Here is a 136,770-nt window from a genome sequence, read left to right as displayed (position 1 = left end):
TAACAGTAGTGAAACCCGATACATTTTGCCTAACAATGCCAAACATGCATTGAGGCAACTCCATACAAAATGTCTTTGAAAAATGAGCTCCTCCGTACCTTAACTTCCGTGTTCCCGCTTATATATGTTGGCCTTTTATCCTGTTATCTTCAAAGCTCTGTAAATCGTAGGGCTTTGACCGTCACACGGAATAATACCTTAAATGGAGACGACGTAAGGATGTGCTTTGTTCGAGATTTTGCTAAGTAATACTTTATTTTTCAAAGAAGAATTTTTCACCTTAGACAGTATAAATCCCTTTTGTGCTTAGTTCATCACGCAGATAGACAATCTACGCTAGATTAGACACTGTGAACTCAACGATACTTGAATTCCAAGGAGTAGAGGAAAATCCTCGAAGGTGTAAGATGCATGCGATTAAATATAATACCAATATTTAGAATAAATAACTTTTTGCGCTATTAATGTGGCTATTTTCGCTTAAAGTAAAGAATCGAGGACGTGTCATCCGCACTACTTGGCCAGTATGATGGATAATTCATTAATTAACAACTGTTTCTCTATACTTTCCATAAGCAATACATGTTTGACACAGTATTAAAATTATTAGAGCCATTAATACTAAACTCTTTATGGTTCTCTTCCGGAGAAGTTATACGGTTTACTCCACAGATATGTGTGTGTGTGTGTGTATGTTATTCCTCACTGCGAGTGCTAGTCTATGAATTAGTTACTTAAAAATAATATTTATGTTGAGTAAGTTGCATTGCGTACGTTATAGGTAAAGGTTTTATTAATTTATTCATAAAAATCAATTTTTAAAATACAACCAAAATTGTTATTTATTTATACCAGCGTTGTGGTAATTAAATTATAGTTTAGTTTGATCCCTCAAGAACTTGTTATTGGCTGTACGGTAAAAAAGCACAATTTTTTATTTTCATTTAGACAAGACGTTTGTTGCGTTGGCTTCAGTTCAAAAAACAAGTAATTTTTCAATACAATTAGGTACACAAGGTACATTAAGGGGCCTCATTGCCTAGCGGTCTTATTAAGTGGCAGCTAAGTGAGGGGTACCGGGTTCGATTCCCGGTTCGAGGGCAAGTTTTAATTTAATTTAAATTTGTTCTCGGCCTTTGGGAGGATTGTGCGGTACCGGGCGAGTGCCTAAACCGTACATGGAGGACATGGTCGAATTTCTAAGGTAAAAAGCACGAATTATAAAAATCCTATACTTGACGCTGGCTAATGCACAAATCGTGCCAGAGCCATAATAAAAAAATAAAATAAAAATAAAGGTACATTATTAAATTAACTAAAACGGTAGCTTCAGGTCAAACATCAACCTACATACGTCGCTGCCGAAATTAAGTAAACAATAAACAACAAACTAGCCTAGTTCAAAACTGACTTTGAAATATTCTCTATGCCGAAGTTAACAGTAGAACCTTTGATTTAATTTTACTAATTGGTAGGTAATCGAATTTATAATAAATAGAATAGAATTCAGAGGTCAGAGGAGTTGTTCGGTCTAATACCTGCAGCTGAGTTTCATCATCGGACGCAAAATACCATCCGTATCACCTCGACGTCCGTCGTTCCACAACTGAGCGTTTTCTAAGGCAGTTTTTGCCGCGCAACACCACTATGTGGAACCAGCTGCCCACAGAAGTATTTCCGAACCAATTCGACTTAGGGTCCTTCAAGAAAAGAGCGAACCAATTCTTGAAAGGCCGGCAACGCACTTGCGAGCCTTCTGGCATTGTGAGTGTCCATGGGCGGCGGTATCACTTAACATCAGGTGAGCCTCCTGCCCTTTTGCCTCCTATTACATTAAAAAAAGAATTAAAATTTATTGCCTTAGGTAAGTCAAAGTGAAGTTGTTATTATCGATATATAAAAGTTTTTGAAGTCACGAAAACATTTAGATACAGGGTGGCCAAAAATTCGTGGATCAAACGCAACTAGGGGATAGAGGAGGTTATCAGCGGCAAAAAATAGAAATTGATTTGATTCTGCCTACGCATTTCCTGGGTGTTTTTCTGTTTCGGCTTCCAGGTCTTCAGTTTGGCTTGCATATCTAAGTAAACATAATTCCTCTGCGTAATTAAGGTCATAAAGCTTGTTGGTATACCAGCACTCAATAGCACGTCGCTTAACATCGCACACCTTATGTATTACACCATCTAAAACGATTAGAAACAGCAGTAGTGAGAGAAGGCAACCCTGCCTAACGCCCGTTTATCTAGGCCAATTTATTCCATTGATCTAGGATATTCAATCAGTAAGAATTTTATTCTCGCACTAGCGTAAGAAAATCTTAAATTATGCAATCCGCAGAAGCAGCTTAGTATGAGACATAGCAAGAACGAAAATATCCCGTTCATCAAAACATTAAAGCATTAGATATTGAAAATCTACGATGAATTATTACCGAATGTTCTCATAAGACTTCCATTACATATCCCAATATCAAAAGTATGCTGAGATCCCTCCTTCCCTCAAAGGCTGGCAACGCCACCGCTAATATGGGGCTGCCCTTTTTGGGCGTCCTGTAAGTTTGATTTTTATTATTTATTATTTTTTATTATTTAATTAACACACTGGCAGCTTTTAATAAGCTGATGCGCGTGTATTATGGGATTTGGAGAAACTTGTCCAGTCTATTTTTAAAGGTGTTCACAGATGGTGCACTGATCACACTTTCCGGAAGCCTATTCCAGTCGGCCACTACACGGTTTGGGAGAAAGTTCTTTAGGGAATTTGTGTTGTGTTGAGTGGTCTTAAGTTTTAAAGAACTACCCCTCAAATGCGTATTTTCACTTAAAATGAAGAGCTTCTCAATTCCTGGAACATTATAGTGGCCAGTGAGGATTTTATAGGTTTCAATGAGATTTCCTCGTAATCTCCTACTTCCTAAATCAGTAAGGTCAAGTTCTTTCAGACGCTCATTATAAGATTTCTTCCTGAATGACCTGATCATTTTCGTGGCTTTTCTTTGAACCCTTTCAAGCAAACTAATATCCTTTATGAAATAAGGATCCCAAATGCTGTAGGTATACTCTAATAGTGGTCTAATGTAACATTTATATATCTTTAAGAGTGTTCTTGGTGACAGGCATTTGAATGATTTTCTCACTAAATAGAGCATGGAATTAGCCTTTTTCACTATATTCATAATGTGACATTCCCACTTCAAATCACAACTGATGGTAACACCCAAGTCTTTTTGCGTGAATACTGGAATTAACTGCTGTTGACCTAGGCGATAAGTAATGTGCGGATTTTTCTTTCCTATGTGCAATATTGTGCACTTATTAACATTTAGTGACAGAAGCCACTGCTTGGTCCAATCAAAAATATCATCCAAACCACCCTGTATTGCTTGAGATTGGGAGAGTGGATTTCCAAAAAATTTTATGTCGTCGGCAAAGATCGAATGTGAAATCTGTAGTAGTTGATTGCCTCGGTATCCTATATAAAAAGTTAATATCATTTTACTGTTTAAACTTTTTTCAAGTACCTAAGAAATCCGATCCATAACATAGGTACACTTTAAACGATATTTGGGACCGTTCCTTAAGAAAACACATCTTATAACAATCGATAATATTTTTTCGATAAACGTCATAATTACGATACAAACTCATACTTACAATGCTGGATTGTGCAATATTTTTATAGCGAATCGAATCTCAACTGTATTAAAGATGAGGGAGACTATTTCCGGTAGCAACAGTTTGTAACTGAATTGAATAAAACATGAAGTTTCAGCTTCGTTTAATACTTGCTTTCCGCTTTTAATTTCTTCGTGCTCTGTATGTGTTCTGAGAAAACTGTTTTATTTATAAACTATAGTTTATTCCAGTAATCATAATTCTCTAATAACCTTTCTTCCATTCTCTAATAACCATCGCAACGCATTGTGCATTGTCAATGGTGGTGGTATCAGCTGTCAAAAAAGTCAAATTAATTCAAAAACGTTATATGGTTTATTAGATATGTTAATGTTTAAAGAAAAAACTTTTTAACCTGATTAAAGTTATGTATTATTATAAACCGTCACCGCGCCGTAACCACGCACGCTGTAAAGCACGCGAAACGTCGGATAAATTTAAAGTTATGTTAAATAATTGTAAATTTATAATAATACATAACTTTAATCCGGTTAAAAAGTTTTTTCTTTAAATGTGTAAAGGTTATGTCAATAAAATACAATATATATGTCAATGTTGTTAGATTTACTTATTATTAAGTCAATAAAGATTAAAGTAATCATTTCACACTTGTTTCTACCAATGCCGTATGAACTTGTAGTCTTTTCGGGGTCGGTCGCGAACGATCTCGTGTCAGTTTTGGTTTGGCAAATTGGGCTTCCAAATAAGCCACTTCGACAAGGCTAAAATCAATCAATCAGATGGTGCATAAAAGTATCAATTATTACCCCTTACCAAAAAAAGGCCCGTAAGAGGCCCCGACATGTTCTAACGGATCCGGATGATCCACTAACAAATTAAAAACCTCCCGCGCAGCAAAGCAAAATCAAAACCAGATTTGGTAAAAAAACTGCCTTCACCGGGAAAGGTGTGATCATGACCTTCTGTCCTGGCCTTTCAGGTGAATGACCACATCGCCACAGCCCAAGCCCAGATCTGACTCTCGAGGAGATGCCCTGGCGCAAGTCAAAACTGCCCCAGCTGAGCTGTTTAAGGGGCTTTAAGGCCAACAGCGAGATTCCATTCGAAAAAAAATGCGATTAAGCGGTCGAACCAAGCAATCCTTTAAAAAGAAGATTTTAATGTCGAAATTAAATGATTGATACCAACAAAGAAATTGATGACGTCATTATCTTTGACAACCTGTTTTTGTTAAAATTCAGGTCATGCTTTCTAGATAAGGGGTAGTTACCGTTTGTTGCTTAGTCAACTATAGGTCCCTATCTCCTCCGTCCTTCCTGTCGTAAAGACGACAATGCGAGTATTCTTATCATTTATTTTTCTTTCCTGCATCATTATTTAGGTGCTGCCCTCGTTACTCGTTCACTATTCTTTCCGACATATGTTTATTGAGTTGCCTATGCCATCAATCAGTTACCTGCTCCACAGCCTCCATGTTTTTCTCTAGTGTGTATCTCTACATGCGTAACAATGCTTCCAATGAATATTCCAATATGATTAAAAGTATCAATAGTAAAAAAAGTCACCGTGACCACGCACGCTGTAAAGCACGCGAAACGTCAGTTAAATTTAAAATTACGTAAAATAATTGTAAATTTATAATAAATCATAACTTCAAATCCGGTAAAAAAGTGTTTTTCTAAATGTCTAAAAGTTATGTCAATAAAAGACAATACTAAGAATCAATAGTGCCAACATTGAAGTAAAGTCAAGTTAGTGTAGAAATCTCTGCGACAGTCTCGTCTATAGTTTTCGTAGCATTAATATTAAACAATGTTATGGTATGTTGTACAAGTTTTTTTTTATCTTAAAGTTCTATATTTAAAGTACGTTTTGACCTTATTCAAATATATATACCACTTATGATAAACGGTCTTTATGAAATTCCTTTGTGAAAACTTAATTGTTACAGAAAACCTTTACAAACTTTTTCTTATTTTTGACAAGATTCATAAATTCTCATTTATTAAGTTTCTTTATTAAACATTGTTAACAAGAATAACCGCAATTATTCTTAAACTCTTTCGTTAAAAGCTTTTACGTCCTATAAAGCTTGCGGAAACTTTATAAAATGTATTGAATAAATAATTTTACCGTTTACTTTAATAACTTTGGTTTATCTTAAATCTTATTACCTAGAGGTTATAAGATGACTGTACTGTACATTTATGCTGAGGTCGAATACTGTGGTCGTAGGTTCGAAACCCGGATGTGCGTTAATGGATTTTTGTGCGCACAATTATATTATTGTATGGTGAAGAAATTGTGGTGAAAATAAGGAAATCGGCATATCGTAGACCCAACCCCATTGATGCAAGACTTCTAAAGGAAAATCAAATAAGGAAATCGGCATATCGTAGATAGACCCAATCAATGGGATACCTACTGGACATCGAAAATCATAAATCTATATTCTTTATTAGGTTTTGATTTTGGATTCGGGAAATAAAAAGCACATGCTTCCATAACGACATAAACGTGACGCGAGTAGAATGTATTTCACGGATGTAGCGACCTTTAAATGTTTTCAAAAAATATATTAATACTAATTGATTCAATAGGGTTAAGAATTCAACTAATTTTTATAGGATGGGGGGCAAAGGCGCCTACGGAACACCCATAAAGGGCAGTCAATTTAGTGAGTACGTTGCCGGCCTTTGACGGAGAAGTATGCTCTCTTTTTAAACAGTTAAAGAATGTATCTCTAAGGGAAGTCCCCCACCGAGAGTCGATTCCACAGTTCGCTAGTTCGTAAATCGTAAAAGAAAATGCCTAGACAATGGGACCGTGGAAAACTTCCAGCCATCAAGGTACTCAAGACAATCTGTTTTTATAAGGTCATAGTGCTTATACAATTCTTTCTGAAGTCATTAAAGAGAAAAAATCAAGAATAAAAGATAGTTATCTAGGTCGAAGGTAACAGCTGTTCGTAGTTGAAAGTCATTAGGAATAAACTATTCCCAGATAACTTCTTTAATAAACTCGTTTTTCTCACTGAATAAAGAAAGCTATCGGTAATTTATTGGAATTGCTGGTTCATGACAATTAATTTTTATGATGTTCCTAGCTTAGCCAGTTCCTCTCATCAGTTCTGCACCCTTCATTTGAGAACTGGAACTGTAAATTTAGTTTTTTTTTTACAATTGAACAATGATGGCATTTGACATTTTTGTGCTTAGATGTCATGATTAAGTAATGAATATGATAGTAACATAATGAATTATTCATTAATAATTCAGCTTGTCAAATAATATAGTGCTAATATTAATGGACCTAAGGCGGTGTAAATGTTTAATTATTTATCTAATGATAGTCTGGTAAATTAATAAGTTTAATAAATTAATATAAAGTAAGCTATCAACACCAGCCGATTAAATTAAATACCTACTTAATTTGGGCGAGTGTTATTAAGTTGGCGTCAACTGAGTTTGGAGTGTTCCATAATTTCCATTAACTTGACAGTTTCAGCTAAACCAAGCGAGAATAAAATAAACGAATAAAATTACCTATTCAATTTAATTAAGCGTCGTTCAATTAAGACCCAACAGAAATACACTGTATTATCTTGTACTGATGGAAATTTTCCGGTCGTCTGCCTGGATAAGCTCAAGTATATTAAATGAACTTAATTGTCATAACAGAGTTCATTTATCTAGGGTTAAATAATTTCTAATCACTTCAAATATTAGTTTTATCAAAATGTGTTAAATAACCTTCTAGATGCTTTAAAGTAGATTTGAGAATTTATTATTAAACCAAAACTGTTATTATCAAATCAATGTATATGTCACCGTAAAATTGTAAACACCGTTAGATTGTAATCTATCTCGCGAGATTATAAACTGTCGAAAGATTGTGAACCTCAACGAACTGCTTACAATTTAACGTATTATTATTCGGTAGATTGTACTACACTAACTTAGTTATTATTCAAACTTCTTTGGTCAATTACAGATTAATTTTACTTTCCAACAATTTCATATAACTACCGAATAATAATACGTTAAATTGTAAGCAGTAAGCTGAGGTTCACAATCTTTCGACAGTTTATAATCTCGCGAGATAGATTACAATCTAACGGTGTTTACAATTTTACGTTAACATATACAAAATATATTAAACCTAGATACTAAGAATATTATTCCAGTGTTAGTTAAGTGGCTTTAGTGTGCGACTGTCATGCCTGAGGTCGTATATTCGATCCCCAGCTGTGGAATGCACTGTCAGTTTTTGTGCGTATCTAACAATCGTGGTGAAGGAAAACATCGTGAGGAAATGGCATGTGTCAAATCCAGAAATAGACAATATATATATGTCAGACAAAAGGCTATATTTGTCTATGAAATAAAATTATCCAAGAAACAGATGCAGGTCTGTGGCTCTGAGGCCAAGGAGTCAAGGACCTATATATGTTTTTGAATCGCCACTGGATTATTATTATTGCTAAAGGCCGATTTACATTATCTTAGAGTTTAGGAGAGTGCTTTAGGATAGTACTTTGGTTGAAACATGTAAACGCTACTTGCTTTAGTAAACGCTACGCTAAAGAACTTGCCTTTCAAGTTGTACTAAAGCACTCTCCTAAACACTAAGATAATGTAAATCGGCCATAAGAATGAAATAGCTATTGCGTATAGTGATAGCATGAAGGCACTCTCTAAGTATTTTTATCATAGTTGTAATAGTAAGTCCACATAGCACTCCATTACATATTATTAATTTAACAATAAATTATTTCCCAGTAAAACATTGACACATTACAACTTGTAAGGTCAGAAATTACAGGGTTGTAAGTTACAACCCTATTATTTTTAATTGATATAACAATTCCTGCGTTTGTTCCCAATTTCGATATAGTATAAAATTCTGGGAACACGGTACAGAAACTAAATTTTGATGTAAGAAGATTGAAATCGCGGTGATGTGTACCGGACACTTGATGAACAACTTACAACCTGTAAATCTTACAATTGTTTTGGTACTTTTTGGAAAATCTAAGCAGGGATCGTAAGAATAATAGATTATTATCAAGCTATCAGAGTCCTAAAATATTAAGAACATAACGAAGCAAGCATTTTCAATTTATATACTTTTAATGAGCAAATCTTACGTCTATTATAAAGTGTATTTAATCACCCCGTTGCCTCGGATGAGCACGAAGCGTAAAGGCCGATTTATATTATCTTAGTGTTTAGGAGAGTGCTTTAGGATAGTACTTTAGTTGAAACATGTAAACGCTACTTGCTTTAGTACGGTTCTACTTGACTTTCAAGTTGAATCAAAATAGAATCGCTTTTTATTTTTGTTTCAAGTGATACCCCTCCCGCGCCCGCGCACCCCCCGAGATCTTCCCTCGTTGTGTGTAAACACGTAATTTAGTCAAATCTGTAGGAGACTGCATAAGTGCCGTGAAACGCGTGCGTGTTTTTTGATTTTTAAAGATGGCTAAATGGTCGGAAGATACAACTATCAAATTTGTGTCTGAATATGTTGCTCACGAATGTTTGTGGAACGTTAAAAACAATTTATACAAAAACAAACCGGCTAGGCATTCGGCATACACTGCCTTAAAAGAAGCTATTTTGTTTATTATTTATATTTAATTTATTTATTTCGAATAAAATCCGTATTCTATTTGTTCCATAACTACAGTTAGTATTTTGCGTAGAATAGAGCGTATTTGCCGACGTCGTTGCGCGTTCATTGTGGCGCTGTAATGATACTTTACTGGAAGAAATGTAAACGTTCACTCGCAACGCACTAAAGCACTAAAGAACTTGCCTTTCAAGTTGTACTAAAGCACTCTCCTAAACACTAAGATAATGTAAATCGGCTTTAAGAATGAGAGTTATGTTATAGACAGTATACCTACTTGCGTCTCTGCACACGCTTGTGAATTATAATATTTCTTGTGTTCATGGACAGTCTAAATATAGGGTCGGTCTTAGTCAGCCCGATGAACATTATATTTAACTACCGTTGAAAAGTATAACACCATTATACTTTTCGAAAATATGTCGTAAACAGTTCATTCCTGCAAGTGAATGTCGAGGTTCCTTGCACTTTTCAAAGCAAATCTGAACTCAATAACTTCGTATTATTGCTGGCTCACTTCAGATAAATTGCTTTTGAAGCGTGATCTTTTAACGAGACAAAATAGATTAAATTCAGATTGAATGCGTTGCTAAACAAATACGTGTAAAGTGTCGATGCATTATTTGGTTAATTTGAGTTCATATAAGTTCAATACCATTTAAGTGACAACATTTCTCAACTTTGTTTATTTGATTGGTATCCCTAGTTAACTGAACTGTAAAATGTTATATGTAAAACAAAGTCGGGTTTGTTCGAACACGTATAACTCGTAACCGGCTTGACCGATTTTCATGGTTTTGTATTAAGATTTTTGTACTCGTTTCCGTATCGATTAGCAGAATAGCTACTTAAAATTGACGAAAGACAAAAGAAATTTCTAATACGCAATGTTCATGGATTCCGTAACTGTCATACATTTAATGTTCATCCCGTCGATACGGTAAAATGTCCCCTCAAATCAAACAATGTAATAAGTGTTTCGAATCTACAATATACATCCAAAATATTTCGATAATGAAGAATTTTAGATTTTAAAAATACGGAATAATGTCAGTAATGTTAACTATATTGGTTGTCAAATATTTATACGTGCAATCAGACGCTTATTACTGTGTTTTTATTACTTAATAAATTAGTGATTTAATATTTTTTCGTATTCATTGTATTACTTTCATAAAATCACAAAACATTAAGTTCAGCTAATCAGTAACACGACATTTATTGACTGTTGAAGTTCGCTGGGTCAGCTAATATCAACAAATCATGACAGCAATTTTAATTTAAATACAAAAGTGAGATACAGTTTTTATGAAAATATATACATTAAAATAAACCATGAGAGAAAGATAAACTTTTAGATTACTTGTATTTATTTATAGACAAACAAAACACACGAACGTCTACATAATCATCAAGTCTATAACGCTAACAATTTTGTCTAGTCTGTGTAGTCATCCACATGTTGCTTGTTTTGATTTTGACAGTTGACAGTCAGTATTTGGCGCTAAAATTATTGTATTAAGAGTGATAAATTGTTGTTTGAAAGGGATAGGAGTATCGATTAACCAAGCTATAATTGTCTTTTTTTTTGTTATACTATGGTTTTATCAATTGTATTTATCAAGAGTAATTTGTTTTTAACTAGTTTTTACTTGGTAGCAATGCATTGGTGAATTCAAATTTCCAGTTCTTGTTAACATAGGTAAATTGTAATAAAGACTTTTTCGAAACAAAACCATACATTTTTCTCATGCGCATTCACACAATTATACAACTGTTTAAATATAATTCATTACAGAACTATTTAACATCATCATTTGACTGTTTAAATGTTCCCAAACTTTGTAAACCCTTATAAAATAAATACTGAATTGTTCTAACATTAGGGTCATTTGCGTGTGGCATTTTAATATGAAGCTACCTCACCTTACAAAAGGCTTAAGCAAATGATTATAAACTCACACTAAAAGCATTTAATGAATCACATTAAACTATATAAAAGCTTCTGTATTTTGTTTTTCTCATTGGGCGAAAGGCATTAATGAATAGCTTTTCCTTTGATAATTAGATGTTACTGGAATTATAAAATTTTAATGCTCTTTATAATTTATAAGAATCCTAATTCGTTTTAACACTCAACGATATGTTAACGACACGATATTTTTTATTGATCACTTAATATGATATGACGACTCATTGGTCTAGTGGTTAGTACCCCTGACTGCGAATCCATGGGTCCCGGGTTCGATACCCGGCTGAGACGAACATCGATGTGATGAGCATTTGGTGTTGTGCTTAGGTCTTGAGTGTTTAAATATGTATTTATATGTCTATCTATCCATAATATGTATGTATATCCGTTGCCTAGTACCCATAACACAAGCTTCACCAGCTTAGCATGGGACTAGGTCAATTGGTGTGAATTGTCTTTAAAAAAGAAAATTATAAATATTGAAATTCTATTACAAAACCTAAAGTTTGTTTTGATATTTTATACAAGCACAGTTGATTATATAAATTATTGACATTCACATATTTTCATAATGAACGATGATAAAATTATAATGATCAAAAATTAATTAAGAATATAATCAATCAAGTGTTTAATACCCAATTCAAAACAAATGAAACAATTATTTTCTTCTCTTTACTACCGTATAACCTTATCGGTGCATAAACCAGAGATAATTCATTTTTTTTTGTCGTATGTGTTGCTGTCGTTTTCGCGTTGAAGTTCCTTCTTTCGATTGCTTACTTGTTCTTGCTCTCTCGTCAGTCGGTAGCTCATGTCTAAGTGTCGTGGTCAGCAAAGAAACATCTGGAGCGGATAATCTGTTTCAATGAGTCTTTCACATGTTCGGTACATCTGGTGAACTTCCACGTGATTTTGCCTAATGTCTTACCATTAACGATCAGTTTCTCCAAGTTCTAAACGCCTCTGCGCATTGTATTTTTTCGTATCTTCTAAATCACACCCGAAATAGAGACAATATAAATGTTACGAGTTTTATACTACACTTATTCTTTTTAGGAACAAATGTTTACGTTTGGTTTTTCAATTATCCTTAGTTATATGGGAACACTGTCGTCTGTCAACAAATTGAACTATACAATATTAATCTATATTGAGTTAAGAGAATATTTTAATTATAGTAGTTGTAGGGAATTAGAGGCACGAGTTTTACTTAAATAATTACTTTTCTTAATTACTGTAATAGAATAAGACTGTACAATTTTCGAATACAAAACAGTATGATAATGTCACGCCGAAAAACGAATGCTTGTTTAAAGGAGGGTAAAGTAGGGAAGGTGAGCAGTGTTGGCCTAGTGGCTTCAGCGTGCGACTGTCATCCCTGAGGTCGTAAGTTCGATCGCCGGCTGTGCACTAATGGACTTTCTTTCTATGTGCGCATTTAACATTCGCTCGAACGGTGAAGTAAAACATCGCGAGGAAACCGACGTGTCTTAGACTCAAAAAGTCGACGGCGTGTGTCAGGCACAGGAAGCTGATCACCTATTAGAATGAAAAATGATCATGAAACAGATTCAGAAATCTGAGGCCCAGACTTAAAGAGGTTGTACCCCAACAACCCCTCAGCGGCCTACGGACCGTCACTGGTAAGACGAGTCGAGCTCCTTCCGTTTTTGTTAGAGACAACACAAGAGAAATTTAAATCATAATCATACCTGACCAACGCGATTCGTAACCGGAAGAAATTGTCGGACGATATAAATTAATTTCAGTAATGTGTTTTTAGTGGTTGAGATTCTCCCAATCGTAAAAGGGTTAAGAGCCTCTAAATCATAATTAGATCGGCCCAAATGAACACTGAACACATGGGTACGGATTAAATTGATGACCTACATGGTATTAGCAAAGGTAGGATATAAGTCATATCTAATTCAATGGCTTAAAATCGGAACTCTGCCAGAATTTTGGACACACAAAAACCGCATTGATATAGATATTACAGTCACCTACGTTGATAACAACTTCATTGTAATTCATAGCGAATAATAAACATTTATTTTTTAGACTGTATTTGTTATTGTTTAACATAATATCTCCATCTCTTATATTCCATCCTGTTCAACCCTAAAACTCCTTCCTATCTCAAAAATGATTTCAATTTTTTGGGATCCCATAACTATAGCTTACGTTCTTCCGAAAACTATATCCTTGAAATCCCGTGTCATAACTCATCCTTTCTTGGCGAGTCCTTTAAGGTCTCTGCAGTTAGGCTATGGAATTCACTTCGAGTCCCTATTCGCTTTGCTCCTTCTCTATCTTCCCTTAAATTTCTTCTGTACAAACATTACCTGTCCACATCGTATCCCTCACTTTAATAATACCTATTAACTGACGTGAGACTGCTCTTAAACTAAATTATAATGATTCATGTGCACTTTTTATCACTGTTAGTTTTGTTTTCATGTATCCTTTATTAGTTTAGTTTGTTCCTGTTCCTTTTTGCACTTCTTGCCTACATTATGTAATTTAATACATTTTTTTTCTTTTCTCACAGGGGTTGCCTGGAAGAGATCGCTTGAAAGCGATAAGGCCGCCAGTTGCCTTTCCTTTACATGTAATTTTGTTAAATTTTTATATTATAAAGTAGCAAAGTGTGAATAAATAAAAAAATAAAAAATTGTTACCAGCGGTCTCAAAAAACCCAGTTCTATAAATTAATTAATTATTAAATATAATTGAACTAAAATAAAACTTATAATTTTGGTAACAAATGTGGCAGATCGATACTGCGCATGTTTAGTGTCTTACAAGTCTAGATTATATCTTAATTCTAAGTTACCTATACTAATGTGTCCCCATTATTACAATGAGTATGCACAATTTGACACCACGGAACATCTGGTACTTAGTATCACAGGGGCTACACATAGCACAAACCTATAAGCTAACAAGTAATGTAACAATGTGAAAAAAAACACATGTTTAACATCTACTATTATATTCTATTATTATATTGTGTTTTTTATGAGTTAATAACAATTTATTGCTTCTATTAGTAATAATAAAACTAATTAAAAAGTAATAAAAAGAAAATTAAAACAAATTTAAAAGTTTTGTCTCCGTGGCAGTGTACCTTTAACGCTGGAAGCATTTTCTCCCCGTATTGCGATACATATTCGTTGAGCGAGGAAAATACCAGCTCTGGGGTCACCGGTACTATCTACCAGGCGCCAACTTAACTCTTTAATTAGCGCCTGTGAACTTGAAGTTGGAGGAAAGACTCTTATATTGGTGCCTTTTATTATTTTCCTCCATTACGCAAGATCACATTTATTGAGTATAAAAAGTAAAAAAAATGTTTTTTAACAAATTGCAATACAAGTATAATAATTGAGGCACCTCAACCCAACACCACGTTATTTGTGCTCCGCTTCTTTTTGTTTGCATTTTGAGTATAGACAATAAGTCAATAGTACAAAGTTTTTGACTGCGAAGCCAAATGTAAGACAACCATCCAAATGGATCCATAAGCGATGGAGCCACGATTTAGGTGTATTCATTTTGTTTTAAGTCAGTTACAAGCTTTCCTACTAGATTATATGCAAATTAGACTAATTTACAGTGCGCTAATAATTTTTTTCTTAGAAAAGCAATAAGTTGGGTCGGGTCAATAAAAGTCGCGTGTTTGATCGCGTGATGAAAATTTTTTGTTACCTCACTTGCTTTTATTTAAACTATAATTACAAACAATTTTATAAGCTTTGTTAGCTATTTGAATGCGTAGTTCACGCGAACAAATTGTTAAGACAATGTAATTGAAAATTTGAAATATTTAGCGACAATGAAAAGCATTTGTTTCCTGAAATTTACCTCGCTTTCAAATCTGTCGCAGCGAACGATGGATTTTTTATATTGAATATACATCATAGAATACTGACTGTTAAAAATTTTAAATTACTTTGAAATCGTACTATTTTATCATTCTTTTATGATTTTGGGTGTAACCCAAATTGTAATTAATGAATAGTGGTTTTCTACTTTAATTTTGTTTATTGAAAATATTTTGTATTCATATTAAACCCCGCTAACTAAGCAATAGAGATATCACTGATAATTAATAGGGAGATGTCAAGTTACGCCTATTAATATTCAGACTAATTATTGTGCTATAAATAATAACCCTGTTTGCTTTGGAAGTAGGAAGATTTCAAATCATCTAATAATACACAATATTTTATCGAAAGCTGTATGTGTCTTTACAAATTTTTGAAGCCAAGTAGGTACAATACTACAGCCTGCCCTGCGATTCTGTAACTCACTTTTCGAACTCACACAGCGGTTTTTGGATCGGCGGTCGCTCTCAAATCAGTCGTGAAGCAGTCATTTTATGATTTGGCGTAACAATAAACTACAAGCTACCACCTTATCAGAATGCCGATGCGAAAATCGCTGTGTGAGTTCGAAAAGTGAGTTATAGAATCGCAAGACTGGTCTGGTAACCTAAAGTATTGTTTTGCTTAGAATTAAAACCAGGATCTTGAGGTACCTTTCTTGGTTAAAATACACATGGATAAAAATTTACTGAAACACGCTATCGATGTTGATATACATTGTACGTATTTTGTTAGAATCGAGGCAGGGCCTCCAGGATATACGTTTAAAAACCCAGTGCCTATAGATTCGTTTAATTTAGTAGCTCCAAATTTCTGCATCTGATTCAAAGGTAATTTTTTTTATAAAGGTAAAAACGGGATTCTGACACTGTTGTCGATTTAAGGGTGTCAGACATTTTATTTTTATTTATTTACCAAAATACATACACTATCCTTACAGTAAGTCAATACGATAATGTTTATATTTAAACTAGCTGATACGGCAAACGTTGTTTTGCCATGTATATCATTTATAATAAAAAATAGGGGTTGATCGTAGAGGGGTGAAAATTAGGTGTTGTATGTATTTTTTAATGCTGTATCATAAAAAAAAAATTGTCTAAAAATTAAAAAAAAATTAGGGGTGGACTACCCTTAACATTTAGGGGGATTAAAAATAGATGTTGTTCGATTCTCAGACATTGGGTATATTCACACAAAATTTCATGAGAATCGGTCAAGCCGTTTCGGAGGAGTTTAACCACAAACACCGCGAAACGAGAATTTTATATATTAGATTGAAATATATTATATTAAATACATAAGATACACAATATCGCTACTATGAACTCACATTGCGAACATATAAAGATATCGATTGTGTCAGAGGTAGCATTCAGTAGGCGCAACGTCTTTCTTTGGGGATCCAAGCAACAGATTACTTCTGACCCTCGTGATTTCCTCATGTGTTCAGTCACCATAGGATTCCAAAGCACACACAGGTACTTTGACCTTCTAACACAGAGATTCATTATTTAAACCTAGATCACATAACTGCTGCTGGTGCTAGTCTATTTATATTCCTGCATAATTATTCTTACGCGTACAAGCTACTATTTTCAACAAAACTTTGATAAGCTTTAAAATTCTGACCAACATCAAATCCCCTTAGCCTGATTTTGGTCTGAGCGGTAAAAATAACTAAATCTGAACACGTAATGTGTTTTAACCGTCTCCATTATACCAAAAATAGAAGCTCGAAATCGGCGTTGTTTAACGACATACTAACTCCATAGTATAACGTAACGTAAACGTAATAATCCTAAATATAAATGCTATTCATTATTTAATAAATATTGTCCTACATTGCATGCAAAGTACTGCGAAGGAAGCAATAACTAACAGAACTTGAAACCGCCAAAATGACCGTTTAGCGTTCCCTAACTACGATCTGATAAGGTTTTGGACCTCATGAATAACAATAAATGCGGCCTTGAAATGTTTTGTTAGGTAGTCAATGTTCTCAAGGCTGGCCGAAAACTGATACAGTTTAAATAAAATGACAGTAGCGTTCAGCCTCAACGCTAATTCGAATTGGTTCGTAAACACTGAGAAGCTTTTTTTTAACGACAGGAAATGCTTTCACGCATATCCCTGCTGTATTTTACTGTGGTGAAAAGCTGGTTCAACATAGTGGTGGTGCGCGGCAATAATGTATTTTATTGAGGTGCTTTACGGAGTTTAATAAATCATATACGTGTATACTTCACTTATTTTCTGTTGTTATGCATTAGCAGTTTTTTTTTAAACGGAAGGCGTGCAGTAAGTTTATCTGATGTCAAATGATACCGCCCATAGACTAACATTGCCATAAGGTATTTTATCGACGTGTTTTACGGAGTTTAACAAATGATATCAGTGTATATTTCACTTATTTTTTGTAGTTACGTGTGATATAGATAACACATATATATTTATCATATACGATTAACAGACTTGTTTATATATAATGGGGGGCAGACGAGCAGGAAGTTAATCTAATGTTACCGCCCATAGACACTAACATTGTCAGAGGGCTCGCATCGCTCTTTTCTTGAAGGACCCTAAGTCGAATTGGTTCGGAAACACATCAGTGAGAAGCTGGTTCAACATAGTGGTAGTGCGCGGCAAAAACATCCTTAAAAACGCTCAGTTGTAACACAGATGTCCCTTAGAGTGGGGTCCAGCAAAACTCGTCTTTTAAAACAAATCGCTGGAAGCTCTGAAAGCGCTGTTTGGCTAAAGTTTTTATCAAATAGTTCACTGTCTAAACTATACTGTGATCAAGGTCACACAGCTTGATTTACTACTTAGCCAAAAATTCTGATAAGAAAAGGATTCGTAGATAAGAGGCAATAAAATGTAAATTGAGTGAAAGTAATTTAGTTCGTAATAAAAAAACTATTATCCTAATCTATGCATTAAATTAGTTAGTTAGGCTAAGAATATAATGTAGTTTCATGCATAATGTAATTGAAGCAGACAGTTGAGTGAAGTTCAGAAACTTACTCTACTGTAAATTCAGCTTTATTCGTCTTCAAGAGTTTGGCTGTTGCGATCCGAAGAGGACTTTCGGGTACGCTAAGCAAGGAATTCTAAAACAAGAGTTTAATTTAGCTACTTGGATCTTTACCTTATCATTGACACCTGAAGTTATTGAAAATATTGTCCTATGTATTAGTTTCAGCTTTTAGTTGTGTTAATTATTATGTTCGGTCGATTATTATTTCAGTGTTGTAGATAGTTAAATAAAATCATTATGTAAGGAATAAAAGTTCCTAGGTTGACTAAGCGTTTTGTGTTTTTTTTTTAAATATTTACCGCTTCTGATCCCTAGGAATATTATCACTAGCTATTATTTTTAGGAAACATTTTTTACTTCAATAAAAATAACTATCTACTGTAATAAAAATAGGCGTTAATCGTAGAGGGGTGAAATTTAAGAGTTGTATGCTGTATGTTTAAAAATTAAACACAAAAAAATTGTCTAAAATAATAATTTTGGGTTGGACCACCCTTAACATTTAGGGGGATGAAAAACAGATGTTGTCTGATTCGCAGACCTAGCTTATATGCGCACCAAAATCTGTCGTCGGAGGAGTTTATTACAAACACCGTGACACGATAATTTTATATATTAGCTATATCGCATTTTACCTTACGAATACACTTATTTCTAACTTACATCAAATGTCAAGGTTACTCTTGCGTGATTTTGCGAAAAGAAAGAAAATTATAGTATTACAATCGGCCTTAATACACGGGTTACTCAGCCATTTTCTTGCTATGATTGAGGTTGTAATTGGTTCAAAGCGTTTCAAATAATATATTAGAACACCGCTTGAAATGATTTAATAATACACTATGTAAAGCAAAAAAATACGTACTTGGTTTGAAATAAATAGAGGATATGAATATGCGGCCTGATACCATTAATTTTTTGTAAATATAACTATGTACTATACTACTATACTTTACTAAAAACACTTGTCTTAAATTAAGTTTAATTGATTTAAACTTTATCCAAATTCAAGTTAGATGTAAAACTTTCTATATTAGAGCGGCTCATGGCCATGTGTAATACCTTTTCAGAATCCCTATTAAATGCGGCCGAAGTTAACAAAAAGTTATTATTTGAAAGAAAATTATATCGTATAACTTAATATTACCTTCAATATACTCAATAAAGAACTATAAATAGTATGTCAAACGCAAGAACTCATCAATACCAATCTAGTGGATATTATGAAAAAGATACAGGATGTAGATTTTTTCGAATTTTAATAAGAATTAGTAAAAAAAAGTCAATTTTCTTATAAAACGCAAAATAAATTATAACTCTGCAGGGGTTGAGCATCATCTATCCCCTATTTGCGTTTCATCCACGACTTTTTGGCCACCCTGTATATATTAAACTAAGCAAGCGAATGGATAACTCAGTGTCCTCATACTTCACCGTTAGTATTTTTACTTTGTTAAGTCATATTCATTTAATAGTCTAGTCGACAAGTTGAAAATGGAACAAAATAGAGATACTGCTCTTAAAATTATGTGCGATAGCTCATTGGAACCGGAATGACGCCTAGAAAAATGTGCTAAAAGCGTGTATTAGCACATAAAAAATTGCAAAAGTTATAGACAATTAAAGATGAAAAAAAAATGGCATTTAGTTTTTTGCCAATATTTAATAAACTATTAATATTTAAGAAATTTCAAATAAAGATTCTGAAAGAAGAGGAAATTTCCAATAAAAAACTCCTGACTTCCGGAACTCTATCTCCATTATTTATAATTTTAATTTAACGCTGAAAATAGGTCTGCGGGTGACATTTTTAGGATTCGCGCGTGGCGTCAAAAGCGACTACGGCACATTAATTAATTTATTTAAGGTATTGAATATTTTTTTTTAAATTTGAAAAAATTATGGTGTGTTCTGAACAATATAATTAATTTATTCCCGTTGAAAATTTTACTAAAAGTTAATTTTTCAACAAGTTAAATAATTGTTAGCAAACGAAATTTTCTCGAACGACCGTCTTAATTGTAAGTGAAAAAAAATGTTTAAATAATGGTCGTAAAAATATTTCGCTTCGTAGAGCCTTTCTTACATACATACTTAACAAGATCGTGCCATAAAAGTTAAAAAAATATTTATACTTTGTTTATAACATTTTTTTTACTTAAACAAAAACTTAAAAATCCATGTAATGTTGTTAAAAAAAAATTTTTTTTTCTCAATCATCATATAATCGTTTTTTTATTAATACAAGATATTTATTGATTTGCAAAAAAAAAAATTCCCGCCATTTCTTGATAAATTTTTTTTTAACAAATTGAATAAATTAATATTTTTAAAAAAAAATTTAACACAACTTTATTACATTAAAAATTTTATGATTTTTTAAAAATTTTTTTTTCCTAAATAACAATTTTTAATTGTTTATAATAGTTTTTTTTAATTTTCTATTGTTTAAATAATTAGTTAAATTTTTTTAAATAAAAGTAATATTCATGATAATCAAAAAATTTACAAAAAATTTTTTTCTATACTTTGTTATATATGGTTGTTTTTGTTAATTTTAGAAGTTTTAGAAAAAAAATAAAAAAAAGTTGAATATTTGTTTATAACAACTTGGTAAGTTAATAAACAATAGAATTGTTGATTAAAAAAAAATTTTTTTCTGTTACTTTATAGAGGACTGTCAATTATGACCTTTAGAAAAAAAAAATTTTTAACTAATTATTTAAACAATAGAAAATTAAAAAAAACGATTATAAACAATTAAAAATTGTTATTTAGGAAAAAAAAATTTTTTAAAAATCATAAAATTTTTAATGTAATAAAGTTGTGTTAAATTTTTTTTAAAAAATATTAATTTATTCAATTTGTTAAAAAAATTTTTATCAACAAATGGCGGGAATTTTTTTTTTGTAAATCAATAAATATCTTGTATTAATAAAAAAACGATTATATGATGATTGAGAAAAAAAAATTTTTTTAACAACATTACATGGATTTTTAAGTTTTTGTTTAAGTAAAAAAAATGTTATAAACAAAGTATAAATATTTTTTTAACTTTTTGGCACGATCTTGTTAAGTATGTATGTAAAAAAGGTTCTACGAAGCGAAATATTTTTACGACCATTATTTAAACATTTTTTTTCACTTACAATTAAGACGGTCGTTCGAGAAAATTTCGTTTGTTAACAATTATTTAACTTGTTGAAAAATTAACTTTTAGTAAAATTTTCAACGGGAATAAATTCATTATAGTGTTCAGAACACACCATAATTTTTTCAAATTTAAAAAAAAATATTCAATACCTTAAATAAATTAATTAATGTGCCGTAGTCGCTTTTGACGCCACGCGCGAATCCTAAAAATGTCACCCGCAGACCTATTTTCAGCGTTAAATTAAAATTATAAATAATGGAGATAGAGTTCTGGGAGTTAGGAGTTTTTTATTGGAAATTTCCTCCGCTTTCAGAATCTTTATTTGAAATTTCTTAAATATTAATAGTTTATTAAATATTGGCAAAAAACTAAATGCCATTTTTTTTTCATCTTTAATTGTCTATAACTTTTGCAATTTTTTATGTGCTAATAGACGCTTTTAGCACATTTTTCTAGGCGTCATTCCGGTCCCAATGAGCTATCGCACATAATTTTAAGAGCAGTATCTCTATTTTGTTCCATTTTCAACTTGTCGACTAGACTATAATTGCTAATTAGTATTCATTAAATGAGTTCTCTAATAATTTGAAGAATAGATTGGTTCACAATAAGGAAAAATGGAGGACAATGGGGGAGGCCTTTGCCCGTGGGCACATAAAATAAATAAATAAATAAAATGAGTTCTCGCAGAAGCAATCGTACCGGGTCACAAAAAAAAAATGAGTCAAAAGCGCTTCGTAAATATTTGCACAAAATTTTGTCTTTGTAAGTTCAAAGGTCACAGAGTTTATGATCAATGCAACTGAGGTCATGAATTGATAAAAATATGAAATGTGCCTGTCGGCGATATCGTTTGAGTTCGTCACATCGATTCAGACCAAGACAAATAGTATTACAGCTGAAAGGTTTTGAAATGTTTAGAAAAGAGATAAACGTTTGTATAGTAATTTTAAGATGATATACTTATTTGGGTTCTAAACAGATTATGAAACTTGTTTAGTAGTAATTTAATTGTGTTTTTGTATATCATTTCTAGCTGACCGGGCAAACGTCGTTTTGCCATATATATCATTTATAATAAAAAAATAGGGGTTGATCGTAGAGGGGTGAAAATTAGGGGTTGTATGTATTTTTATAGCTGTATCATAAAAAATAAAGAATATTTTTTTTATCTAAAATTAAAAAAAAAAAATAGGGGTGGACTACCCTTAACATTTAGGGGGATGAAAAATAGATGTTGTCCGATTCTCAGACATACCCAATATGCACATAAAATTTCATGAGAATCGGTCGAGCCGTTTCGGAGGAGTTTAACCACAAACACCGCGACACGAGAATTTTATAGTACTATTCCATTGTATTAGAAATTCCAATTGTATATCAAATTAATTTATTCTTAATATAATTAAAACACATTTCTAATTCAAATAATACACACACTATTCTTCAAAATAACTAACTCTTTAAAAAACAATCAGACTTTCAGCGAGGAAATGCTGCCAAGAACCAAACTTTTAAATTTGTTTTAGTTTTCTATTTATCCATTTTTAATTATTATTATTATTACTACTTAGATAAAGACGATCGTAAATACTGTATATTTGAGTGAACATATACATTTATATCAGACTTTTTACATTTAAATCTTTAATAAAGAGAACCTTATATTTCTCGAATCTTTCATCTACTTTATTGTACTTATTATAATTTGTTTGCTTGTCCTCTTTAGTGTATACAGCCCTTATTTACATTGTAGAAAAGCAATAAATTTCAAGAGAAAATATAACAAGGTGTCTAAAGTATCAATATTGCAGCATTATGGCACTGTAGCTCAATAAAATTGAACGATATTGGACACCGCTCACCCTCCGATACTTTAAGAGCGCGCTTAAATGTTATTTAAGATATCAGCAATGTCGGTGGAAATATGTATTATATTTATGCGGCTATAAATAAGCCTGAAGCATTTGTTTAATATCCAATCGTTTTAATTGTTTCACTAATATTTGTTTTTAGGTAATCAGCCTGGTTTTTGGGCCTAAGACGTGCCGGTTTTCTCACGATGTTTTCCTATTCAAGCAGGCAATCAAAGGTCCATAAGGTTATTATTGTGTTAGTAACACAATAATGTTCTAAATATTGTATTAGTAAGCTTTAAAGTATATTCAATCATAAAATTAAAAATTAATCATAAATTTACCCACGAACATGGTGTAATGGTTGCAGCTCCTTAGAAACGTTGTGTAAAAAAAACATGGCGATTAAAAAGAGTTTTAAAGTTTATTGCCAGTTCTTCTCTTCCGTTCTACGCCCTTTATTTGAGAACTGGCACTAAATGTAAAGTTAGAAGCATTTCATATACATTTCTTTTTTGACGTTCTTAAGTGTACATTGTGTTATCTATATGATTAAATGATTTTTGACTTTTGACTTCTGCACACATCACCGCAAAAAAAACACATACTGTTTTTTGTTTTTTCTACCATCTAGGCATTGCAATGACTCATCTAACATAAGGAAATCCAGCATTCCCACTATTACCGCCATATTTATTATGCAAATAAAAAGTCGATTAGTCGGGAAGAAACGCAAGACCTGGCTGGCCTGGCTAAGGGCATCAATAGCTGTCAAATTAAATAGCAGAGTAGTTGTGAAAATGTGCGTTTTAAAGCCCTTTAAAAAATCGATGGTATGGTCGCATTGACCTATATAGACGAGATTGCTGGAGTGGATTCGAAGCCGGAATGCAATGACTCCAATACTTAGCCCGTCACGCGATCCCCTCGCGTCGCAAGCTTACCTCATAGACTTAATAACATTTAGAATTGCCATTTTATTTATAATTTTTACAATATCAGTTGACTCAATCGGTCAGATTTTGTGTGTAAATTATATATATGTTAAACGGTTGAAAAAATACTAAGAGTTTAATCACTTGAAAAAAGAGTGGCGGAGAGTTTATTGTCAGTTCTTCTCTTCCGTTCTACGTCCTTGATTTGAGAACTGGCAGTAAATATAAAATAAGAAGCATTTCAAAACTTTGACGTTCATAAGTCTTCGTTTTGTTACCAATAAATGATTTTTGAATTTGAATTCCTACGAAGTTGCAAACGTTTTTGAAATACATATATTCTTACAAAAATCCGTAGGGTTTATGATTGAAATTTGTACAAATTATTGAACTAATTGATGCAAGACTATGAATGTTAAATAAAATGCCATTAAGATTTCCTATGAATGACATTTTAATGTTTTCTTATGCAAGGCCAGCTGCTAATTAGAAATTCACAAGCTTATGTCAATATGAAATTCAAAGCAGAAGCACACACTGCATACTTTAACATAATCTATTTGACTCCGTATAGTTCAAAACTGTATGTTACTTCAAAAGTTTTGATAATGTGAACCAGTTACTTAGAACTTACTTTGAACTTACAGATATAAATATTAGAAATATGAGATTATAAAGTTGTCACCTGGAATATGAATTAACTTCATATTAATTATATTAAGTACTAAGCAAACAAAGACCCATTATTCAGCTTATAATTAAGAGGATATGAAACGTCAATCTGGTTGAGTACCGTGGACAAAGGACGCCATTATAATGATATTTGCATAGTGAAAGGACACTTTTTGAAGCCAAATTCGACAACATATTATGTAGGTAGGTAGGTTTGAGGAAATTCTTTAAAATATAATTGCTGAAGAGCTGTGTGAGCTTCTGTCTTTTATATTAAGACACTTTATTTTAAAGAAATTGTGTTAAAAAAAATTGCAACTCCAACAAATATGATTTATTCTAAGTAAAGATGCATCTTATGTTCTTATGGTGTATGCACAAGTTTTAAACAATATATGTATTTAAACAAATAAAATTAATCAATCAAATTCAAAATCATTTATAGGTAACAAAATGTACACTTATGAACGTCAAAAAATAAATATATATGAAATTCTTCTAAATTTACATTTACTGCCAGTTCTCAAATCAAGGGCGAAGAACGCAAGAGAAGAACTGGCAATAAACTCTCCGCCAATCTTTTTAAATCTGTTTAAATATGTTTTGGGTGTGTGTATGATATAATTAATAACAATATGCTATAAATAATATACTAGTGAATTGAAAAAATCAATAGTATTAAGGTTAAATATATATTTAGGTCCTTGACATAATATCCAAATCAATTCAAGTCTAAAAAAAACTACGAATATCAAAATATATCGTGGCACTTCTGCCCACTTTAAGCTCGCAAAAGCGATTCCTTGGTTTCTATAACGACGGACAACCCCACTGTTTATGACCCAAACTCAGCACGAGAAACAGTAACGCACCACCTTCCAAACTGTTCGGGTCTCAATTATGACGTAATCGAAATGCTGTTTTTCATCGTATTATCGTTGTTATCAACTGTTCTTTCAGCGCGGGAACCCAAACAATAGAAAATTAAAAAAAACGATTATAAACAATTAAAAATTGTTATTTAGGAAAAAAAAATTTTTTAAAAATCATAAAATTTTTAATGTAATAAAGTTGTGTTAAATTTTTTTTAAAAAATATTAATTTATTCAATTTGTTAAAAAAATTTTTATCAACAAATGGCGGGAATTTTTTTTTTGTAAATCAATAAATATCTTGTATTAATAAAAAAACGATTATATGATGATTGAGAAAAAAAAATTTTTTTAACAACATTACATGGATTTTTAAGTTTTTGTTTAAGTAAAAAAAATGTTATAAACAAAGTATAAATATTTTTTTAACTTTTTGGCACGATCTTGTTAAGTATGTATGTAAAAAAGGTTCTACGAAGCGAAATATTTTTACGACCATTATTTAAACATTTTTTTTCACTTACAATTAAGACGGTCGTTCGAGAAAATTTCGTTTGTTAACAATTATTTAACTTGTTGAAAAATTAACTTTTAGTAAAATTTTCAACGGGAATAAATTCATTATAGTGTTCAGAACACACCATAATTTTTTCAAATTTAAAAAAAAATATTCAATACCTTAAATAAATTAATTAATGTGCCGTAGTCGCTTTTGACGCCACGCGCGAATCCTAAAAATGTCACCCGCAGACCTATTTTCAGCGTTAAATTAAAATTATAAATAATGGAGATAGAGTTCTGGGAGTTAGGAGTTTTTTATTGGAAATTTCCTCCGCTTTCAGAATCTTTATTTGAAATTTCTTAAATATTAATAGTTTATTAAATATTGGCAAAAAACTAAATGCCATTTTTTTTTCATCTTTAATTGTCTATAACTTTTGCAATTTTTTATGTGCTAATAGACGCTTTTAGCACATTTTTCTAGGCGTCATTCCGGTCCCAATGAGCTATCGCACATAATTTTAAGAGCAGTATCTCTATTTTGTTCCATTTTCAACTTGTCGACTAGACTATAATTGCTAATTAGTATTCATTAAATGAGTTCTCTAATAATTTGAAGAATAGATTGGTTCACAATAAGGAAAAATGGAGGACAATGGGGGAGGCCTTTGCCCGTGGGCACATAAAATAAATAAATAAATAAAATGAGTTCTCGCAGAAGCAATCGTACCGGGTCACAAAAAAAAAATGAGTCAAAAGCGCTTCGTAAATATTTGCACAAAATTTTGTCTTTGTAAGTTCAAAGGTCACAGAGTTTATGATCAATGCAACTGAGGTCATGAATTGATAAAAATATGAAATGTGCCTGTCGGCGATATCGTTTGAGTTCGTCACATCGATTCAGACCAAGACAAATAGTATTACAGCTGAAAGGTTTTGAAATGTTTAGAAAAGAGATAAACGTTTGTATAGTAATTTTAAGATGATATACTTATTTGGGTTCTAAACAGATTATGAAACTTGTTTAGTAGTAATTTAATTGTGTTTTTGTATATCATTTCTAGCTGACCGGGCAAACGTCGTTTTGCCATATATATCATTTATAATAAAAAAATAGGGGTTGATCGTAGAGGGGTGAAAATTAGGGGTTGTATGTATTTTTATAGCTGTATCATAAAAAATAAAGAATATTTTTTTTATCTAAAATTAAAAAAAAAAAATAGGGGTGGACTACCCTTAACATTTAGGGGGATGAAAAATAGATGTTGTCCGATTCTCAGACATACCCAATATGCACATAAAATTTCATGAGAATCGGTCGAGCCGTTTCGGAGGAGTTTAACCACAAACACCGCGACACGAGAATTTTATAGTACTATTCCATTGTATTAGAAATTCCAATTGTATATCAAATTAATTTATTCTTAATATAATTAAAACACATTTCTAATTCAAATAATACACACACTATTCTTCAAAATAACTAACTCTTTAAAAAACAATCAGACTTTCAGCGAGGAAATGCTGCCAAGAACCAAACTTTTAAATTTGTTTTAGTTTTCTATTTATCCATTTTTAATTATTATTATTATTACTACTTAGATAAAGACGATCGTAAATACTGTATATTTGAGTGAACATATACATTTATATCAGACTTTTTACATTTAAATCTTTAATAAAGAGAACCTTATATTTCTCGAATCTTTCATCTACTTTATTGTACTTATTATAATTTGTTTGCTTGTCCTCTTTAGTGTATACAGCCCTTATTTACATTGTAGAAAAGCAATAAATTTCAAGAGAAAATATAACAAGGTGTCTAAAGTATCAATATTGCAGCATTATGGCACTGTAGCTCAATAAAATTGAACGATATTGGACACCGCTCACCCTCCGATACTTTAAGAGCGCGCTTAAATGTTATTTAAGATATCAGCAATGTCGGTGGAAATATGTATTATATTTATGCGGCTATAAATAAGCCTGAAGCATTTGTTTAATATCCAATCGTTTTAATTGTTTCACTAATATTTGTTTTTAGGTAATCAGCCTGGTTTTTGGGCCTAAGACGTGCCGGTTTTCTCACGATGTTTTCCTATTCAAGCAGGCAATCAAAGGTCCATAAGGTTATTATTGTGTTAGTAACACAATAATGTTCTAAATATTGTATTAGTAAGCTTTAAAGTATATTCAATCATAAAATTAAAAATTAATCATAAATTTACCCACGAACATGGTGTAATGGTTGCAGCTCCTTAGAAACGTTGTGTAAAAAAAACATGGCGATTAAAAAGAGTTTTAAAGTTTATTGCCAGTTCTTCTCTTCCGTTCTACGCCCTTTATTTGAGAACTGGCACTAAATGTAAAGTTAGAAGCATTTCATATACATTTCTTTTTTGACGTTCTTAAGTGTACATTGTGTTATCTATATGATTAAATGATTTTTGACTTTTGACTTCTGCACACATCACCGCAAAAAAAACACATACTGTTTTTTGTTTTTTCTACCATCTAGGCATTGCAATGACTCATCTAACATAAGGAAATCCAGCATTCCCACTATTACCGCCATATTTATTATGCAAATAAAAAGTCGATTAGTCGGGAAGAAACGCAAGACCTGGCTGGCCTGGCTAAGGGCATCAATAGCTGTCAAATTAAATAGCAGAGTAGTTGTGAAAATGTGCGTTTTAAAGCCCTTTAAAAAATCGATGGTATGGTCGCATTGACCTATATAGACGAGATTGCTGGAGTGGATTCGAAGCCGGAATGCAATGACTCCAATACTTAGCCCGTCACGCGATCCCCTCGCGTCGCAAGCTTACCTCATAGACTTAATAACATTTAGAATTGCCATTTTATTTATAATTTTTACAATATCAGTTGACTCAATCGGTCAGATTTTGTGTGTAAATTATATATATGTTAAACGGTTGAAAAAATACTAAGAGTTTAATCACTTGAAAAAAGAGTGGCGGAGAGTTTATTGTCAGTTCTTCTCTTCCGTTCTACGTCCTTGATTTGAGAACTGGCAGTAAATATAAAATAAGAAGCATTTCAAAACTTTGACGTTCATAAGTCTTCGTTTTGTTACCAATAAATGATTTTTGAATTTGAATTCCTACGAAGTTGCAAACGTTTTTGAAATACATATATTCTTACAAAAATCCGTAGGGTTTATGATTGAAATTTGTACAAATTATTGAACTAATTGATGCAAGACTATGAATGTTAAATAAAATGCCATTAAGATTTCCTATGAATGACATTTTAATGTTTTCTTATGCAAGGCCAGCTGCTAATTAGAAATTCACAAGCTTATGTCAATATGAAATTCAAAGCAGAAGCACACACTGCATACTTTAACATAATCTATTTGACTCCGTATAGTTCAAAACTGTATGTTACTTCAAAAGTTTTGATAATGTGAACCAGTTACTTAGAACTTACTTTGAACTTACAGATATAAATATTAGAAATATGAGATTATAAAGTTGTCACCTGGAATATGAATTAACTTCATATTAATTATATTAAGTACTAAGCAAACAAAGACCCATTATTCAGCTTATAATTAAGAGGATATGAAACGTCAATCTGGTTGAGTACCGTGGACAAAGGACGCCATTATAATGATATTTGCATAGTGAAAGGACACTTTTTGAAGCCAAATTCGACAACATATTATGTAGGTAGGTAGGTTTGAGGAAATTCTTTAAAATATAATTGCTGAAGAGCTGTGTGAGCTTCTGTCTTTTATATTAAGACACTTTATTTTAAAGAAATTGTGTTAAAAAAAATTGCAACTCCAACAAATATGATTTATTCTAAGTAAAGATGCATCTTATGTTCTTATGGTGTATGCACAAGTTTTAAACAATATATGTATTTAAACAAATAAAATTAATCAATCAAATTCAAAATCATTTATAGGTAACAAAATGTACACTTATGAACGTCAAAAAATAAATATATATGAAATTCTTCTAAATTTACATTTACTGCCAGTTCTCAAATCAAGGGCGAAGAACGCAAGAGAAGAACTGGCAATAAACTCTCCGCCAATCTTTTTAAATCTGTTTAAATATGTTTTGGGTGTGTGTATGATATAATTAATAACAATATGCTATAAATAATATACTAGTGAATTGAAAAAATCAATAGTATTAAGGTTAAATATATATTTAGGTCCTTGACATAATATCCAAATCAATTCAAGTCTAAAAAAAACTACGAATATCAAAATATATCGTGGCACTTCTGCCCACTTTAAGCTCGCAAAAGCGATTCCTTGGTTTCTATAACGACGGACAACCCCACTGTTTATGACCCAAACTCAGCACGAGAAACAGTAACGCACCACCTTCCAAACTGTTCGGGTCTCAATTATGACGTAATCGAAATGCTGTTTTTCATCGTATTATCGTTGTTATCAACTGTTCTTTCAGCGCGGGAACCCAAACAGGTCACTATAGCTAACCAAGGCACAATATCTGGAATGTATATCACGCGATTTCGGACGCGGAGGATCGCAGCGTATCTCGGAATCCCGTATGCACAGCCTCCAGTTGAATTTAGGAGATTCAGCCCACCAGAGTACACGGATTTGCCACAGTGGGAAGGTGTGAGAAACGCGACAGCTTTCGCGCCGGACTGTATGCAGAGTGGTCCTAAGAAAGAGGACGTCCTGAATCCACTGAACCGACACGATGAGCTATTTACAAAATTGTTGGAGGGCCAAATGGAGGAACCGCGGAAGAAAGAGTTTTCAGAAGATTGCTTGTTCTTGAATGTGTATGTGCCCGATGGTGAGTTTTATAACTATTCAGTAATTATTCAGTGACAAATTTTTGTTACGTTCATTTTTTTATAAAATATATAAATAATATATTTTGCACTCACAAGCTATCAAGCTAACATTATTTTAAAAGCCGGCAACGCACTTGTGAGGCTTCTGGCAATTTGAATGTCGACTTAACATCAAGTGAGCATCGCGCCCGTTTGCTCCCTTTGATTGGTTGATTTATTAAAAAACTAAATTATTACATTATGTAAATAACGTCACAAATACTTTATATATATAATACCAGATTTTTTTTTATACATATTTTTTAGTTATTAATTTGTAACCGTAACACGAGTTATACTAATTAGAACCACTGTGAAGTCTAGATAGCAGATACGGTCGGTGTGCAGAAACATAATGCTTATAATTAATAAGTTTACATAAATGAAAGATGAAAAAAAATACCATAAGTTAAAAAAAACCTAAGAGTTAAGTGCTAACTGCCCTTCTTATAATCAGTATAATAATGCTAATAAATATTAATTATTGATTATGTTATAAAAGCTTTTGTCTGTAACTTTCACGTTCTTTAGAAAGTATCAATAAACTATCGTTTAAGAAATTGGACAGCTAATTTCTTCCCAAAAAACTTTTTTATTTACCCCTCGGTCTAATTAATTGGTTTAAAATGAGGCAACATAAGAAAAGTTGAAGAATTATTTTTTCGTATGCATTTGACGCGCTCATGACAAGACTGTATTGTTATATTACTACAAACAACATTGGTTTTCAAATGTAATATATTATGTTTTAGATTGAATTATTTTATAAAAAAAACATTTCTATAAAACTTTAAATGTTAAATCATACAAAATATATCTAATTTTATTTTATTATGGTAGGATATGTGAATTAAAAAATATAAAAACGACACAAAGTTTTAAATTTAATGCCCAAGCCATATACTATTATTAACAAAGCATAAATCATCTTTTTTACTTGCTAAGATCAAAAATATATTATACAATAGACAATATATATATATATATATATTGTCATACGAAAGTCATACAAAGCGCTGAGTCCCTACTCGGAATCTTACTCAAATTAACTTTTGACACCTCTTAAAAGCAAAATGGTTAAAGATAATAACAAAATAGTATTTACTTCTTTTACTAAGACAGATTTTTTTCAAAAATCAGGTTTATAAGTGACTATTTAAAAATATATAGAGATAAGGAAAAGGTGCTTTTATTCATCATAAGTTCTAATAAGCAAAACAAAGACCCTATTACGTATAAGAAAATCCGTTACCACAGAAGATTGAAGAGATTTATGTGTTTCATATAGAAGGGAAAACCGCCAGGAAAATAGGCTACACAGTCATTTATTAGCCTTGTTTTCCAAATACACGTGGCAGTAACGATCTGATAAGAGCCTCAATTCAGTTTGGATTGTTGTTTTGCGGTTAAGTCGATTCTCAAATGACTCATTTCCAAGTGCGTAATACGAAATAACTGAATACCTAATAGTAATAAAAAAAGTCCGATCGTACAAAGTACACATGTCAGAAGTGAAACTTCTTTGGCAAACTAATTAAGTCTTGTTTATAAATCTAAAACTGTAGATTATATAAGATATGTTAGAAAGTTAAGGAATTTAATTGTCGTTTAAATATTAAAAGTGTCGAAATTAATACAAATTATACATTTCATTTTTTTAATTTATTTCTTCGGTAATAAAAACACGTGGCATTTTAATTTTCAATTCGTCATTTGAGATACTATTATTTCATAAATTCTCATTACGAAATTTTAATTTTAAAAATAGAATTTCTGTAATTCGCCCTTCTCACTCTCTCTCAATCGGTCTCAATCGCTCTCTCCCATTTCTTGGACAAAAACGCTGCGTGACGTTGCGTAAAAATTTTACCCTCATGCGCCTAAAGAAGTTTCACTTCAATAGTCTCTATTTCAATCTTCTTTTAGGTACGTGTGCCTTTTTTTTTGGCAAAGGTCTCCTCCAAATCCCACCATTCCTCTCTGCACTGTGCTACTCTCTACCAAGTACCACCTGCTGCGGCTTTTAGGTTACGACAATGTTCATAGACTAGGCAATAATATACCTAAACATATTTTAGTAAAAATGTTCGGTCAGTCAGTAATTTAAAAAGCTTCTTACAATGCACTCCAAATGACTTCTGCAGACAAGTCAAACGTGATAATTAATCTTGTAATAGCTTTGAGGCATTTGATAGCATCGCCTTAATTACACAAACGACTGGAGATTCGGTATTTTGCTATTTGCATTTCAAAATACTAAGTTGGAGATTAGTACTTTAATCATTGTAAAAAGCTTTTACTGGTTGTATCTATTTCAATCCCGTATCACAAATGTTTCGTATACCACTGAACACAGAATAGGAATTTAGCTACGAAAGCGGTTGTAATATTAATATCGGTTAATTAGCGTTTTTTTTAATTCTTAGTTACTTCTATCAATTCGGATTATTTAAATATTTTTTACGCAATATATATGTAATGTACACTATACATAGGAATATTTTTAAATGGTCATTAACCATGCTGGTACATATTTGTGTATACACGAGTACGACACATTTGTTATAAAATTTATTTAGAAAAATGTAACCAACTTTAATATTTGGAAGATTATTTACCTAGCTAAACGGATACCCAATCCAAGCACTTCTAAAGGTGTACTTATTACAAAAACTACTGATTTTGATGAAACATGAAACAGTTCTCTTGTTTAGAATATTTTACACTTCGTTAAAGGTAACAAACCTATCAAGACAACGGGTGGCCTTATCGCTTACAGGTGATTTCTTCCATGCAACCCTAGTAAGAAGAAGAAATACCTACAGGGGGTAAACTGTAAGAAGTGCATTAAGTTAACAAAAAATAAAATTACATGTAACATTTTGATTTAAGTTTAGTATTGTCTAATGCTAGACACAAAACTAAACTAAAATCTAAAAAATAAAAAAGTAAAAGCTAATATTCACGTAAATTAATGAAATTAAATGTCAATATGACTTTTAGATTTTGGAGGCCATTATTATCCTAATCCAATAATATACAAACAGCAAATTACAACCCTCTTATTTGAAATCGGTTAATAATAGAGTATCATATAAGGAATATACATCGTATATAAGACGCCTCTCGAATTCAATTTTTCCCAACATGAAAAATAAAATTCCATCGTAACATATTTCAATAAAGTGTCTCATATTCTTGCCTTTAAGAAAATTTTAAGTTACAGCGTTATATATTTTCGAAAAAATATATTTTATTTAAAGTAAAACTAGTCGTAGTCGTAGTAGTATAGTCATCTTCCTTACGGCGTAATATATTTTCAAAAAGAGTAAAAGTACTCGCATGTTTTGATTAAAATAAAATTAGATTTTAAATCTAAGACAATATATTAGGAACTGTATATTATAGTCGATTTTTCTAACCACACATTTCCGGAGGGGATATATAAAATATCCCTAATGTAGTAGGTACGTACGTGAAATCGGTTTGTAAATTACTTTATATGAAATGTTGATGACAGTCTATAGTCTTTGATCCTCTACAGAAATTCTCAACCCATAAAAAGTCATTGCTTGTCAATATTTCCTTGTACAGAAATATTACATTGCATAGCGTTAGAAATAACACTAGGTACGTCATAAGAACAGAGGCTCGCCCAACTTAGTGGTAAGTACTTAATAGCATACGAATTTTCTTTCTCAACTTCAGCTTTATAAGCGTTCCTTTATATTAAAACCACTTTGGTTACTCTCATATGCAACAAATTTCAAAGTTTTATCCTGGAAAGCTTTAATTAATATGAGATCCGAAACAATATTAAAGTGCCTAAAGTTATAAGTAGCTAAATTCAGTTACGATAGTTAGCTCAACGTTGAGTTAAATGACAAAGGTATTTCTTCAACAAATGTAGTTTTAATTTCAATAGTATTATGGCTATTTTGAATACGTTTACATCTTCCTTAACACAAAAATTATACATTTAATATAATTTATTCACACCGATATGTCGAAAAAACTTATGGAGAACATTAAACAAAGGAAAGTTGCGTACCTGGGCCACGTTGCACCCTGACCGCTACCACCTTCAATTAATTTTAATGGGTGAAATCTTGGGTAAACGGTGTGTTGGTAGAAGGAAGAAATTATGGCTTGGCAACGTTAGGGAGTGGACGGGTATTGCTACTGCGGATGAGTTGCTGCACCTGGTACAGTGCAAGACACGCTTCAAGAGACGGACGGCCAACGTCCAGTAATGGAGAGCACTAAAAGAAGAAGAATCACACCGCAAGAAAAAAGCTATAAATAGTTTTCTTTCTTACCTTACAAGGCAGAAATAATAAGTAACCTTTTCTTTATATATTTTGTAAACACGAGACAGATGTGACAAAAAAAGAAACTCTTTAATAACTCAATCTTGTAAGTCGGTTGTTTTTATGTTTAACCTCAAACTTAAAATAAAACACAAGAACAGAGTGTCTTCTATTTATTAGAGACTGTAAGAAGTGTTATTGGACACTTGCTTATGTAAAATCTAATATATAAAATTCTCATGTAGGTGTTTGTAGTTAAACTCCTCCGAAACGGCTTGACCGATTCTCATGAAATTTTGTGTGCATATTGGGTATGTCTGAGAATCGGAGAACATCTATTTTTCATCCCCCTAAATGTTAAGGATAGTCCACCCCTAATTTTTTTTTTTTAATTTTTAGATAAATTTTAAATTTTATTTTTTTATGATACAACATACAAAAATACATACAAGCCCTAATTATCCACCCTCTACGATCAACCCCTATTTTTTATTATAAATGATATACATGGCAAAACGACGTTTGCCAATTCAGCTAGTATCCTTGTAAGTAAATTAGGTTAGACTTAAATTACTTATTGGTCTTAACTTCTAGAATGTAATTTGCCATGATGTCTTAGTAAAACACATGTATTTAAAAAACCTCAAACTTAGATTTATAGTCCATTAAAAATTGTGATCCATTTAATACAGCATATTACACATGGATCACATAAAGAAACGAACTTGTATAGTATTTTAATCTTAGAAGGATGGTGGTGCTCTTTCTCCGACCAAATGGGACGATCCTCAACCAGTCTAACCACTTACTGGCCCCAAGCCCCAGTAGCAAGTCGAGTTGTATATATCCTTAGCGGCTGGCATAGCTTCGTTGGCGCGTTTTATACTTCAACATGCCGATATTATCTATATATATAAAAATGAAACCCGTTTTCCGTTGTCACGACATAACATGAAAACGGCTTGGCCGATTTGACCAATTCTTTTTTTATAATATTCTTTGAAGTACGAGGATGGTTCTTACGGAGAGAAAAATTAAAAAAATTGAGTGAAAAAGTCTAAAAACAACTCTTTTCTATATTCCCATACATAATATTCGTAATAATACTTAAAAGTCAATTTGAACTTTAATACCATATCATAAAGTTCAATTATTATTAGTGGAGGGGTTCCGGGAAGGTAAATTTTTATTTTTTACATAATGTATTTGTTGTCTTATTAACTTTCTTTTTTTTATCTTAGCTAGACTGGTGTCCCGAATAGCAGAATAAGTATTAAAAAAAATAAAGAATCGACTGTTAGGCGGTACGATGTTCGCCAGGCCAGATAGTTCTTAATATTTGTTTAGGCATTCAAGAATCAAAATAATTGGAAGGCTCAAATGAAAAAAGGATTTACTAAGAAATTTAATCCCGACATAGAAAGTAGCAGATTTTGCGTATCAAAAACACAGATAGGTATCTAAGTTAACCGTTGAGTGGATTGATACCTTACAAATGTGCCTAAAGGTGAGGGCTACGTCACATTAAAACCCAACTCAGCCTTTCCAGTCCTTTTGAAGTATCGATGAATACATTATTTTGGGATCAGACCCTAATCTCGGCTAAAAGCGATGCGTTTTGCATTTAAAGTTTATATACGTTCGGAAGTTACGACTTTGAAGGTGTATTCGAAATTCGAACTCCAGAAATTATTGTGACAAATCTCAACCGAATTTCGTTTTGATTATATTTAGAACTACTAATCTGTGAATAAAAAAAGGGTGCGTGTACTTATGTACGCAGTAAGTAAGTGTGTGTAATGTGTAAGAAGTTATACTTCTTTGGTATTATTAAAAATAGTTTTTGATTGCATGCAAATAATTAATTACAATTAAATAATCAAAGACTGGAAAAGGAGTCATTATAGTCAATAAAGTTCAGTTTACATTTGAAAAATTAAATAAATAAATATTTATTATTATTCTCTTACATAAAGTGTAACATAAATTATATTATTATTCGAATGTTGTTTTTAAATTATGTCCCTCTATGCTATGTAATTTCACTCTCATCAACTTTTCATAACGCGTCTAAAGAAGTATAACTTCAATAAAGGAGTTCACGGTCTGCATTAGTTACCTTTTTACCGGCTTTGTTTTTTTTTATAGAACAGGAGGCAAACGGGCAGGAGGCTCATATGATGATAAGTGATACCGCCGCCCATGGAAACTCTCAATACCAGAGGGCTCGCGAGTGCGTTACCGGCCTTTTAAGATTTGGTACGCTCTTCTCTTAAAGGACCCTATGTCGAATTGGTTCCTGTTTAATAAACTATTTAGGACATACTTTACTACGAATTACTATAATGATTTATATTTTGCTCCATATAATGATTTTTAAAAACATTGGCAAATTTATAAACCATGATACGAGAAACCTATGAAAACCAAAAAAAAGGGTTAAACAATAATTTTGAAACTTTGTTTTCGTTGAAGGTTGTACTTTTCTATTTTCACAAGTCCCGTTGTAAAGCTCTTGGGAAATCTTAAATTGAAAGTAATCCCATCTTCACATTGTATTAAAAATGTATTAAGGCCTAATCCATTATAGAACGTTTATAACATTTCTACAAAATCTTTAAGAAAATACTTCTAATAAAATGTTTTTAATTATACAAAATAATGTTATATGAATTAATGGTATATTGGATACATGAGCACTTTTTGTTACTCTTTTTCTTCACTTATAACACTTTCTCGCGATAGACGATTTGTTTATAATTTTCCTACTTCTAACACATGTTTAATTTGATTGTGATTATTTGTCTATCAATCAAATATTTCAGAAAATACATCCAAGGCTTTTGGTACATATTGTGTGCATTTTCCACTTCAATATTAAAATAAATAAATCAGTGGCGCGTGGATTTTAGGTCTGGGCCTCAGATTTCTGTATCTTTTTAATGATCATTTGCCAATCTAATAGGCAAGTAGGCGATCGGCCTTCTGTGCCTGACTACGCCGTTGGTTTTTGGGTCTAAGGCAAGCCGGGTTTCCTCACGATGTTTTCCTTTAACGTTCAAGCAAATGTTAAAGCCGGGGATCGAACCTACGACCTCAGGAATTGGAGTCGCACGCTGAAGCCACTAGGCACTGCTCAGTATACTATGTTCTAGCATAAAAAAATAAACGGTAAAGTACCTATGAATACAAAGGAACGATAACCCCAAGATTTCCTACATACTAATTTCGGCCAAGTATTCTGTATAATTTCATATGAAAATATCCCATGTTTTTGTACGCATATATTAATTGCTATTCCGTTTGTTAATTGAGAATTACGCACGCACAAAACCCCTACCCTAAAATAGAAATTAATTATTATTATTTTCTTTTGGTTCAAAGGTGATGGAAAATCGATTTTGCATGTCTCATACAGCCTTAAAATGACTTATAATAGCAACGAAATTTTGATTCCCGGGGTAACAATGAAAGATATTTCCCTCGTGGTCTTAGTATTATATATACATTTCTGCGTGTGCTACGTAAATTGTTAAAGTCAAATCATTTATTTCAATTAGACCTTAAAACGGCCTTTTGAAAGTAAAAAGTCATATTATAATCACGGAAATAAGCGGTGGAATCTGAGTAATATGGAGTTTCACCCCATCGTTGTTGATATCCCCAGCACGAATTTGATCGCCGTTTCTTTTAAAAACAGCAAAGTAGTAGAACTCCTTGCCTCTATCTTCCCTAGACAGTTTAATATGGGTTTATTTAAGTGGCGGTTAAATAGGCATCTCCTGGACAGGCGTGCCCACCAATAGGCCGCAACTAACTTAACATCAGGTGGGATTGTGGCCAAATGTTTGTCCAGTTATTCCTTGAAACATTTACACAATATACACACACATATTTATTTTTTCAAGGACCTCTTATAGCGGCTTTCTTCAGTTATATAACTCCAAATATAATAAAAGTTCTAAATAAAGCTACGCTTCGGCAATTGAAGCCTGTGAGAGACTGACCATACGAAATTAACAAATAACTATTTATAAAGCCTATTGAATGTTATGTTAAAATTTATGATAGATTGTAAGCTTATCTTGGCAAATACATAGGCGCTAAAAGGTTGCTGAAATGCATAAAATGTATGCAAATGTATAAACTTACATGCTTTAATGCGATCATTATAAAGATTTGCCGTGTTTTGCATAAAGCCACCCTCTGTATATGTTGTATGGCATATTATCACGATATGTTTGAAATTTGTTTTTATGTCAATAATAAGTTACAAACACATTCACGAGTGGCATGGCAACTGTTTTTCGGAAATAATGTTTCTTTATTTTCCGTCGGGTTTTTAATTCTATCCTTAACAATAATTTCGCTATAAATGTATTTCGAGGGCTCCAATTATTATTCGATATTCATACAGCATTGTTAATTGAACACCTATTTTTTACTGCAGGCTTTTTACAAAATTATATGTTTGGTTGTGAGACATTTAATACCCATGGTGTGTCCCATTGTATTGTTTTAGTAAACTGTGGTCTAGCCAATTATTAACTTTATCAATTATTTAAATATCATTATGGGAACCAACCCATGTTTCTGCACACTTTCTTATTTAATAGCGAATGTACAATTCAAAACTTAACCCGTTATTAAGACATTATTAACTCCTTAGTTAATTTCAAGTATTATATTTATTAAAACACTTTAATAAAGCAATGGAGAAAGTAGGGTGAAGGTGAAGGAAGGACGTGCGTGTTTTTGTGTGATGATGAAAGTGTCAAATTATTTAAATTTATTGTTTATTTTATTCACTGCGACTTTCCAACCTAATAGCATTCCAGTTTATTTATATAAATAAACCAATTAACACTTATACATTTAATTCTCTTAGTAAAGTAAAGTAAAAAATCATTTAATCATATAGGTAACATAATTTACACTTATGACTCGTCAGTACATATTAATGCTTCTAATTTTACATTTACTGCCAGTTCTCAAATCAAGGGCGTAGAACAGGAGAGGAACTGGCAATAAACTCTCCGCCACTCTTAGACCAGGCTAATCAATACAATAAAGAAACTTGTTCCTTAATACTTTTCGGTTTAGCCTCAGTTTTATTTTATATTAAAACGGAATTTATTTTTAGATACATTTGAACACTGCTGATGCGTAAAGAAAGGCTTACATTAGGCTAGGCTAATTTACAGTATCTTGTTTTCAACCATAAAAAATTTAAGTATTGTTTATGGCTTCAGATTGTATCTGGTGCTTTGATCATTGTTTGTTGTACCTATAGACATCTACTGGTCTTGGTACTTTGTCTTTGAGGATAGCATAATGTTTGCTTATATAGAAAAAAAATTGCCGTTCCATTTTGCTTCGTTTACCGACAACATAACCTTTCAAAGGTTATCGTACTCGTAATCTAATTTTGTATAAAAACTAAATCAATCTTAAACTATTTTAAAGCTCTCTCCCTAAATACTAATTATATTGCTTACTTAACAATTTGCATTAAAAAATGTCTAAGAGTTTTAGGGTCTTAAGCTGTAAAATTTAAGTGTCCCCAATACTTTAATGATTATGAAAACAATTTTAACTTTCGCAAATAAACGTTAATTTTTATTGAACGAAAATACCTCTATAACGATGGTTAAATAAGAAAAAGCTACTCCGTGAGATGTAAATCTAAAATAATATACGTGTTTGTGTTTCTAGTCATTAATTTTAGCAATTAAATGATATTATTCTACATTGAAACGCCTGATAAAAATACTATAGCAATCATCGTTGTTATCGTGTCCACGTATATTATAGGGACGGCATCAATTTAATTTTGATTGTATATTTTTGTTAGAAGACTGCTTATATTAACTTTTTGGTTAAAAAATCACTATAACCAGGATTTCTTGTTCGATTTCTGATGTGACAAAATTTTATTTCTGGTTTGAATTAACACTTAGTTCCTAAAGAAAATGATTTCTCGTAAAGAAGACATAGCAATTTTTTCATGACCCTTTTAGGGATTGTATTGGTTAAAGACAAAATAATATAGCTTTAAAGTATCGTTTACCGCAGCTTCAATATTTGGCTACAAGAAGCCCGGTTTCAATATTTTCAATAAATTTTGTTTTAATATCTTGACGGCAAATTGGATTTTAATTGGTACCGTCATCGTTTTATCTTGTAAAATTACAAGTCTATCTTATAGTAACTTTGATGAAACCATTAAAATTACTTTAAATATGGTTTTAAAAACTTAATAAGAAATTATATAAGTGAAATAAAAGAAACTACCTCAAATAGATCGGCTAAAAACATTTCTATGTGAATTGCTCAATACAAGAAGTTGAATAATGTTCGTTACTATTTACACTTAAATCATACCAATTTCTTGTCACCCAAAGTAGGTTAAGTGCTCAAAATTGACCCAAATATCATTGGTACGCGATAAATATAGCCAAACAATGCAGACCTTTGAATAAATTTGAGTCATTAATGCAAGAATTCCGTGCCAATAGTGTACGTTAACTCGGACTAACCTTAATCCACCCTCTCATTTCTGACCTAAATTTGACATGCATCATAGAAAGGGAAATGTATGTGGAATTTACATAATAATTGTTGTGTAAATAGCGATTATTTCTGCAATTTTAGTTGTGATATTTTTAAGCTTTTAGATTTGCTTTTTTAAAATAATTATGGAATGCAGTTGGTAGCAAACATTCATCGACTGTTATAGAGTTTTTTTGCTTCGTTTTTTAACTGTATCCGTTTTAATTCAGCTGTTAGAACTGAAGTTGTGCTTTGATATCAAATTATATAAAAAAAGGGTGCGTGTACTTATGTACGCGCGTAAGAAGTTATACTTTTTTGGCATTATTAAAAATAGTTTTTGATTGCATGCAAATAATTAATTCCAATTAAATAATCAAAGACTGGAAAAGGAGTCATTATAGTAAATAAAGTTCAGTTTACATTTGAAAAATTAAATAAATAGATATTTATTATTATTCTCTTACATTAAGTGTAACATAAATTCTATTATCATTAGAATTTTGTTTTTAAATTATGTCCAATGCCGTAGCATCTTCTGTGGGCAACTTCATTCTGATAATTTTGTGTAACGGCGCATCGTAAAATTTCACTCTCATCAATTTTTCATAACGCGCCTAAAGAAGTATAACTTCAAAAATTATATATATAACATAACCGGGCTTTGACATTTTTTAGTTTTTAGAAGAATTTTATAAGTCCTAGTCCAAATACACTACACTGAGGCGTTCACTGAGTTGTTTTTTTTTTCTAACTAAAGCAAAGTTTGGACTCATTCTATTAAATTATGTTTACGCTGAGATGAAAACAGTCAGATTAGTACTTGAGTTAAAACGGTGCTAACCGATTCATACGATTTATTTTAAGTCACGTGTTTTTTATGTTTGTTCTTCAACAACATACTACGAGTATATATAAAATATTAAAGGAACTACAGACCACCTATTAATATTAAGTAGGCAAAATTACATAACGAGAAAAGTTTAATTACTAAGGATAGGTGTAATGGCTTAATTAGCAATCTCTAGGGTGTACTGTGTAATAGGGTATTGCCAAAACAGTGAACACATCTAACAAGTTTTGCTCAAGGGAAAAGCTATAAAGTACTTCCTTAAGAGATCAAGTTGCAGTCGAAAAGCGATTGAAATTCTCACAAAGTTGTGAATGGCTTTGAAACTGCAGTATTGAGATGGTTATTGGAAATCGGATACAAATCAATTCGAATGAAAAACTCAGTCAGTAATACTCAGGGCTAATTAGTGTTAAGTATGAGAGCCTCTAGCCTAAAGAAATTAAGCCCTGCCCTGCGATTCTGTAACTCACTTCACGAACTCACACAGCGGTTTTCGCATCGGCGGTCTCTCTCAAATCAGTCGTGAAGCAGTCATATTATGATTTGGCATTCTGATAAACAATAAAGTACAAGCTCCCACCTTTTCAGAATGCCAAATCATAAAATGACTGCTTCATGACTGATTTGAGAGAGACCGCCGATGCGAAAACCGCTGTGTGAGTGCGTGAAGTGAGTTACAGAATCGCAGGGCAGTAATTCGATTTTTGAATTTTTGGCTTTTGAAGACACTGGCTGGTTAGTGATGCAGAAATATGTGCCATAGGGCATTAGACTATATTGCAATAACGCCCTTTCTGAGAATTTAACTGGTACAGGTTTCATTTTTTTTTTCAGATTTAAAGGTTGAAGGTTATCCAACTATGGTGTGGTTTCATGGCGGAAATTTCGTGCGGGGGAGCCCAAATTCTATCAATCCATTTCAACTTGTGCTAAAACAAAAGGTAACTAATAACTTATATATTAAATTACCTTTTTCTCTAAAATATTTTCTCAATTCTAATAACAAATTCAGAATTCAAAAAGGTTTGTAAACAGAGCTTAACTTGTAACATTATGCTAACACAGTTCTTGCAATCAGAAAAGTTGGGCAAAATTTAATTAAGTATTCACATTTCCAGGTTATATTTGTCTCTGTGGCTTACCGTCTGAATATATTTGGATTTTTCTCAACACTTGACAACGAAGCACCCGGTAATTTTGGCTTATTAGACCAAGTCGCCGCTTTAAATTGGGTTAAAAATAACATCGAAAGTTTTGGAGGCGATCCTGACAATGTTTGTATATTCGGGCACGACGCAGGGGCTGTGAGCGTGGGTCTTCATTTGCTCTCTTCATACTCATCAGGGCTCTTTCAAAAAGCAATTGCTATGAGTGGAAACGTTCTCTCGCCGGATACAGTGAATATAGCGCGAAAAGAAATCGTTACAGTTGATAAAGTTGCAACTGCATTCAGCTGTTTTAGAAAGCCTACCTACCAACTGCTAGATTGTCTTAGAAGAGTCAATTATCAAGCGCTTTTGGATATCGGTGAACCGCTAGCTGAATGGAAACCTCTTGTCGATAACGGTTTCAGCAATATTTCAGTTCCATTCCTAACCGATTTGCCAAGCAAAATGTTTGAAAATGAAATATTTAGTCCCGTCCCAATTTTGACTGGCTTCACCAATATGGAAGATGCTCTGTTACTTGATAAGGATGGAAGAGAAGATTCGGGTATAAGTCAGAGGGAGTTCGATGTTATGCGTGAAGAAGTAGTTCTTTCAGATATCACAGTGGACAATAGTTCATGTTTTACAAACCAACATCATATTCAAGATGCAGTTGCATTTTTCTATAAACCTATACCACCGACAACGAACGAGACTGTCTTACGAAAACAATTTCTCGATTTTTATACGGATAAAGTTTATGGAGCAACGACATATCAACTTGCAAAGTATATAAGTAAGCACGCTCCTATTTATTTATATCGGTTTGACTTAAAACCATTTTCTGATATAGCTAACGAAGGTATCCCTGATTGGGTGGCAGTTCCGCACAATTTTGATTTGATTTTTACATTTGGGATGCCATATTTACCACTACCTGAAGACTTGAATAAATGGGACTATAGAGATAAGAGCATATCGGATATAATAATGAAAATGTGGACCAATTTTGCATGGTATTCGAATCCGACGAACTCTGGAGTAATCATACAATGGAATGCTTTTGAAGTGGAGAAACCCGGTTTCTTTATAATTGATAGGAAAAATTTTACAATGAGCACTCCAGATACAGTGAATTATAAAGCGTTTGAGTTTTGGACAGATTTTTATCCAAAAGTTGTGGAAATTGGAACGAAATGTTGTAAAGAAATTCAAGAAGATTCAGGAGCTAGCATTAATACATTAGAATATGTTTTACAATTGATGGTTATTTCTTTATTTTGTTTAATATTTTCACATAATTAAGGATGCAAGATATCTTATATATTATTTTTGTAAGTAGTCTATTTGATAAAGATAAGTATAACACATTATTTAAGTTATGTACATATTACTTATTTGGAAATATATTTAGCTGAATATTTAATTTTATTTATACCATTAAATTAATTACAAGTTCTTGGGTTTTGTAAGATATTTCCACTAATTACCGCAAATGACTCGGCATAGCTTTTGAATAGAGGAGACTTTTAAAGAAAAGAAAATACTGGCTTTATATCTCACCAATTCAGTTTCATAAAATAACATTATCCAATGGGCCTATCAAAAAGTCAAAAATCATTCATTCATGTAGGTAACACAATGTACTACAAAAAGAAATATGGATTAAATGCTTCTAATTTTACATTTACTGCCAGTTCTCAAATCAAGGGCGTAAAACAGAAGAAAATAACTGGAAATAAACTCTCCGCCACTCTTTTTAATCGCCAAGTTTTTTGTTTTACACAACGTTTGTAAGGTGCTGCAACCATTACACCATGTTCCATATGACATCTTAAATAATAACGAATAATAAAATAAATTAAAAACAAAGATTTGTCCTCTATCAGCAGGAGGCATGCTGAAATAGGAGCACGCACTTACATTCTCGTGGGAACAACACGCATAGGTATACATAGTCTATATATTGTAAACCTCCGGTTCAATGCTATTATATGTATTATGTTGTGGGTTTTATTCTGGGCAAGACATTATTTATTACAGTTAAAAACATATTCTAACATAACATTTAATAATAATGAAATATGTCTGCTACATACCCAATGAAGCGTTATTGCGCTAACGATGTAACGCTTTGTGTGAACTTCGGTGTATAAACTTTATACAATCACTTACACAAACTATTTCAAACCTATTTCGAAGACCATGTTGACAAAGCAGAATATTTGCTAATAAATCTTTACTAGCAAACATTAAATAATAAACCAATAATGTAAATTAAATAAAATATAAACATTTTAAATAATTTAATGCAAGTTAAATATACATGGATAGCGATTTATAATCTATAAATAATTAACTGGCACTATCAAATGAACTTTATGTCATCATCAGAAGTATTTCCGAACCAATTCGACTTAGGGTCCTTCAAGAAAAGAGCGTACCAATTCTTGAAAGGCCGGCAACGCACTTGCGAGCCTTCTGGCATTGTGTCCATGGGCGGCGGTATCACTTAACATCAGGTGAGCCTCCTGCCCGTTTGCCTCCTATTAAATTAAAAAAATAAATCTAAATACGAGCCCTAGTTATGAATTCTTTGAATATCCCTAACTCTTATTACGTCGTACAGAATTCGATATCAAAATCGGAATTACTGTTTTAGTTAACCGGTTAGCAATGGAAGATAACCCGAAGTCATTTTCCTTATTTATATTGTGTGTGACCGATGACACTTAATAGGTATTTATGGATTACCTAGAAACTGATATTTGAGTTTGTCAAGTATGTTTACTACTTTCACTTTTTACTTAAAGTTAAACCAGTTTAATTGTAAAGACGAAATATTAATAACTCGCTAATAGGTCATGACTTTATTATTAAAAAAAGTAATAGAACGATCCCGACTAAGATTAAAACAGGTTATTCCAATTATACGCTTGTTTAAAATTATCAAAGACAAGTTAAGCAAAAAATAAAAAGTATGACGTGCGTCAAAACAAGTTGTGCACTTGTTTATATGTGATTCTCCGAATCCAGAAACTTCCAGCGCTCACTGTACTGTGCCACTTCAATTGCTCGCTTTCAGCTGCAGCAGATCCTCCACTCTTACACATTTTGGATCGCAGAGCTAGCGGAGAGTGTGTGAGTGAGTCTACTCATCTCCATGGGTTCAAACCCCAGGTATGTCTTAAGATAAGTGAGATTCAGAAACGAGATTTACCGCGAACTAGGATTAAGTTTTGGTCAGCGCTTAGTTTCGAATCGCACCCTCAGAGTCGAGACTTAACTCTAAGTGTGACTCCGGAATGTCAATATGTTTTTCATGCAAAGGTTATTTCACTTCAGCTGTATTATAATGATTTGATTTAAAACCATTTACTAAAACCTCGCATAACCAATAATTGTTTTTAATATAACATAAATATAATTCAATTATAACTATAATCTCATGGCATAATTAATTAATTTGAAATGAAATGAAAGAGGTAATTTAATTAACTAAATAACAAGAAAATAAAAGAACCAATAATCGTTTACCCTTTGAATAGAACACCGCCACAGTTACTTTACATATAATCATTATTAAACAATGCTTAAAAATGTTTTTTTTAAATAAAAATGTACCGCATATAAAATAATATTTTTAAGGGCTCTTTGGCCTGTTGTTTATTTAGATATTTTAAAAATGATAAACCAAGAACTGTTCTACAAATCGAAAACTAACGGATTCTTGAAAAAATATATTATCCAAAAACACTTTTTACAACATATCAGTGAAAATGGGAAGTAGTTAAAAGCTCAACTTTCAAGTCGTTGAAATCGTGGTCCAATTAAACTAGCGCCCATTTCGGTTCGTCGCCACTTCATATACCTAGAAACTCTACGACCGGGACTCCTTGTCTGATAACAGGTTGTCTAGGTTCTGGTCTCATTAGGCTTCTAATAACAGCTGTATAGAAGAAGTTCAGCCAAGTCCAGACGCCTGTCTTTTATTATTTGGGTAATGGATCACAATTTAGTGTTGATTAAATTCGTTATACTTAAACTCGTTTAAAATACTCTGGGTTTCCCATCTTCAAGTATTATGACTAACGGGAAAATTAAAATCAGTTGTTTTTGCATTCAAAGCCGTCAGTTGGCTTTAAATCTTGCTATTAAGCACATGTATTAATCATTTATAAGGAAAAATATCCAACAATGGTGAGTAATATGTTATTGTTCTGTTTATTATTGTTGTTTGATTGCCGCGGACTTTGATAATATATAAAATTATAAAAAATAAATAAGCTAAATGTTCATATTTTTTTAGAATATAGTTTGACTAACATTTTTTGTTGGGATTATAACAATACCAAACGTAAAGGTTATATGTGAATAACATTAATGTTATTAAGTTATATAAGAAAAACATATTTGTATTTTTGTATGATTGCATCAAATTAACTCGTAAAGTACTGAATCGATCCAAAATTCTTTTACCACTTACACATGCATATATATTGATTTACTTAAAAATAAATACGTAGAACACGCCGCCATATATTATTGAAAGGAAATGAGGATCAAAAGATTTTCGGAAATATAGTGCTTCAAAGACAATAATAATTAATAATTATCGATATTAATTTCATCAAATGTTTATTTTAGGCATTGCTATCGCAAATGGTGATTTTGCTGATGTCAGCGTATTTGATTACCGGTCAACGACCTTCATTCGCGGGTTTCCGCCCCATTGGTTATCCAGAGTTGCAAAATAAAACGAATGATGATCTTGGAAATAGGTGAGTTATAGAACAAAAAATGGGACAAAAAATCTCATTGATTGATCACTGTAATAAAGGATTGATGCGATTTTGACAAGCCAATTGTTCGGCACACTAATCTCCAAACTCAATAGATTTGATAAATTCAAATACGAAAGTGTTGATTTTAGTACTAAAATTTAGTTAATTTTTATACAATATATTGGAATCACACACAATGCTATGAAAAATAATAATTAGTTTACTAATAAATTTTACTTTATGTTGTATAGAAATCTAAATTTTACCTACCTGAAAAAATGTACGTAAGACATTTATCACTTATATTTGTGAGACCGTGCCCCTTTTTTCTCGACTTGGCGTTAGGGCCGATTTACATTATCTTAGTGTTTAGGAGAGTGCTTTAGTACAACTTGAAAGGCAAGTTCTTTAGCGTAGCGTTTACTAAAGCAAGTAGCGTTTACATGTTTCAACTAAAGTACTATCCTAAAGCACTCTCCTAAACACTAAGATAATGTAAATCGGCCTTTACACACAGCATTTCCGGTGGAGACAGAAGCCGAACGCGATACCTGCTTAGTACGTGTTCTGCTGTAGTTTTGCACAAAATGTTTGTAAACAAATGTGCTGCACCCTATTTTGGTGGAATCGTACCTTTAGATACAGTTAATTTTCTATTTCTATATCGACACTCGAACAAATCTTTGTTGTAGAATTTGTTTAGATGTACCTAATGCGATATATTCCACAGAACTACGGTATGATAACCGACATACGCTAGTCTTAGTAAGCGTTAAGTTTCGACTCTGAGGTCCACATTGTTAATATCACAAGTCACAACTTCGTCTTGACCGCTATAAAATACATATCAAACTAAGAGATTAGTATTTTTGTATGATTGTTACTAATAAAACTCAGAAAGTACTGGACAATTTACTCTTAGAATGCTTTATTATTCCTGAGTTTAAAAGGCTATATACATATTCTAAATTAAAAAAAAATCTAATAGTTGGTCCAGCCGTGCAAGTTCGGGACCGGTCCCAACAATGATATTCTGCTAACTAGCTTTACATGCACTATTTCTTAGCAAACACGTCATGAATTGTATCAAATAATTTGACCTTTAGTTTAAGCAGCAACAAAGCAAGTTGTACATTAAAAATATGCAACGCAAGTCAACGCAAGTAAATAAAACGTGCACCTGAATTTTCCGCTTTACGGTGAAAGACAAAAACCTGGAATCAAAGACCTGGTCAACGGTACATATGTCTCTCCCTAATAACCTTTACTTTCCCTTTTATAGATTCGGTGATGATGGAGAACCGCTTCCACTGCCCATAGAAGCGAATGGCGATAGAGATCTTGTGAACAGGGTCAGCAAACTTCCGTTGGACAAACAACCTTTCTGGTACATCAACTGGAAGGCTTTGGAGGCAAACAGGCAAAACCCACAGAAATACGATCAAAGGCCTAACGTATTTATTGACCAGTCGTCGAATACAAACCAAAATACAAATTTAAATAGAGAACAGAGTGTTCAGAGTAATTTGACTTCAATATTTAATACCGAACAAACTCAACCTCCAGCGCCAACTCAAGCGCCAGTCAATGATAGAATTGTTGAGCGAAGAAGGATCTACAGGCAACGTTTTTAATATAATTCTAACAAAAAATACAGATAAATCTGTCTAAAAATTTTCCTCAGACATTATATACTCACGTATGATACTTAAAAGATTTTATGTAAAGGTATATTTCAATATATAAATTTGAATGTTACATGCCAAATCCGTGTTAATAAAAATATATTTTTATATATATCGCATTCTTTATTTACTGTAAAAGTCACATTATTTTTCTTTCCGAAAAATAAACATTACTAATGAGTTTCAAGTCTCTGGCTAAACATTGACTTGAAAGGATAATTATTAATAATCCAACGGCGCTATAAATTTCTCTGATCACCTTTATTTCATAGACAATTTTAAAATGATGATCATGTCTGATACATGTCGGCGATTTTTGGATTTGAAACGAAAAGTGCGAGTGTTAAATGCACACGTAGACAAGTCCATCGGTGCACAGCCAGGGATCGAACCAACGACCTCAGGAATGACAGTCGCACGCTGTCAGTAACGCTGCTTTAAAATATAAACGAATGATTACTGTCTCAAATGAACATGACAGTTAACATAGTTGTCGTAATTTGTAACGGAAATAAAACAATGTTCAAGTAATAAAACACATTATATTGACTTTTAATAAATAAACCTTAATTACTAAGCGTATTCTTAAAACTAGTCTTACATTATAGCAAAATACAATAGTTCTAAATGACTCAAATTATTGTTTGGGACGTATTCAAATACCCGAACGTGTAAAATTTATAAAATAGTTGAGGAAAGTTCAGTTTTGTAACCAGAGTCTAAATAGCACAGCCCTTATGTATGTAAAATCTTATTAATATATATTCATTACTTACCCCCAATTGGGGCCGGGGGCGTGTCCCCGATTGGGGCCATCATTTGTTCTAGGCTGATTCTGTCGAAGCGAAGCCTTTTTAGGTAAATTGGGGCACATAAAAGATCTTTAAAAAATAAATAATACATTTTCCTGTGTATAAGACATCATTATTATACGTAATTGCATAGACATAGACAAATTTTTTTTTTTTAAGAAGTTACCGTTTGTGTTAATAGTTTTGTCGAATATGAACTCGACAGTGCATTAATCGTATACCAATGGCCAATTGAGCTACGTACCAATCTATATTAAGGTTTTTCCCTTGGCAACGTTTCTAAAAAATGGGTGAGCAGTCATGTTCCTTTGTATGACCCAATGTATAGCAAACCAATAAAACATTTATATAATAGTTACAAATGCTAATTATTAACTATGTAGTTGTAGGAATGCAATTAATCTTAACAACTCAACATTCCTAATAGATTAATAAAATCATCATAATAAACGGAAACAATTGAATGAATTGAATGATAGGGAATATTACTATGAAAAATTATTTCTATAGAAATAATGTAAACGTCAAACGAACCGATACGATATCCTTGCATAGTATTTCATAATCATTATAATCATTGGAAAGTTAATTAAAATAAAAATTTAAGTATGACTACTATTTACTACTATTAAATAAACATTGATCGTGTTATAAAAAAAGCCATTTCAAGTTATTTTTTTCAATCATCTTATAAAGAGACTTCTTAGAGAGAACTTAAATCCTTTCCTTGCATAATTATTAATTACTAAGTTATTCTAGTCACACACATAACAATAAAACTGATAATAACCGTGGTTTTGAACGCCTAAATAGTCTAACATAGTATCTTATTGGCTCGTATGAAGTCGTTGATCAGGAAGAAATTTCAGTCAATACAAATATAATATACCACTATTTGGTATCGATTATCACCTATAAAACGACACTCATACATACATAAACGTTGACTGACCGCAAATATGTTAGGTACGATATTAATATTATTCATTAATTAGGAAAGTTCAATAGTAGCTGGCAAGAACGCTTGCATGTAAAGGTTTTGTAAAACTCTGATCTGTGATTTATAATATAAGGTTTGTTTTGAGCAAAAAGGTTGAATATGAATCGAATTGTGTAAGTATTTGCGATCAGACGAAGTTTCAATGAGCAAGTCACATAAGTACAAAAATCACATACATTCATATTCTAAGACATCAATTTATTGCTATATTACTGCATTGTCGCGTTTTAACATTGTATCAAAAAATAAGAAAAGACGTTTACATAGTAAAAATAAATATTATGCATTTATTGTCATAGCTCCAAAGCAGCCCCGCTACTCTATAAACCAATACCGATTTCAATTGATATTATTAGCAACAAAATCTTAATGACACCTTATGTCGTACTTTAAATATACATATATATGTATAGCACGAACTCAACATCAGCGCTTGTCAAATAATATTCCCCAAGGAAACTACATCGAAATTGCATTGGAAATATATTGTACCAGCGTAGAACTCAATTGTAAAATCGGAATTGAAATCGCTGTAAGGTTGAAGTTACCGCGATTTTATTAAAACCATAGCCTATTTCAAAACTAATAATACTTTACACTTGTTCAGCGTTCAAGTATTACGTAACGCAATTTTTGGAGATTATTGACCCCCCCCCCCATGTCACTCGCCGTAACGTTTTTCAGTACCCAAGTATAGTAAAACGTTTCGTGACCATCTAGTGACTCTTTAGTTACTATTATGTGGTGTAAGTCGAAAAAAATATTAACAATAACGCGTAATTTAATCCCCGCATCGTAACGTTTTACAAAAGGACCCCCCCCCCCAAATACGTTACGTAATACTTGAACGCTCCCTGACACTTGGAAACATATAAGCTCTACAAAAAACTCAAACAGCAAAAACAAATGGGCTTTAAGATTACAAGAATTTGATAAATACCCGAAACGGTCATATGCGTATCAATATTTACTTTGATGGGTATCATACCTTATTAAAAAATAAAAAAAAATAATTTAAAAGCTGTAGCAGTGCTCACCAAAAAGCATGGTCAGTAGTTGCGGTAATAAACTTTAATATTCCGCTTAAGTTTTGATAGTTGTACAAAGACAAACAGAAAATCCTCACACATCGCAGTTGACCGCTTTGGTGATTATCTCCGAAGCAACCGGTTTATAAAGCCCAAAAACCAACAATCAAAAATTACCGAGCAACAATCAGAATGCTTAAGACTAAAATCGCCGACCAACTGTTCGTCGATGCTGAACCTGCGGTCGTTGTGACGGATGGCAGACGCATGCTTTTGTAGTGGCAGGAGTTTTCAGATGCGTCGTTGTTCGAAAGCTTCGTGTAGTTGGGATAATTTTGAATTTGTATAGGCTGGAAGAGAAATGTAACACTAAAGAACAGGTAACTTGTGTAAAAGATGGTGCGGGTTTTAGATTGTATTCATATCTACTAGCTGGTGCCCGCGACTTCGTCTGCGCAGGTTTAAAATAATATTTATCCAAATGATGTAGCGTTTAAGACATATTTTATCTACTTTAAATACGAGAAGCGATAAATGTATCTATTTTCATTTAGGAATCGATTTATTACTACCAAATGTGCATTTGAAATAAATTATCAATTTTTATTGTAGTTAATGGTTATTGTTCACTATTTTGGTTATAATGGCTTACACATAAGATATAGATATATACTGTGGGCTATTTAAGATTTAAAACATCTCCATCAAACATTCCATATGTGTAACTCTAGCGATTTTGACAGCGCACGCCAGAATAGCTCGCAGATGGTAGATTTTTTCCTACTTAATATTTTGGACAATTAACACAATATCTTTATTAATTGTAGCCTATGTGTTATTCTGATGTAAAAGCTATATTATTGTAAAGTTTCAATAAAATCCATTTAGTAGTTTTACGAAAGAGTAACAATTATCCATCCATACTTACAAACTTTCGCGTTTATAATATTAGTAGGATGATATTGTCTTGGTTAATGTTGGTGTCTTGTAATAAACTTAGTGTTCTTGTATAAACGGAGAATTATTATGGCTATTATATAATTACGGTTGATTTTGATTACAATTTATATCTATAATCTAATATTATAAATTGTAGTTTTAACACACACTTAATGTAACTTTCAATTTAAGTTTGTAAAATAACAAGCCACTACTTAAAAAATAATTTATTTTTAGCTTACCGCTCCCCAAGAGTCGTCTCTCTTCTTGCAGAAGGTCATGTGCCATCCATGGTAAAGAGTTTTCTCAATCTGCTCTGTCAGTAGTGACTCGGACCATGGCATCTCATTGAGATGGGCCATGAAGGTTTTATTGCGGAACTCTGGAGGCTCCTTGATGACTAGTCCTTCTGAAAGAAAACCGAGTATTGTTTAGATTGTTTGATACATATATGATAATTATAATAAAAATGTGAGGAATATTAGAAATAATAATTTTCATATTCTTAATGCAACATCGGCGTTGGTAATACAGGGATTAATCTATGTATTGCTTCAGCTATTAGGGGCTGTTCAAGTATTACGTAAGCACTATTTGATTATTGATTTTCTTATTTTGAATATGACAACAGTAATTATTTACTTTTTACACATATTACCCACAGATTGTCTATGCTTAAAGAAATGCATTTTCGAGGATTCCTACAAAAAAAATCATAATCTGCTAACTTGAACATATTAAAAATCTTGAAACACAAATGATTGTGCTGATTTGATCGGTGAGTCTACCGTTCATCCTACTCTCCAAGGAAGGCCACATAAACTATACGCATTTTATAAGTTTGAAGGGTCTAACCTCAATGTCAAATGTGAGAAAGATATAAAAACATTGGAAAATCATACTTACTCATTAAACCAACGCCTTGGTCATCTCCCTGCACAGCTGTGAGTTCACTTTCGATTTCTTGTGGCAAGCTCTCTACATTTCTGCAAAATAAAAATGGATTAATTTCAAAATAATTGAAACCCAAAAATGATGATGTAACGCTAGTACGTAAAATAAGTAATACTTTTTTTATTTTTAAAAACGCACATCGGACTTGGCATGGTGGGTTCTATTAACCTAAATGCATATCTATAAGATCCAATAATAGCAGGTTAACTTAATAATAATCAATGGCGCTACAACCTTTTTAGGTCTGGGCCTCAGATTTCTGTACCTGTTTCATGACCATTTGGTAATCTAATAGGCAAATAGGTGACGTACGCCGTTGACTTTTTGGGTCTAAGGCAAGCCGGTTTCCTCACGATGTTTTCGTTCACCGTTCGAGCGTATGTTAAGCTGGTCAACTTACCCTGATGATAAAAATATTTTCTCCACTTGCATCATACTGAGTCCATAAAACTCCTTCACTCCAAAGGTCTCGAAGAATTCTACCACAGGCGTCATGGAGTAGCAACCAGCAAGCTGAGTTCGTGGGTAGTATAATATGAAAGATAGACACATTTCCTGAAAAGTATATACAAACGATTATAATAGCTGAATATTTCCAGTGTTAAAACTAAAAAAGATATATTCATATAGGCAACATATGACCGACGGTTAAATGATGCTTCTAAATTTACTCCCATTTTTTTTATTATTGGACAATTCACACCAATTGACCTAGTTCCATGCTAAGCTGGTGAAGCTTGTGTTATGGGTACTAGGCAACGGATATACATATTATAGATAGATAGACATATAAATACATATTTAAACACCCAAGACCTAAGCACAACACCAAATGCTCATCACATCGATGTTTGTCTCAGCCGGGGATCGAACCCGGGACCCATGGATTCGCAGTCAGGGGTACTAACCACTAGACCAATGAGTCGTCATTTGTCAAGTCTAGTTAATCAGAAACATACAAGCTCTAGAAAAAGAAGTTTTGCTTATATAATGTAAATAATGCAACCATTAGGTACATATAATTTACTAAAAGAAATATAAATCATAATTTTCCTGGAGCAAATTTGTAAAAAGGAAATATCTGGTATAGAGATATGATCAGATACATTACGTTATAGATATACCTATAAAGTCAAACTATACATGAACTGATGACCTCACGGAAGATAACATTTGATAGTAACTATTGCATTAATATTTTATATATAAACAACATTTTACTAGCGTAATTAAAATCTCTGTAATGTAGATAACTACGCATTGGACGAAAACTTTATTAATAACAATCAGAGTTATTTCATTTCTTTCTGTGTCTGTTCTTGTCTTTGATTTAAGAACTGAGTAAATCTAATTTCACAATGTTTGTCATTCCTAAGTTTAAAAAGGTACCTTAATTAATAAATATATTTTGAATAAGACTTTGCTTGGTAAGGAATTAGTAAACCCAGAGTTGGAGAAGAAGAACTTTTTGGGTCTTAATCGTACTAGTTTCCTCGCAATATTTTTCTTCAACGTACAAGGAGGTATTCGCAAATAGGTAAAAATCCAACAGTTTACGACAGGCGTTCGAACACACGACCTCTGCTTGAGAATTGTGCGTCGACACACTAGTCTAACACTAGATATGGTAAGCGGAATTTAATTCTTGTTAGTAATATTTTTTACCTGAGTCGCTGAATATCCACCCAAAATAGGTTTATTTCGCATTGTACTGTCGTAAGTACATTCTGTGATCAAAGTATCTCTTCGGTAAAACTTTCTTCCCCCGGGAACAATTCGGGATTGTTGGTATCGGGCATCGTAAACGTTTTCCTGAAAATAATATAAAGGTGTTAAGAAATATTGTTTCTGAATAATATTAATTAGTTAGTTGTATTATATTGTTACGGCATACACCATTATAAAAGATAATTGTTATATTCTTCCTTTAACTTAATATACAGTAGTATCGAAGTAGCACGTTTGCGTTTTCATATACATAAGGTAATTATTGACTACCTCAAAATAATAATACCTTAACATTTCAGCATAATAAATAAATATTTATTTACAATCTTGTATATTATGACTGGTTCAATTAAAAAGGTAAAACCGTTTGACGAAAAATGTATTAAAGCGCCACCTGTATAAAATAATTAATTAATTTAACATCACTCGCAATTTTATGACCGCGCCAAAAATTGTTGTAGTACTTTAGATGCTCACTATAAAGCGCTATCATAAATATGTAAAATCTTAAATAGCGCCATCTAGTAGACTTTTATGAAACTACCAAGGCAATATGTGACCATTTTTAAGTTCGGCGACAAATGCCGTAGTACTAAAAATGCTCACTAGGTGGCGCATCCTATTTTTAAACAACACATACTTCTGATATTTTTGGCAGTTCTTCGTTTCCCCTAATATGTTTTAATGTTATTTTGCGAGCTGTTCCATGAGCGTGCAGCAAAACGGAGACAATGTTTATTCCTTCTTCGGGCATAGTCTGAAAATTAATTTATGATTTAATAAAGATAAAAAATTATGACTGATCTGAATACACTATAAATAACACTAAGTTTAAATCCAATATTGATTTGGATGCTTATAATAGACAATTTTAAATTAACATTACATTATTTCATAATAAAAAATAGGGATTGATCGGAGAGGGGTGAAAATTAGGGGTTGTATGTATTGTTTAATGCTGTATCATAAAAAAATAAAGAATAAAATTTTTATCTAAAATTAAAAAAAAAATATTTAGGGTTGGACTACCCTTAACATTTAGGGGGATGAAAAATAGATGTTGTCCGATTCTCAGACATTCCCAAAATGCACACACAATTTCATGAGAATCGGTCGAGCCGTTTCGGAGGAGTTTAACCACAAACACCGCGACACGAGAATTTTATATATTAGGTAGATATAATTCCTATATGCAATTCCTATATGTCGTGCAACGCAATTTGTTAAAAAGCTTGATGATTACCAGCGACTTTATCGTTAGTAAATTAACATAAAAAGTGTAGTGAACGCTGGTCTCTGCGCAAATGCTCTGTTATTAATATGCAGAATGTGAGCGAGGAGCTGGCACAGAATCTACTATTGGATTTCTTTGCTTATTTAAATATTTAGGATTTTACTGAATATAAAGAGTATTGCGAATGAATTCTTAATAAAATCTTCGTAAAAATCATTTTTTTTTCTCATTGGCTCATCTGGTTAAATGATACTATTGACACCCTCAATGCCAGAGGGCTCGCGAGTACGTTGCCGGCCTTTTAAGAATTGGTACGCTCTTTTTTTGAAGGACCCAAAGTTGAATTGGTGAAAATACCATAAAACTAAAACACCTATTATAATCATCACAAGTCGAAGACGGGACCCATGTCTAGTTACGAATAAAATATTTAATTCCCGATGGAAATATAACGTGAACGTTCTCATTTGTATAAAACCCATTCAAGAGGCAGCCAATCATTGATTTCAAATTAATATGAGTACGGATTATTTGCGGAAAAGCAATTTGTAACAAACTTCAGTTATCATTTCGAAACACGTAATTGAACATTACACTGTTTTGGTTTATGTTACGACAAAAAGAGGTGTAATATATGTCGTTGTAGCTGATAATTGTGATTAGTTTTATTTTATTTTAGTTACCAAATGGACGTTAGTAAATAATAAGGTCAATGGGATTGTTTTCCTTTGTATTCGATGTCTATAGTATGTATGTATGACATATTATAATTATATCTACTTTCTGGAATTTCTTCTCCGTAATGCGATAAAAAACCTTTTTCAGCTTTGGGACCTATTGTGGACTTCTCTTTTTAAAGTAGGCGTTACTGCTTAATAATCGACTATGAGTACATATAGAACACAACAAATAATGTTTACTTAAACTTACATTATTAGTACACTCAGGACTGCATATGCCCACAGTTCTATAGGCACGTTGTTTGGGCGGAATGACGTGTAGGGCGGAAACACCGATTCCGGCGCCTAGCAGGGCGGCGTCGTGGGCTCGGAGTTGCGGTGTATAATGGATTCGAATACCGGAGTTATCTAGTACTGGAATGCAATAAAAAATCTTTATTTACGCTTTTTATTAATATATGAATAAAAGCTGAATATAAATAAGCTTCTGTACAATTATATTTTAAAAGTTATATATAATTTATACATTATTTGGTTTTTAAAGTCCCGTCCATAAAGGGGCATGGGGTTGATACATTTCTGCATCTGTTTAGTTTTTTTACAAAAGGTTAAAAGACAAACATTGTTTTGCCCGAAATAGAAATAGGATTTCTAACAACGTAGTGTGAACTACAGTACTGAGATTGGTTAAGTAATAAATATAATTTAATTAAAACTTAATCAAGGCTTAAATGATATATTTGCGTCTGTAGTAATTACCAGGAAATTGCTTGAATTAATCACTTACCTTCATGTAACGCCTGGTTATCATAATGAACCTCCAACATATAGTAGGAGACACCTCCCCTCTCGCCTAGTGGGATTCCGACGTTTTCAGGCAAAAATTCACCTGTTGGACAAAATCAAACCTTATCCTGAGATATTAGAGTACACATTCAAATGCGATGATAGTATTAATTTCTAAGTTGGTAGCAGAACAGCTCAAATGATGACGCGGTTTAAAGCATTGTTTATGTAATTAAGTGATAATTGCGGATAAGTGTCAAGTTTTGAAGAACTTGAATATTACTATTTGCAAGTGTTTTCATTCACACATACTGTTATCTAGTTAGAAATCTGGCGAAGAGAACAATTTACTTTGAATATTTTTTTATATTTCCTACGTATGTATGTATATAATATACCATTTATATAAACTCATGTTGAGCATATAACCCAGAAACCAGGAACGAAAGAACTAATCAGAACCGTAAAAATAATATTTATAATAGAATAATACAACTAGTAGAGTACATAAAAATATTAATGTTATACACAAAAAATCAATACCAGTATCTTTAGTCTTATATTGCTCTAAAATACCAATTAAGATCGTTTAGTAGAACTAAACAATGACAATCAAATACGGAGAAGGCGAAAAGAATCCGAAACGCAGGAATCGCGGATATAATCAATCGATCAGACTGACCATTCATTCAGTAATAATTTATCAAAGTGTTTGAATCTCATACAAGTCGAAATGCGGAGCCTTTTCGATAGGAAACAATTTATTTTCAAAGCCTTTTTGTATTTTTATAACTAGGAACAAAAAAATAACAAAGAAATAAATGTCACAGCAAAAGCATTACTGTCAGCTGCCATTGTCATTATATGTCAAAGTCAGTTTAAAACCTTGTTGTTTATTTGATTTTCCAATATTAATAGATCTACAAATTAACGTCTATTAATAGTTATACAATATTATTATTAACATTACTTTATTATGTCGGAGCAATGGCTTTGTCGTTGCTGTCAGCTGTCTTTGTAACTCATAAGGTCTTCGGGTAAATTTTGAGCCATTTTGGGATACAAAATTAATTTTCTCAGAAAATAAGCATCACAGGAGTTTGATATTGTATGACTTATATTAATTCGCTTCAATTTCCTTATTATTGGAATACGTTTATCCAAAATTATTACAATATTAAACATATATGATCGGTATAGATTGTACAAATTCGTCTGTAAAATAAACATTCTAATACAGTTGTTCTACGCACCCAATGTAATAAGATATCATTTCATTTATATTTTTTTGTTTACTACTCAGTCTCTTATAATATTATTTAACAAAATTGAATATTTATTTTTGTATTAGATGTATAAAATTATACAAAAATAAAAAGTATTTCTATAGAAATAAATATACGTATATGCTAAATAAATCAATAAGGATAGCAACATTTGTAAATTTAAAGACCTTATGAAGGTTAAAGCTGGTCACTTATTACAGTCACCATACAGCTCTTATACAAGTATAATGTACAATATATTAACATTACATAGTAAATGCGTAAATGTAAGGGCGTACAGTTAAAATATTTAGGCATGGGACCTACAAATATACAAGTAGGTACTACGATAAAATAATTATTATGACAATATGGTCGATATCATCTTCTTAATATTATTCCCGATTAGTTTAGGCAGAAAGGTATTAGTAAAAACCTTTTACATCGGTAATGGGTTCAAGTATAGAGTGAACTAATCTTTACTAAATTAAGTTACCGTTATTCTGAACGATTCATAATGCGACTGTAAGATCGTGATTGCTGCTTTTAAGTTTAGTAGATATAATTAAAGATTCAAAAAACAAACGAATTAGCATTTATAAAACAATATAAATATTTTTAAATTACTTCTTTGAAGAACAGAATTGGACATTAAATGTTAATTAGTTTAAAGCTTTCAACGGAGCTTTGAATATTAATTTTTTCAAGTTTAACATAAAGACTAAAGAGTATTTACTTTACCTAGCGGTACCCGTAATTTCAGACAGTATTATGTCGATCTTTTAGCACGATATTCAAAAACAATTACGAACTAGCAAATATTCTATGTGTTAATTATTCTTCGCGGCTTGGTATATAATCTTTATATAGAACTAAAATATCTCTTTTATACTTCTACTAGCTGATCCGACAAACGTCGTTTTGCACATGTATGTCATTTATAATAAAAAAATTGGGGTTGAGCGTAGAGGGGTGAAAATTAGGGGTTGTCCGATTCTCAGTTATACCCAATATGCACACAAAATTTCATGAGAATCGTTCAAGCCGTTTCGGAGGAGTTTAACCACAAACACCGCGACACGAGAATTTTATATATTAGATGTACAGCGAATATTTGATAAAATAAACGGTAAAAGACGATATCATCTATATAATTGAAATAAGAAGCACCTACCTTTTGATCCCATAGCCCAAGCAGCAATGGGTGTAACACAGGTAGCCAATTCACCCGGTCGACTGGGCCCAAAGAAACCTTCACCTTCCGCCCATTCCGTCCACATTCTCTTATCGTGATCCCCAGCGCACTCGTACAAAACCATATGATGTACTGGTGATAGGCTATCCTTTTCTACGACCGGAATTTTGTTACGAATCGGTCTACTATCTATCAGTGGCTGGTATCCGACAATATGATGCTTCTTCAGTAGATCGGGTGCTTTGAAAACTTTGCACCAGAACAGGGTAGCCATGACGTGGGGTATGGTCAGCTGAAATTAATTTAGACTCATCAAGACTGCAAGATAAGAATGCTTGGAAACATGCTGGTCCTGCTCCATAGGACAATCATAGAGCCTGGACAAAATCAAATTGGTTGCTGATTTTTTGCTTTAACATATTTTTGTTATTATTATTATTATTTTTAATTTATAAATGCTACAAATGTAATTATTTTTTTTGTATCTCACACACTGTTTTGTTGTGTTTTTTAATATTTTAATTACTCTTTAATGTTAATATTCTACGGTTTCGATATTTGTAAATATGTGAGGAACATGTATACTAACTTTTTTAGTATAGTAGTTTATTCTAAGAGTACATTGTCTTCACATATAATTATTTAACAAATGTAACAAAATATTGTAAACCTATTTTAAAAGAGTAAGTGTGGAGTTTCTTGCCCATTCTTCTCCACACGAAACTACCTTTTGGAAGGGGCAACTAGAATCTTCTTCATATATATTTTTTTTTGACGTTCAAAAGTGCCATTTTAGATGGTCTAATTGAAATAAATGATTTGACTTTGACTTTGAAATACTCCAAATAGGTTTTTTATTTGTTTTAAATCAAGTAGGTACTACGTTTGACTATAAAAACTTAAGCAATCATTTAACATATCTGCCAATAATATTACATACCTAATAAAAAATTAAACAAGAAATTTTATATATTTAATTAGTACAAGCATGTTATTTAATTAAATAGCAACTCTTGCGCGTGGTTCTTAATGAAATTCTTAAAAATCCAGTTACGCGTTCTCTAATTTGTTTGTGTTAATGCATATTGTTTAACTTTCATTGTTTTTAACATTTTCTTTAAAAAAGCTACAACGTTAATCTTAATATATATAAATTACGTGTCACGTTGTTTGTCCGCAATGGACTCCTAAACTACCGAACCGATATCAATCAAATTTGCACACCGTGTGTAGTTTAATCTAACTTAAAAGATAGGATAGCTTACATCTCAATTTATACCCGCAATATTATTTTATTGCAAAATATTTGTTTTTATTATTACAATTATTACAATTCTAACAGAAGGACCAACGTTTCCCATAAGCTGCAATTTAATGGCATAACCACCATAAAGCATGGTGGTCCCCATGACTGGTGTTCTCCTACCGTTTCCCATGAATAGTTTGCTACTATGTAATATAACAAAAACCTTAGCAACGCTTGGCCGGTCTGCTAGTGTGTATATATATTTAACTAAAATCTGTCGTTAATAGTCGTTACAATCAAATGGGTAGCACCGTTTTTTAAATACTTAATTATAATTAAAATTAGAGATAATTGAATAAGTCCATTGAGAGTTGTTTAAGTAGGTACAGCGTTTAGAAAACATATTATTTGCTTCTAAACGCTGCTAAATTTCACAGGCAGCGACACATAATAATAACATTTTAATCACCGCAGTAAGTTAGAGGCATTAATTTGACACCTAAAAAATATTAAGTTTTGATTTAGTTTTATTTCGCTACAGTAACGAATTAACATTAGCATTAATGAACTATTAAAACTGTGAAACATTAATGACAGGATGCAATAAATACGTTTCTCTAATTTAATTATACGAGTATAGATTAAAAATATGTCTCCTAACAAACAACAGATAGTGAGAAGATTGTGAAATTTAAATTGCCACAGGCACTTTAAAAAAAGCCTATTTGCACAGTTTTCAGTACTCATGTATCTCTGTTTATCATAGTGTGAACACAATTTAACAGAAAGAGAAGAAAGAGTTAAATGAGAGCAATTAGTGTGCAATCAATATCAAAATATTAGATATCTATGCAGCTACTCATGTAGGTACCTTAATGGACACTTATGAACGTCAGAAAAAAAAACGACGGGTTGCACTCCGGGAGTGCCGGCAGAAGTGAAAACTTGAATTTGGAATTGTTAGGGAATAATTTTGCACGAATTGCTTTAATAATCAGCATAAAAGTACTATCATTTATATGGTAGAATACAATATTTATTTATTGCGCTGTCGTACACAAACATGACAATTTATATTACATTAAATACGCCGCGCCAGCTATCTACTATCCATCCGTCTTACGAACTTTCAATCAGGTCACGTGTCCTGACGCGAGTTTAACATTTTTTACCCATTCCAAAAAAGTGTACAACGCCGCTAAAGAAGTTTTCACTTCAAAATGGGTGCTTCTAAATTTATATGTTCTGTCTTATAGCGGAGTATATTATCTAAATAATTCGATTTTAGTAGGTAAAAGCAAAGCAAAAACTATTTAAAATTTATGTAAAAGTTCATCCCGGTCCAGCGCCTGTACCATGTAACTTGCGATACCGATCCCGACGTTTTTGTATGCAAGTTCGATGTAGTTCTTTCAATATCAATAGCGCTGATGTCGTATTTCGATTGCGCGGAACAAAAACTCATTATTGAGATTGGGTTCGCTGTCGATATTGCTATTGAAGTTACAGAATAAGGGTCTTTGTTCTACATTTGGAGTGCATTATAGAAGTAAAAATTACGAATCGAAGTGAAAAAGTTTATATTATGTGAATAAAATCGCGTTTATTTTCCTTAAAGATGTTTTATTTCAATAAAATACTTACATTAGCGATCCTAACATCCCAATGTTTTAGTGGAACCGTGTCCGGCTTTGACAAGGGTTGCAAAAGCCTTAACGGTCGTATACCACTGTGCATGTGCCTTGGAAGCTCTCCGTCAGAGCCTTCTGAACCGAGAGCCCATAGGATTTGAGTTGTGTCCTCCTGCGAATAAATCAAAGATATGTTCCTTTATGTATTTTTATTACGTATAAAAATGTTCCCTCTTTTACAAATTATAACGTTAAAGTATTTTTGAATTTATGGCTCCTATGACTGGCAGACTTTTTTTCCTATTTTATACTTTTTCTTGAAGTGACCTAATAATTAAATTTCCTGTTGTATTATTCTTCAGAATTCTATATGACTAAGTCTAAAGCTACTCAAGTTTAATCTAATATACAAATATTTTTGCTTAGCAATAACGGTAAAAACAAAATTAAAAACAAATTCGTGAAGGTAATACCAATATTGCAGTTGGGTTGCGTTTTTAATATTTTTTTTTATATAATAGGGGGGCAAACGAACTTGCGGGACGACCAAAAAGGGCAGTCTACGCAGCCCATAGACACCCATTTTTAGCGGGTGCGTTGCCGGCCTTTGAGGGAGGAGTAGACTCGCTTTTTAAACATTTGGAGGTCGTATCTCTGAGGGCCCACCGGGAGTCGATTCTTCATTCGAGATTTTGTATTATGAATCTACTAAAGATTACACTAGACTAGTACTTGTCGGTAGTAGGGTCTTTCCATTAATACTTACGCCAATAATGAAGTCCTGTTTGTCGCATGTATCCAGTTGTCTTCTGAACTCGAGTGTGGTGTGAGTATCATTTTGATAGCCCGAGATCAACTCGTAGTTCTGCACTTCGTCAGTTACCGCTCTATCTTCGAAGGTCAGGCCGTGGCAGTCCTAGAAAAGGCAAAATAAATTATTTTATACCTTTTAGTAAACATATGTAACCTAATACAATGCCTACGATTGAGTTGTTAGGTGACATTCAGAAACCGGAGAAGTTCGATTTCTGTCAAATTAAGTTAAGTTAGACGAAAACGTACTTGACTTAATTTTTTTTTAAATATTATTCTATGCTTTATTGCTATTATATGCTTACGCAGTTTAACTGCAGGTAAACTAAACTAACTAACACTTCTAACTTCTAAATCACTAAATTAGGTCACACTAATACAATTAATTTACTTAATGGCTACAGCATATTTAACATTGGTTTTTAATAAACCTCTAAATTTATCAATACATATACCATTAAAACACAGAATATTCGGGATACATCGTATCCCAAAACTTTAGTAGTTTCAAGTCTTTCTACAATAGGCCATTATTTGTGGCACAATTTTTATTTATTCATCCTTCTCTAACGTCTGTAATGTCACCCTTTAGTACATTTACCGTCTCTCTCATACAAATAACAACGTACACAGACCACATGCGTCTTCAATGAAAACAGCTGTTCTGTTTTCCGGGATTTAAGGCGAGATTCTAACCATAAATCATTTTTTGTGTCTTCATCTATTAAAGCAACCCCTTAGATTTTGATCCTTATTCTCGTAGAACAGCTGATGCATTCGATAGTGAGCAGATGGCAGAAGTGTGCAATAAAGATAAGTTATTATCCGTTTCTTTTAGGCAGATGTCTCGCACGTGCCACATGTCCTAGCACCTGGTGTATAATTTAAAGTAATAACATTTAAAGGTAGTTGCAACGATTGATTATTAAGCATGTCGATGTGCATATGTCATTCAAACTTAACCTTTTGTAAACTGGAATTTTTAATTTTTATAGCTTCATAGGGCAGGGAAAGTGTTCTTGTAATGCAGTGTAGATTTTTTTTCTTACAATAAAGTTCAAAAAAGAGAGTGCGCCTACATGAATTACAATCTAGCCTATACAATAATTATTGCTAATAAGTATAATATGACTTTATTTTCTACAATACTAACGAACGAACTAATGAAAGAAGATAATTCAATTATTTGAAAACTTTCGGATGGCAACACAGTATGTCATTGAATTTCTTAGGTTAGTATGATTTATTGTCTTGATACTTCATGCAATTTTTATTTCTATTATATAATTTTTCCGAATAGTTAACAGGTATAATAGCCTAAACTTTGTTTTATTTGATAGAATATTTCGTTTCTATCGCAGGATTTGATAATTACGAATAAAGTTGTGTTTTATAATAAATATAGTTTTAGTTTTTATGCAATGCTAGTAATTTTAAGTATAAATAGTAAAATACTAAATACGTATAGTATTTAATTTCATAGAAAAACAGTTACAATCAATGTAAAAAATAATAAAGTAAAATCAAGTATCAAGTAAGTTTAATCCACAAAATATATCAAACTTTTAGGGATACCATACTTAACATTAAGAAACTTTGAATTTGCCGCGCTTTTTCGTATCTTCTTTCATTAGCCAGACTCTAGTGCTCTATAATGTTTTGACAGTATGTATGTCCAACAAACAGGTCCTGCTAAATACTACACTAGTTTTATTAACTCAAAATTTTAAGTTTTCTTTAGACGTCTTGATCCTGTTGTATCAAGAAGTTGGATTGTCTCGCCATTTGAATGGTTCTTTTGTATAGTTATATAAAAATATATATAAATACTAGCTGATCCGGCAAACGTCGTTTTGCCATGTATATCATTTATAATAAAAAATAGGGATTGATCGTAGAGGGGTGAAAATTAGGGGTTTTATGTATTTATTAAGGCTGTATCATAAAAAAATAAAAAATAAAATTTATCTAAAAATTAAAATAATAATAATTTAGGGGTGGACGGACTACCCTTAACATTTAATGAGATGAAAAATAGGTGTGGTCCGATTCTCAGACATACCCAATATGCACACAAAATTTCATGAGAATCGGTCAAGCCGTTTCGGAGGAGTTTAACTACAAACACCGCGGCACGAGAATTTTATATATTACATAATACAATATCGATTAGTTTACTGCGGCATATATTCTATATCTCTGATATGTGTCCTATCCGATATGTAACCACACATTAGAACACAAGTTCGCAATAGGATCAAGTGATTATCAATTCGACGAAGTGCAAACTACAATTTAACTTCCATCCATCAAATGTACATCAGATTTGGACTTTGTGAGTTTGGGCTTCTTGTCTCTTAGTCAATCAATTTTGACTTCTACCGCAATGTGTTTATACATCCTAAGGGTGCAACACCTTTTGGCAAACGGAAGTGATGTTTAGCGTTAAGTTTCAACTCAGAAAAATAACTTAAAAGCAATGTGTGTGTGACGCCATTGTACCCTGGTTATAATGCATTTTTCTACGTACATGCGCATTTAATACAGGCTCACATGGTGAAGGAAATGATGTCTAAGAAACGGGACGATGTTTGTCAGTCACATATTATCAGGTACCTGCCTATATTATCAACAGATACAGAAATCTGAGGCCAAAAAAGGGTTCTAGTGTTACTAGTTTTTTGTGTAATTTTTAATCGCGTGACGTTTTTTACGATACTGTCATCTCCTGTACGTAAGTGATCATGAAATATTATACGCAACCTTATAATGGTATATGTAAAGAGAAAGTAGAAACAAAAAATGTGTATCATATCAATTTATTTTATCGGTTAAAAGCCATACGTACCAGACTGGGCGCGTGTTAAATATAAGTTTGATATGCACTTCCTTTAATGATCACCTTTATAACAGTTACGAATAGATTATTCTAGAAGCTAGAATACGTGTATGTTATGCCGAGTTTTAAGCTTTAAAATTAAATAGGATTTCAAGGAAATTTCTTCAATATTGTAAAAATATTACAATATATATATATATAATATAATATTTGAATTATATAGAATTACTAGCTGACCGGGAAAACGTCGTTTTGCCATATATATCATGTATAATAAAAAAATAGGGGTTGATCGTAGAGGGGTGAAAGTTAGGAGTTGTATGTAATTTTTAATGTTGTATCATAAAAAAATAAAGACAGAAAAAAATATCTAAAAAAAAAAAAAATTAGGGGTAAAATTAGGGGACTACCCTTAACATTTAGGGGGATGAAAAATAGATGTTGTCCGATTCTCAGACATACCCAATAAGCACACAAAATTTCATGAGAATCGGTCGAGCCGTTTCGGAGGAGCATGGCAACGAAAACTGTGACACGAGAATTTTATATATTAGATTGAAATATATTTATGTTATATTATTATTAATATATAATGCAAAAATGCTTATTGGATAATATTTTAAGCGATGGTAAGATAAACTCTGGAATTTGACATCTAATTTAGTCACTAATTTGATGTCTGATAAACTGTTTATACAGAACACATTCGCATAATGGGCAGATTTCTTTTAATAATGGTCAAAATAATTTTATTTTTAATTACGTTCAACCCATGTCAATGCACAAAAACACTATTATTTTTTATGTTAAAATATCTCGTCAAAATTATCAAAATAAAAATGTTAGGTGCCACGAATAAATTTGTAAGTCGTTGGAGGCTTTACTTTTGCGAACGATATAAAGGCACGATAAAATAAGGATAAAATGTTTTTATCTCCGAGCTGTTTGGAGACAATGTTACCTTTAGACGGCTTTTGCTTCAGAAATGATTTATGCTTTGAGAACTTGAATTGTCTTAGTTCAAATTAATAGTTAATTTTATACTTTAAAACCTCTTCAGTGATTAATAAAAGTAGGCACATGACAATTGAAAAAAGTAAAGTATTTTATAAACGAACTTTTAATTCCAAATTCAAAAAGGGGCTAAACAATGTTGCCGTTTAGAAAGATTTAAAAATAAAACTGGCAATTCTAAATTAACATGACATATTACGTTGTTCAATATTCTATGAACCTTACCTTGTTCTGTGTTTCACTGACATATTTTAAGTATAGACCATATGCCATTTCAAACTAATTACTGTCAAATTCAGGATCTCCTAACAAACATATAAATCATTAAAATAATCCAAACATAAATAATTATTCAAAATGTTTACAAACATTCAGTAAATATAGAATTTATTTATTCATAGAGATGTTTTGTCAGCCGTAAATAACTCGTGTCCTCTGACCCAGTTCACCTTTGTCAGGTTCATGTTATTAAAATACCTAGAATTCAAAGCATTCAGAGCGTTTTTACGTAAACGCGTAGAAGAATAACACGTATATATTTTTAATTAATACGTAAATTATATTAGTGTGTTATAAAACAATTTAGTGGCGTTAGAACCCTAAATGGGTGTTTATTGCATCTTTCATTGATCACTCTTTTTCGACCAACTTTACAAAACAAAAGAGGGAGGCAAGCTCTTCTGTGCCTGACGTGACAAATTTAAGGACCTATCCTATCGCTAAACTCCAAAAAAGTACATTGTTTCTTTCCATTTTTCGTCATCGTTTCTTGAAGTATGGAATGGAAAAAATATATGATGGAGTTGAGTAGTTTATGTACCCATTTTGAAAGATCGATACACGATTTAAATAACTTCGCTCGATAGAAAAAAAAATCCAAACATAGCCAATTTTTAACACTTTTTTTTATGACGAAAATCTATATAGAACATAATTTTGAAATTTACACGATATATTTAATCGCAAGCCAAGTAATCCATTTCAGAAAAAAAATTATAAAATTACATTAATTTAATGTTTTACATAACTTATTGTTATTACGGGCCGACGCGACGCGCCTCTCCACTGCGCACCGCAGTCCACCCCGAGACACTGACACAGCAATTCGTGCTGGGATAGGGCCTTAAATGCCAATAAATGCATTATTATGTTCTTAATATGCCAATTCGTAAATAGACTTTACTATAAAAATTAATTAATTAGTGAGCAGTGTTGGCCTAGTGGCTTCAGCGTGCGACTCTCATACCTGAGGTCGTAGGTTCGATCCCCGGCTGTGCACCAATGGACATTCTTTCTATGTGCGCATTTAACATTTGCTCGAATGGTGAAGGGAAACATCGTGAGGAAACCGATATGTCTTAGACCCAAAAAGTCGACGGCGTCTACGACACTGGAGGCTGATCACCTACTTGCCTATAAGATTTAAAAAATGATCATGAAGCAGATTGAGAAATCTGAGGCCAAGACCTAACCTAAAGTAGCGCCACTGATTTATTTATTTACAAAAATTAATTAAGTAATTTTCCACTCAAAAGTATTAATATACATTAAACTATATAAACGTATAAAACTCTAAACAAAGTCATAATTATAACTTTATTAAACGGAATTTTTATTAAAGACCACTTTATATAATTTACGTAATTGTACAATTATAATAGGTTAATGACCGTCAATAATTTAATAACTTTGTTTTTCGAAATAATTTGACGACTTTAATTAAAGATATTTAGTAAATATCAAAATTTTGTAATCTTTATCAAATCAAATCAAAAATGTATTAATTTAGGTAACACAATGTACACATATGAACGTCAAAAATAAATACATATTAAATGTTAAATGCTTAAAATTTCAAATTTTCTGTTCTCAAATCAAGGGTGTAGAACGGAAGATAATGCAATAAACTCTCCGCCACTCTTTTTAATCGCCAAGTTGTTTGTTTTACACAATGTTTGTAAGGAGCTGCAACCATTACACCATGTTCCACAAGACATCTTAAGTAATTAATAGTTAATTAATAATAATATGAAAACATACACAAATTAAAAAAATGATCATGAGATGGTGAAACACAACTTGATTACAATTTTACAGTATCATCGAAATTTTTTGCATTAATATACCTACTTAAAAACTCTCCGTATGCAAATCTCCGACGCCCGTTCCAGTTGATTTTACCATCAGTTTTAGTTACACGTACAGTTAGTACGTATAAGATCGTACCAAGGAACACATTATAAATTATCTTATATAAGTGATTCTATGTATTTTTACCTTCAGACCAAGAAATGTAACGATTATTGTTGAAGTGGTCGCAAAAATGTTACCAAAATAGACAAAAGCCACGCGGTGAACCTGCAGGAAAAGCTTCTAAAATAACATAAATCATTGTCAATAAAGATGTGCTTCCATTGTTTCTGTTGAGAAGTACGGAAAGTATAAGGTAACCTACGCTATACTTATATGAAAAGAAAAATAGCCTTGGCAAATGCAGTGCGCATTTGTCAAGAGAATGCTATATGTTATTGAGTTTTTATCTAACTACTATATTTCAGAAAAGTTTTCTTTACATCGTTTATCTTATAACGTTATTTGGAAGAGATCGCTTATTACTGATAAGGCCGCCTGTTCTACTTAAACTACCATTTGTATGTGTCGAGAACAAAAAACGTTGTTAAGAAAATGGTTTCTCGTATGCTATATGGTTCTGTTCTATATAAGATAATCAGCTGTACTACGCGATCATCTGAGTTAATTATATGGTAGCGTGACGTTATAAAGTCTTCCACAATCAATGGGCATGTCCATGCAAAATACCTTTTCAATTCAAACCAGTACGTTCAAGAAGATACCGTCAGCTTTATAATATTAGTCCAGCTAGGAGAATTCAATCAGAAGATGACCTCATTTACCAAAACTAAATCAGTTTAATTTCACTGTTTTAGCTATGACGGTAACTTTTGACTCGAGGCTCAATGGTCTCTTTCTGTTTGGAAGTGGTTCTACTTAAGAAGAGTTTTTTTATCAATGAAAGACAAAAGTTAGCACCTTACTCTGTAATGTAATGTGAGATTCAGGCTAAGGTGGTAAGTCACGCTTGCCTAAAATGAGCCAATTTGCTCTGCTCTTGAACAGCGCAGTGTTATATTTTTACAGAAGTAGGAAAGAAGAGTGCAATAAAATCGATTCAATGTTTATAAAAGCAGTCACTATACCACGACTTATATTTCGATTCCATATTGACATTAGCTACTGCCATTTTGTAAAATAGTGATACCACATATAATAATGTAGTAATGAACACAAAATCATAATAATGGTGTGCCAATTAAAGACTAAATTATTGATTTTTATTTAAATAAATACATATTTATTACTAATTAGTAACCGCTGCTTTATTTTATAAAAAGTTAATATTTTTCATGTTCCTACATGATCACATTTTTTTATTCATTTCACACATAATTATTAAAGAAAACTCTCAGATCCTTATAAAATTTATCGTCATAACTAAATTATCCGTTCAGAAATATTTAATTTCCAGATATACTTAGTTTCTATTAAAGTAGTAGTTGTTTAGATATACTACTACAAACCAGAGGAATCGATCTGGAAATATTCCATTTCCGTATCCAAATAATTTCGCAACGTCACTATTTAGTACTTGTCATAACGTTGCAACATTGAAACTGTCAAATCTGGAATCAAATTAAAAGTTTTAGTATAGCAAAGCAAGAAAAAGTAAACCAAATACAAACAAAGATATCTTTGACGATTAACAAATCTCTATATAATTTTGCTAAAAATTTAAAATCAGAATTAAGCTCACGTTCAAAGCTCCCGTGAGAACTTTAGGCGGATCGCGAAGCCTGTTTTTATAGGGTCGATAAAATCGTTGCTAAAATTAAATACGATAGCGGAAGTGTTTTATTGGTTATAAAACGAGACATGGGGACATTGTTTGATGATACAATGTTAAAGCGGTCATAAAATGCGGTTTTTAGTGTTCAAAAGCGGGTTTGAGCAGTGGGCTTTTCGTTACAAAACATTCGTTATCGTTAACAGTGATCTTTTCAATAGGGATTATGTCTTAAATATATCGTCAATAAGATATTGTCAAGAAATGAGCATTTTCCTACTAGGGCATGGGAATGATGCTCTTATTTATAGCCTTATATCAGAAATACAAAATATATACATTATAGTTATTGTTTTTCTTAATCTACAACAAACGATTCTGTGTCCCGTAGGCACACAGAATCGTGCCGAAATCAAAGGCATTTCTTTAGCAGATTTACTGCAATTTATCCCCCCTCTTTCCTTTTGTCAGCAAAAGTAAGCAAAACTTTAAAAAATATTAGTATATATATAGAAAATGCAATTCGTTTGCAAGCATAGATGCAATGTGTGGGTTGTATATGTAAAAAAGTAAATAATTACCGTTGACGTAATCACTAAATAAGAAAATCAAAGAAAGCCCCTATGGTGCTTACGTGGTACTTGAACGGGCCTTGTCTCGTAAATAGGTAATAACGTAGAATACACTTAAACATGTTTGGCTCGCCAATCGAATTGCTCCATTTTAAACGGATTTGTAGATGTTTATTTAGATGTATAAAACCTCTTTTGATTACAAAAATAATCTATATAATATATAGATTATTTTTGTTATATTATATAAAAATGTAACCCGTTTTCCATTGTCACGACATAACATGAAAACGGCTTGACCGATTTGTCTGATTCTTTTTTTATAATATTCCTTGAAGTACGAGGATGGTTCTTACGGAGAGAAAAATTAAAAAAAATTGAGTGTAAACGTCTAAAAACAACACTTTTCTATATTCCCATACAAAATATTCGTAATAATATTTAAAGGCAATTTGAACTTTAATACCATATCATAAAGTTCAAGTGTTAGTGGAGGGGTTACGGGAAGGTAAATTTTTATTTTTTGACATAATGTATTTGTTGTATTATCAACTTTATTTTTTTTATCTTACTAGCTAGACCGGTGTCCCGAATAGCAGTATTAAAAAGAAAAATAAAAAATCGACTGTTAGGCGGTACGATGTTCGCCAGGCCAGCTAGTAATTAATAAATATTATTAACATTAATAGTTTGGGTCGCTCCAAACAAATCAAGCCCGAACAGGGCTGGTGATTCGTTAGGTTTATTTAGGTGATTTGTAAACTTACCTCTTTCGATTGGATAGGATAAAAACAAAACCATTTGTCTAACGAATTGAGACAACCCTAAATGGTATAATATTGAACATGAATCGTTGATATCATTTACATTTCTATCACGATACTCCGAATCCTTTACCATATTTTACCATTCGCAATGTAAAAATTGATTTACTGATATAAGAAATCGAGGTTTATCTGGTGCGTTTGTTGGATGCTAAGGCTATGTGATTTTTTTTTTTTTTTATAGAACGGGGGGCAAACGGGCAGCAGGCTCACCTGATGTTAAGTGATACCGCCGCCCATGGACACTCTCAATGCCAGAGGGCTCGCGAGTGCGTTGCCGGCCTTTTAAGAATAGGTACGCTCTTTTCTTGAAGGACCCTAAGTCGAATTTTAAAAGCCATATCGTGTTTTTCCACTAAGTTGGGAAAATCACGTTTATGTCACTAGTTACGTAGATGCAAATGTTGCCACTCAAGCTTTCCAAAAAAGATTATTGTGGATACTTTTCTCCAGTGGTATCTCGAAAAAAGAGTTGCCAACATACAAAATCAGCTTAGAGCACTTTAAGATGTTGTCTTTGGCGAAACGTAGAAAATTAATTTATATTGTTTGCGTTTAAGATATCTGTGAATCAGGTTTTTTTATCAAAATTCAAAATCATTTATTCATTTAGGTTACACAATGTACACTTATGAACACAATAGAGAAATACATATTAGGTTGATTTCCCCAACCTTTAATCTAAATTTAAATTTTGTACCCTATATACCCCATCCCATCCTCACATTTGTATCAGAAGAACGCATTTTTACCAAAACTCCAGATCGAGCATTCTGATAAAAGAGCTAAGTCTGGATATCCATATTATCTATCACACTTTGATTTAAAAGATTTTTTAAATCAAAACTTCTTTATTATTAGTGTCACGAAGATGTGCCGCGTTTTTGTCGAAGAAAAGTGAGAGAGCGATTGAGAGAGAGAGAAGGGCGAATTACCTTACAGAATTTCTATTTTTAAAATTAAAATTTCGTAAAGAGAATTTATGAAAAATTAGTTATATTTTATGCAAGATAATTGATTGAAATTTCAAATGACGTACCTATTGTGAAGAAATAAATTTTAAAAAATTAAATTTATAATTTGTATTAATTTTCAACACTTAATGACAATTAAATTCATTAAATTCCTAAGATATCTTCCTTTTTCCCTCCCTCTAACTATCGGAAATCCAAAGTTTTAGATTTGTATAAATATGAACAAGACTTAAAAATTAGTTTGCTAAAGAAGTTTCACTTCTGACAATGTGTACCTACTTTGTACGCACGCACTTTTTTTTCTCTCTTTGTGTTGGTATTTACTTATAAGTGCACATTAAATCGTGTATTTTATTTTTTAAGTACAATGCATCAGTGTGCCAAGCGTTGGCAACTTTGTAAATAGAAGGAAACAAATTAGCGCTCTTAGGGAATGCCAATCAGGTTATAATTTAAATCCGTATTGGTTTTCATAGTAAGCTAATACTCCGAAATGATATCAAAACCATGTCTGATACGGTTATGATTTATAATGACAAGAGAAATGGGTCGAGTAGTTTGTGAATGGATAATTAGCTGCAGAGGCTGAATTCTAAATCAAAAGGCTGTTTATAGATTACCGGATAGCTCCTGTCTTAACTTTTATTTTTACACGCTTTATATTAACTTTACCTGTATGTATGTATGTAACCGACTCCTTCGGACTCGATTTTGACCCACTTTTAACGGACAGATTTAATTCAAACTTTGCGCACCTGTCAAAGATCGATGACAATGCAATAATCCGAAAAAAAAGAAGCGTGGGGCGCTCTGTGCCATATTTTTCGTCTATCGAGCAACCCACGCTTTTTCACAATAATACCAGTATTTTTTGTTCATTATCATTTTCAGCCTAAATTAGGAATTATTTTTCACTTTTTAGTTTGATGTGCTTTAAAAGCGTATTTTTTAGTTTTTTTAACTATTATTTATTCTATCTCTTAATCTATTTACGAATTGAAATTTCCATTCGAAAATATCAAATTAAATTTCTTTTTGATGCAGTCCTTTCCAGTGATTTAAAAATTATCGATTGCTGTTTACCTTAGCTTGATATGACGATATACGGAACACGTGAAGGTACATTCACACATAGTTCCAAGATTTCATGACTACGTCAGGTAAAACTGACTATCAATGAATTGTACAACATTTTCTTTGTGCAATTTTGCGCGAACTTCAGGCGGACGTATTAACATTCTTTCTTACAAAGGAAGACTTAGAATTGTGTAATGCGCGTACAATACCATTGATATGATCGTTCCCAGTAATGTTATACCTGCATTTCGCCAAAGCTTTCTATGAAGTATGCCGTTAAATTCTAAAACATACTTTGCTAAATGTATTTCACACATACTTTTATCTATCTTAAGTGTCTTTAAGTTATTAGGATATTAGGCTCTCAGGCTGAGTTATTTTAAATATTTTTATTATCTGAAAGCAACACGCATTTGCATTTATATCAAAAACTTAATGTCAACTTCTTAATACATTAGTCCAATATCGAAGATCAATACATTAAATACAAATGCAACATTATACGCGCGTTTTGACACGAATGCTAATCAAGAATTTGATTAACAAAATTCCATTGAATGAAAATTAATTAGCAATTCGAAAACGTGACATTTCCGTTGGACGAATGACTCTTGACATTTTGGTATGTTTATTTTCATTTTATTTGTTCATTTTATATTTTAATGTATAATACAGGAAATATCTTTGATAACTTATAAGTCATGCACAATATTAAATATGTTATATGATCTTTTTAAAAAACGAATTTAAAATTGTTTTTTTTAGTAGTGCTGGAGTACAATATTCCATAAATATAAGTTTATGGTCAGGACTTAAAAAAAACAAATATTCCAAATTATACGAATACGAAACAGAAACCACTAATCGAGACTTAATTCACTAAACGTTCCAAATTTTCGAATTTATTAATAACAATTTATATTATAACACCATTTGATTGCCATAAAACTTGCTACATATTATAACAAACGATTATTCTTATACTGTGTTACAAAGCAGGTGTCTGTCTGCCCGCATGCACCTTGCATTACAATTAAGCCAGTAAATGGCTCATGTTTTGAATTATGTAACCCAAAACAGGTTGACTGACATTATTACTATCACGAATTGTATGTTTTGTGTCCTTTGACTTACGTTTGGCATTATAGAACATTTAATGGTATAATAATAGTAATAAAAAGTTATTTGATATATATTATATTATATATATTACTAGTAGACTCGGCCAAGCGTTGCTGTGGCTAAGATTTTTGTTGTATTATATAGTAGTAAACTATTCAAGAGAAACGGCAGGAGAACACCAATCCACCATGCTGTAGCTTATGTGAAACGTTGGTACCTACTTTCAACAGCGCCATCTGTTAGAATTGTGAGTATCAAATAATAAACGAATATTTTGCAATAAAATAATATTGCGGGTATAAATTTAGATGTAAGCTATCCTATCTTTTAAGTTGGATCAAACTACACACGGTGTGCAAATTTGATTGATATCGGTTCGGTAGTTTAGGAGTCCATCGCGGACAAACAACGTGACACGTAATTTATATATATTAAGAAGATATTATATATATTATATTATATATTATGTTATATATATATTATATTTCATCGATATTCGCTACAGTTAGTATACATACAACATAAAAAAATTACTTCATCGTTTTGTAGATGACGTGTCTAGTACATACTTTATCTTTTGCGACCCACTATGAGGTGAGCCCATAGATTTGTAAATGTTTTTTGCTCTAACGTTAATTGTAATGAGGTTTAGGGTTATTTATTTACGGACATGGGTTTACCATGTAGATAGCCTTGGATCCATGTCAAATAGTCACAATGCGTGTACAAAATTTTTAGAACGCGCTTCAACCAATTATCTTCTAAACATAAGAATATTAAAGTATCGATATTTGTCACCATATATATCTTTATTTAGCATTATAAAACGATAAATAATAGATATCAATAGAATAAATAAAACTGCACATCGGATTAAAATCGTACTGTATTCCCAATACGCAATATTATCAGAAACATAAAATAATATCGATTCTTTCACCCGGCCAGTTAAATATAACCGCAAGTATGGAAATGTTTAAAATTTACATGCATATAAATTATTCGTTATAATAAACTTACATTATAAGCAAAGCTTCATGATTTAATAAGCTTTTAGTATGTATTATTCATAGTTCTAAGGTTTCGCTGTGGTTTAAAACTTTTGACAGCTATGGCTTCATTCGTGTGGTTTAGTTATGTGTATTTTTGTGCTATATATAATTCAAACATTACACTTTAAAGAAGAATTACCGCATATTAAACTTGGAACTATAACAAACAATCCTAATTCATCATGTATAATTACGTTCCCGAAGAAGTTGCGTATAGTCTAAGTAATCAAGTTCCCGGGCTCATTCAGCCTGCGGCGACTGTGGCACGCAGACGCGCAGGCTGGATCCTTTGAATTGAAGCTTTAGCTACCCATGGACACCTGGGATTTTGATATATTACGCGAGTCCTAGTTCGTAATCAGTCTTGACTCTAAGGATAAGATTCAAACGAGAACTGACTTGGCCAGAGTCGCGTCTCGCTCTTTGTCTCACTCTAAGAGATTCTACGCTTTCATTCACGTCTACACTAATTCGTCAACATCGGTTTATGAAGATGCTTTTCCTTTTTTCTTAGCTCGCATCGCTTCGAAGCCAAACTACTAGCATAAAAAATACGTGCTTCGTGGAACACTAGGCGTCAAGATAGTTCGACCCTACCCACAGTTTTGAATTAAAAGATAATTTGCACCAATGCAATGAGACAGTATCTACAGTGACCTCATGCCTATGATATTCCACCATCCCTTTCTAACTGGTAGTCTATTACCGTGGGAATCCATTACAGGAAGGAATGATTGGATCTATTTATAGGGAAACGTCTAGCATTACCGATTCAGTAAGCGTCTCACCTAATATAAGCAACTACGTGTCGACTGGACACATTTAAAATGTTGTAACACACGGAATATTAAGTAATAACGTGATCTGGATAATCTTTTGGGTAACCTTTGAAAGGTCACCCGACCTTCATTTAAATCTAGTGTCCGAAAATTATATAAAACCTTTTGATTTAATCTATAGAGGACTTGGGCCTTAAGTACTTATTTTGGATAATTTTGTATTTGATACTAAAGTTATTTGATGACGAAATAAATAGAGCACATTTTAGAAATATAACGTAGCTAATGAGAAGAACGTCGATAATATAGCGGATTGTCTCTAACTGATTTTAATATTAGAAACTGAGCAATATATAGTTGTTTCAGTCTACTACTTGAGTTATAGTGAGACCTTTTACTTGTCACAGTTTCATCTTTACCTCCGACTGAACTTCTTGTTGTAATTTCGTGCCGATATGCAAATAATGCAAAGTTCCTAACGGTTTCAGATTCGAGGATTCGCGCTAAGTATGGTACTCATATACCAAAAAGTACCATAACCTCTTACAATTGATCCTTTTTATGAGTCGTTCAAAATAAACTTCATGGCAAGAACTTCTGGAGAAATATTTGCGCTTCACGAAAGTTTGAAATAGTTATTTTTATGAATGATATAGGAAAGAAAATTTCATAGAGGATCCATCATACAAACTTTGGTATTCATGTAATGGGAGCGACGTTTTCCTTTGTCAAGTATTTAAGTAGTGTTTAGTTGTCATATTTTCTTCTTTTTGATATTTCTGTATTAGTTAGTAGGTATATTTAAGTATTTTTAACATTAAGCTTCCAAGTCAGTTAATGATAAAAAGTTTCAATCAAAATCCTTATGTACATGCATAAATTTGTCTGCTGGAATTAGACTTAAAAAAAGGGTGCGTGTACTACATGTACGCGCGTAAGAAGTTATACTTCTTTGGCATTATTAAAAATAGTTTTTGATTGCATGCAAATAATTAATAACAATTAATTAATCAAAGACTGGAAAAGGAGTCAATAAAGTTCAGTTTACATTTGAAAAATTAAATAAATAAATATTTATTATTATTCTCTTACATTAAGTGTAACATAAATTCTATTATTATTCGAATGTTGTTTTTAAATTATGTCCAATGCCATAGCATCTTCCGTGGGCAACTTCATTCTGTTAATTTTGTGTCACGACTCACGGTGCGCGCGCATCGTAAAATTTCACTCTCTTAAATTTTTCATAACGCGCCTAAAGAAGTATAACTTCAAAAATTAATTTTATTGTATAAAGGTATTTTATAATACATAGCCTGTAAGTAAATAATTAAATAGCTGAAGACCTATCTAATGAAGGCAATGCGTAATTTTGTTACAAAATCGAAAACGTTTAATTTGTATAAACCAAATCTAGTTCAGAATATATTATAAATTCCGCATTAAAATGTAAATAACCTGAGACAGAATGCTAAGCAGTTTTGGAACGTGAGAAAATGTAAATTAAAATATTTGTTGATGCAAAAAGAAAATACATAATTTTTAAAGGGATGAAAGCATCTTGGGGGTCCAGTTTGAGTTTCACCGTAACTTATTAATATTTGAATGCTTGCGGAATATGGAAAAAGAAATATGTAACGCTAACGTACCTACCGTTGAAGTTTTCCTATGCTATTTTGTACTTAACAAAAAACTGTAATATATTTTCAAATAATAAAAAAACAGCATTGGGAGCATTCAAGTATGACGTCACGCAATTTTTGGAGATTATTGACCTCCCCCCCCATGTAACGCGCCGTAACGTTTTTCTGTACCCAAGTATAGTAAAACGTTTCGTGACCACCTAGTGACTCTTTATACCTAAAAGTTACCATTATGTGGTGTAAAGTACTGGAAAGTCGAAAATAATATTAACAATAACGCGTAATTGAATCCCCGCTTCGTAACGTTTTACAAAAAGACCCCCCCCCCCCCAAATTCGTTACGTAATACTTGAACGCTCCCTTACACATTAGTAAGCGTTTTCCTGTGTGGTGGCGAGCTCGTCGACATTTTGCCATACTTATGATTACTTACTTGAAGTAATTGGAAGCATTAATAAAATCCAAAAATGTTTGAAGTAATTTTTTAAAAACTTTAATTAATGAACTGATTTTTAAGTTCTTTCCTCAATCAAAGCTACATTATCAGCTAGATTAATCAGACTGGTGTTCTAGTCTAGATGCCCTTGGAGACATCCTATGCAGGCTATGAATTATTACTAATTTATAATAATCACATAGCAACATTGAAAATGTTGCCAAAATGGGATACATAATTTTGAGAAATTTCAAATTCAAATTTAGAACAATTTTTTTTGCAGTTCATTCATTCATTGAGAAACAGGGTACAATCGAATAAATGGGGCTTAAAACGCGGGGCAGCTAGTAATAAAAATGATTTTCTACTGTAATTTAAGGCTTCAAAATTAATAGGGTGGAGCACCAATTTTCTATGACAAATGATGGTCAAAGAATTTTTATGACCACTTTAAACAATTTGAGCGTAGGCTTCGATGGCTATAAATAAAATCGATTCAAATTAAATTTGTTACCGTTTCCTGCATGCGTTAGATTTTAATTATTTCAAAGTTTACCAGTTTGTCTGGGTAAATTAGATCATAGTTTCCTTTGTCTTAATGGTATCTTAACAATTAAGAAGTATTATTTATTTCCATATCAGATTCTACATCTTAAGTTCATTGTATTTATTATATATATGTAGTGTAAATAGTATAACCTTCTCCCTAAAAAAAAAACTCCTTCAGAATAAAATTATTATTTTTTTGCTAAAGTTATTTTTAAATACAGTGTAACCTCTTTACACGACGTTATTCTTTATAACGAAAAACTCTCTATAACGTAAAAAATTAGTTAAATTTATTTTATTTAACCCAATACCCATACATTAATTCTTCCCTCCCTATAACTAATAAAAATGATCGGTCCCTTGAAATTCGTTATAAACAGTTTACACTGTATGTTACCATAGTTTGACAGAAAAGGAAGATTGAGTTAGAAAGACGTTTTGAATTTTATAAATAATTCACACAAAAATACATCTGAAATCTCTGATACGAAATTCTCCAAAAGCTCTAAAAATATCTAAGCAAATTCAAACTGCATAACAAAAATCATTCTGTACTTGATCAACTTACGTAGATTAAAATGTATTTATTAAAATTAATATACAAATACTTAACAACAAACACTTAAAAAAACCCAAGTTCTTCTATATAAAAAGCGCAGAATAACACCAACACGTTACAAATCGATACTGCATAAAATAATATGACATTTGATTCTCTATCGACATATCTTGTACGTGATTGTACAAACACGTAAACTTTGTACACTCGCGAATTCAATTGATAGCTTTGGGAATTTCCAGTACTGACACATAACGTGAATACTAACTACTTTTCTTGGGAACTGTACAACGTGTTTTCAACGTATGTAGGTACTCCTCAAATATAGATCTATCAGATACTTCGATAATAATAATAATATAAATAAATTTCGTCGAACATTTTGAGATGAAAAGAACTTGACTTTGTAGTAGGAGCAAGTGGTAATTGCATACAAATACAATACCATTGGCTAACAGCGGTGATTCGAACGCACAACCTCTTAGACAATAGTAGCTTTATAAGAAAAATTGTCTAAATTTGATGAAAAGAACCGACTGATCACGGCGGGAGAAAATTTTTGCAATATTATTAATGGAAATCATTTGTAATCTCTCTAAGTATAACTTTGCTTAAAGTTATAAAAATATAATGAATCAATGGCGCCGCCAGCTTTTTAGGTCTGTGTCTCCGAATCTGTTTCTTGATCAAGCCGGTTTCTTCACGATGTTTCTCTTCACCCTTCGAGCGAATGTTAAATGCGCACAAAGAAAGAAACATTGGTGCACAGCCGGGGCTCGAACCTACGACCTCAGGGATGAGATTCACACGCTGAAGCCACTAGGCCGACACTGCTATTCAACTTGTAGTTAATGTAACAAAATGGTTTATTTTTTTTAATCTAAGCCGTTAATTATAGTAAAATTATGTCATGAACTTAAATAATCTTAAGGAACATCATCACGACATATGCACGCAATATATATGCGCTTAATCAGTAGGGATTACAGAATTTACGTTCACAATATTATGTAGGCATAATAACATATGATAGGAAATCTCTGATTCTCTAAAAGCAGTGTTGTTTGATGTCCTGTAATTGGTCATGGAGCAGATGTATTGTGTTTGTTGTATTGAAAATTTTCAAGGCAATTAGGAAATTAAATTTTCCCGTTTGTACGAAATAATAATCATTACCATACGTAAGATGCAGTGTATCACTAAATACGGTATTTAAAAAAAACTATATGTATATTTTATAAAGATCTAATTATCACAACAGTAATTTATAGCTAATCTATTTTAATTAAATAAATAAATCTGTTGAATATTATTTAAAAAAAATTATGGCCCAATATCTGATGGAATCGGACTGAGTTTTTACTGATAGGAAATATTATGATGGGTTTTTGGGGTATTTTAAGCTTGTTATAGACCATTGCTACAAATTCATAACGTATTTCAGATGAGTGATTCAATGCTGTGTAAACTATACAAGAGAAAACAGAAGATGCGGGATTTAAACCAGAACATATAATTATCTTCTGCGCAATTGCAGTATAAATAATTTAGTTACATTGTAGTGGCTTCGCACAAAGTAAACATTATTCAGTACAATTTACAGTAATCTATGATGAGAATGACAAAAAGGTTTCTTAATTTAAACAAATCTAACAATTATGAATTTAGAATTTGACTGATTTTGACGTATCACGTACACCGACTGTGTTATTTATATGTATAATACTAGGCTTCGCACGAGGAGAACATTAATTTTTTAATAATCTCTTGTAGATATTAATGTTGTGTACAGTATTGTTTAATACTGTGGAACATTTTTTTTTTGTACCATCAATAGTTTTTGCAGAGCATACAATGAAAGATATTTTATAGGCATTTCTTACACATTGGGTAATATTATTGCAGTTTTAGTAGGGGTCCTTATTTTAGCCTATATTAATCAGTGATAATGTAGCATTCGAATGGTGAAAGAATTTTTTCGTTACAAAAAACGTTACAAACATACTTCCATACAAATCTTTCCTCTTTGAAATATTAGTATAGATTTATAAAAAGTATCAATGATGATACTTCTTTAAAACAATGGTTAAACTTGCTTTTCATTGTTGTGGTCATGCGTTCGGCTGTACCTATGGATTTTTATTACGATGTGCGCAATAAGAACGCGTATTGGGAAGAAAAGCATCATGGGGAGACCGGAATGTCTTAGACAACAAATTTGACTAGGCTGAGACTAAGTGACTGTCAGAGGATGATCACCTACTAGATAGACAGATATTTTGCACCGAGGTGTGCAATTGTAAGCTGTGTTCAATTGTAATAACCAGTTTAGAAGAACTAATTCAAAAGCGAAGAGCAATTAAGAAGGCAAAGATGTGTTTTAATTTTTGCATATGCCTTTAATGTAAGGTGAGAATAGAAATGTCATAAGTACAGTTCACAAATAACAAAAGACTGTAATTATTATACGTGAGAATTTTTTAAAGAATTCCAACGAGTAATGATAATTTTATTACCCTTTGTTTTTTAACAAGAATTATTCGCGTAAATTACACATAACTGTAACAAAAGAATATAGCGTTTCAAATAACATTTAATTTTAATATGGGATTTTTAAATTGTATCTTTTAAGTATTTTACTTATAAAACGCTTTTAGCAGTTGCTAATAATAACATTGTATTGTCTTTCTTGGACATAACTTTTAGACATAGAAAAACACTTTTTTAACGGATTTGAAGTTATGTTTTATTCAAGGTAAACAATCCGCGAAAATAGAGGACACCGTGAGCCATTTCTGCCAAAACCCTCCATCTTTTAGTCGATACCAACTCCGGGGGAAAAATAGAGATAATACAACTTTTTCTACAGCTGTGATACTTTTTGACATTCAACACCTTTTGACTTTAGTCACCGTGACCACGCACGCTGTAAAGCACACGAAACGTCGGGTAAATTTAAAATTATTTAAAATAATTGTAAATTTATAATAAAACATAACTTCAAATCCGTTAAAAAAGTGTTTTTTTAATAATATTGTGTTAAAATTTACATTTTAATTTTGAATTTACTAATAAGAAAGTAATACAAAAATTGACTTGAATTTTTTTCTCGACAACTCAAATGTCGACCTGCAAATTAAATGTCTGCTGTTCCAAATAAGCATAAAGGCAATGTAAACAAGGTAGTTATTTTTTACATATAAGCCGAAATTAGAGCAATCGAAGCCTTCTTGCTAACAACCAATGTAAGGCCTACAACGCACTAGCGGCTGGCCGCAATGCGGTGTGCCGCTGCGGCGGGCCGCGGTATATACGGTCCGCCGTAGCGGCCTGCCGTATTTCGGCTAACCGTCCCTATTGCGGTCCTATTGCGGTCTGCCGCAATCGTCACTCGTCAGTGCTTCTTGAAATATTACAAATTCAAATTTAATGACGTGGAATAAGTGATACATGTATCTTATGTTCCATAATAAACATATTTTATTTTTTTATTTTTTACTCTTTTAAAATAGGTTTACAATATTTTGTTTACATTTGTTAAATAATTATATGTGATGACGTAGGTAGGACGGCTAACCGCGCCGAGTGCGTGGAGGGGACGCGGCGCGCCGCATCATTCAACCGGTGCGGCTCGCCGGAGCTCCAGATCAACCGGAGCGGTTGACGGTTGACCGCAAGTCAGTGCGTTGTTATCGTGCGGTTTCATATAATAATCGATGTGCGGCCCGCCGCAGCGGCACACCGCATTGCGGCCAGCCGCTAGTGCGTTGTAGGTCTAAGACTATGCATTAATTTAAAATCTCGTTAGATAATTATTAATCTAAATAATTTTCATAACTGTATGAAACAAAAAACACGGTCATTTATTATTTGCATGTAAAATAGATTTGATAACAAAAAACTTATGAATTATGGTAGTTGTTAATATGGTAAGATGATTCGAAGCATACTTTAAAATGTTAATAAATGTAAAATAATGCTTAGCAGAAATACAGTTTTAGTTGATATTTATGGAATCGTTCTTACTCTTTCATTTATTATTTAGACCTTTAAACAGATGAAAAGAGAAACATTGTTTTTTTTTGAGATTTTTGTTAGAGAGATTATCTTTCAAACCCCTAAGTGATAATGGGTGTCCACCACAAAAAAAAATTGGATATTTTGTTTTATTATGTGGAATTAAAAAATACATACAACCCTTAATTTTCACCCCTTTTTTATATTATAGTAGATAGTTATTTTTATTGAACCAAAAAAATGTTTCCTAAAAATAAAATACATGGCAAAACAAGGTTTTTCGGGTCAGCTAGTATATATATATATAGATCTAACCATAATAAACACACATTATTACGTAGTATACTACTTCCGATTAAATCTTTAATATCCCCAATGTTTCTACTCGAACGAGGCACGGCAAATGTTAGTCTTATTTCCAGGAAAATTAGCCGCCTAAGCACTTAGATACTAGTTTATTGTACTTTTTCTCGCAACAATGACAAGTATGAGATGACATGTGACAACCGTCATGGACTGGTGCGTGGACGTTAACACCACGCCATTGTTCAAACATTATGTAACTATTGTAACAATAGTAATAAGAATCTCAGCGATCTTCTATTAAGTATACAGTTACATTCATTTTGTCCTTTTGTAAAACTTTCTGTAACTAATGCGACACCAAGCTCGAATCGCTGGTTCATATACAGCCTTAAATATTTGCCCCGTGAGAAACACGCTTTTTATTTACAATGCCGCACCGAGATGTTTGAATTTATTACTGTGAATGTGCAATTTTCGTACACTGGGATGAAAAGTACCGCTTTGGTTAAAATAATTGTATAACTTAATTTTTAACAATACAAATTATTTAGCCCTTCATATATGTCATGAGTTAAGCACTCAACTTCTGGGAGAGTTAGAGGCGTTTTTCATTTGTTTTATAGTCAATACGTCATCTATGTACAAGCCAATATATCTGCTTATCTGTTTGAGTTCGAAGCATTAAACATACTAACCGATATCAAAAACACCTAATTCACGAATCAGTATCAATATTAAAAAATCTAAAATGGTTCTTCATTCATAAAACACGTTTAGCTCACTCGAGTCGAGTATAAAAAGTGAATTCATTTGTTCAGTGCACCCTTTAGTCGCTTTTATTTTATTTTGTAGAAAATTGAACATATTGGATTACTGTAACATTAAAAGCAGTTAATTTGATATCGGAGCTCTTGGGAGCATAAATTTTAGCTCGACCGCCATTTATCAAACCTCTGTGGTTAATAAACAGTGTGATTTTTGTTTAAACAAAAAGAAGGATTGTATTTTAGATTTCTAATCAGGATTTTTAAAGAAGATCCCCAACACACATGAACATAGTGAACGATTCGCGGACATTATTATTTTATTGTTTTCATTAGTGACATTTTAAAAATCTTTTAAGCTAACTGTGATATTAAAATTAACTTCGGTACTGAGTTCTTTTGTTTTTTGAACATGATTCAGTCAGGCTTTACTTAAGTGTAACGCACCTGTAATATTGATTTAGCTTATTTTGACTTTCTTTGATTAATCCCGAGACTTACGAGTCAAAAACTAGACAAAATTACATCAGTAACAAATCAGTAAAAAGTGATAATCCAAAAAGGATATATTTTTAATAATTGCGAGTTAGTGTGCGTACAGCCGACTTTATGTAATGGAAATCCAACGGCGCAGCGTGAAGGAAATTACCCGCAGTAACATTTTATCGCACCAAGATACATAGTGTCTGTTATTTCAACTGTTTTTAGTGGGTAAATATTTTAGAAACAGCCTTTTCGTCTAGCCTAAACTCATTAAGCTCAAGCAATTGAAGCCGTATATGACTTATCTTGATTAAGATTACAAAGCGGACACTGTTTCTACAGATCTACAAGGTCAGATTATATGAACAAGCTAACTATTGTAATATTTAAAACGCCTTGTGTGTATGAGAAAAATATTGTGTAAAAATGAGTGATTTTAAAGTCTTACTTTTACATTTAGTGGAAAAGTTGTGTTATACAGTAGTCATAGATATACATTTTATTGTTCCACATATGAACTACGAAAGAGTATCTGGTCACCCACAACACATGGACGTCCCAAGTGTGGGGACTAGCGTCTCTGTATCACCATATAATTTTGTCATTTAGTATAGGTATATATACAGAAATAATAGAGACTTGACCTACAGATTTAAAAAGTACCTAAAAATAAAAAAGGATTTATTAGCAGCAAAGAAGGGCCGAAATATAATAAGTTAAAGTTTAAAAGATATCGCGTATAAAACATGTTTAGAAAACCTTGCCGCGACCACCAAAAACGTGTATCGTGAGAAGGCAACAACAGGTGTACCGGCCCACCGCAGTTTTGAATTTGGAACGCTAAAGATCTTCGATCTTCCTTTTCAATCTTCATACCCAATCTTAAAAGAAAGATCGCGGATGGGAATTACTGTTCCGATAAAACTTTTATAACATTTAGATGTTTTTATACAAAGGCATAAATGTACTTTTGAAATACGTTATCTGTTCGAAACGTATTTTTAAGAACCTATCTGGTCGCTAAACTTCAAAAAAGTACATTGTTTCTTACCATTTTCATCTACTTGAAGTAGGGCGAATGGAAAAAATATATGGTTGAGTAATTTATGTATCCATTTCAAAAGATCGATACATGATTTAAATAACTTCGCTCAATAAAAAAAAAACAGCCAATTTATGACACTTTGTATTCATTTTATGACGAAAATGTATATCTAAGAACATGATTTTGAAATTTACACGGTATATTTTATCGCAAGCCAAGTAATCCATTTCAGAAAAAAAATGATAAAATTACACTAATTTAATGTGTTACATAATTAATTGTTAATACGGGCCGGCGCGCCTCAGTGCTCCAGCTCTCCACTGCTCACCGCAGTCCACCCCGAGACACTGACACAGCAATTCATGCTGGGATAGGGCCTAGACAGCTGTTGTGATACTTTAGTTTTGTAGATGTTAGCTTTCAGGCTAGTTTTAAGCAATAAGAGGTACCTATATCTAGTTTTTATATAAATAATGACTTACCAGTAATTGAGCATTGCCATGCCGGTCATCCACCCATGCAACAATCAAGTCGGCGCCTCGCATATTCCTTCCAGAATTAAACCCCAAACCAACATAACCACGAGTTCTCGCCTCCAGTCTAAACGTGATACTCGAATCACTGTTCACCCATCGCAATAAAACATCGCCGTTCTCATCCAATCGTTCTGAGTGCGCCCATATTAAACTCGATTCATACGATCTCGAATCGAATGATTCCCGTCGATGCCGCGTTCTATATTCGTTCACTATCCGAGTCGTTCTCTCGTTCTTTTTCTCTGTCTGTATCCGCAATGTCTGGTTCTGATTTGCCGATAAATCATTCGGCTGGGTCTGCCTGTGTCTTGGTAGTTTAGCATCACATAAAAGTGAGACGCTTAAAATAAAAAGTGCTAGTGCATTCATTTTATCTTCAGTCTTATCTGCACATCACTTTGAAGTACCTGTAAAAAAGAAATTACTCAAGTTTACTGGTTGAAAATTTAAAAAGAAACTGAAGATTTTAAAGTGTTTAATAAAACATTATATACACCGAATATAACCTATATTTTCCTATACTTAAAGTCCCACATAACAAGCTTGTTGAAATAGTTATTGACTTGCATTTTTTACATTCCTTTAAGAACCAAATAAAAACCCAATTATTAACTCCATAAAAAATCAGGTGGCTTCAGCGTGTAACACTCGTTCCTGAGGTCGTAGGTTCGATCCCCGGTTGTGCACCAATGGTCTTTATTTCTATGTGCGCATTTAACATTCACTCGAACGGTGAAGGAAAACATCTTGAAGAAATCGGCTTGCCCTAGACCCAAAAAGTCGACGGCGTGTGTTGGGCACAGGTGGTTGATTATATCTACTTGCTTTTTAGATAGATAAATGATTATGAAACAGATACAGAAATCTAAAGGGCAGACCTGAAAAGTTTTTATTTTTTAAAGATTTATAAGTAGATACGTAGATCTACACAATCACAGTTCTTTTGTTTTCTTTTTCAGGCCAAAAAAACTATGGTAATAAATAAAGCCTTTATTTGTTTTATTTTTGTTAAACTTAATACTAATTATAATTAATTTTGTTTCTGCAAATCATATAATTCATACAACATTATTACTTACTGAAAATTACCAAATGCAATTTAAATTTTTCACATCAACTTCAAGAAATAGTCGTGATTGTATCATGACTGATTTTGTCAGAAAAACTAAGAAATATAAATATCTTCTGTACTTTTATGAACTCAGATGTTAATTTGAAATAAGAACTTTTTATTTTTAATATAAATTATTCACATTAGTGAGCGCGCAATATCTTGCTTTAATTTCGTTATTAATTAAGTGTGTAACTGTTTATGTGGGTTTTAATTCGTTTTTTTTATTTTGTATGTGCCTTCCAAGCCTCAGCTGAAACCAAAATAAAAAATCAGTCTTACAAAAGATCATATAAAAGTTTTTATCAATAAGGCTATAGATAATACAGGTATATTCCAAGTATTTATTTTAAATAATGACGATAATATTCGCTATTCGCAAGTCTGTTTCATAAAGAACCCAATATATATTCAGTGCACGGGAAATATAAGAAAGAATATGACTTTGAAGCAACCTTTGTACACATCTGTGACCGGGACCTTAGCGTGAAGAATTTATGACCAAATCACTGAATATTTGATTTTGTTACAGGTGAATATGATGTGTTGTATTTTTTTGCAAAATAGGTTATATATAGCCATCAAAACTATAGTATAGATTAGCTAAGTTATATTTAGCAAGGTACAATCTATATATATAAAAATGAAACCCGTTTTCCTTTGTCACGACATCACAAGAAAACGGCTCGACCGATTTGTCTGATTTTTTTTTTGTTGTGTTTGTAATTGTCAGGAGAAGGTTCTTATAAAAGAAAAAAAGAAAAACTTTGCGCGGAAAATTAGAAAATTCAAGAATACTTAACCACCATACAATTCGAACTTTTTGGTGTAACCTTATGGCGTTTGACATAACACAACATTGACAGAATGCGTGCTGCAAATATCGTCAGAGGATGTAAGAAAAATGAATATCGTTCAAAATAAATGCTTCGATCGGAGTTATTATATTGATAATATAATAATATGCGAGCCAGAAAAACAAACAAAGAATGTTGTATAACATAAAGCATTAGAATAATAAACACTTTGTTTCTGAAGTATTTTTAATATAATATATATAATAATTCATTATACCAATTTGAAATCAATATTCATAGTTAAGACAGGACAACGTCTGTCGGGTATACAATAAACATTTAGTCATACTGTAACTATACTTAAGGTTTTTTCATTTATTCAATCATCTGTATGGAACGTCATTGATTTTTGTGTGTAGGTGATTGATGCACTTTACAGTACGTAAGTGTTAATTGCGCTTAGAAAAATCCGAAGTTAAAACGTTCAAAACAGTGCATAAATCCGGTATTTTTACATTATTTTCCTGTTAACTAATAGTTTAAACTTTGACCCACAATTGACCCGCTTCTCCTGTTACGAAATACACCGTTAAGCTTTTTAAAAATATTAATTGAAATATCGTTCCACGAGGATTCAACGTGAAGCATATAGATAGCTTTTATAATTACACTTCGTGATTGAAAGTTTTAAATTATTCAATATTTTATAAGTTCCGTTTTTGTAAATTATTTTGCCAAACATAAAAGCTACAAGCAATTTTGTAGAATTTTTCGGTTCTGTAAAGCTGTATAAATCACTAGCTTTATAGGTCGATTATACAGACCTCGCGTCACCTTTACCACTTGGTAAGAAATCACTATAAGCAGTGTCCCATACCACAAACATTAGTGGTAACCCTAAAGTCTAAGGCCTATAAAGAATCATACGCCGACACTCAGAAAGGTCCAATAACGATATAGCGATATAACGATGTAGCCAAGTCCACATTTCAAGGATCGTCATGCTCGCTTAAATGTCATTGCTTGTGGCGGCGTCCATGCGTCGGGTTGTCTCTCTCCCTAAAATATGGCGAGGGGGCCGATGGCTGGCCATGCGTCATACTCGTGAACGGGTGCTACTTGTGGTGACTGGTCGTACTTGAATTCGTGTATGCGGTGATGTTAATTATTTCGACTATGAGTTTGCGTGTTGTTCCCACGAGAATGTAAGTTCGTGCTCCTATTTCACCATGCCTCCTGCTGATGGGGGACAAGTCTTTGTTTGTATTTATGTTATTATTATTAATTGCTTAAAATGTCATGTGGAACATGGTGTAATGGTGGCAGCTCCTTACAAACGTTGTGTAAAAAAAAAAAACAATGGCGATTAAAAAGAGTGGCGGAGAGTTTATTGCCAGTTCTTCTCTTCCGTTCTACGCCCTTGATTTGAGAACTGGCAGTAAATGTAAAATTAGAAGCATTAATATTTATTTCTTTAATGACGAATCACAAGTGTACATTGTGTTACCTACGTGAATAAATGATTTTTGAATTTGAAATTTGAATTTGATAGCGGTTGGGTTCCAAAAGAGTCAAAGACTTGACACGCTAACTAGTCACTATAGACTAGGGATGCATTCGATACCAAATTAAATAAAATACAAAATTACAAAAATCTTATCAATGTTAATTTTAATTATTAACAATTATTTATTTTATTTTAATATAATATTACTCTTAATTCTTAATTTTAATAACTAAACCTTTAATCTTATCGAGATTTGTGACTTTATCCAAACTTGATACATTTTACCTTGATTTAATTTTAATTCAATAAGCGTTATTATCGGTATCGGTATCGACGATATTTCTATAAGAGTATCGGTATCGTATCGGCAAAAAGGTGTATCGATGCATCCGTACTAAATACTAATAATTTTCACAACTGAAATAACCAGCGAAGTCTTTAGATTAAAAGGTAATTGAACTTGGGATTAATAAATATTTTTTGCCTATCATTGCATAAAAGCGTTGATGTTTTTACTCTTTAACAAAAAATCATGCCGCTAATGTCTCTGGTTTCAATCCAGTTTTTGCGTGCGTTTTAAGCGGAACGGAAGGACAAAAAACAATTGCATCTTAAGATAAGGCGATTATCCACTTATTGGACGGAAGTGTAAACCGCGGAGCTTGTTATGGTCAAAAATATAAAGGATTTTAAGCGAGCCATGACAAATTGTATTGGTTTCCTGTGCGATGGAAAGTCAACGACTTTCGGATGCTTTTATTCATTAATATCCACATTAGAAAGGACTATAAAATATATTTACATCTTACATTAAAACAGTGTTTTTTTACTACAAACGCCTTATTAAAACAATAAAGTTTTGATACAAACTCTGTTGCCAAGAGTTCGCCTAAGCATTAAACACAATCGTATGCTAGCGGGTCGGGTGACTCGCAAGACTTACCTATGAATTTCTATCAAATTTTATTAACGCTGTAACGAAGAGACTTCAAGATCGGCTCTGTATATCGAGAGCAAACAACGTGTACGGCGATGTTGAGGTATTAGCTACCGCGGCTAAAAAATGGTCTACCCAGTCAGATATTAGATAGCCTAACGCTAACCAACATAAACAGTAAATTAAAAAACTATTTTTATATACATACTAGCAGACCGGCCAAGCGTTGCTGTGGCTAAGGTTTTTGTTATATTACATAGTAGCAAACTATTCAAGGGAAACGGTAGGAGAACACCATGCTTTTTTGGTGGTTATGCCATTAAATTGTAGCTTATGTGAAACATTGGTACTTTCAACACAGCGCCATCTGTTAGAATTTTGGCTATCAAATAATAAACAAATATTTTGCAATAAAATAATATTGCGGGTATAAATTGAGATGTATCCTATCTTTTAAGTTGGATCAATCTACACACGGTGTGCAAATTTGATTGATATCGGGTTCGGTAGTTTAGGAGTCCATAGCGGACAAACAACGTGACACATAATTTATATATATTAAGATGTCGCACTCCTAAACAAGACTGCTATGGTTACATTAATACAAACCACTGATTATATTATATAATTTTGTAAAATAAAGAAATATGAGAAAAAAACATGGTTTATTAAGAACTAGTATAAAAATATATAGTAGGTACTTACGATAGCAAATACGTCTAACTTACAACTACTGAACATGATTCATGTGTAAGCAACTTGTAATAACATACTTATTTTCCATGAAATATGCATTTGTGTAAACTTTAATTTGATATTGAAGAACGCGCTCCGAACTTTCAAAAGTCATTGTTATATGCAGATTGTATGCAGCATGAATTTATAAAATCACAATTTCACGAACGAAACGCGAATATCAAAATACACCAATGTTTATAAAGCTTAATAAACGGCTATAAATCAAAACATTAACTTCATACATGATGCATATTACTATACTTTAATTTGATGAGTTGTATATCAAAACAACTAACAACTAATAGGCCAACCTACTAATTGGTAGCAACCTCTTCTAAACGCGGTAGAAACTTTAATGACAAATTTATACTAAATGTGAGATCCGAGTCTTTTTTTTTTTTTTTTTATAGAACGGGGGGCAAACGGGCAGGAGGCTCACCTGATGTTAAGTGATACCGCCGCCCATGGACACTCTCAATGCCAGAGGGCTCGCGAGTGCGTTGCCGGCCTTTTAAGAATAGGTACGCTCTTTTCTTGAAGGACCCTAAGTCGAATTGGTTCGGAAATACTTCAGTGGGCAGCTGGTTCCACATAGTGGTTGTGCGCGGCGTCTTATCGAAAGCTATCACTCTCGAATGTCAAATCCAATAAATTTTTGACGTATAGGAGTCAAACTTAGTGCTAAGTCTCTTTTCTGAATTTCACCCTAAAAGTAAAACTTAGTCTTGAATATAACGGGCAAGACGTGGAGTGTATAACAATAAAATTGTAATACGCTTCCAAAACCTCATATTATATTTCATTACCTATAGAGCGTTTAACGGCGAAATCTTTGTTTTTATTATTAATAAACTATAAATTTCTTAAGATATCATGTGGAAAATGGTGTAATGGTTGCAGCTCCTTACAAACATTGTGTAAAACAAAAAAACTTGCCGATTAAAAAGAGTGCCGGAGAGTTTATTGCCTGTTCTCGTCCGTTCTACGCTCTTAATTTGATAACTGGCAATAAATGTAAAATTAGAAACATTTAGCATTTAATATATATTTCTTTATTGACGTTCATAAGTGTACATTGTGTTACCTAAATGAATAAATGATTTTAATTTTGACTTAAACATATATTAAAGATGATAATATTAGTAATAAAAATTACAATTAAGCACGAACTACAAATAAAATTTAACTTCAAATCCCGTTACGGAGCGGATATTAATATTTCTCATAATTACAAAAACGAACCGACTGCAATGCAAAAACGTTTCCGTGATTCCGAGCTCTGTTTAATATAACGGCGAGCATATTTCTTTGTAAAGATGCTTGTGAACTTGATAGTGAATTTAGCTTACGATTGCGATTTGCAATTGTATAGAGTGAATTGTGCATGTTATAGACAGATAGAATAATTTCAAATGTTCTATGAAAGTGTGTGAGTAAGGGCAGAATGGAAAGATGTCGTAGGCTTGAAGAGTGTTTAGTCGGGATATCGGGGACTTACTGAACTTGTGGAAAATTCCTTATAGCATGTCGGAAATAAAATAACATTTTTATTTATTAATTAAGATAAAACTATTATTAAAAGTGTCAAATATTTCGATTATGATAAGTACTAACCTAAACTAGTATGATATTTCATACGCGTATACCATAATATTTGCCCCGTTTCGATTTCACAGGAAGTGTCATGGTTATCGATTACATTCAATAACCGGATATGAATCTCTCACCGGATGTGACAACGGTTCTTATGTATTTACCTAATTTGTAGTACCTTTCAAAGTACACTAAAATGTCTAATAAACCATCAAACATTATCGATATGAGTTCAGTGTGAATATTAGAACGTGTTTATTATTTAGTAAATTCCTGTTGAAACTCAATACGTCTACCCATATTCGTTTATTCGGTTCTTACTACTTTATAGATTGTTCAGTACCTTCCTTAACAAAGCCTAATTATAATATCTTTTACTTAATATATATTTATGGGCTGCTATGACTGCCCTTGGGCGACCAGTACACTCGTTTGAACCCTTATTATATACAGTGTAAATTCTTTGTAACGACACTCGTTATAACGATAAACGCTCTATAATGTAAAAATGACTTAAATTCATTTGGTTTAACCCAATACCAATACATTAATTCTTACCTCCCTATAACGAAATTTCTCTATAACGAATAAATATGCCCGGTCGGTTTAAACTTCGTTATAAAGAGTTTACACTGTATAATGTATATATTAAAAATAACGCACATCATTTTAATACTCATTAAAGGAAAATAAAGAATTGATGGCCCTCGAATAAGAAATAATTATAATATTATTATTATCATAGACCTTTATTAATGAATACAAACAAAACAAGGTTAGTTAACATTTATTAATATGAGTATTAGTTGTGTTAGTATAAGTTGTAACAATTTATGTTTTTTTTAGCGGTCTAGTATTGTATGGCCCCTTATAGGGTAAAAGTCTCCTCTATATTATTTATCTTTTTTCTCTGATTTTTCGCAATGGATTGATCAGATCTAATTGTCTTGTTTTGATGATCATACGTAGAAAGTGCTTTTTAATTATTAGGTATGAGGTGGAGCATCCTTTTTTTATTTTGAGTAATTATAATATACCAAGAACCAACCCCAAAAGACGTCTGGAATGGAGCAACAAAGGTAAGGTCCATTGGTACGTTTTAAACCAATTATTTTAATATTAATCTTATCAATACGTCAAACAGAATAAAAGGAAACGTCGTCCTTAAATGATAAGTAAATTTGCGCAAAAATATTTTTTTTGCGTGAGAACTTACATATAAAATAACCGGATAATTAATTAATTAAATATTTATATAGGAAACTAGCTGACCCGGCAAACGTTTGCTTTGCCATCTATATAATTTCTAGGAAACATATAATTTTTAGTTCAATAAAAATAACTATCAAGCGTAAAACATAGGAGTTGATCGTAGAGGGCTAAAACTTAAGGGTTGTATGTAGTTTTCTATGATGTATCATAAAAAAATAAAAACATAAAATTTTGTCGAAATTTTTTTTTTTTTTTTGGGTGGACACCCCTTATCACTTGGAGGTTTGAAAGATAGATAGTAGCAGATTCTCAGACTTACTGAATATGCATAAAAAATTTCACAAGAATCCGTCAAGCCGTTTCGGAGGAGTATGATAACGAAAATTGTGACACGAGAATTTTATATATATAGAGATTTACAAATTTTACGTAACTTAAGAGATAATGTGGCATTTATTATATATTTTATTATTAGAATATTGTTAACAAAAACAAAAGATTTCATCATCAAGTCAAAGCAATTTATTATACGTTGCATATCAATAAGGCTTTTCTTAAGTTTTTAGCTATTATTTTTATAGTTACATAAAGTATATATGTATAGTAATAGTATTTTTAATGAGTATTTTTATGTATACCTATTATGTAAAGTAAATCACTGTTGTGGTTAGTTAACTGTATTTTCTTCGGTAGGTACTCGATAATTGCTAGTTTTAAATTATTAAAAATATTGTCGAAAGTATTTTTTCGTTAAGGTAACAGTTAAAAATATTTCATTTAATAGATCATTATTTCTATTAATCATGCACAATTTTGCAATATCTAGATTTCTACAATCTAATGGTAAGTGGAATGATAAATAGGCCGCCTACGCACACAACAATTGTGTAAGATGCGAGGTGATGTTGACGCATCGCTCTATTATTATCCTAGAACTAAAAGGTAAATATAAACTATAGCAATTTAAAATAACATTGAATTCGTATTTAAAATAATACCTTTATGTAATGAAGTTCTTTATTTAATGTTAATTACGCACGGTTGCAGCGAAGTTTTATAGAAACCGTCAGATTTGGTTTTATCCTAAATTCCACATACGATTGGTTAGTATGGCATTATTAAACCTAATGAGAAAATTAACAAAGCGAAAACGCTTCGTCTTAGCGACAAACTTGGTGCATAGTTTAATTATGAGATTCGCATCTCGAGAATTGTCAAAGCTTATTTGACAGAAGACATGATTATAAACTTTTTGAACGAACAGAGCATTTCTGTGTGAAAAATAATTTAAAGTTTTGGTACATTATTTAAACTTGATAAGTGCATGATAAATTAATAATTTCAGAGAAATAGTTAGGGGTTTGTTTTAACTAGTTGATATTAACTTTCTGCCCTAAATAAACATTTAAAGTAAACACTTTGATACCGGATTGAAGTTATGTATTATTATAAACTTATAATTATTTTACATAATTAAAATAATCCGACGATTCGCATGCTTTACAGCGTGCGTGGTCTCTGTGACTCAAGACAAAAGGTGTTGAATGTCAAAAAGTATCACAGCTGTAGAAAATGTTGTATTATCTGTATTTATTTCCCCGGAGTTGATATCGACTAAAAGATGGAGGGTTTTGGCAGAAATGACTCACGGTGTCCTCTATTTTCGCGGATTGTTTATCTTGAGATTTTAATTTGGATATTAATGAATCCCAGGTGTTTGACAATTTTAAGCCGTCTTCTGTATTGAAATTGGAGTGTTTTTTGATTTCAATAGCTTCGCGTTTTTTTAATTATGTAAAATAATTTATAATAATACAAAACTTCAATCCGGTAAAAAAGTGTTTTCTTTTTATGTGTAAAAGTTATGGTAATAAAAGACTACTAAATAAACATGTTAATGTAACAAATATTGCAAAAAAAACATTCACCTAAAGAAATTTACATCCTAAGGTCCATGTCAGTTAATTAAATGCTTTTTATTGTCTGACGTAGTCTTTATACTTATAATCGTGTAAATTAATACGCAAGAGGAGGTCACAATCGTTATTAGGTTTTATTAAATTAAAAAAAAGTAAAAATATTTTGTCTTTATTGCCGACCGCTTCTTATTGTACGGCCGTGTACATTTTAAAGAATTCATCGAAAATAAATAAAAAAAAGGGCGCGTGTACTTATGTACGCGCGTAAGAAGTTATAGGTACTTCTTTGGCATTATTAAAAATAGTTTTTGATTGCATGCAAATAATTAATTACAATTAAATAATCAAAGACTGAAAAAGGAGTCATTATAGTCATTAAAGTTCAGTTAACATTTGAAAAATTAAATAAATAAATATTTATTATTATTCTCTTACATTAAGTGTAACATAAATTCTATTATTATTCGAATGTTGTTTTTTAAATTATGTCCAATGCCGTAGCATCTTCCGCGGGCAACTTAATTCTGTTAATTTTGTGTCACGGTGCGCGCGCATCGTAAAATTTCACTCTCATCAATTTCTTATACCGCGCCTAAAGAAGTATAACTTCAAAAAGGTGATAGAATTTACTTCACGTATAATTTACAAAATTATCAGTATACAGGCTACGTCAGACAGTTACATTTCATTTAATTAACTTAAATCGACCAAAGAATATAATTTTCTTTAGGTGCCCGTTTTTTGGCAGTTTATTAGAAGCTCGATATAAGTTAACGTTAGAAACGTCACAAATTTAAAACGACATCAAAAAGCACGTTAATTAATGTCAATGTATTTTAACCAGACAAAGGTATAATTACTAGTAATTTTAAACTCGTTTTTAACCAGCATTTTTAACGTATCGAATGGAAAGGTGTAAACAACACTTAAGACACGATTGTCTAGCGAATATTCTCACGAATTATTTACGCGGAACAGATGGTAATAACTGCTGCTGATTTAATAACTGTTTGGGCGATTGTTGATTTGCCACGGTTGTGTGTCCAACACGAAAGCTTGCTCAAATATTTTTACATAGACGGAAACTTTAAGACCGTTTAGATATCACATGTATGCACAGAAAAATAATGCAATAGCATAGTAAAAATTTAATTATACAAGCAACATAAAAGCATATTACAACTTGTTTAGGGTGCTACAGAAGAATTGTTTCTTGTGATTGAAGATCCAAAAGCAGATCACGCATATATACACGCTTACTAGAATTAATTTCGTTCATAATTGTATTAGTTTTCATACCGTTTCTGTAATTGTAGTATTAACAGTTTTTTTTGTACTTTATTGAACCTCGGATGAATTACCTACAAAAAGAATATCCTATAAACAGTCTTATTTGTTTATTTAGAATCAAAAAACCCTTTTAGGGTCGGGGCCTCAGATTTCTGTATCTTTTTTGCGATTATTATTTTTTTAATAGGTAAGTAGTCAGCTTGAGACACGCCGTCGATTTTTTTGGTCTAAGGCTGGTTTATTCGCGGTTTTTTCATTCACCGTACGAGTGAGTGCTAAAAGCATACATAAACAAGCATTCATTGGTGCACAGGGGATCGAACATACGACCTCAGGGACGACAGTCACACGTTGTAGCCACTAAGCCCAACACTGCTCTACATTTATTACATAAGTTTTTATTATTATTATATCAATTCCAGCAAAAATAGTGTAAAAGGTCATAGTTGGTATATTTAAGGTAAGTTCCCGAGAATCTTACTTAGAAGATATACAAACGAATCATAAAGAATAGCCTAATAATCATAAGATATTAGGTTTTATTATGAATAGCAATAACAAATGGTCGTTTAATACTTAAAGAGCATTTCCGATACAGGTATATGAAACACTGAAGACATACATTTATCGAAATACAACAGTTGTAGCTGAGATTCTCGAGGAATCACATATTTAACATACAGCTGTAGTGTGTGTACTTTATATGTTTTGTTAAAGCTATGTAGATCGTCAGTTGTTTTGTTACAAATACAAGGTCTATATATATCGTGTTTAAAATCTTAAGATAACAAGAATAATTTAAATAAATTACTATAACAATTTAAATATGAGTAAAAGTAATATTTATGTGTCACATTAATGTATTTTTGAAGTGAAACAATTTATGTTACTTCACGATACGTACCAAGTTACTTATATAATATTCGGATATATTTTCAAGCTTAATTTTATTTTGTTTAAATTGTTCTTTATAATATAGAGACGTAATTTTGTATCTGTTGTTAGCAAGTAAAGCCGTTTTAATATAAGCAAATAATTCTTACTTAAAAAAAAAAATTCAAATTCAAATCAAATCTTAATCAATCAATATTTATGTGGCAGCCTGTCGCTGACCACGATTGCTAGTAGTAGTAGTATTCGAAATGTCATGTTTTTTAAATAATGTATAATTTGCGTTCCGTTAGAGGTCGTTTTAATGCAGAATACCGGGTGTATGTATGGTGTATGCAATTTTTCTTTACTAAAAATTAAAAGCATTGCTAACGTAATTACTATTATTCAAGCTCAAAGTATTTGATACAAAACTGTATGTATATTGTGTACGAAAGATATATAGGTTACGAAAGACGTTTTAAATTTAGTTTTGTTGTGATGTGAAAACAATTTATGCAACTTACGAATAATATAATATTCGGATATCTTTTTAAGCATATTTTTATGATGTTTAAATTTTTTTTAATCTACAGAGACACAATTTTCATCTGTTATGAGCAAGTCCAGACATACCTTTTCATTAATAAAAATAGTAACTCTAATTGCACCGTTTCACTGCAACACTTTTTAAATTTGTTTTAATTGACTATTTTTTAAATCAATTTTTAATTATTGTTATAATTACTATATAGGTAAAGAATATTGTAAATACTGTATATTTGTGTGTTAGAAATTAATGCTTTGAGAATTCATCATTTGAAAATCCACACCTATATACATTCAAAACACTACCTTGCGATTAATTCGCCTAATGGTCATACCAGTCGGTTAACGGATATGACCATTTATGGCCTATATCAATGGTCCAGTAACACGCTACTCCTAATTAATGCATCCCCTATCTTCTGACATATAGACTTATGAGGTCATCTTAAGTGAACGTTATTATTTATAAGTAACACTAAACAAATAACTGTATTGATAGAACATATTTTATAATTTGGCGGGGATCATTTTGGTAATTGGAATGTTTATATCAGAGTTTAAAAAATTAATTACATTAGTTTTAAAGAGCAGTGCTGGCTAAAACCCATATGTATTAAACAAATGAAACCAACGGGATTGATTACTCAGATGTTGACAGGTCACGGTGGCTTGTTGTCGTATCTTTACAGGTTCAGGATTAGACAAAGTGCTGCCTGTCCTAGTGGCGATACAGCTGAAGAGACAGTGTTGCATGTTCTTAACGACGCGAATGTCCAATGTATGGATACGACAGGTATAACACTGAGCAAGCTATGGGCATAGAAGTAATAGAGAATTTAAAGGAAATAAATACCCATATGTACCTGAGGTCGTAGGTTCGCAGCTCTGTGCATCACTTTTCTGTCTATGTGCGCATTTAACACGAAAGAGAACATCGTGAGGAAACGCGTACATGCCATAGAACCAAAAACTCAGCATGTGTGAGGTACATAAAGCTGATAACCTATTAGAATAAACTGATCATAAAACAGATACAGAAATGTGAGGCAAAGACTGAGGGTTGCAGCGCCACTAGTTTTTTTTACATTGGTACTAATTATCACCAATTGGACTGACCAAATCAAGTATGCTGTAGGAGATTCACTCAATCAGTGCAGCAGGGTGACCTCTAATAGGCAACGATGGCGAAACGTCGTGAAGCGCATCACATCTGCCCCTTCTATTACCACTACTTCATAGCGATCACGACCCCTCTGTCAAGAGTACACCGGATGGGAAGAAGAATTAATTATCTACCTAATAAAATATTTTGTCACATATTTATTTGAAACGTGGCTTGTGAGGGAAATCAAAAAGGATATATAAATCAGTGTTATTTATATATTTGTCAATATTTGGAACAAAACCAGACTAGACATTAGATAAATATCTTCCAGATAACATGATTTCCGAAAGAAATCAAGAACATTATTATTTCCGTTATAAAATTGTCGCTTTTATTTTAACATTCATAACTATAGCTATACAATTTTCGCAAGCAGGTTTTTGTCGTGATAAATCCCATTGCCAACACTCTTTGTCACTCATTTAAATACATTATATATAGGTATATTGAATTACTTTAACGTTGTCTAATTATTGACTATTATTATATGTAAATTAATAAATCAGTAGTGCTACAACCTCTTTAGGTCTTGGCCTCAGATTTCTGAACCTGTTTCATGATCGTTTTTAAATCTAATAGGCAAGTAGGTGATCAGCCTACAGTGACTGACACACGCCGTCGACTTTTTAGGTCTAAGACATGTCGGTTTCATCACAATTCACCGTTCGAGCAAATGATATATGCGCACATAGAAAGAAAGTCCATTGGTGCACAGCCGGGGAGCGACCAACACTGCTCTATTACTGCTCTATTACTGCTCTATTATTACGTTTAGTTGTATCATTACACCCTATCTGAAACCTGACTGTACGACTTTAGAGAGAGTTAATAAATACAAGTACCTAGGCACATGGCTGACTGAAGCATGGGAGTCTGAAAATGAAGTGAAGACTCGAATAGAAGTTGCTCGTGCTTCCTTCAACAAAATGAGAAAGGTACTCTGCAACAAGGACATCAGTCTGCACCTCCGAAGTAGGATGCTTCAATGTTACATCTGGCCAGTTGTAATGTATGGTTGCGAGGCTTGTACCTTGAAGGAGGCAACCATTAAGAAACTTGACGCCTTTGAAATGTGGTGTTACCGAAGAATGCTGAGGATAAGCTGGGTCCATAGAGTCACGAACGAAGAAGTTCTACGGCGCGTCAAACGATCCCGAGAACTCACGTTGAACATTAAAAAGAAGAAGATAAGATACTTGGGACATGTGTTTCGACACGAACGGTACCGACTTCTTCAAGTAATCATGATGGGCAAGGTCGAGGGGAAAAGACGCGCTGGCAGAAGGAGGAAGTCGTGGCTCCGCAATATTAGAGAATGGACGGGAGTGGCCAGCGTAGAACAGCTGATGCGCTTGGCGAAAAATAAGAAGGAGTTTGACGAGCTGACTGCCAACCTCCAGTAGTGGAGAGGCACTTTAAGAAGAAGAAGAAACCTGACTCTGCAACTTAACACTGTTACAAGACCGATCCGAACGGTTGTATCCACTTGTAGTTCTCTCAATATCCGTAGCGCTGATTCAAAAACTCTGTCAATAGTGGGCATGAACGTGCCCAAGTAAGTTTGTTTACTTTCTTATTCAAATTTATAAATGATAATTAACATTTTATTAATGCAAAAAAAGTTTACATGTATGTAGTGCGAATTGTATTTCAGGAACTTGTGACTTCCCAGTTACATGCAATATCGAAAAAAATTACAATAATTCACATATATTCATTATATTCAATTCATGTGACGTGAATGTTTATCGCAATAAGCGGAAAGAATTCATAAAGAATAATATATCAGACACTCTCAGTGATAGAAGCTTTTGAAACGTATATACAAAGTATACTTTGATAATGCCTACCTACTTATTTATATGTATGTATGTATACGTGGCTTCGTGGCCTGAATAACACAGGTTATTCACCGTTTATCTAAGAATCATTGATACATTTGGACGTAACAATTAATTTTTCAAGATTATTGACGCCTAAAGATGATTAATAATAATAATTTAATAGTAAGAATATGGTAGAAAAATGTTATGGTGGTACAATCTAAAGTTCGTCACACATAATGGCGTGCAAAATTGTCTTAAAATGTAGAATTTTACATAGAAGTTACAAATTCATTATAAGTCTTCTTATATTATTTTATCACATTATTAAAAGATATTATATCGTTATCAAATTATCTTATATACTCAAAAGTATAGGCAGAAGACTTAAAACAGAGAAATACAATAGAGTAGTTCAATTTAAATTCGAATCTTAAATAGATTTTAAAAGCTTTTATGAATGTTAAGGGCGAAGTCACTCAAAGACCTTGTACTCTAAAGGATTCAAGAAAATGAATTTGATATTCCAGACACGAATCTTGTAAAATCGCAATTCAATAGATTGGATGTATGATAGAGTTAAGTTAAAGCTTTTGATAACAAAATATTCATTTTTAATTTCGTGTATATTTGTAATGTTATTGTATTTTGTAAGAATTTTAATTCGGCATAGAGCGATATGAACTGTACATTAAAGATCAAATTATTTTCAATAAACAAAAAGTTTTGTTCCTTACGTTTAAAAGAAAACCTTTGGACTCCAATTTAACCTCGAAATTTTGTATCGCAATAATTATGTTACTATATACTAGGTACGAATAAAGTTATAATATGAAAAATATATATATATATATGTACTAGCAGACCGGCCATGCGTTGCTGTGGCTAAGGTTTTTGTTATATTACATAGTAGCAAACTATAGGGAAACGGTAGGAGAACACCAGCCATGTGGACCACCATGCTTTTTTGGTGGTTATGCCATTTAATTGTAGCTTATGTGAAACGTTGGTGCTTTCAACACAGCGCCATCTGTTAGAATTGTGACTATCAAATAATAAACAAATATTTTGCAATAAAATAATATTGCGGGTATAAATTGAGATGTAAGCTATCCTATCTTTTAAGTTGGATCAAACTCCACACGGTGTGCAAATTTGATTGATATCGGTTCGGTAGTTTAGGAGTCCATCGCGGACAAACAACGTGACACGTAATTTATATATATTAAGATTATTGCACAAAGGAAAAATATATACCGTCGAGACTCAAATCAAAACGCAGCTCATTCCGCATACGAATCTTTTTGATTGAATAGCGGACGACAACATATATTATTACTATTCTCAGATGACATTATAATAAGAATTTCATCAAACCTACATGCTCTCGTATACGGATTGAAAATTGTATGACGTTGCCAGTCCTTCATATTAACAATATATTCATACCAAGAAGCGGGTAAGCTTAATGCACAACTCTTGGAAAGTAATAACTGACATATACTGAAGTGAATAACGAGGCATCATCTTACATAGCCTCATATTGTTCAGGGCTTATGAGTTTCATGAGAGTACAATAGATCTATTTAATTGTAAGCTTTATATATAGGTAGCACTCGCGAGTTGAGCGTTACTAATGATCTAGTGGCGCTACAACTAAAACAAAAGTGCGTGCGTACAAAGTACACATGTCAAGTGAAACTTCTTTGACATACTAATTTTTAACTCTTGTTCATATTTATACCAATCTAAAACTTTAGATTTCCGAGACTTAGAGGGAGGGAAAAAGGAAGATATGTAAGGAATTTAATGAATTTAATTGTCATTAAAATATGAAGTGTCGAAAATTAATACAAATAATTAAACTTTTAATTTAAAATTTTAATTAATTTAAAATTAATTAATAAATTAATTTAAACCATTAAATTTATTTCTTTGATAATAAATTCGTCATTTGAGATTTCAATAAATTATTTTCCATTATAAATTCTCTTTACGAAATTTTAATTTAAGGTAATTCTCCCTTCTCTCTCAATCGGTCTCAATCGTTCTCTCCCTTTTCTTCGACAAAAACGATGCACATCTTATCTTCGTGACGTTCCGTACAAAAGTTTCACTTCAAAAACCATAATAATTCAAATATATTGATAAAGTCATGTGTGTAGTTCGCCCTCATTCTGAATTCCTTGATCGTACGTGTTAGTTTGTGCCTAGTTTGTGCATTGTCAGACACAGGTGACGGTTTCATTTAGTTTTCCTCGAAATGCTTAAATAACAATATTCAAATTGGTAACTCAAAGTACGTTTTAATATTTTAGTCATTTGAAACTAGCGATAATTGCAGAGAAGCACTATTTAACAAATAGAAATGCAATTCTACTATATAGAAGTACAATTTATTGAAATACATAAATTCTATCAACTATAATTTATTTCCAATATACTATTTAATATATTCTTAACCTACGTAGTAATAAAAATAATAAAAATTTATAAATTAAAAATTAAAACAAATTTAAAAAGTTAGTTCCTGTGGCAGTGTACCTTTTTTGCTCGCCTTAAATTTTATTATTATTTTTTATTTATTAACTTCGTTGCATTACAGTATAAAATGGTACATAATTAAATGAAAAGGAGGGCAACTGGCGGCCTTATCACTTTCGAGCGATCTCTTCCTGGCAACCACTGTGAGAAAAGAAAAATTTAAATCACATAAGGTAGGCAAGAAGTGCAAGTTGTTAAGAAAAAAACTAAACAGGAACAAAAATCAAACTAAACTAATAAAGGATACATGAAAAATAAAAAGTGCACATGAATCAAGATAATTTAATTTAAGATCAGTCACATTTAATTTTTATTTTCATTTATTTATAGATGAACCATTATATAATATCACTCAAAGATCACATTTCAATTTTTAATTGAACACAAAATAATCCGAAAACCTCACGCATAGATACGGTAATATTTTTTAAAGCTGAGATTTCTGTACCGTCATTGAAACTAATAAAAAATATATAAGCGCTTAATCAAGCAAATAATTGTTGTACATGACTTAATACAAATTCCACTTGACAACAAGTATTGGAGAAGAGGTGTTCAGTGCCATCTCTAGCACGTGTTAGGATCAATGTACTTATGAACAGCTGACGTGCAGCTTACAGGTGACATTCCCATACACGTCCATTTAAGGGTAGCATCTGTTGTGTTTAAGGGTTTAATTTATTTACAGACCTATGTTACTAGCTGCCCCGGCCGCACATTTAATTTTTTTAAAACTTTGAAATATTTTTTTTTTTAATTTCTTTATTTTACACAAAAATATAAAACAATCATAATAAGTTACATTAGCAAACCGCTGTGGTTTGTATTGATGTAACCATAACAGTCTTGTTTAGGAGCGCGACAAATGCATATAAAAGTAGTTTTTTAGTTTGCTGTTTATATTGGTTGGCGTTAGGCAATCTAATATGTGATTGGGTAGACCATTTATTAGCCGCGGTAGCAAATACCTCGTTCTCTCTCCGTATGTAACGTTGTTTGCTCTCGATGTACAGACCCGAACTTGCGTTACCGCTCGGGTCTGTACATCATGCTCCACTCGTTTTTTTATATGATCTCGAAAAAAAACATATTTTTGAAATCAGCCCAGTTTTGGAATTATACAAACATAAATTTTTCTTCTTTATAAGTTTAGATTTAAGAGAAAATATTTAAAATCCGGTATAGTAGAGAGAACTAGTCTCTTTCAATTCGCCATGATAAAAATTTCGTCAGTTTTTAACTTTACACGCAATAGCAAGGTAATGTTGACTAATTGTGAAACAAAGGTCGTCCGTTCGAACACCATTTGTGCATTAATAGAATCAGTGTGCAATTAGTAATAGTATTAAGAATGTTCTCAATTTAAATTAATAGTTATTTATGTATGTATCTACCTACACTTTTCTTTAAAACAATGGCGATTAAAAAGAGTGGCGGAGAGTTTATTGCCAGTTCTTCTCTCCCGTTCTACGCCCTTGATTTGAGAACTGGCAGTAAATGTAAAATTAGAAGCATTAATATGTATTTCTTTACTGACGAGTCATAAGTGTACATTATGTTACCTATATGATTAAATGATTTTTTACTTTACTTTCACAATACACGACTATAACTATTGTTCTACTAACGACTATACGGATCTTGGCGATGTAGATCACATTCATTCTTGTTCATTCATTTCCATTCATTCATCGGTCATGAAACTATCGTCCACAAAACCTTAGCACGCGCTGGAGATCAACGCCCTGCACCTGAACGTGACATTCCAGAACGCTTCTTGCGAATCGCTTTTCGATCCACGAAATCCATTCGTTCCTCTTCATTGTGGATTAAATGTGGCTTCGAAATTCAAATTAAATATTTTAATAATAATATTTATCTTAAAGTAATTTCACGTATTAATTTGATTTTGATATTTGTCAAGTTCTTCACATAATGTCGTAGAATGTTCATATCTATTTTAAATAAATTAGGATTTAAATTTCGAATGAATAACTGTCACGTTAAAATAATCAAAAAGTGCTAACATTATATCGTCGCTGTAGAATGATAACCTTGTATGTTCAGAGAACATTACAGGAAACGAAAAAAAAATGTTTTTTTGACATACGAAGTTTTATACATCATTTTACAGTGACGATATCTTATTTCTCTGAAGTATTTAGGAAATTGTACCCCCACGCCTAGTATGAAGCATGAGCAAGTAAAGCTGTCATCCAGCACCTGTTCTAACGTGATTCTGGTTGTGTCAGACACCCGTTCTGGGGTGCGATATTTAGAATAGAAAGTTCTGCACAACTTGTGAGGTCGTAGGTTCGATCCCCGGCTATGCACCAACGGACTTTCTTTCTATGTGCGCATTTAACATTTGCTCTAATGGTGAAGGAAAACATCGTGAGGAAACCGACATGTCTTAGACTCAAAAAGTCGACGGCGTGTGTCACTGGAGGCTGAGAAATCTGAGGCCAAGACCTAAAGAGGTTGTAGCGCCACTGATTTATTTTAGTTAAATGGTAGGGCTCCATTGAAATTAGCTGCAGTGTGCTTTGGTCTTGAGAATGTTATTCGAAGGATAGAAGACGGGAAATATGAATAACGATTTAAGACTTCAATTCATTATTTAAATGTATAACACTCGCATTTAAAATCTTCACTTGCAAACATCGCTTTGTAAATGTTGTCTTTTATGGAGCCAATTTCCTCAATATTTCATTTTACTGAGCTTGTTGCTTGACTATGTAAAATATAAATAATTCTAATAATATTCAAAATAATTTGTATATATATAAGAGGCATAACCTGGGGTAAGCAACATTAATAAAGGTCACTTCGCCCTTTGCATGCAACATGCATGCATATATTTCGACTCAATAATAAACACGCGATATTATTGAGGCTTTCGTGGCTAAGTGGGTGAAACAGTAATTGATCGATCAGAGAAGTTAAGCGATACCCAGCGTGGCGAGATGTATAATGGGTAAATTTAGTTTGGATTGCGTTTTTAGAACCCTTGTTTGTTTAACTTGTTTTAGGATACAAATCTAATTTTCTCTTATGGCTCTTATCTTCTTGGATTATGGCCGGAAAAGTTAATATTTAAATAAAGATTAAAAAGAGCGGCGGAGAGTTTATTGCCAGTTCTCCTTTTCCGTTCTACGCCCTTGATTTGGGAACTGGCAGTAAGTGTAAAATTAGAAGCATTTAATGTGTATTTCTTTTTGATGTTCATTCGAGTACGTTGTGTTACCTAAATAAATAAATAATTTTGATATTAATTTCGTGTACCAATAACAATGTGGTTAATTGATGAATTAATCACAATGCTGCCCGTTTTAATTTCACAATTGTAATATTGAGGCTATTGAAGTATTGGATGCCCTATTCAATGTTCGTTCACACGATCAATTCATGTGTGTTCATCGTGAGAAATAGTGTATTGATCTAAGACCCTGTCAACAGTCAAAACTCAAAGCTTGGCCTTTCAAAGAATGGCATTAAAATTACATTTGTTGTCTTTGTTCAAAGTTATCGCAATGGAACGCAAGCGTATTTATATAAATAATACCTACTGAATACTGATACTATACTAAATATTTAATTTACATATTTAAAAATAAAACAGTAATTTATGAGTTAGTCGATTTAGGCTCCTGTACCTTTTGAGAATTAACTCAAACTGAAAATATCTTTATTCATGTAGATAAACAAGTACACTTATGAATTGTCAGAATGAAGTTAAATTAATTGTAAATTTACATTTACTACCGGTTCGCTAGTCAAGGGCGTAGAGCGGGTAAGAAGAACTGGCAAGAAACTTTCCGCCACTCTTTTTAGTCGCTAAGTATTGTGTCATACAATTTTTTTAAACTGGAGCAAATCTATCCCAAGGATTAGGACCATTTAAGTATTCTTCAAATTTATAAAAAGCTTTATTGATTAATTTTCGTTTAACGAGGGCTTTGAATTTATTTAATGATAATTACAAAGACAATACCCATGAGATAAGACTTCAAGAGATTTAAGAGCTCATAATCTCTTGCTATTTTAAGGTATTCTTCATATAAAAAGACATCGGGTTATAATATGAAAATTGTATTTGTCCAAGACCAATGACTTTTTATTGTTCCACATTAGGGTTGCCTGGAAGAAATCGCTTGTTAGCGATAAGGCCGCCCGTTGCCTTATAACTTTTGTAACATGTTTTTTTTGGAGTTTTGTTATGTGTATGTTTGTAAGGTAATAAAGCATAAATAAATGACATTATCATTAATTGAAGTTGACATTTATTTTTTACTTTGAATCAAATTCAAGATGGCGATCAAGCGATAATTACAGAGCCATTAAAGCAAACAAAAACATTTGCAATAGCACACTCGAGACTGTTACGAAAGGTGCCACCAACCGTGAACATTCCTCTGCCCAGTGGGCAGGAGCGGCCAACAAAAACATCTATAAACTCTTTTTTACAGATAACAGTACCTAAAATAGTTTACAACCAACTATTATAAATGATTACCATTTTAATTCCATAGTTCTGATTTTACTTTGAAGTAACTAAAAATATATCAACAAAAACCTTCCTTTAAATTTCTTCTGTACAAACATTACCTGTCCACATCGTAATCCTCACTTTAATAATACCTACTAACTGACGTGAGACTGATCTTAAATTAAATTATAATGATTCATGTGCACTTTTTACGTCTTTTTTTTCATGTACCCTTTATTAGTTTAGTTTCTTTTTTGTTCCTGTTTAGTTTCTTTTTCGTAACAACTATAAGTAATACATGTATTTTTTTTTGCACTTCTTGCCTACCTTATGTAATTTAATAAAAATTTTTTTCTTTTCTTACAGTGGTTGCCTGGATGAGATCGCTCGAAAGCGATAAGGCCGCCAGTTGCATTTCCTTAACATGTTAAATTTTAATATTAAAAAGCAACAAAGTGTGAATAAATATATCAACAAAAACTTGTTACTTATTCTGTCAAAAACGTCATTAAAAGCTACAAATTTCTCACTTAAAACCGTAAGTTGATAAAATCCCATTTATGAATTCCGTTAACTGTAAGTTTGGTAATTAAAATCATTAAATTAGAGACAGTTATCTATAACGAGTCTATAACCAATTAAAGCAGTTGAGTGTATTTAAGAAGGCATAACACGATTTTATCTCTTAAGAGACGTACCTAGTTAAACATAAATAAGTAGAGTAACGAAGTAAAAAATACTTCCGATTGCATTTGAAGCTATTTCTTAATATGGAAAAGCGATTAATCTCGCGCCGGATAGAAAATATCATTTGCCGGATTCTAGAAACTTTCAAGCAATGCTTTAATACACTTAGCTACCATGAGCGCGTAAATCTATTTAATCTATATTTTACTACAATATATTATATAAAATTCTCGTGACACAATGTTCATTCCTATACTCCTCCGAAACGGCTAGACCGATTCATATGAAATTTTTTATTCATGTTCAGTATATTTCCTAAGTGATAAGGGGTGTCCACCCCAATTTTTATTTTTTTAATATATTTTTATCCCTAAATTTTCATCTCTCTACGATTAACCCCTATTTTATTATAGTAGATATTTATTTTTATTAAACTAATTTTTTCCCTAGAAATAATATACATGGCAAAACAACGCTTGCCGGGTCAGCTAGTATCTTTATAGTTATAAGTATATAGCTCCATCCAGCAGAAATACTACGTTAAAAGGAATATAACATTCTACCAACATACGAAGAAATCAAAACGAGCAACAGCTGCGTCCACGCCCGTCAACAGTCAGATCAACGTTCATTCGGCACGGAAATGGTAACCAAAGCTATGTAATTAAAACTATTCAAAACACGGCCTTGTTTTCGATTCGGCTTGCTTTAAATCGTTTATCACTCTACGGTTAATAGACCGAGAGCGATACTCCCCAGATTCATCGGTTTTAATATAACCGCTCGATCGGAAAATCATTTTGATGTCCCTGGGGAACGACGCATAATACGGGTTGCAGACCAAGAGCTAAGCTAAGTTAGTTTAGCTTAGCTCGCATAGCTGACGCAGTTTTCCATACTTGTGTGCAGACCGCAAACTATGCGAACTAAGCTATGTGAGCTAACTAAAATATGCGAAGCTAAGTTAGTTGTGTATGCCGATGCGCAGCTACACGAGCTAAGCTAAGCCCCTCCCGCTACCCCGCACACCCTTTGCACATCCTTCGCCACACTGACTGAGCTTTGGCTTAGCTGTTGGTGTGCACGCTATTTATTTCTAGCTTAGCTTAGCCTAGCTTGCTTGGCATAGCTTAGTTTTCGGTCTGCAACCGGCTTGAGCCTCATATCACTCAAGTTGTGTAAATATTAATTGTGTATCCTATGTGCGAGGCTATCTGTTGACTTACTTTAATAATCTTTGATGAGCTACGTTTGATTGTGGCTTGAATTAAACTAAATAAATTTAAATATCAGGCATCTGTAGGCAACTATAAATAATCATTAGATAGTAAACTTTATCAAAGAAATACATGAATCATAACTAGAGTCGTAACTTTTAATTTATGCCGTTTGGTCAGCGCTAGTTTGTTGTCTATGGTTTGCTTGAGGAACTCCGAGATCAACAATGTAAAGTGGTTTGTCTAGTTTTAAAAACAATGACTCATACATTTCAAACATCTTAGTGTATCTAGTATGACTTACATATTCTTAGTAAACATAGAAATCTTATTTACTCGTAGAAACTCCTAAAAAAGTACTCTAAGTTTTTTGTTAGATGACTCATGAGAGACTAGGAAACATCGAATAAGTATTAAAAATATATCCTTGGGCGAAATATACAACTATTCATGAATTTTATTAAAAAAGTTGAGCAAGAAAATACGTAGTCACTGAATTTAAACTACAGTTTAATCGACTTTATAAATATATAGTTCTTTTTTAGAGCGAATTAAATACTTTCTTACACCCACTTAAGCCCACATGGTTTTTGGCATCGTAAGCAATATCGTCTATTGGATAATTAAGTCAATTTCTGTTCGAAAAGTATTCGTTTAGTTAAGTTTAACCAATGCTTATTTAAAGAGACATTTATAAAACGCATTAAATCTAATATATAAAATTCTCGTGTCACAGTTTTCGTTGCCATACTCCTCCGAAACGGCTTGACCGATTTTGATGAAATTTTTTGTGCTTATCCGGTATCTATGAGAATCGGCCCACATCTATTTTTCATCCCCCTAAATGTTAGGGGTAGTCCACCCCTAAATTTTATTTTTTATTTTTTAGACAAAATTTTTAATTTCTATTTTTTTATGATACAGCATTAAAAAATACATACAACCCCTACTTTTTCACCTCTCTACGATCAACCCCTATTTTTTTTTTAATATACATAGCAAAACGACGTTTGCCGGATCAGCTAGTATCTAATAAAATTGCTAAAACATTCCTCATTCGTAACATTCTTAAAATTCACAATAATTCGTGCACTGAGAGAACTATCGCTAAGCCTCGGTAGCAGCGTGCCGCAGGCGACAAGCCTTCCAGTAATTGGCTGGTATTTGCTAATGGAAAATCCACACCATTATAAATTGATAGGACATTTCTCAACTAACATTATATTTTATTATAAAAACTTGTTTAAACGTATTTCGAAGCATAGCTTCTCATAGATGGAAAAGTGTAAAATGCACTTTCAGACAACTTGATTTCTCAGTTGTTAGCTGAACCTTTGGGAGTTGAAATGTTGATTCAGCTATAATCAGATAAGGCTAGTGCCATTTATTTGCCACACCGAGGGAGCGACTGAAATCAGTTCTGCGGTTTTCAATGCATTTGAGAGTTGGTGAAATGCAGATTGACGCGTGCAATCACGGACTGTTTGTGAAACAAAAGGCATTTTCCCATTCCGTTTGATGTCTGATTGAATTACTGGTTCCCCAAAAAGCGCAAATACTCGTTCTACGTCTACGTTTAATTGCATGCAAGGGTATTACATTCTCAAATGCCTAAAAGCTCCTAAATCAAACAAGAAGCACTTCGTGAGTATTACCATATTTTATAGAACAAAAACTAAGGTTTAAAGTATACATGTATATTAAAGGTTCTTTAGCAGAACCCTAATACCTTTATTACTTGGTTGTTTAATGATTTTAAGCAATAAAGACGTCTTTAAAGCATTTAAGCTCGGACTGAGAGCGGCCTGCAAAATGAATTTAACTTAAAACCTCTTAGAATTGCGTGAGAAGTTTAAGTGGATTAAATTTGGCTAAGTTTATGATCCAGGAGTTACTTAGGTAAATAATTTGAAAGCTTTTGATGAGTTGATCTAAGCAAATATACGACGGTTTACGTAAGATATTTCTTGTTGTGTATTATGGCTGGCTTCGAGGGGAGAGAAAATTATATAATCGTTGATGGCCGGTTTAACATTATACCAAAATGGTACAATAGAAGTAGGTGTGTCATGGATTTAACAAATTATTACGTTATTATTATTAATGTATATTCATAAATTAAGATTAGATATTAGATGAAAAAAAATTTTGCTGTCATTGTAGGACTACGTTTAAAGTTAACAAAAATGCTACAAAAGCGTTCAAACTTGTCAATTCAAACAATATGGTTGTTTTTCTCTAACATTTTTAAGACATCCGAACCCGTAACACAATAATGCTACGAATCCATCAATGTGATTCAAATTAATCAGATGAAACGAGCCGTGTGAACTCTACCGCGTTGGACACACAACAATAGTTATTGAATCGATAGAAATCATGAGATCGAAGTAGATATGGAGTGACGATTGATTCAAAATCAGGTTGAAAGCCATGCATCTCTATTGATTTATGTCACGGTAAAACTAGATTAGGTTTAATCAAAAACCTCTAGACACAGAAATAAAACTAACTAAAAAAACTAAAGCCTTCGGGGTTTTTGTAGTCTGTTAATAACGGGAACACTTCCTTTAAAAGTTTGTTCCTTAGTAAGACAACAATGGCCTTGCTTTAAGCTTTTTAATGGCAGACATATTTTTACGGGTTTGAGAAGTTTTCCATATTTGAATTTTTAACTATCAATAAGTTTATGGGTAGGTAATCTGTGCTTCAACAATCCGATACAATTATTATTAGTGACTGAGTTGGCACTTATATGTCAAGAATTAATACTAAGGGTCTGTTTCACAATGTGCGGATAAGTTCTACATAAGTTCCAAATTAGCTATTTATTACTTATTGGTAGGATAAACACTATTGTTGCATTTCACGACTGTCAGATAGCGCTATACGTCACATAAAGTCCATCATGAGTTATGAGTCCGATGAAGTGACAATCACAATTGATCTTCCAAATAATTTATGTGTTGCATAGCTATTTGGTACTTTATCCATACATTGTGAAACAGACCCTTAGCCTTATGTCTGGACTCTGAATGTAAGAATGAATACGCCATGTATGAAATAAAACACGGGATTGGGAAAATGTATAGTCAATAGTATAACACTATGTTCGTTCTCTAATTGTGTTGTTTTTAATTAAACTAAGGTTATTTGATCCTTGAAAAGTGTACTGCAAAAAAATCTACTCTAATATCAGTGTGATTTTGAATCCGAAAATAAATTAAACCAAACTTTATCCAATTATAGTATTTTAAACACTCCGCGAACTTTAGTTTATAACCCTTCGAAAATAAGGTCTGTTTTACAATGTCCGTTAAATTTTAACCGTTGTAACATTGTAAGGGAAATGATCCATTCATTGTTACCATCGTGTCGTACTTACGAAGCATTCTAAGAATTTGCGACCTTATAGGTTATACGACAGGATTAAAAATCGAATGGACGGTTTTACTAAAGTTACGGTCTTTTGTGTTAAAGATCTGAGCTGAACGGACGTTGAAAAAAGGGGCACGACGGGAACACACCTGTCAGTAGTGTTGCCAGTTTTTGAAGAGGACGGGTGAATGGCGGCCTGTACAATGGGCTGTTTGAATTTTGAATTTCGAACACTTTTTCGAATTTTGTTCCGTGTCGAATCTTATTGTTCCAAGTGAATGATAGAAGTGGATACACATTCCAGAATTTATTATTTACGGTGTAACTGATGCGCAAGGTTTATTTTAAAACTAGAAGAATTGTTTTGCTATCGAAGTCGAGGCTCTAATTCACGACAGTCTTAACGTTTTTCAGATTTTACCAGCAACGACTGAGTTTTTAAATTTGGAATATTTTTGAGTCCTACCCATGCCAAGGTTAAACTCGCGAATTAAGACGGTGTACTAAACTACGATGTCAATAGCGTTGTTGATATCTGAATGCATGCATGCCAAAATATACTCCAAATAAAACTTGATTGTTACCAAATATTTGGCTCCAAAATGAATAGGTGTAAACCAATAAATATTGGACTCGACCCACGTATGAATAGAATGCTCCATTAAAAAATCATAACATAAATATAGGATTTCCTATGTGTCATTCTGAAACTGGCTATTTCGTTACATCACAACCAGTTTAGCGATCAGTCAACAAACTTTGCAGCGCGCCAGTTTAACTATTCTTTTATGGGCATCGACTTGGGTCAAGTTCTCATCATTACGAGAGACAAATAAAGAAAAGCAGCAATTTTTATACTTTATAGTAGGCGATGTCGTAATAAACATTTCGTCGATGTTAAGGACATTTCATATCATTTGAAGGTTTTAATATAAATTGTCTTTTATAAAAATATAAAAACTTTTTGAATAGTTATATTATTCCGCGTGCAATTCAATTTAAAATTGGGATGAATATCCGTTTTTTAATCACGTGTCCATCAAAATTAGAGAAGTTATAAAATAAATAAATCAGTGGCAATATATACTCTTAATATTTTCCACCTCACCAAAGAACATGTGAGAAAATATTTGAAGAGGCGGGAAGACTCTAATTTTGTTTAGGTTATATTTAGTATTATTTTTTGTATTAAATATTAAATTTCAGTTTTCTGTATATAGTTTTGTCTATTGATGCGCTTATTTGTTTTATTTTTCGTATATAATATTGTTTATCTATGTAATCTGTTTTGGCTTTTTGTACTAATTGTTTGTTTTGTAATATTATGTATGTTAGATGTAAGATTACTTATAATAAAATAAATAAATAAAATAAATACAACATTTTTAGGGGCCTCAGTTATCTGTATCTGTTTCATGATCATTTGTCAATCTAAAAGGCATGTAGGTGATCAACCACCTGTATCTGACACACACCGTCGACTTTTTTGGGTCTAAGGCACGCCAATTTCCTCACGATATTTTCCTTCACCGCTCGAGCGAATGTCAAATACGCACATAAAAATAAAATCCATAGTACAAGAAGATTTAGTGCGCCAAAATTAAAAGTATTGTTAGTTTATTGTATTCCCAGTCCTTCAACCTATTGAATTCCTGACGCGAATAATGAATTATGTTTTAGTCGCAATTACATCACCCGAAAAAATGGTTAACAAGAGGAACAAAGCCCATTCATGCGCCCACGACTATGCATACCAAAACACCAAGTTTCATTGCTCTTAATTTTAAACTCAAATATTTGAATTGTAAAAAAATATAGACACGGCTGAGCACAGTTCTTCATTTTCATATCTTTTATTGTTGAATATGTATTAATGTTTCTTTATTTAATGTAAGTGATAGTATATTAACCTCATAAGTGTTATATCTGTGTATCTGTAAGACGAACTAAATAACGCTTTGTACTTTAGTTATAAGAGTGTATTTAGACAGATTATTTTTATGTAGAGGAAATAAATCTATACTAGGCAGTTAAAGCAAGGTCGTACGTTCGAGCCTTGGCTAAACCAGTGAATTTTCATTCACTTATGCACTGAAGGAAGTCATCGTTAGGAAATTGGTGTATCAGCCGACAGGATCGTCTACTTTACTAAAACAAAATTATATGAAAACAGTCTCATGTCTCATTGTTTAAGGAATGAATGAGACAGAGACCAATTTGACATAGACCCAAGAAACATGACTTAGTAATAGTATAGTATAGTAAAACTATGTCACCGGAGTTAACTTTTTTTAGCTGTGTAAAAAGGATTGAATAAAAATAAAGAATAATCCGTAAAACACGAACATTAACGCGCCCATTTAGTCAAACATTAATAAAGGCTTCATGTGCTCCACCCATTACTAATAAATTACTTTGTCGCCCATATATTTGTCTTTTAGTTGAAACCCGGGTGATTACTTCAAATTAGCCGACATTTTGTGGAATGCGGGTACATGGGTGATGTAATGCTAGTATTCTGTATTCGTACTCAGTTTATTTGCATAAGCTCGCTAGGGAATGGTAGAGAATCCGTAATCAGATAAGCGCTGAAGTAAGTTCGTGAATTCAAGCATTGATCGCGTAATATGGGATAATGTGACTTGGTTTCTGAGGGCTTAATTGAAGTCGGCGCGAAGTTTCGCGCTATATGTGAGAATTATTAACCGTCGTGAAAGCATTAGTATTGGTACAATCCAAATACTCCTATAATATTAACGTTTCACTCATTATCAGATAAGTGATGAGCACACCTGTATATATATACCTACCTACCTTATTTTTTACAATCAAACCAAAATTAATTTATTCATATTAACTATGTACACTTATGAACGTCTACATTAAGAAAATCATGTCTATATTTACATTTAGCCGAATCAGGAGCGGGCAAGAACTAGCAAGAAACTCTCTGCAACTCTTTTTACCTCACGAGAATGTAAGTGCGTGCTCCTATTACACCATTTGTTTTTAATCTATTTTATTATTATTTACTACTTAAGATGTCATGTGGAACATGGTGTAATGGTTGCATCTCCTTACAAACGTTGTGTAAAACAAAAACTTGGCGATTAAAAAGAGTGGCGGAGAGTTTATTGCCAGTTCTTCTCTTTCGTTCTACACCCTTGATTTGAGAACTGGCAGTAAATGTAAAATTAGAAGCATTAAATGTATATTTATTTTTTTTGACGTTCATAAGTGTACATTGTGTTACCTACATGAATAAATGATTATTGATTTGATTTTAATTTTAACCAATAATTCCAATCAACTCAACTCAAAATCAAATAGAAAACAACCAAACTATATATATTATTTAATTGTAAGGATTGGATAATTATAGGTATAGCCAAGGTCGGTATGCAAAAGCAACCACAACGCTGGACCACGTTGGCGTTGCGGCTATCCCACGAAATTCCTGGGTTAAGATTTAGCAACGATTTATAAAGCCGCATTTAATTGCGAGGAATGAGAGAAATCTCCACGCTATTTCTAAAGAAAAGGAAATATACACTAAATTCGATGCCAGACAAAAAATAACTCAATAATTTCCTTTAAATGCATCAAACATACAACAATGATTTTCGCACTTAAAATTAAAAAGAGTCAAGGCATATTGAAAAATAGTTGCAATAAGAGCCGTTGTATCTAATATGTATAGATCGATACAAAATTATACATTTCCCAACGCATAAAATATAATAAGACGATTATATGAAACGGGTTGCCAGTTGGAAGCCGTCAGTCCGTCATTAAACGAAATCTTAGCAATCATTCATCATCAACGTGATTTGAGCAGCTAACCTGCCACGGACTCCTGAGGTAGTTTAAACCGGTTAAACAAGAACATAAAAGAGGGTCCCGTGCTAAAAAAAGGATCACAATAATTCAATTAGTACTATGTAACGACAGAATGTATATTTCAAAAAAACTGGACAAACAACTTGTTTCCGGAAATCTCAGGAACTCGAAATAAAATGTTTGTTTTTGTTATTGATAGTCCATTATCAAATCTGATACTATCTGATGTCTAACACTATATTATATTTATTTTTAATTAAACATTCTCTAATGATAAATCAATAAACAATTCTCAATACGGAGCAACTCAGTTAACAACTGACTTAAATGTTTCTTAATGTCATACGTACAGATAAGTACGATTTTAGCGGTTTATTTAACTCTTAAATAACGAGTCTGAGTACGGCTGTGTTTTTATTAAGATTAACATGAAATGATAGGCGTGATTAATATTTTTGGGTAACTTTAAAAAGGTTTAGTGATCCCTAAACTCGCGCTGATGTTATGGATGCATTATCAAAATTAGCTTCGTCAGATTTTTTATGAGCGCATGATAAAAACAAGGTATAAAATGTGGTTTGAATTTATTACTACCCGAAGTAATCTACCAATATAATAAAGTAAAAATCTTAAGCCCTCATTCATCGACATACATGTCAAACACTTTTATAGCCGTTCAAACATCGAAAATGTCGTAATAATTTGCGTATATAAAAGTTTTTAGTTGAGTTCTACTTATTTAAGTTAAATTCTATCCAAACCTAATTTTTTTTTCAATATTTTGTTTACCCTGGAATAGATTAAGATTCTGTGGCGCCTAATTGCTTCGCTGGTATGCTGATATCGCTTTCATTATTAAAGTGAAATTCTCACAAAGAAAATATTCGTATACGGCGCCTTTGAAAGAATATTTGTAAATTTTATTAGTGAATATTCCCAAAACGATACAGCCATTACGGCAATTGAGGGTGTACCAGCTATTTCACAATATTTTCTTTTTAGTGTAATTTTCGGCACGCGAAGCCCCTTAAGGCAAACGGGTAAAATAAGTGAACGGTAGCCGTACGATGAAAAACATCGCTCTTTTTGCTTCCTCTAAAACATTTGTGGAGGATATCCTGTTTTACAAGGGGTCATTATATGCGAAGCAATCCATACTTTTTGCTTAAAGCAATGATACAGAAAATTGCCCGCGGCGATATAAAATGCACCGTAATTCCATAATATAAAGTTGAGATCGATCTTATTATAGATAATATCACTAATTAATACGCTGAGGCGGAAATTGCAGGAAACGGTTCTCGTAACGACGATGTTCTGATGCTATTTTCGAAGCAACATTTTGTACCTACCCATCTTTGTGGTGAATGTTTAGAACTTGGTGATTTCGTAAGTAAAGAGCGATAATTTTGATACAAAATATTGAAAAATCTCATTTATTAAAGGTGAATCACGAACGAGTCACGCAAAATGAATAAGGTTTCCTTTGAAACGTCAGCTCAATCAAAATTGGCCAGACATGAATAATTAACTTAATCAGTTAGTCAGACGAAATCTTAAAATTTTTATATCAAATCATCCGTGGTTATATTCTAAATTCAGAAGTTATTTAAAAATCTCAATTTTTTAGGATAAATATCGAAGTAAATTAGTTCAAGTAGAACAATCACTTGTTTTAGAGAAACTTCATACGCAAACAATTGAATGTCTAATAAACAGTGCGCTTCAACCAGTTTTAGGTCTGGGCCTCAGATTACTATATCTGTTTCGTGATCATTTGTTTTTATCTAATAGGCAAGTAGGTGATCAGTATTTTGAGCCTTACTTTTGGTTCATGCCGGTTTTCTCGCGACGTTATTGTTCACTATACAAGCGAGTGTTAAGATGGACAAAACATCCATTAGTACACCCGGGAAACGAACCTACGGACTCAGGGACGCTGAAGTCACTGTTAAAAAATCAGATATTAATTTTAACATGATTAAGTATATAAGCTGTTGTAGACTAACAAAACTACACGAACGACAAAGTTAATTACTAAGCCTACAGCTAACATTTTGCAAACGCTTGTCGGCGTCCCTTTGTCGCATATTTATGAAAGATATATTAAAGATTATAATCAGTTCACAATCGTTCGAATAATAACATTACTACAAACAACGTACATTTGACTAATGAAACTAATTACGCTGAAGCGTACAAATAACAAATGTTGAAGACAGTCAAGTTCATGACACGAACCGACCGGTCACGACATGTCTTCAATGTGATAAAATAACAGATGACTCAGAAATGATAACATCTGAGCAATCATCTCGTTGATTTATTGATGTGCTTAATTTTAATACTCTAGGTACATATGTTTGTACAAGTGTCGCAACAGTGGCCATTAAGAACAAATTGAATAGTTGAAGCAACGACCTTTGACTTTAGATCCAAAACAGCAGAAGTTAAGTGTAATCATAAAAAAAAAACTTTAGAGGTGTCAAGGGACACCCGGATGGAACGAAATTCCTTTCTATTAATTTATATGTTAATTGGTATCATAACAGTATGATAGATTTTCTCGACACCAATCTTACGACGAAAAAAAAAGCCAAAATCACGAGGTGTTCCCAGGCGGTCACCCATCCAAGTACTGACCTCGCCCGACGTTGTTTAACTTCGGTGATCGGACGAGAACCGGTGTATTACAATAGCAAATAGCAAAAAAGTGTCGTGACAACTTTTCGTAAAAAAAAATTCCGTGTCCTTTCACAACGCGCGATAAGGAACTCCGTTCCAATAAAACAGTCGCCACCGAGTTTCATTTCACAATTGTTTGGCTTCTTTTCTCCATTCCATTTTTTGTTAATTCAACTTCCTTTAGCTATCACAAAAACTATTCCGGTGTCCTTATAAGGTGCCGGATCCTTATTTAGCACCTCCGCCACTCCCACGGCTTCAAATATTCTCTTGTTTACTTTATAGTAAAAAAAGGTCTCATTAACTGCATAATCATTGATTTAACTTTAAACTAGTTGTCTTTTATTGACATAACTTTCACACATTTGATAATAAAAAAAAAAATTTACCGGATTGAACTTATGTATAATTTTAAATTTAACCTACGTTTCGCGTGCTTTACAGCGTGCGTGGTCACGGTGACTAAAGACAAAAGAAAAAAGTGTCAAAAAGTGTCACAGCTGTGGAAAAAGTTGTATTATCTGTATTTGTTTCCCCGGAGTTGGTATCGACTAAAAGATGGAGGGTTTTGGCAGAAATGGCTCTGAATTTCACGGATTGATTATCTCAAGATAAACAATCCGCGTAAAAAGAGGACACCGTGAGCCATTTCTGCCAAAACGTCGGTTAAATTTAAAATTATGAAAAATAATTGTAAATACATAACTTCAATCCGGTAAAAAATTGTTTTATTATTTAAACTAGTTTTTTTATGCTCGGAACAGAAGCGGTTAGAAGATAAACACGCCGAGAAGTTGTTCGGAAACTTCAGTAAGCATATCTCAAAATCAAAATTCACTCCAATCCATTAGTGATTAGCAGTGATTGGCAGTGGTCGTGTCTCTCAGTGACGTCCATCGCGTCATAGCACTGAGATTGCCTGAGTCACTAATTGCCATACAAAATGGACTTAAATTGATTGTCTGGGTGTTTAATGTTTCTCTTTCAGGTTTAATTTCAGATGGGAATGTGTAATATAAGCAAGTGGACAGGTTTATAATTAAAAGGCATTTTTTTGACAACCTGTGATTCCTTGGATACATTGCATTTTATCTGTACCTACTTATGGTATTGATACATAATTGTCTGTCAACTCTGTTGGTTTAACTGAAGTACTTCCGATCCAATTTTTCCGATCCAATTCGCCTTAGGCTCCTTCAAGAAAAAAGCGTACTTACAAATTCTTAATTCTAGGCTCGCGAGTGGCATTGAGACTGCACATGGGCGGCGGCGGTATCACTTTACATCAGATGAGCCTTCTGCCCGATTGCCCTTGTACTATTAAAAAATGGTTTTGTTTTTGAATTGATTGTATTTCTTTTTTATTCTTCTAACTCATTACTTTCTAAGTAAAGGACAGCTATAGGTACAAGAGAAGTAGATAATAGTGCTTAATCATCCGGCTTACCAATAGCGGTTACTTAAGTTGTAAATATATACGTAAGTTATATAATACCTCCGACGACAACATAGTCGGGGAATTAGCTAGAAAATATATACATATAGGACCGCTGTAGTACACTACAGCTACTACAGCCCTTCAGGCACTAACGTTTAACTCTTTAGAGGTTTTGTAATGTTTATTATATATATATAAAGACCATAATAATAAATTAAAAAATCTAAATTTTAACAATGTTTGACATTATACTGATGAACGTTGATTTAATTCTTTGGAAAGTGTCCTAATAGTCTAGCTTATAATTCAGTTCGAGGAAGCGAATTGGAATTTAAGATCATTTGCGATGTGAGAATTTATTATTAAGGGCGTTAAATACAAATCCAACGACTAGGCCTATCGTTATAACTTTATTTGCCGAAACGATTAGCACAAAAGACACGAATAAACGTTATATAAATAAACACATAAATTTACCTGAAAACGAGATGCGGGAATTTGAGTAAAATGTTTTAACACGTTTTATTTCCGGTACTCGTGAGCACATTAGCAAGCCGTTGACTCGACTAGTCATTCGGCCTCGACCTCTGTATATTTTTATTTCTTGCGTATTTAGAACATAGTAAATGTAATACTATATGAATGTTTGTGTTTCTAAACTAAAAATAAACGAATAAATCGAAATGCTTTGTCAAGCGTTTCTCTAGTCATTGAAAATAGCTCTTTAAGGGGGCGTTCAAGTTTTCGTAACGAATTTTGGGGGGGGGAGGTCCTTTTGTAAAACGTTACGATTGAATTACGCGTTATTGTTAATATTATTTTCAACTTTCTAGTACTTTACACCACATAATTGTAACTTTAAACAGGTATAAAGAGTCACTAGGTGGTCACGAAACGTTTTACTACACTTGAATACAGTACTGTACTTGGGTACAGAAAAACGTTACGGCGCGTTACATTGGGGGGAGGGGGGCAATAATGTCCAAAAATTGCGTGACGTAAAACTTGAACGCCCCTAAGTTAGTACTTTTATATTTTCTACAGAAAGCTTTATTATTTCCGTCAACTAAATAAAACCCTTTATTGATATTAAATTGAAAAATATCAGTATATACCTTTTCAATATCAGTATAAAGTTGTTTCTATTACGCCATTAATTAAAATGAGTAATATTACTACCTACTTGCCACTGCTCACGCACGTGACAATATTAATGAATAATAAAATTGCAATTAGAAGATTTAGTTAAACTACTCTTTCGTTTTACTATGTTCTAGTATAAAATACTTTATTCAGTGACTCAGTACGCTTTCACGGAATTTACGATCTACATTCCACAAAGATACTTTTCGGGTTATCGTATAATTTGCGCAAACGCATATTTTTGGTTGATTGAAGCTTATAAAATTATGAAATCTGTGAGTTCTTTATTGCTGTAGTAACCTAGCTATTAATTTTATAGTGCCGTCCGTTAATTGACTACAATACCGGTCGGTTCGCGTGCGTTGGCGGCCCTTTCGTGATATCCGTTTCTTCAATTGGGGGACTGGAGCAAGACGTATTTATGAAGTTTTGGTACGTGCTCTATATATTTACAACGTACAAAGTTATATAAGGGCTTCATATAAAAATATGCAATTTTGTAACACTCAGAGCATGCTATACCTGACTTCGTAAGTAGTTTCGTAATTAATCTTCCCCGACAAACAGGAAGTCCCCATTTAGCTCATCTAAAGGGACGAATATTTTTCTACTTGATGCCTTTGTTCACGCTAACCATCAATTAAGACGTCCATTATTAGATATTTTCACACAAAAGGTAAATTGAGGCTTGAGAATATCGCGTTTTTACTAACAATACACATTTATGAGCAATGGGTTTTTCGCTCATATTACATTAGTAATATACTGATACTTTTTCGTGTGCGTAAAATAAAACCTTTAGGCACAGTCTATAACTAGCTTGTATCATTGTTTTGGCCTATTGTCAACTTTAATTGTGTCTTTATTACATTACATTAAGGTATGTTTTACAATAAAACTTTGAAGGTATTAGTTATAACGATAATACCTTTGTGACAATTTCAGTAACTAGACTCTAGATAGACTTTTTGTCCTAAGACAAAGAAGGAATGGCGATTGTCAATTCGTTAGACATAGACAATAAATCATCGATATAAAGTAGCAAGACTATCTAAACAGAAATAAGGGACCTGTCAAATCGTTTTTCTCTTTGAACTTTGACATACTTGACAATGCGCAACGGCATTGTGATTTTAGATAGCAATACCTAATATATTATGTATCCTTGTTTAATATTTAAGATTGCCGTATTTATAAAAAAAACATTAAAGTTCATTATTTGTCTATCGATAAAGTTTCATTTTTTTTAATTGTGTAAGGAATTGTGGCCATCGGTTTCCAAACAAATTTGACTGAATTACCATTTTGAAAAAAATATATTTCTCTATTCTATGCTTTATAACATGTCGCAGATATTCCTACAGAGGCATAATAAGGGTCTGTTTCACAATGTATGGATAAAGTACCAAATAGCTATGCAACACATAAATTATTTGGAAGATAAATTGTGCTATTTGACATTCATCGGACTCATAACTTTAGATGGACTTTATGTGACGAATAGCGCTATCTGACAGTCGTGGAACGCAACAATAGTATTTATCCTACCAATAAGTAATAAATAGCTAATTTGGAACTTATCCGTACATTGTGAAACAGACCCTAAGACTGTTGGTATTTTCACTCACTACGAGTATATTAATAATAACCAATTATTACAAGATATGAACATTCTACTTTAAAGTACTATTCGTAACTATAAAATAAAAGCACAAATTTGATACGAAAGACTATAAAATTATATGGATTGTCGGTTCCGCTTTCTTCATATTTCGTATCAAATGATTTCCATTAATCTCTTTATAGCTGTAGCACTTTCTTAAGTGACTCTTGGATATTACTGCACAATTATTTCTTATTAGCTTCGACTATATTCTCTTAATACAGCATCATATAAGGAAATAAAGTAAAAAATAAGATAGTTAAAAATAGGCGATTTTCAAACTTTTCTTCCCAACTTCTTTGTTTTTAAATCAGTGACTCTACAACCTTTTAGCTCTGTTCGAGTTTACGAGTGTTCAATGCGAACATAGACAGAATGTCTATATGTGCACAGTCGGGGACGGAACTTACGACCTCAGGGATAAGAGTCAAACGCTTAAGCCAATAACCACTCGTAACTTTAAAATTGTCAGAAATAAATCTGTACGCCATATATTACTTTTGAAAGCATCGTAATACAATATAAACATTCCATCTACATGGAACCAACAACAGAGCTGGTACGGCTTGTGATGCAGCTGAAAAAGCTAAAGCCTGCAAATACAGGGGTCTAGGCTTCGAATATGATTTTGTTTCATTCGGTGTCGGGACCCTTGGTCCGTGGGGTCCTAGCGCTATAAAGCTTTTTAATGAAATAGCAAAAAGGTTAGTCGGCATCACAGGAGACCGAAGAGCTGGCAGCTACCTCGGACAAAGAATTAGTCTAGCTATTCAAAAGGGGAACTCTGCCAGTATCTTCGGAACCTTCCCTAAAGGGACTCCTTTTAAGTTATTATATTTTAATGTTAGTTATTAGTTTTATTATATACGAAAAGGTTATATAAACATATCAAATTTAAATAAATCAACTCAAGTTAATAAATATTCAATCATTAAAAACGCACTAAAGATCGGATCTTAATGCAAAGTAGATTTTCAACCGTTAACCACCGTTTGTTTATCAATTTACATCAATTCGTTACCGAAACAGATTTAACTGACGAAATATACTTCCCATAGCATCTTAATTATGTTAATTAAACAGGAATGCTTAAGTAAATATGGATGTTTAAACTTTGGAGCGCATATTCGCCGCTCCTTGAGAAAGGCATTCTGCAATACTCAACTTTGAACTATCGAAATATCGACATTTATGCGGCATTAGTTTCATATTGCGACAGAAAATTGTTAAGACAAATGCGCTTAGATATGAATAGTATATATTTGTATAAGATATGTTTTGTTCTATTTATAACGTATCTCTGTCACCGTAAAATTGTAAACACCGTTAGATTGTAATATATCTCGCGAGATTGTAAACTGTCGAAAGATTGTGAACCTCAACGAACTGCTTACAATTTAAGGTATTATTTTTCGGTAGTTATATGAAATTGTTGGGAAGTAAAATTAATCTGTAATTGACCAAAGAAGTTTGAATGATAACTAAGCTAGTGTAGTACAATCTACCGAATAATAATACGTTAAATTGTAAGCAGTACGCTGAGGTTCACAATCTTTCGACAGTTTATAATCTCGCGAGATAGATTACAATCTAACGGTTTTTACAATTTTACGTTAACATCTCTATATGAACGCGATAAACTCCAAAACTAACAGTAGTACGATTCCTGAGAAATGTATACCTACTTAGAAAAAACGTTATGGCATTTATTTTATAGTGCAATGGTATATGTATATGCATATTTTCGTAACAGTACAAGAAACATGTTATTAACTAAAAACCCTATTTTCCTATACAAACAAATTGAGATAAAACTAGTCGCAAAATTTAACACAATTGCAAATTCATTCATAAAATTTTATAATTCAAAGTAAATATTATCGGTAAGTTCACTTGACAATCATACCAAATTCAGATGAATGGGATATTATGGTTGTATGTAAATTAACTGTATAACGATTTTTATTGAAAAGGTCGAAAAAAATCTCGCCAAAATACACGAAATCGACGCGGGCGGTCGGCGGAGTATTTTTAAATTGTTCAAGGGTGGCATTAACGAACAAATAAGTACCAGGTGCATACGCAACCTTGAAGCACGCCAACAACCCTGATCGGATAAATCTATGAATTATTTGCGATAACTAGGAAATCCAAATCTTGACCTTGGTTTGACCAATGAAAATTTCACGTATACTAAACTTTATTTTAAAATAAAAATTCTTTGAGGTTCTTAAGAACTCACAATTTTGATGGAATAAACTCGGCAAAGGTGTATCACAAATAAAAACTTAGATAATGTTCTTAAATTAAGAATCAAAGCTGTTTGTTGGTTTATAATAGTAAAATCTAATTATTCGTATAGGTCCCTTTACATAAAGAAATTCAAAAATAGAACATACAGAACTTTTAAATATGATTTGGTTATTTCAATAAAAACTAAAAGTTATTTTTTATAAAATAAGTTTATGTAATTTAATTAAGATATTTAGAGCGTATGTTATGATCATAAAATAAAGAATATAAAAATGAAAATAATCTTGTAAAAACAACGTAATTACAGTTCTTAACAATGAAACATTTTTTATTTAATGCATAAACTCTATTGTTTATAATTCTCTTGTGTTTCTTACATCCGTATCCCTGGTTGTTTTATTCGCAAAGCTTAAATTATACCATTTTTACCTTACTATGAGGCGCTTACATCTAATTGGTATTTTAATTAGATAATTTAGCCATTAATGATACAATGACCTCATGCGAATTGAAGCATCATAGAAAAAATTATAAGCTAGCTAATGGCGTAAATTGACCAGTAGTTACTCGGTAACTTCCAATTCCGACAGCGATCCCGATTCCTAATGAGTTTTTGTTCCACGCGATTCCAAAGTTGCTATATATATAAACCTTACGGATATTGAGAGAACTACATTAGATACAAAAACGTCGGGATCAGTATCGCTGTCACTATTGGAAGTTACACAGTATGCAGGTATCAAATATGATAATTTCATATTTGTTTTCTATGTTATATAAACACATGTTTCATCTTACTAACTAAATTTTATGGATGAATCAGTCAGGCAAATGAATGGCCGTCACGTCATAGTTTACTAAGGATTTAAGAATATGCGATTAAGTCACGGAAAAATTATTATTGTTCATCATTAATAATTTAAAAGGTTGGTATATAAAAATATATTTCGGATTTCTTGGACAAAAAGGGTTGTAGCGAATGACGTGAATGTGTTCTTATAACACAGAATAATATGTTCTATTTGAAATTTAAGCGTAATAAGCTGTTAGGTCAATGAGTCTGGCCATGTTAAGTCTAGGTATAGACTTTCTTTGGCACTAGTCAAAGACTTGAGTTCAACATCCGTTTAATTGCGCTTTAGTCTAATGTTTACTGATATTTGTGTTCATATTCAGTTATTATTTAGTCTAGACGTCATGTTATACTGCTAAGAAAACATATTGTACATTTTGTTATATCTAGATATGTTCTGTATGGTCTATGATACGTATGACATAGCTATGATGAACTTTTCTCTATTCTTTCGTACAATACATTGTAAGATTTACCGTTACGTGAATATATTTTCTTTTAACATTAAAAATATCTCTTTTGAGAACATCACCTAATATTGGTGACAGATGATAATGTTTTATTGTAAAGAACCGATTGTTCGCGAAGGCATCTGCTTTTATGATTGTATCAAGCTAAGATGTCTTGAACAATCGGTCCCATACAATAAAACAACACTTACGTAAGATGATAGGAAAACTTACAAGACAAAGACCATCCGGTTCCTATTCCTTCCTATTAGTCTGGGACATTGGAGTATTATTCTGCAATTATTACTCCGTATCTAAAGATATAGGTCTATAAACAATAACTACATAGGTAGGTAGGTAACTTATTTTTATGTTTTGTTTTAAAGACGCGCAAAGCGCCGTGTTCAAATTTTTGACATATTCACAGAAAAATGAGAATAATATATCTATTTCGTGGAGATATCTAGTTAATATTCATATTAACCTATGTGATTGATTTTGACTTGGTGTCTTTTCATATAAATAGTATGTCGAGGCTCATTTAATGTGTACATTAAATTAATTTTAAGAAAAAATATCAGGATGTCGATAGTCGACACGTCATGTTCTCGAAATGTAAAATATTACTTAAATTAGTAAATACTGATGGCACATTTTATCAGACACAATCTTAGTCTATTAAAATTGACACCTGCCGACATCACCTTCAAAGGTGCTTTAGGAACCTTGACGAAGGTTCTGTGTTCTGTCTGTTCAGAATGTTCATATGTAAAAAGATACCTATCTAAAATTGTTACATAACTGTATTTGAGAATATACATTTTACACCCTTGTTTAATCTAATTATAGCAACAGACTACTTAACCGCAAAAAAAAATATATTTTAAGGCCTTTTTATTACATAAATCTACAAATTCACGTTGAAAAGACTAAAAAATGTCTCCGACAACACGGCGCCGTACGACCAAAGCAATAGGTTATGTTTGGGACAATATTACTACATTTTTCAACACATATCTAACATATAAATCACATCTTAAGTCACAAAGAGCAACGCTTCCAAATCCAATCCCTTATTAGATTTAAAACAAAAAACATGATAAGTTAAATCACTACGGAAGCCGGCGGGCGCATCGTGCGAAAAAACAACAAAAGAATTGACTGAAGTGACACTTACTTGCAAATTCGTTGCACTAATTGGCACGTATAGGTTTCAAATAGTATGTTAACAATGTACCACACACTTTAAATTGAGCACAAACTATTCACTTGTTTATTTACGTTTCTTCGATTTTGACAGTTCGAAATGGCGCACAGCGCATGCGTAGTTCGCTCGGATCGACGACCGGCGCTCGACTGACGAGTGACGTGAGGGGACGGAATTTGAAAAGCCGGCTGGCATGTGCGGTTTGGGTCTATGGAGGCGATCCTGGGTAAAATGTTGCCATGAATAGAGAACATATTAAATGCAAAAAAATAAATTGAATGTTGGTTATTATTTAAAAATTATATTTACACCCGGGATTTTTTTCAAATAATCCCTACTTGATCTCCTTACTGAAGAATGTACCGCAGCTGTGAAACTCTGTTACAAACACTTTTATTATTATTTACCACTTTAATTTCTAATTCAGCTTTTGACATCTCTTTTTGACATTATTTTTCGATTACTGGAAGTAAATGAGCTCAGATGGCATAAAAAGACCAACACTTGTGTATTGTTTAATTGTATTTAATTATTTCCAAATTCATACTAATTGTATTAAATACTATTTCACATTCTAAATGTAAGGACGGATTAGTTGTAACTTAAATTGCTGGAAATTGTGACACGTGGTAACATTTATAACAAGCTATACGGCAGCTGGGCGTGTGCTCTTTTAGATAGCTAAAATGGCTTAGCAATTACCTTGCAAAATAAGTATATTCCGTATATCAGTACATGCGCAAGTTAACCCCTAAAGATTACGAAGTCAGGATCTCGAACGTGTGATATGAAAGGAAATTGAACTTTAAGTGGTTGTTATTGAGTTCACTGTCGGCATTGTTTGTGAAAAGGTGTGGATTCTTTTATTTTCAAACAGGATATCCTGGGCAGGGAGCCATGCCAGTTTCCGAACGGTTCATTAGGTGCTGCTATAAAAAGCTACCCTTCTAGCACGTGCATTACAAGTGGGATATAAATAACCTGGTATTTAGCTATATCTACATAGTTTTTGTTAGATGTTTTATAGTTTTATCGAACTAAACTACGTAGTTAGTTCTTACTACCGGTTTCGTTCGCGTAGAAATAGTGAGATAAACAGAACTAAGCGGGGATACATTTTATTTATCGAAGCGAAGTTTATATTCCCTACGAATATGCCACACAGATAGTTGGCGTTAGTATGTAATAAAGAAAAACATAAAAAAGGTTGTGCAAAAAAACATGTTTTGTTAAAAAAACGAGAGCTTCAAAAATATGTACAAGATGTCTTAATAAAACAAGCTGGAAACGGTGTTGGGGAAAAGGTGTTCTCGAAAACGGTGCGTATACCTTTTGGCTGGATAGAACAAAACTATATACCTATATCCGTTTAAAATATGTTTGTCTAAAGAGTTGTCATAAAATAAAAACTAAGGATCAAGCTTCACTAAAAATGTTCTCCGTGATAAAAAAAATACAGTAATTAAATACGACGACACTCGCTATTGAAACTAACATATATTATTCCGTTGGATATAATTTAAACGAGCCTCGTTGCCTATATGTACGTATAAATCCTATATCGTTACATAGTTAAAAGAAAATACCAATTAAAATTAAGGCCGTGTTTCATAAAAATAATTTCCTCATCGAAACTTTTACGGAATTCCCTGAGTTAGAGCAACCCATAATAAGACAAAAACAAGGTCCTTAACGAACAAATGATTCAAAAAAACATCCTGAGTCCACTCGAGACGCAATTATTAGGAACCAAACAATTTTTTGTGTTTGCCACTCGATATTTATTGTTCTTTTATTATGGTATTTTCTCTGTGAGTTTTATAAATTTGTTGAAGTGTATATAAGAACGTAATACAAAAACAAGGTGATTATTATTTGATTAATAAATGTGCGGTGTTTTTTATTGTTTGATGTTTATTAGAGCGATTCCATAAATCTTACATTAGGTATATAAAAACAACTAGCCGTTTCGCGCCCGCTTTGCTGGACGAATTAAAATAAATTTTATGTTTCTTAATTTTATTTTTTTTCATATTTTTATTATTCTTCTTTTTAACTTCCCGCTAAGAAAATTGAAATATTTCGAAAATCGAGTTTTTAACAGATGTTGACGTTTAGAGGTTCTAGGAAGCCTCCCCGAATGTTTCCGCGGTGAAGTCCGTATGGATAAATTTTCATAAAAGTAAAACAGCAATAAAAAAAACGTTGGAATTTAATAAATAAATAGCCATAAACCATCTAGGAAAAATTTCGCATCGAATGGTGGTAGTTTCATGTCGATACGATCAGTGGTTTAGGCGTGATTGAGCCTCAAACGAAGACCATTTTCATTATATATTAAAAACAATTAAATTAAAAAACATAATTTTTAAAGTAATTACGAGGGTATGGTTCAGAATCGAGACTTAGTGCTAAGAATGACTCCGAATTGTCAAAACCAATATGTTTTTGACATACAGAAATCATTCTTAGCGCCCAGTTTTGACGGTGAATCCTACTTTGATCCTGTACTTTGACAGGTACCAGTTTCTTCTCATTAATTTGCTATACTAAGTGTTTATTTTACACATGGAATACCAGCGTACGAACACGCTGCTGGCTTAAGAATCGCAAGCGTAATCATTTAGCCTTTTTAGTTTCAAATCTAAAGGTTGTTGTGTTGATGTTGATGTTTTCAAGTAAAATATAAAACATAAAATGTGAAGGAAATCTTAATGCATCAAGTGTAGCCCGAATAATATTGCATTCCACTTTCATATTTGGAGCTCATAACAATACCTACAGTAATAAACTGACAAGCAAGAAAGCTTTTTAAATTCGGATTCTTTGACCCGTTTCGAGTTTAGGACTTTTCCGCAAAGTTTTATTGAAGTCCTGAAACTCTAGGTGTTACTAAGATCTGGGGCAGATATATTTCCGCCATTGTTCTATTCATGACTGTCATACTATATATTTTTAAATACAGTATATTATCGGATTGCCAGAGAAAAATATCGCGAGAAAATCTTGTATCGAACTTAACGTTTGAGTTAAGTGACATTAAATACCACTATATTATTAAAAAGTTACAGCCATACGCGAATATTAACGCAAAAATACCTTTAAATTGTGTTTGATTAGTGAAGATCAAAAAACACTAGAAAAAAGTGTCAAAGCGTTGCCTTATTACAGATGGTACAAAATGTTCTTGCACACTTCTTATATTTCATATATATTTTAGGAAATTTTCCGTTATAAAATAAATATCTATTACAGAAATTTATTAACTCTGTCACGGCACGCACGGCTGACAAAGGACA

The 136,770-nt window shown here is 32.4% G+C and overlaps 3 protein-coding genes across 4 annotated transcripts; 2 read left to right on the top strand and 1 right to left on the bottom strand.

Moving 5' to 3' along the window:
• Positions 1–30,533: 30,533 nt before the first annotated feature.
• On the top strand, positions 30,534–45,307 carry LOC125060815 (carboxylesterase 5A). The gene is made up of 3 exons (XM_047665896.1): positions 30,534–30,978; positions 43,568–43,674; positions 43,852–45,307. Exons 1-3 carry the CDS (start codon positions 30,573–30,575, stop codon positions 45,184–45,186), a joined length of 1,848 nt encoding a protein of 615 aa, XP_047521852.1. The 5' UTR covers positions 30,534–30,572; the 3' UTR covers positions 45,187–45,307.
• Positions 45,308–47,948: 2,641 nt separating this feature from the next.
• LOC125060816 lies at positions 47,949–50,464 on the top strand. Its single transcript, XM_047665897.1, has 3 exons — positions 47,949–48,081; positions 48,529–48,662; positions 49,948–50,464. The coding sequence occupies exons 1-3, from the start codon at positions 48,079–48,081 to the stop codon at positions 50,297–50,299; spliced, it is 489 nt and encodes a 162-aa protein (XP_047521853.1). The 5' UTR covers positions 47,949–48,078; the 3' UTR covers positions 50,300–50,464.
• A 2,469-nt stretch (positions 50,465–52,933) lies between these two features.
• LOC125060922 (MOXD1 homolog 1-like) lies at positions 52,934–133,636 on the bottom strand. Of its 2 annotated transcripts, none has more exons than XM_047666036.1 (13): positions 133,442–133,636; positions 90,061–90,521; positions 65,615–65,764; positions 64,862–65,020; positions 61,951–62,263; positions 59,513–59,614; positions 58,976–59,139; positions 57,452–57,568; positions 56,749–56,895; positions 55,484–55,638; positions 55,036–55,115; positions 54,372–54,538; positions 52,934–53,540 (listed from the first exon to the last, which is right to left on the bottom strand). In XM_047666036.1, exons 2-13 carry the CDS (start codon positions 90,481–90,483, stop codon positions 53,364–53,366), a joined length of 2,154 nt encoding a protein of 717 aa, XP_047521992.1. In that variant the 5' UTR covers positions 90,484–90,521; positions 133,442–133,636; the 3' UTR covers positions 52,934–53,363. The 2 variants fall into 2 exon arrangements, with proteins under 2 accessions (XP_047521992.1, XP_047521993.1); XM_047666037.1 differs by having other exon boundaries at positions 54,372–54,535.
• Between the last annotated feature and the right edge of the window lie 3,134 nt (positions 133,637–136,770).

Source organism: Pieris napi, chromosome 22, assembly GCF_905475465.1.
Source record: "Pieris napi chromosome 22, ilPieNapi1.2, whole genome shotgun sequence".
In the NCBI taxonomy this organism is placed as follows: Eukaryota; Metazoa; Arthropoda; class Insecta; order Lepidoptera; family Pieridae; genus Pieris; species Pieris napi.
This window is presented reverse-complemented; position numbering and strand designations above follow the sequence as displayed.

Bases quoted from the DNA above. Each gene is read 5' to 3' on its own strand.
- LOC125060815 (XM_047665896.1), top strand. From the start codon at position 30,573: ATGCTGTTTTTCATCGTATTATCGTTGTTATCAACTGTTCTTTCAGCG. The intron at 30,979-43,567 runs GTGAGTTTTATA...TTTTTTTTTCAG, and splicing joins GAATGTGTATGTGCCCGATG to ATTTAAAGGTTGAAGGTTAT. The intron at 43,675-43,851 runs GTAACTAATAAC...TCACATTTCCAG, and splicing joins AACTTGTGCTAAAACAAAAG to GTTATATTTGTCTCTGTGGC.
- LOC125060816 (XM_047665897.1), top strand. The intron at 48,663-49,947 runs GTGAGTTATAGA...TCCCTTTTATAG, and splicing joins AATGATGATCTTGGAAATAG to ATTCGGTGATGATGGAGAAC.
- LOC125060922 (XM_047666036.1), bottom strand. From the start codon at position 90,483: ATGAATGCACTAGCACTTTTTATTTTAAGCGTCTCACTTTTATGTGAT. The intron at 59,615-61,950 runs GTAGGTGCTTCT...TTTGTCCAACAG, and splicing joins TTGGGCTATGGGATCAAAAG to GTGAATTTTTGCCTGAAAAC. The intron at 57,569-58,975 runs GTAAGTTTAAGT...ATTAATTTTCAG, and splicing joins GTCCTGAGTGTACTAATAAT to ACTATGCCCGAAGAAGGAAT.